The 137938-nt window shown below is 42.8% G+C and overlaps 4 protein-coding genes across 6 annotated transcripts; 3 read left to right on the forward strand and 1 right to left on the reverse strand.

The window, feature by feature from the left end:
* Positions 1 to 13342: 13342 nt before the first annotated feature.
* MMP9 (matrix metallopeptidase 9) lies at positions 13343 to 19230 on the forward strand. The gene is made up of 13 exons (XM_036749854.1): positions 13343 to 13492; positions 13682 to 13914; positions 14215 to 14363; positions 14497 to 14625; positions 14772 to 14945; positions 15090 to 15263; positions 15370 to 15543; positions 15718 to 15873; positions 16090 to 16369; positions 16476 to 16615; positions 17308 to 17458; positions 17550 to 17653; positions 19112 to 19230. Exons 1-13 carry the CDS (start codon positions 13343 to 13345, stop codon positions 19228 to 19230), a joined length of 2133 nt encoding a protein of 710 aa, XP_036605749.1.
* An 8638-nt stretch (positions 19231 to 27868) lies between these two features.
* SLC12A5 (solute carrier family 12 member 5) lies at positions 27869 to 60449 on the forward strand. Its single transcript, XM_036748602.1, has 26 exons — positions 27869 to 28006; positions 35366 to 35460; positions 35959 to 36090; positions 36392 to 36538; positions 37544 to 37598; positions 38151 to 38281; positions 40063 to 40304; positions 41327 to 41538; positions 43099 to 43269; positions 43403 to 43501; positions 43929 to 43986; positions 44785 to 44959; positions 45812 to 45930; positions 47554 to 47652; positions 48593 to 48712; positions 49206 to 49310; positions 50324 to 50492; positions 51230 to 51425; positions 52495 to 52664; positions 53460 to 53591; positions 55943 to 56050; positions 56680 to 56802; positions 56890 to 57086; positions 57572 to 57586; positions 57836 to 57969; positions 58310 to 60449. The coding sequence occupies exons 1-26, from the start codon at positions 27955 to 27957 to the stop codon at positions 58399 to 58401; spliced, it is 3348 nt and encodes a 1115-aa protein (XP_036604497.1). The 5' UTR covers positions 27869 to 27954; the 3' UTR covers positions 58402 to 60449.
* Positions 60450 to 60605: 156 nt separating this feature from the next.
* NCOA5 (nuclear receptor coactivator 5) lies at positions 60606 to 91618 on the reverse strand. 3 transcript variants are annotated; one of them, XM_036748603.1, is made up of 8 exons: positions 91368 to 91558; positions 80733 to 80799; positions 70443 to 70910; positions 69527 to 69663; positions 69081 to 69207; positions 68032 to 68231; positions 65154 to 65483; positions 60606 to 64290 (listed from the first exon to the last, which is right to left on the reverse strand). In XM_036748603.1, exons 2-8 carry the CDS (start codon positions 80768 to 80770, stop codon positions 63671 to 63673), a joined length of 1920 nt encoding a protein of 639 aa, XP_036604498.1. In that variant the 5' UTR covers positions 80771 to 80799; positions 91368 to 91558; the 3' UTR covers positions 60606 to 63670. The 3 variants fall into 3 exon arrangements, with proteins under 3 accessions (XP_036604498.1, XP_036604499.1, XP_036604500.1); XM_036748604.1 differs by lacking the exon at positions 91368 to 91558 and adding an exon at positions 82955 to 83005; XM_036748605.1 differs by lacking the exon at positions 80733 to 80799 and having other exon boundaries at positions 91368 to 91618.
* Positions 91619 to 110837: 19219 nt separating this feature from the next.
* LOC118840940 (E3 ubiquitin-protein ligase RNF166-like) lies at positions 110838 to 111293 on the forward strand. Its single transcript, XM_036748331.1, has one exon. It carries the CDS (start codon positions 110935 to 110937, stop codon positions 111271 to 111273), a length of 339 nt encoding a protein of 112 aa, XP_036604226.1. The 5' UTR covers positions 110838 to 110934; the 3' UTR covers positions 111274 to 111293.
* The last annotated feature ends 26645 nt before the right edge of the window (positions 111294 to 137938 follow it).

Consider the following 137938-nt stretch of genomic DNA (forward strand, 5'->3'; position numbering starts at 1 on the left):
CAATTCACTTCCTCTTTCTGAACCTCAGTTTCTTCATCTGTAAAATGGGGCTAATATTTATATTTTCTACTTCATGATGATTTTGTTAGTGAAATATTTTGCAAAGTCATGTCCTACTCTTTGTGACCCCTTTTGGGATTTTCTTGGCAAAGATTTTGGAGTAATTTGCCATTTCCTTCTCCAACTCATTTTACAGATGAGAAAACTGAGGCGAACAGAGTTAAATGACTTGCCCATACAGCTAGTAAGTGTCTGAGGCCAGAGTTGAATTTAGGTCTTCCTGGTTCTAGGCTGGGCACTCCATCCATTCCACCATTTAAGGAGCCATAAGAGTGTGAGTTATTACTTTTGTTTCTTCACTTCTTTGCAACGTGGTAGATTAGGGGACTTTTATTCAAGATATGGCTTGTCTAGGACCTGGCTCTACCATTCTACCACTGGCTCACTGTGTGGCCATGGGCCAATTATTCTTCCTCCTGGGACCTTAGTATCCTCACCTATAATAAAGTTAAGGGGTTGGATTAGAAAAGCTTAGAGACTTTCCTGGGAGGACTAGGTAGATCTAGGTGAATGGCTGCTCGCTCTCCTCTCCCCGTCCCCTACTCCCACCCCAGACTCTCTGCTATTGTGTCTGCTCGTTCTCTTTCTCTGCCACCCCCGGGGAGTCAGAAGTCTGCTACTATTCAGGTGCATCAAACCTCCAAAACAGTGAAAGGTTTGAACACATCACGGTAGGTTGTGTGAATACATTAGTTTTGTTTTACCTAACACCCCGGGAGTTGGGGGCCTTTGGAATTCATTATGCTAATTTATGCAGATCACATCCAAATAACGGTATCCCAGGATTAATTGGAAGAAAAAAGAAATCAGAGCAGGTTGGGCCCAGGTCCTGCTATAAGTCTTGTTGCTTATTGATTCTGAAAAGTCAATGCTGCTCCCCAGGGAGGATCTTTTCATTTTCCTTTCTGGCATCTCTTATTTTCTGAGCCTGTCTATACAGAACCACAGGAAGGGAGATGGATATTTGGGGGAGGGGGGAGAGTAGCCAGCAACACTTCAATTATGTGGATACTTAAACCAGGAAATATCAGCACTGAAAGGGACTTTGGGACATAGAATATTAGATATAAGGCTGAGCTCAGAACTTAGACTATGAGGAGCTGGGAGGAACCTTAGAAATAGAATAACCTTAGAACTAAAATGCCAGAACATAGAACATAAAGTGTCAGAGCTGGATGGGATATTCATCACAGATTATTGAAGTTGAAAGAGACCTCAGAGATCATCTACTCCAAACACCTCCTGTCATAGAGCAGGAAAATGAAGCTCATAGAGAAGAAAGATTATAAAGATTATATTGTATTAATATATTATGATGATTTTATTATTGTATTGTAGTACTATATTATAAATGCTACAGTAATGTATCATATTCTATTACTGTATTGTAGGATAAATATATTATATTATAAAGATTTTTAAATTATGTTGATTTACATAATATTATAAATTCTGTATTACATTATATATATATATATATACACACATATATAAAGATTATAATGCCCAAGGTTTATATAGTGGATAGAGGCAGATCTGGACCTAGAAGCTATTTCTCTTGGTTCAGGGCTCTGTCTCACTCTGCATGATGCTGAATAGTTCAGATGAAATAGTGTTTGTAGATTTGGATTATAAAGATCATAGCCATGTTATACAGATTTTGATGCCCTCTTCAGTTCCTTAACCCTCTTCACTTCGGTGGGATCTTCAGTTCAAGGTGGAGTCTCTCTTTGGCCACAAGAAGACAAAGAGGAACTCATAGGCACTCAAGGTCTTTCCTCTATCCTGAAGATGGATACTTTGCAGTGGTGAAACTCAGCAAAAGTATGGCACAGGCAACCTTTGTCTTCATAGATTCACAGAATTTTAGATGCAAGGGAGGTCACAAGCCTTCTAGTTCAATTCATTCAGGAAAGCAATCCCCACTGTAGGATAGCTAATGAGGAGTCATCCAGCCTCTGCTTAAAGACCTCCAAGATGAGAGAACCTACCACCTCTCCAAGCAGCCCATTCTACTTCTGAGAAGCTGTAATTAATTGTTAGGAAGTTTTTTTTCCTGGCATCAAGCCTAAATGTGCTTTTTTGCAACTTCCACCTATTTGTTCCTGGTTCTACCCTCTAGGGTCAAACAGAACAAGTCTAATATAATCCCTCTGCCCTGTGACAGACCTTCCAAACCTGGAAGACAGCTCTCCTGTTCCCTTTGAATCTTCTCTTCTCCAAACTAAACATTTCTAGTTCCTTTAACAAATCCTTCTATGCTGTGGAATCAGGGCCTTTCAGCATCCTGACAGCTCTCCTTTGGACACTCTCCAGATCATTAGTATCTTTCTTAAACTATGTGGTTCCTAGAGCTAAACAAGCTATTTCAGATGAGGCCTGATGAGGACAAGGCACAAATGAGCTATCATGGTGCCGATTCCTGGAAACTAGGATTTTTAATGCAGTCCAAGATCTTGGTGGCTTTTTTGGTTGATGCATCACCCTCACGTGACTCCTGTAGAGCTTGCAGTCCACTAAACCCCCCAGATCTTTTTCAGAACAGATGCTATCTAACCACACCTTCACTATCCTGTACCTGTGAGGCTGATTATTTGTGCTTATAGGTAAAACTTTCCATATTCAATTTTATCTTATAGATTCAGTCCAGAAATCTAGGTGGTCTAGATCTTTTTGGATCCTGAGCCTGTCATCTAAAGTGTTAGCTAGCCCTCCCAATTTTGTGCCATCTACAAATATTTATGAACCTACCATCTATGCCTTCATCCTAGTCATTGATTAAAGAAATAAACCGCACAGAATCAAATTCAGATCCCTGGGATACTCCACTGGACACTTGACATTGATCATTAACAGCTGCTCTGAGTTCTACCACATGACCAGTTCTGAAGCCTTCTAGTTGTATTATCATCTGGTCTACATTTCTTTATCTTCCCCTTTATTATCCAAGCCTCTCCTTAATAATAATTATTATAACTAACATTTAAATAGCATGTACTATGTTCCAGGCCCTGTGCTAAGTGCTTTACATTTACTATCTTATTTGATTCTCACAACAGCTCTCAGAGGTAGGTCTATTATGATCATCTTGATTTTGCAGATGAGGAAAATAAGGCAAAAAGAGATTCAGTGACTTACCCAGGGTCACACAATTAAGCGTCTAAGGCCAGCTTTGAACTCTGGTCTTCTTGAACCAAGGCCTGGAGTTCTATCCGCTATACCACCTAAGCTTTTCTGAACCTTTTGGAAACTTTCCCCAAATGATAGAATTCTGTATTCTTCATGCTTTTCCTCATTACCCCTATCAAACTCTGCTCTCAGGAAAGGATGTGATATACTTCTTTGTACCCATTCACTCATGAATTCATTCAGCAAATACTTATAGGGTATAGGGCTCTGTGACGGACATTAAAGAAGATACAGGGTTAAGTAAGACAAAGACCGAATATTCCTTCAAGAAGCTCACAATCTAGTAAAGGAAATAAGACAAGGAAATATATGATTAATCAGAAGGCAGGATTTGATAAAGACCTTTCAATAAATGCAGTGTCCTTTTGGGGGCTTTTAAGGACTCAGGAGAGATGGAATCTCACTGGGAGGTATTCAAGAAGGAGGTGACAGTGAAGCTGGATCTTAAAGGATGGAGAAGATTTTTGATAGGTGTTGTTGTGGGGTGGGGAGAGAGGGTTCATTTAGACACAGGGAGCCATAGGAAGCCTTCCCTGATTCCTCAGTTGAGAGTGGTGCCTCTCTCATCTGATCTCATAGTACTTTGTATTTCTTTTTTATATATAATTTATTCTATTCCCTACCAATTTTTTTTGGAGGGGGGGAAGGTAGGGCAATTGAGGTTAAGTGATTTGTCCAAGGTCACACAGCTAGTGAGTGTGTCAAGTGTCTGAAGCCAGATTTGAACTCAGGTCCTCCTGACTCTAGGGCCAGTGCTGTACTCACTACACCACCTAGCTGTCCCCTTTGTATTTCTTGTATGCATGTTTCACAGTTAGATGTGTACTATATTTATTTGGGTACCTCCTACTGGACCATAAGCTTAAGGACATGAGCCGTGTCTTTTCTAAAATTCAGCTGTCCCATCTGTGCCAGATAGGCTAAACCAGGTTGAGGTTAAACCAGAGCTTTTCAGGGCTGCTCATCTACTTTTGGCATCTACCTAGCATTTAACTCTCACCTGTGGCTCAAACAAACACATGCAGTGGCCATACCCTGGTAAACCATCTTGGCTAAACCAGGTTGAGGATAATTGACAGGCCTCAAACCCATTGGTGAGTTAGGGGGATGTCTACCCCAAACATTTGAAGACTTCCTCTGGCAGAATGATGCTGATGAGAACGATTTGATCCAATGACTGTGAAGGTGGCTGAAGGAAGCACTGTGCACACCGTGCAGCTCTTAGAGCTTGGTCAGGCATTGAGGACAGCAAGGTCATCTACTGCATCCTGGGCTAGGGCTAGTGGTCTTGGCTTTTGTCTTGCTAGTGTTCTTCAATGACTCTGGAAGAGAGAGTGAGACTGATGATTTTGTGCAACTCTGCTTCACTTAAATGTGATTCACCCACAAGTCAAGACGTCACTTCATGATGTCATCGATCTTCTAAAACAAAGGACAAGCAATAATCATGGATTGCAAAGAGTATCCACTTAGTAAATATTTGTTGGATATTCATTAAACAATAGCTGTCATTTAACTTTATATATGAATAGCTCTTAAAATTCATCTCTAGGTGGTACTACAGATACTTTATCTCCTGGGCTTGACTTTTGCTCTGTCAGGGAAATATCTTCTATTTAATGCCAATATTTTAATCAAAATAACAGCTTACATTTCAATGGCACTTTAAGGTTTACCAGAAACTTTTTCCAAAATAACCCCATGAGGCAGGTAGGATTGTTGTCCTTCTTTTACAGATATAGAACATGAGTCTCCACGAGGTAGAGTGGTCTTTAGTGAAGTGCCTCTGGAATCTACCTGTCCTTGAACTTGTGCCACTCAAGATTTTGATCAATGATGTGGATGAAGGCTTACATGGCAGCTTATCAAACCTGCAATTTACTCAGAGCTGAATGCAATAGTGAATATACTGGACAGCAGAATCAGCATCCAAAAAGATCTCCCCAGAGAATATTAGACCAAAGTGAGTAAGATTAAGTTTTAAAAGGGCAAATGTATGGTTCTACCCTTGTCTTCAGAAAATAAACCACAAAAATACAAGATAGATAACATGTGACTAGACAACAATGAATGTAAAAAACAACTTGGGGGTTTCTGGGCACTGCAGGCTCCACATAAGGGCTTTTTAAGCCTGTCTGTACTTTGGTCTCTTTCCTTTTCCCTTCCCACTAGCACTCTAGCTCTGTCCTTGGGTTCCAAGGCTCTCACAGGTGAACTTTCCCCTCATCTTGCCCAGAAAGAGGCCATGATGCCACTTCCCAGCCATTTCCAAACCAGGATCCATGGATATAAATTTACCCTTTCTAGCTTCCCTTTATTTGTTCTATTCATCCATTAGATTGTAAGTTCCTTGAGGGTAGGGACTGTCTTCCTTGCTTATATTTGTGTCCCCAGAGTTTAGCATAGTGTCTGGCAGTTATTTCATTTATTCAGACTTTCAGAGCAGCACGGCAGCCAAAACATGTAACAATGCATTAAGAGAGGAATGATGTCCAGAGCAAAATATCTTTCTCACCTACCCACCCGTCTTCCTAACTTCTCTATTTTTGTGGAGGGTATCACCATCCTTTCAGCAACCAGGTTTTCAACTATGTCACTCCTCTACTCAAGACTTTGTAGTGGCTTTCTTTTGCCTCAAGGATAAAATTACAAATTCTTCTAGTTGGCATTTGAGGCTCTTCACAATCTGGCTTCAGCCTACTTTTCTAGAAATAAGTTACCCCCATTCATAGCCTCTACAGTATAACCAGACGGGTCTACTTGCCATCTGTCACACAGATGATAGTCCACCACTCATTTCTGCCTTTCCAACAGAAGAAGGTGACTTGAATGGGAAAGGGTCTTACGATCATGATGTATGAGGGTTAGTTGAAAGAACTAGGGATGTTACCCTGGAAATGACTTAATCTGTTGTATTCAAATACTTGAAGAACTTTAATATGGAAGATTAACTTCTGCTTGAGATGGGGGTGGGGTGGAGAAGAGATTTAATGGACAGAAGTTACAGAGAGGCAGATTTTATCTCAACTTGAGGGAGAACTTCCTAACAATCAGAGCTATCCACAATTGAAATAGGCTGCGTTTAGAGATAGTGGGTTTCCCCCAGTTGAGATGTTCAGGTAAAGGCTGGATGAAAACTTGGGGATATTATAGGGAGCACATTCAATCTGTTATGGTTTAGGCAGATGATCTCTATAGTTCCTTCTATCTCTGAGATCCTGTAAGAAGTTTGTACAATGTGGCAGGTGAGAGATGAAATGGCTGAGGAAACAAAGATTCCAGCTATGAGCATATTGATTTATGAAGTAATGCATGTCAATTGCACAATAAATCAGGACCAGACCTCCTCCGCTTGGCCTTAGACCCTGAATACAGGGGGGAGACAGATTTTTAGGCATTAAAAACAATTAATCGAATAAAACCAATTAATTAAATAAAAAACAATTAACTGGGATATAAAATTAGGCAATCTGATTTCTAATTGGAGGAAAGATTAGGGCTTTCTGAGTTGGGAGGTAGACAGTGAACAGGAACAATTCTCTGAAATCAGAAAAGGAGGCATTCTCCCCCTCCCCCAAGTGTCTACTCAATCAAAGGAACATGGAAACAGTGACTGATTGATCAGTATGGGGCCAATTTTCAGATAAGACATATAGGTTGTTTGAGAAATATAATTGTGAGAAAACTCCTAGCATCAGTCTTCATATCTGACTGGGTTTCTGGTCAGCATAACCTAGGTCTTGAGTTAAGGGTCTCTAAGCAGCAGGTAGAGGTCAGCCTCCCTGCCATGCAGGGCTAGGTTAAAACAATGCAATCTAGTTTTCTCACAATACCCCTAATTGAATAAAGTTTTCTTACAAGACAGAAATTAGATTAGAGCCATAACTGAATAGAAAGGGAACTGAGCTAGATCCTGAATGGAGTCATAAGATAGAGTCAGTGTGGTTCACTTAATTCCCACAATTCCCTCTACGAGGTCACATAGGAAACCAGGGTGTGCTGCAGCCTGCTCATCTCAGCTACTAAGGGCTGATTGTTAAATTTTCAGTTGAGCATTTACATCAGAGAAATTGGCAAATGCTACAAATTAGGACTTGATTTATAGTCGTATTGATTGCCTAGGCTTAAGACAGCGGAAGAAAAATGTTAATAAAGATTGTGTTTGTCCTTCGTTCTTGAAGAGGACCATGACATCAGGGAGTGATGACACGACTTGCAGTTGACTTGGATTTGAGTGAGGGACGGCTGTGCAAGGTCACCAGCCTCACTTTCTTTGGCAGAGCCATCTGGGTGCAGTGGTGATATTCATCAGGATGACTAGAGATGGCCCAGGATGCAATAGGAGACCCTGGCCCTTTTGGGCTAAGATCTTTTCAGGTTCTCACTTTCAGTGAATAGGCCTCTTTAAGAAGTGAGTCAAGGGATGACCCCTTTAATAAAAAAAAAAAAATCAAACTGGGAGAGGAAGACCCTTAGGGTTGTTGGCTAACAGAGAAACAGTTATAGATTAAACTTAAAAGTGCCTGTGTGCATTTTCCCACTTGAAGAGCTAGTTATTAACCAGTACATCCCTGTGAGATGACTTATCAGTTCTGGAGCCAATCTTCTCAATCTAAGTTCAGTACCTTTCCTTTTTTATCCATTATTTCATAACTACAGTAACCTATCTTTCTGATAAAGACTCATAGATTCTTAGAATATTGCAGCTAGAAGGAAGCTTCTTTCGTGTTACCTCATATCACTTAGAACAGCCCCAGATAGATAACAGGTGAGTATTTCCTCTCTGGACCCCACAAAGACCATGGACTTTCCCACCTCTGGGCCTTTGTTTACACCATTCCCTCCTTTTCAAATATTCTCCCTCTACCTGTTGGAAAATGAATCAACAAGAATGTATAAAAATGTGCAAGGCACTTGGGATGCAAAGACAAAAAAATGAAACAGCCACTGATCCCAAGGAGATAAACATTCTATCAGGAGAGATGATATGTGCTTATATAATTGTATTCAAAATATATACAACATAAGTCTAAAGCAGACACAAGGCAATATGAGGGGGCACCAGCAGCTGGGAGAATCAAGAAAGGTCTCCGGTGGGAGGCAACGTTTGAGTTTTGGAAGGAAGATCAGAATTCTAAAAGGTGGAGGTGAGGGGGTAGTGTATTCCAGGGATAGGGGTCAGCCTGTGCAAAAGCAGAGGCAAAAGCAAGGTGATTGCCAAAGATGGAATGTCGTGTGTAAGAAGCAGCACAAAGGCCAGCTTAGCTGGACCGGAGATCGTATGAAGGGGAATAAAATCCTTTTAATCCCAAATCATGTGCCATTTCTTCTAGGATGTCTTTTATGATATCTCACTTCCCAGTCAGTAATGACCAGCTTTCCCTACCTCCGGGTTGGGCTGGAGCTAATGCTAACCAGTTCACAAGAGATGATTGTTAAATTCTTAGTGTGAGCATTTACACTGAAGAAATTGACAAATACTAAGATCAGGGCTTGATTTATTGTTTTGTTGATTGTCCAGACTTAAGAAAGCAATGGAGAAAATGTTAATAAGGTAGAATACGCTTAAAAGTGTGGACACTTTTCCTAGGGAGCTGGTTGTTAAATATTCACCTACGCACCACTGCCTACTTCCTACCCTCCTGATGTCACAAAGCACTTTCTTCAAACTTCTTTTGCATGTTTACCATGTACATTACTGTGCATTATGGCTTTTTGTGTATCTCTCCCTAGTAGACTGAAAGCTTCATGAAAGCAGGGGCCAGATCTTATCTAAACTTTTTATCTCCCCCAGTACTGAGCATAATGCCTTATACACAGTAGGTGTTTAATAAATGTTGAATTGAGATTCATAGATTCTTAGAATGTTATAGATGAAAGAGACCTAGCTATGTGACTTTATGCTCTGTAAGCCTCAGTTTCCCTGTCTGAAAAGTGAAGAGATTGGATAAGATATCTCCCCCCATTTGTCAGATTCTAAGCTCTAAGTAATACTAAGTAATCCGATACTAAGTAATCTGACCTTCTTTTGTGTCACCCCATATAACCCAGAGCTGGGTTTCGATTAGGTGTAAAACAAATATTTAAAAGTATGAATGTGTATGTGAGGAAGGTGATGAAGGGGGAGGGAGGGAAGGAATGGACGGGGTGGAACCCAACTGTTTCTCCCCCTACCCCAGGTTGTGTGGTTCATATGTATATACATATGTATATGTATGTATACATATGTACATGTATATATATACATGCATATATACTCACATTTTATATACCTACATGTTATCTATACACATATATATGTATTGTGGTATATGTATATAGCTCATATACATGAATATATGTATAGTTTTAAGACTTGCAAAGTATTTTACATACATTATCCTTTGATCCTCGTAACAATCCGTTGAGGTAGATTCCATTGGTATTATCTTAATTTACAGATCAGAAAACTCAAGCTCAAAGAAATTAGATGACTTGCTCATAATCGCACAGCCAGTATCAGGCCTGGGATTCAAACCCAGGCGTCTCCTGACTCAAGTTCCAACACTGTTATACCACAATGAGGACAGACGAATTCCCCTGGTTCCAGAATTTCCAGGAACTCAAGGCACTTCTCTCCCTTCCAAATATAGAAAGTGTTGGTAAGCTTTTAGGTTGGACATGGTAGACACTGGCAACCCTTGCCTTGGGCTTCAGTTTCCCCTCTGGGGCATTCTGACCGACTAGGTGCTGAAGGCTAATGGAGACTAAAGTGATTCCGCATGGGCTGATGTTAAATATACATGATGCCAATGATATTCAAATGATATAAAAACCAGAGGGATGCTTTTTGTGGTAGATTAGCAGCCCTGTTGATACTAGTCCCTTCCAAGGCTCTGCCCCCAAAGCCAGAGAAATGTCATTTCCAAAGAAGTCTTTGCTCTGGGGTCAGAAGAACCTGCATCTGTGTTCTAACTCTGACATTTACTGGTCCTATGACTTTGGCCAGGTTATTTCCCCTCTTGGTTTCCTCTTCAGTAAAATGGGGATAGTAATACACTCCCTACCTGATAGACTTGTTGCCCAAGGAAGAGCTTTATAAATCTTAAAGTGTTATAGAAATGGGAGTTGTTTTCAACATTCTCCCCAGACATAGGTGTCTCCTCCACTTCCTGGCCCAAGCCCCAGGGCATCAAAGAGGCAGCTGCCTTGCCCCTCCCCAGAACCTGATGCCACAGTTAGTGAAGGAGACATAGGGCTCATCACTATGCCCTAGGGGGAAGAGATCCCCATGCGGAATCCACCTCGTGAGGCTGATCTTGTCCTAGTGACTGGGACATTGGGTGTTCAGGGGTTGGGGGAGGGTGTTAAAGTTATTAATAACACCCTGGCAGGCTGTGTCATCCCACCTCTTGGGTGAGGATGCTGACTCAGAATCCCAGGGCTCCAATCAGTTCAGATCCAGGAAGCCCCAAGCCAAAGGATTCATAGCATTCTCCTGCCCCCTTTGATGCAGTCCCAGGTCCCCAGGGTGGCTGCTTGCTGACCTGGCCTCAGCAGGGGCCTCAAACCAAGACCTTAACCCTGGGTTGAGAGAGGGGGAGTGTGTGGGACTAATGGGTGTATCCTGTTTCCTGTTTGCCTTGACCCAAGATACCAGATAGACTCTTTGGTGTGGGTTTGGGTAAGGGAAGCAGGGTGGGAGGAAGTGGAGGTGGGGGGGTGGTGGGATGTGGTAACTAGAACCACTTCCTCTCAGTGTTGAAAGCAGAACTCTCCCCAGGTTCTCTTAAATTCTGCCTCACTTCCCCCACCCCAGCCTGAGATGCAGGCCTAGGGAACCAGGAAGTGGCCTTATAGTTATATATTTCATTCCTGGGAAGATGGATGGAGAGAAGATGCAGGATGAAAACTTGGATGCTTTCATGTAGATAACCAACCCACGCTGTCTCCTTTTCTGTGATCTTTGTCCATTTCCCCCCTTACTCTTGGGGTCTAACCAACATGCTGGGTACCTTGACAATGGATACCAACAGAGCATAAAAGATATCTGGGTGTTATCTCCTTGTCCAGTCATCGATGTCTCTAATAATCATTTTTACACCACTTCTTTGTTGGTAAATGTGCTGCAGTCTGTTTACCCCCACCATTTAGCTTTTCATTGCCTTTTGGGTGACCTACAACTTTAATCCTTTGGACACTGTCATATTCCATGCTTTGCAGTCATGAAGTATCTATAGAATATGTATATTAAAACATGAGACTGATTCAGGGAGAAGCTTGGAGCCATTGAAAGTACTTCAGAATGTCCCCCAAAGCAGTCTAGCTTGATCTCCACACAAGTATGCAATAGAGGGTGGGCACTAGGAGAAATACAGGTCAGTGGTATGGTGTGTGTACTGGGGAGCCTGAATGTGAATTTATCCCATTCTGGTTCTAGGTTACTATCCCTCCTCAGTCTCTGTCCAGGATAAATTCAAGCTTTATGTACTACCCATCCAAACACACATCATGGTGTGAACAATTACATTCTTAATAACATCCTACACTTATAAGGAACTTCAGAGTTTATAAAGCCCCTTCATGTCCATCATCTCATACCTGTTGGGTAGATAGCATGAGGACTATTATCCTTATTTTACACATGAGGAAACTAAAGCTCAGAGGGAAACCTTGGCATAATACAAAGAACATAGGACTCTGAGTCAAAAGACCTAGAATTGAGGCCCAACTCTTTCATTTATTAGCCGGATGACCTGTCCTCTGAGCCTCCATTTTCTCCTTCATCAAATAGTAATGATAATAAATGTGCTGTCTTGCAGGATGTTGCAGATTTGTAAAATGGGAATAATCCTAGTGTTACCTGCCAGGCAGGTTTATTATTAGTAGTATCTCACATTTATGTATCTCCTAAAACCTTTTCCTGGAACAGGAACATTTGGTGTAGTGAGCCCTTCACAACCTCCTACCTTCTCAGGTCCCACCTAACCCCTAATTGGCTCTACTAACCAGGGCAGAAATTCCCCATCTGTTAGAAGGTAAGAGTAGCTAGCAGACAATCACTCCTGTATAGGGCTGGAAGGGACTCTCATTTTACTGATAGGGGGAAGAATTGAAGCCCAGAGATGACTTGCCCAAGGTGAACCAGCAAGTTTGTGCCAGAGCAATCACTAGAGTCTTGATCTTTTTTCTGAATCTCAGCCCAAGGCCCTTTTCATTGTATCCCATTGCTCCTCCAGAAGGAGGAGGCATATGTTATGTGATATATGTGAGAGGAAGACAAGAGAGAGCGTAACAATTCAATTCGATTTAATAAGTGTTTATTGAGCACCTACTATGTGCCAGGCACCGCACCAAGTGCTGGGGATACAAAAAGAGGCAAAAGACTGCCTTGGCCCTCGTGGAGTTTATCATCTCAAATGGGCATAATATTGTAAGGGTAGCTACACATCTATTATGGCACTTGATGAAGTACAAGAACTTTGTGAAGTAGGTTTAGCAAGTAGGGAACTGAGTTAGGAGAGTGGGGAGAGAGGACAATTAACTTGTTTATTTCACTCAAGTAGTAAATAGCAGAGGAGGATTTGAACACAGATGTTTTTAGCTCTAAATACAGGACATTTTCCATTCTACCAATCTGCCTCTCTCAAATACAGGACACCCCCAGGAAACCCTAAAACATGCTGAGCTCCCTTATATTGACCCATTGGTTTCATCCTCTCTATCCTGTTCCCACAGACACTGCAACTTGGAAAACCTCAACCTATCCTGCTGTGCCCAAACCCCTTTGGCTTGACTGTGGTTTCCTGAATCTGGGGTCCTGACTCAACAAATCAAGTTCAGTTTTTAAAAGGGGGTAGTAAGGAAAGGATGGGGCATGGTTATGGGGGCTGGAGCCAGGCAAAGAGGGGGGATGTGAGCCTCAATCGAAGAGAAGCCCCCCATACAGACACAGACTTCTGAATCTCCTGAGTCACTATTGGCAGACCTCAAGAGGAGGGTAAGGGGGGGCGGGGTTCCTGCCCCTCCTTCCTTTTTGCCTTCCCCTGACTCATCCACTGTTCTATAAAGCCCCTTCTGCATCGTTGGGCCCCAGTGTGCTACAGAGCTCACCATGTCACTGCTTTGGTCTTTCCTAGAGCTGATGCTCTTAGTGCTGGGCTGCTGCTCAGCCGCCCCCCGAGGGCGCCCCTCGGCCGGGCCTATAGTGATCCAGTTCCCCGGAGAGAAAACGAACAATCTTACTAACCAGCAATTCGCTGAGGTAGGCAACTGGCCCGACTAAGGGGCTTGAAAGGTGTATTGGCAAAGGGTGACTGGCATTCGGGAGGATATGCCCAGGGTTGGGCACAGGGACTAGAAAGGGCAGGAGTTGGGCCGGACTATCTGGCCGAAGGGGCCAGTGAGGATGGGAGAGGACTAGCGTGCTCAACTATCAATCACTTCCCACCAGGAATACCTGAATCGTTACGGCTACGTCCCGGCAGGGTTGCTGCACAGAGACGGCTCTTCTTTGAAGCATGCGCTAAGGAAACTCCAGCGTCAGCTGGCGCTGCCGGTGACAGGAGAGCTGGACAGCGCCACCATAGCAGCAATGCGCGCCCCGCGCTGCGGAGTACCCGACGTGGGCCGATTCCAAACCTTCGAGGGCGAACTCAAGTGGAAACACCGGAACATCACCTATCGGTTAGCAGGAAGAGAAATCAGGGGGTGGGGAGTGAGGAAGCATTCCTGTTTTAGGAGCTCCTGGGGCTAGAGATGCAATCTGGCGTGGTGGAAAGAGCACAAGACCGGGAAATTAGCAGACCTGGGTTCCAGTCCTAGCTCTGGCACTAACTCGTTACGTGATCTTAGAAACTCCCCTCTTTGGGCTTCAGTTACCTCATTTGAAAATAGGAAAAGAGGAGTCGTAGCGGACGAGATGATCTCTAAGGTTTCTTCCAGGTGTTTGTGTATACGTGCTCTGATTCTCTCACCTCCCTGCAGGATCCAGAATCACTCCCCAGACTTGTCTCCTGAGGTGACGGATGACGCTTTCGCCCGAGCCTTCGCTCTGTGGAGTAGCGTGACCCCACTTACTTTCACCCGTCTCGAAAGTGGGGACGCAGACATTCTTATCCAGTTTGGGACCCAAGGTGAGAAGAAAGCAAACCAAGCGGATTGGCAATGCTGTGGTGGAGCGGACCGTGCGAGGAAAAGGCCACAGCAGCTCCCTTCTTGCAGCCTCAGATTGACCTGGCCTCTTTCTCTTCTCTTTTCCTTTGCCAGAACATGGTGATGGATACCCTTTCGACGGGAAACATGGGCTGTTGGCTCACGCTTTCCCCCCCGGCAAAGGAATCCAGGGAGACGCCCATTTTGACGACGATGAGTTCTGGACCCTGGGCAAAGGCGCTGGTGAGACTTTGTATCCTTCTCAACCCCGCCCCCCCCCCCCCCCATCCATTCCCACTGAATTTTTCATCTCTTCCTCTCCCCGGCAAGGCTCTCCTTTGGAGAGGCCCAGTCCGACCTAACTCTCTACTCCCCCTCTCCTCCCACAGTGGTCCAAACGCGGTTCGGGAATGCAGAGGGGGCCCCCTGCCACTTTCCCTTTATCTTCGAGGGCAGCTCCTACTCTTCATGCACCACTGACGGCCGCTCTGACGGACTTCCCTGGTGTAGCACTACAGCTAACTACGACACTGACCACCTCTATGGTTTTTGCCCTAGCGAACGTGAGCTGCGGGTCCAGATGCATTGGGGCAGGGGGTGGAAAGAAAGCAAGGGAGGAGTGAGAAGAGGGGGTCTCAGAGATAGAATTCTAGCCAGTGAACGAAAGGGAGGGCGAACCTAAACTCAGCATCGCCTCTTGACTCTAGTGCTCTACACCCTGGATGGTAACGCCAACGGAGAGCCCTGCGTGTTCCCCTTCACCTTCGAGGGTCGTTCCTACACAGCCTGCACCACTGATGGACGCTCTGACGGCTACCGCTGGTGTGCCACCACAGCCAATTACGACAAGGACAAGCTTTATGGCTTCTGCCCCAACCGAGGTACTGATTCTGCCTTCCAGTGCATCTCTCCCCACCTTCTCTTCCTAGAGGAGAATGCCATCCTCCCCACCCTTCTCCCCCTCACCGCCCGACTCTTCTTCCACAGATACCGCGGTAACCGGAGGCAACTCCCAAGGGGAACCCTGCGTCTTTCCCTTCACTTTCTTGAATCGAGAATACTCCGCCTGCACCAGTGACGGCCGCACTGACGGTAACCTCTGGTGTGCGACCACCGATAACTTCGACCGTGACCATAAGTGGGGGTTCTGTCAGGATCCAGGTAAGATGAGTAGGATAAACGTCTCATGGGAAGAACTCGAGCTGAGACAGCGTAGCACGAAGGGTGGAAGGGAGACAGATGTCAAAGGCTGGGAAGGGATGCGGTGAGGAAAGGAGGGGGAGGAATAGGGAGTGAGAATCTGGACCCCTTCTTCATTCTCCATTCCTCGGTCAGGGTACAGCTTATTCCTTGTGGCCGCACACGAATTTGGACATGCACTGGGCTTGGACCACTCATCTGTGCCCGAAGCATTGATGTTCCCAATGTACAGATTTATCGAGGGACCTCCGTTGCATCCAGATGATGTGAAGGGAATCCAACATCTGTATGGTGAGGATGGTGGTACACTATCTGTTTATGCGGTGAGAGGGGGTCAGGAAACCACCATCCAAATGGTGAGAGAGCATCCTTATTCTAACATCTATATACTGAGAGGCGGTGATAGAAAAGGCACCAGCTTACCTGTGGAGTTGGGTAACGGGGATTGAGAGGGGGGGGGGATAAAGAGAAGAAAGTCTTATTCCGTTCTTGTGTTCTCATCTTTAGGTCCTAGGACTGAGCCGGACCCCAAACCTCCGACCTCCGCTCCTTTAGAGCCAGATTCCACCACCCAGTCCAATGCTTGCCCCACTCTACCCCCCAGACCCACTGGCCCTCCTACCGACCGCCCCTCAGCACCCCCCACTGCTGGCCCTACTGGTCCTCCCACAGCCAACCCCTCTGTGCTCCCTACTGAGCCCTTAGACCCCGCTGATGACGTTTGTGGCATCCAGATATTCGATGCCATCGCTGAGATCCAGGGCCAGCTTCACTTCTTTAAAGACGGGTGAGCACTGGGCTCTGGACCACTGGGAGGGACCTGAATACAGTTCTGGGAGGGGACAGCCTGAGCTGTGGCTGAGCGCCCCCTGCTGTCCTTCTTTCTCCTTCAGGCGATATTGGCGAGTTCAGCAGGGCTCCAAGGCACGGGCTCAAGGACCCTTCTTCATCGCCAGCACCTGGTCTGCATTGCCCCGGAAACTGGACACAGCTTTCCAAGATCCACTGACTAAGAAAGTCTTCTTCTTCTCAGGTAAAGGTGTAGGGAGCCCCTCCCCCAACAATCCTCCAGAGCTCTTCCCATCAGATAGATTCTTCAAGGATATGAGTGCCTGTGTGATTTATAGAAAGCCATCTCGAGAATGGATCAGGATAATGGTTCTGAAACCCAGATAAAACACAGGTTCATAACATATGGGCATGGAAGGGACTCCAGAGACCTTCTAGTTTAAACCTCTCATTTTACAGATTATGTGATTTTCCCATGGTTACACTGGAGTAGCAAATAGCAGAGTTAGAATAAGAATGGACCCCCAGTTCAGGGCTCTTTCCACTATATCTCACCGTCTCTCCTTTTCCAAAGATACAGAGTACCCTTAGAACAGAATTCCTTTTACATCTATCAATAATAAATAGCTCACATTTCTATAGCACTTTAAGGTTTATAAAGTGTTTTCTTCATTATAGTCTTGTGAAGTAGGCAATGTGTGACTCTCCTTCTTCTCCCCCCTTCCCCCCGCCCCACCTTCATTTCACGGATAAGGAAACTGAAGCTCAGAGAGGTTATATAACTTTCTCATGAACACATAGCTAAATAAGTGTCAGAGCAGAGATTCAAATCCAGGTCTCTTGATTCCAAATCCAGCACTCTTTCTATTATATCATTCTGCTCTTCCAAAATTTCTTTTGGATGTGGGTCCCTAGTCCCTCTCTTACTTTCTGCAGGCCAACAGGTATGGGTATACACAGGCCAGTCAGTTCTGGGCCCCCGCCGACTGGAAAAACTGGGTCTGGATCCCAAAGTGCGCAGCATAACAGGTGCCATCCAACATAATGGGGGCAAGGTGCTATTGTTCAGCCACAATCAGTTTTGGAGGTGAGAGAGGGCCTGAGCAGAATAAGGTGATTGGGGGGTGGGCATGATGCTTAGGGTAGGATGGGGCAGAAATCCAACACTTTCTTTCAAGGTTGGATGTGAAGAAGCAAAAAGTAGACCGAAGTGAACCTTACTCTGTGGAAGGCATGTTCCCTGGAGTTCCAGAGGACACTCATGATGTTTTCCTGTATCAAGGTAAAGAATGTAGGCCTGAGGTCATCCCTCTTATTTGACCTGTTACCATGCACCTATCTCTATGTTCCCTGCCCCCCTTCCCCATGACCCTTATGAAGTCAAACAGGATCTGACAACCAGAATGGGAGAGGGTGGAATTGGCTTGGGAGTATTAATAGTTGAGGGTCATAAAATTAAAATAACATACAGATCAATCAGTTTGTAAATATTGAAAACCTTCTAGAACAGGGTTTTTTAACCTTGGATCCAACAGATTCCAAGTGGTTTGTAGATAGAATTCAGGGGGTCAGAACTTAGATGGGAAAAAATACATCTTTATTCCAATAGAATTAGCTTCCTTTCTAATCCTATGTATTTTATTTTATTAACTTAAAAACACAATTCTGAGAAGTGGTCCATAGACTTCACCAGACTGCCTAAGGGGGTCATGACATAAAGAAGGTGAAGAACTCCTTTTCTGGAAGGCATTATAAAGAAATAGTTTGTAAGCAATTTAGAGCAAGAGAAGGGGTGACCAACAAGAGCCAATCAAGATTCACTAAGAACAAGCTCTACTAGACTAACCTAATTTCCTTTTTTGACCCATTGATCAAAGGAATGCTTATCAAATTTGGAGATGATACAAAAACTGGGAAGGGAAATTAATGTGCTGGATAGCAGAATAACAATACAAGAAAAAGTCTACAGACTAGGATTATTGGGCTTAATCTAATAAGATTAACTTTAGTGAGGATAAATATAAAGTTCTGCACTTAGATTCTAAAAATCATTAGTACAACTATATTGGGTGAGAATGTGGCCAGCCAACAGTCAGTGATAATGGTGGGGTTTAGTTGGCCACAAGCTCCATATAAGTCATTTCTGTCATGTGGTGGCTAACCAAATCTCAGTCTCCATGATTGTCCAGAATCAAAGAATTGACTGTCCCATTGTTCTCTGACCTGGTCAAATGCCACCAGGAACTCATTTTAGGAAGAACATTGAGAAGTTGCAGCCTTTCCAGAGGCTACTCACATCATAGAAGGATTGGTTGAAGAAACTGGGGGATGTTTATCTTGGAGAAGAGATTTAGGGAAATGATGGCTGTTGAATATCTGAAGAGTTATCATAAAAAAGAGTTATCATAAGAAAAAAGTCTTAGACCTAGGCAAGGAAGGGGAATTTACACTAAGGTAAATTTCAGCTCAATAAAATGGAAATACTTCCAAAATTTCTGGCTGCACCCCCCCCCCCTTTTTTTAAAGTAGTGAGCTCCTCACCATCAGAGATATTCAAATAGAGGCTATATGACCCTTATCTCTAAGAATATAAATTGAGGGGATTCGCCCCAAAGAGTGGAAGTTTGGATTGTAGAGGACATTCCCTCACCGGGTGGGGAGATTAGAGTAGGTGACTTCTGAGATCCCTTTCCAGATCTGGCATACTATCTTCACATCCTCTCCCCACTTCCACCCCTAGGAAAGGCGTACTTCTGCCAGGACCATTTCTTCTGGCGAGTGAGCCTTCATAACCAGGTGAACAAGGTAGACCAGGTGGGCTACGTGACCTACGACCTCCTTCACTGCCCAGAGTACTAACCTCTCAGCTCCCCTGGGCTCTCCCAGAGCCATCGGTATGGGAGCTAAGGAAAGAGAGGACGAAGTTTTGCTGCGCATATGGGGTTAGATCTGAAAGGAGAGGAAGATGCGGGCCGGCCCGCAGGGGGAGGCAGGGCAGGGCAGGGCCCGTTCCTTCCTCCCAGTCGGGAATGTTTCTAATAAACTCGGATTTTCGAAGCTTTGCTCAATCGGATTTCGTTTGTCCTCTTGGGGCCCAAGATCAGGAAGAGGGCTGAGGGGGAGGGGTCTATGTGTAGTAGTGGTGGGGGAGGTGTTTTAAGACTTAACGGGACAGCGAGGAGACTCCTTTTGACTGGAAAAAGGAGCCTGACCAGAAGGAGGAACGAGTACTGGGCTAGATTAAAGAGTCAACCCCTCCTATCCCCCCTCACCCACAGTCAAATACACCCGCACCTCTTCCTATTCCAGGGGCTGTCCTCTCGGAGAGGCCAAGCCAGGGCGTAGAGGGCGCTAGGACCCTGCGAGGCGAGAAGCGGTAGCCGGGCGGGGGGTGGGGGGGGAGGAGAGGGGAGAACAGCTCAGTCTCCCTCTAGGAGACCCGGCTGCAGCTACTTAAGAGATCTCGGCCCCAACCTGAGCACCCAGTACCTGGACCTTACCCCTCCTCTCGAACTCCTACCCCTCACGCACCATGAGCCGGAGGTTCACAGTCACCTCTCTGTCCCCTGTGGGACACCAAGGGCCCTCCAGCCCGGGTTACCACTTGGACCCCGACCCGCATATTTGCCGAGGAGAAGACGCCAAAGGTAGCAAAGGCTCTGAAGGTAGCTGCCGGGGACCTAAAGGAAAGGAGGCGGGGCTGAGCTGGCCAGGGGAGAAAGGGCGGGGCCAGAGCCAAGGGGTGGGGACTAACCTGATGAATGGCCTAGAGAAGAAGGGGCGGGGCTAACCTGGGGTGGGCAGGGCCTTTAGAAAGGGCGGGGTCCTCGGGGAGATTGGTACCTAGTAGTGGCCAAGACGGGACAGATAGGGTGGGTTTGGCCGAGAGGAGGTGGAGTATAAAAGGGGAGGATTTGAGTAGGGGAGGGGCGGGGATTAGCAGGGTTTAGGATGGGACTAGAGTCTGGGCCTAGGATGGGTTGGGGCCTGTAAGAAGAAAATTAGCATTCCAGGCTAGAGGAAGGACTCCTGGTTTTTGGAGCCACAGAGAGACCTAACTCCATGAAAGCAGTTGAGGAACCCAGGTGGAACCCCTGCCCTCCTCTCCCTCCAATCAGTTGTCCTGGAGAGCCAGAAGGAATCTGGCACTGGATTGGGCCTCAGGATTTCTGTTTTCTCTCCTGTTCTTTGATCTGCAAATCGTCCTATGCTTCAGTTTCTATGGGAGAGGAGGAATGCCCCTCGGGCTTGGGATCTCTAAATTTGGAGCTGTAAGGCTCATCCTGTAGTACAGAACTGGGGAAATTGGAGGAACTGAAAGGGAAGGGAAATGTTTTCACAGGGTTCAGAAACTCCATGGAGCTGAGGAACTGGTGTGGGGAGGATGGGACAAACCCCAGTATCATTGCTAACAAAGAAGTGCTTTTCCTACTCAGTTCCTCTTCTTGCACAATACTCCTTACCTACCATATTCCTCTCCCCTTCCCTGCCTCCCACTTCTGTTGGACTAACTGGCTTGGGTATGACCGGGGTCAAATCCTTTTCTTTTCTAACCCACCTGCAAAACAGAAGGGGTGTGAACCCAATAGTGTCTAAGGTCCCTTTCAGTTTTGACCAGCTCTGAAACTGACAGGCTGGGATAGGACAGTTGGACCCTAAACCAATCAATTACTGCCCAGCACACTCCCTAGAGAAAGCATCTTCCCCTGGCCACTAGGGGCCACTGCTGAAGTGCTGGGGCTGCCTATCCCTGGATGTGATCTTCAGGAAGGCTCAGGCACACATCCTTCTTTTGTCACTAACTGGGAGTCCAAAAGAGCATTATTCTACCATGCCCTCCCAATGCCTCACCTGTCTACTTAGCATGTCTCTGTCCACCTGTTGTCTGGGGTGGGTCAATCCCCTTTTCATTCTCTGGTTTTGTGCTAGTTTTTCTCACCCACTACATCTTAATCCTCATCTTCATTTCCTCTTTCTCCTTCATCCTTACTGGACTTAATTGCTGGTCTTATATACTTGAGGCTAAGCCCAGTTTTTCTGTGCTGCGGCAATGTTACAATCAATAATTCCCTCCTCTTTCTCCTCCTAGTGCCCCTTCCCTCTGGAAATTTGACTCACTCTGTGAGTGCTATGCAAATGTCGGTGTAAACCACAGTATGTATGAAGAATGGTGTGTAAGCTGACTGTAGGTGTATGAGAATGTATTCATCTTAGACCTATTCCCGCTGTTCCTGTTCAAGAGCTAGCCCATTTGTGTATGTGTGTGGCCTGTGTATATTTGAGGGGGAGGAAGGTATAAGAATACAGATGTTTGTGCCCTGGAGCTATGTAAATTATGTATGGAATAGTGTGTTTGGGAAGGTTGCCCTAAGCACAGCCTTGTACATGTAGGAGATGTGGCTATTCTGTCCTTTTATATGTGGAATAGCTTGTGTGGCCTGTGTGTACAAATCTACCTCTCTCTTTGTGTTTTCTGTACAGTCTGTGTATCTAATGATGGTGAATTCCTGGAAGTGGGGATGATATGGTATGAGTGTCCATGCCTGCAGGTTTATGTGTGTTAGAAGGGTGGGGTAATATTATCATCCTACACTTAGGGATAAAAGGGATAATTTTGATGTCTCCTTAAGACTTAGAACATCACCCCCCACTACCAGGACATGCAGACCCCCCTCTCTCCCTGAGCCCATTCCCTAACTATGGCCCCCAGGAGGGCATATGAAATCTGAGTGAGCAAGGAAGCTCTAGCTCCAAGGGATGGTGAGTCAATACTTGTGTGTATGTATTTGTGTTTATGTGCATAGCTATTGTTTCTCTGCCTATGGCCATGTCTCATATCTAAAGATTGACTCTATGGGGTGAATCAGACAACCATTTAATTCCCCCCAAAATTGGAAGCAGGTTCAACCATCCAACTTCCCATGGGAAGTGTAGAGATCATTGCTTAAAGGGATGTAACATCTGCCTGACTCTTTGCTCCAGCTGTTTCTGTTCCACTCCTACCTTGAGTGGAAGGATGCTCTCTCTATTCCTCTCCATTTGGGGAAGAGGAGTGGGTCCCTTGGGGGCATGAAGTTAAAGTATGCATGGAAGGAAAAAGAAGTGGACACCCTTTTGGAGAGGATTTTGTGGTCAACCTTAGCATTGACTTTTATGCTGGGATAAGGGTTAGTTTTGCAGACTGCAGACTTCTGCCCTAAATGTAGCTTGGATTCTAAGGGAAAACCTGTACTATCCATAGGAATGTTTGGTGGGGAGTGGTATATGAGCCTTGGGCTATACCCCAATCCTAAATTCTATTATTAACAATTTCCTTTGAACCAATGAAGTTCTGTATGGCTTGTTTTCCTCATGTATTTTATTTTGGACTGGACTTATATTTTATCAGCACCAGGAACTCCCAGTGTCTACCAATACAGATATATACCTGCTTTGCAATGGGTACTGAAAGGTTAAGTGACTTGCCCAGGGTCACACAGTCAGTATGTGTCAAAGGAAGATGAACACAGTTTTTGACTCCAAGGAAGGTTATTACTAAGCCATGCTACCTCTCTTTTCTTCATGTGCCATGGCAAGAATGATGGGGATAGGCAATGAATGAGCAAATTCTATTCTTGGCTACCTACTCTGCTTCTGTTTCTTCATGGAGGGAATGACACTAATGTCGCAAAAAGGGAACTAATGAACTACCCCCACCTCAGTTTCCCTATCTGTACCATGGGGAGAATGTTGTCAGTCCAGAAGGTAGGAACACCCCTGAGCAGATGGCCCATCCTCACAGCTCCACTCTATATACACCCAACTCCCATCCTAGTGCATAGGATCCTAGAATGGTTAGGCCATTCAGATATACCTCATATACAAGGTGAGCTGCCTGGAAATCTCCATGGCAACAAACTGGTTACGAACAAGGCTGCTGTTACCATGGCAACAGACTCTCTCCCCTCTTTCCTCCCTCTCAATGAAGAGGAGCGATCTGAGTCCTAGGAGTCTGAGGCTGAGGGTGGATGCTCCTGCCTCTCAAACCCCAGACCTGGGCCTCAGTGTGGGAACAGGGGAGAGGGGACAGGGGCAAATCTTAGGGACTCTGTGGCTGTTGGGGTCCTGTTGCCATGGAGATGGTGCTGCAGCCTGTTAATTAAGCCACTGGTTGCCACGGAGATAGTGGTGGTGGTTGACTTGCTCTGCAGTGAGGGGGTGGGGGACTCTGCTGGACTCATCATTTACAACCTAGGGCTTAGGGGGAAGATGTTGGAGGAGGATATCAGTGGGCCTAAAGTCATCTTTGTTGTGGAGCCTGGGGTGGCAGTGAGGGTGGCAGATAGCAGGCTGAGATGTAAAGTAAGATCCAAAGTGAGAGGAATATTGTCCCTTCTGGGGCTTTGGGGTTGGAGGGCCTGGAAGGCTCTTCCTCTACCCCAGCCTGACATGCACAAGCAACCAATAGCCTCTGCCTTCCTGAAAGCAGAGATGGTCTTAACTTACCTTGAGCTAAACATTTCTTAAATAACATCAAGGTGGGAACACAGGCTTTTTTCACCTACAAAGTAGTGAAGTTGGACCAGGTTATTGCTAAAGTCCCATCAAAATCTGATATCTATTTTTGTTTGATATCTATATTCTAAGGTCTTCCAGCTCTGCTATTCTGTGTGTGTGTGTGTGTGTGTGTGTGTGTATGTGTGTGTTTTGTTCTAAGTTTCCTTCAATATTTAACATTCTGTGAGTTGAGCCAGGGCACCTGATGGGGTGGGGCAGGGTGAATATGTGTTTGCTGAGAGGTCCCACAGTCCAGAAATCTGTCCCTGTTCTGGTCCATGGATAACTCTTGGGAGATGGGAATTTGATATCCAAGGTGGATAAACCTTCCTTGGTATCCAAGTATTGGCCTCAAGTGGGAATAGGTGTGGGCAGACAAATCAGAAGTGTTGGGGTCTTTTGGGATAGAAGAAGAAGTTTTTTCCCATCCTCAAACTAAAGTCTCCCAGCTCTCACCACATGAGACCCTGGATTAGATTGAGAACATGACTGCAGATATGGCCTAGACAGAGAATTGTGAGATAACCAAATAATGCTTTATAATATCCAATTTTCAGAGGCACTAGGCTTCAGAGGTCCAAGTCTGAGCTCTTCCTGAGAGAAGTGAGGAGTGTTTATCATGAGGCTAAGTTTTCATAATTAGACTACATTTATATTGTGACCGACAGGGGTTCTAAGCAGTATAGAGCTAGGTTCTCTGTTTGGAGGGAAAAGTGGCTCCTCTGGCCAGAAGATGGTGCTCTGGAGGTGGCTGTGTGTCCAGAATCATGGCCATTCGTACAGTTCTTGAATGTTCTGCTTGGTGACTTTCCAGTGCCAATCCCAGGTTCCTGGCCTCAGCCTTCCTTCTGCTTCCAAGATACAACTTGTGATTGGACTGAGGTAGGACATTTCCCCCAGAATTAGAAGAGCTCAGAATCATGAGTGTCAGAGATGGAAAGGACCTCTGGAATTATTTAGTCCAATCTCTACCTGAAGCAGGAATTCTATCTACATTATTCCCAACAAGTGGGTCATACAGTCTCTGCTCAAACCTCCAGCTTGTTCTTCATGGATCATAGGGAAAGGTAGTGAGTGTCCACTTGGGATCCATACCCTATCTTTCAGGGCAGAGATGACTGCAACAGAGGCAAGGAAGTCCCTACAGGGGAGGGGATGCCTAAGAATTCTTATGCTAATAATGAAAATCTTCCATAGTCAATCTACCAACTACCTCTGTAGAGTCAGGCACCAAATAAACCTGAGGATCTAGTCCATAGGCAAGTTCATATTTGCAATAACTTATTTTTTCTTTTAAAATATTTTATTGACGTTATTTTTTTAATATCACTGTCACTTGCCAATAGAACTTCCTGCTACCCTTCACCCCAGTGGAACCCTCTCTCATGGCAAATAAAGCCCAGCAAAACAAATAAAACATTAGCCATGTCTGAAAATGTATGCCTTTTCCTATAACTATAGTTCATTAACTCTCTGCTGAGAGGTGAGAAGCATGATTCACTGTCAGTCCTCTGTAGTTATGATTGATCACTCCTCTCATACCCTTTCTGGGGATCTAGTTAGGAGACTGAAAAACACTTCTGCTCATCTCTATCCTCATTCTCAAGGATCAGTTCCAATCTTTGAAGAGTCCTCTGAAAACCTAAGTCAGTTGGCTACTGTGGTCACTAGTATCTTTCCCTCACAACCAGTCCGTACAGGATAGGCCAGATGCTTAGGGACTCCACATGCTTGACCAAGTGTAAGGTCTATGAGAGGTCCAAGAAAAACAATCTGGACAATTGGCCCTTGTCCATGGTACTGAAGAAGTCAGTGGCCCATAACAGTGTCTATTTACTGATTAATCTAATGATCATTTATTAAGCTCATGTTATATGTGTATAGAATTGAGGGAAGATAAAAATTTAAATAATATAGCTCTTGCCCTCATGAAACTCACAGTTTAGTAATGATATTAGCTCACATTTATAAAGCACTTTAAGATGTACAGAGTTCTACTCTGTCCTTCCCTGGAGTAACTAGGGATGGAGGAAGGATAATAGGATTTAAAGCTGGAAGGGACATTAGAGGTCATCTAGCACAATCCCCACATTTTAAAGATAAGTAAACTGAAGTTCAAAAAAGCTAAGAGACTTGCATATGGTCATAAAGCCAATAAATGTCAGAAATGGGATTTTTAGCTAGGTCTCTTCATTCTGGGTCCAGCATATTAACACCAAGTCCTAAGACTGGGTTTTGTCCCTCTAGCTCTCCTATCCTTCAGAAGTCTTCCATGGCCATTCCAGAAAAGGATTCTGGAGCTTTGGAGTTTCCACTCCAGAGCCCATGAGTCTAATTTGTAGACCAGGAACTGGGTGGTGGTTGTATCATATAGATATTAGTGACGACTCTGGTAGAAGGTGAGGACATTCTATTTAAAGGGAGTGGAGAAGGGGGAGGAAAAGAGCTGAGTTTGTCAATTCTCTGTCAAATCTTAGTGATTTAGGAGGAGTTGGGGGGGGGCAATAAGGAAGAAGGCATATACTTGGAGCCAGAGAGAATGACTGAGGTTCAGGTCACTGTGACTAGGGCTGTTTTGAATGTGATTTCCTCTTGCAGCACCTCCCTTCTTCCCATATTAGGCCTTTCTAAAGCTTCATTTGCTCCCTTCCCCTTCTTTCATGGTCTCCCTTTCTTTCTTTTCCTTTTTTTCCTTCCTATCACAAGGTGCTGCCTAGGACCTCACCTCTGCCTGCATTTTCCTGCTTGTGACTGTTGGCCCAAGGCTAGATGTCAGGGGCAGAGAGGGGCTCTGGGTAGCAAAATGGTGGAAGAGAAAGGAGAAAAAGAGGGAGGGAGGAATGTAGGGAGAATGTTGGTACTGGTAGCTCCTGATCAAAATCCTCGGATTAATGGATTAGTGACTGGAGGACTAGGATACTAAGGCAGAAAAGCCTGTCCCTAACCAGCAGGTGGCCACCTTCCCCCCTTACCGCCCTCCCCCACCCCCAAGATCATGCCTTTACCTCTCACATTTCTGTCCAGGCCCAAGCCTCAGTTTTCCACAATCTCAGATACCCAAGTCGGACCAGGCAGTAGCTAGCACAGAAACCTTAGTTTTCTCTCCTTGTCCCAAACCCCCAACGCTTCCCGGGGAGGAAGACTATGCTGGCATCTAATAGTGCTTTTTCTAGGGGGCTGGTCTCTAGGGCCTGGATTCAGGTGGTTTTGTACTTGTGAGAACGAGAAAGCTCACAATGTGTCCTCCCCAGAAAGACTGAGCTCCTGGGGGGTATCTGTTCTGCCACTCAACTGGAGCCTCCCTCTCCCTTCTCTTCTTCACTAGGATATGGGGGGAGGGGCGGTGGAGAGAAGGGGGAGTCTTTCCCCGGCAGAGAGGCTGGCATTGACTTGGAGTTTCTACTGGACTATCTCACCACCCCCCGACACCCTCACCCCAGTCTGGGCCAAAGCAGACGCTGCGGGGCCGGCTCCCGACGGCCACGACCCAGTTCCCCGTGTTATTTTTAGGGCGCTGGATGGCACCTGTCCACGTGCCACAGCCCCGCCCGCACAGAGAGAGGGGCGCGCTGCGTCTGCTCAGGGGAGCTGCACCCCCCCTTCACCGTCCTCCCGGCCCCTAGACACGCAAGCCGCGGGTCCCCGCTCGCTTCGATCTCCCCCCACCCTGCGCCCTCTGTTCCCTAGCTTTCCTCCTCCCCCCTCCTTAAAACCCCGCCAGCGGCTCACGCCTCCTGCATACGATATGAGCTGAGCAGCTTGGCCGCTGCGAGGGGGCGCGCGCGGGTGTGAGAGCGTGTGTGTATGTGTGTGTGTCTGGGTCTGTGTCCGGGTGTGTGCGCGGGAGAGGGAGTGTGTGTGGGAGCCCGGCGTCTCTGCACTGCAGCCTCCCCCTGCGCCGAGGGGAGATCTGGACGAAACGGAGAGCGAAGAGAGAGTGCTCCACGGTAGTAGGGAGGGGAGTGGGAAGGAAGCTCTCCAGCCCAGGCCGGGCAGACGCCTCGCAGCTGCAAGCTCCAGCCCCCGGGGCGCAGCGCGGCGGCCACCATGCTCAACAACCTGACGGACTGTGAGGATGGCGACGGGGGAGCCAACCCGGGTAAGCCGGGGGCCTACGGGGCGGGAGAGGCAGGAGGATCGAGATGAGGGCTTCCACCTTCGGGGGCCGGGGCTATAGGCTCAGGGGCGGCCAAGTGTTGCAGAGTAGAAGGGAGGAGGAGCTGAGGAGGCTGTCCCTAGGAGAAATAGACACCCCTGGGGGACTAGAGGAAGGCACTGAGTTGCCCCCTGGGGCAGCTGCTGTTGCTTGGAGGCGTGGGCGCTGCTCTGTCGGAATGCGCTCTGCGCTGTCCGAGGTTCTGGAATGCACCCGACGCAGCGCCTGGGGGTTGCTTGGGGCAGTGGCTTTGGGGCTGTAGGCGCTAAGCGGTTGAAGTGGTACAATTCCTGCAATTATCTGAATAGCCCAAAGGGTTGGTCAGGACTAGTGTATTGGAGAAGGGGTTGCAGGGTTGGGTTTCTCGGGTCAGATCTGGGTTCCCTTGCTCCCAAAGAGGGGACCGCGGAGTCGGTGCCCCTTCCCTAGCGCAGAGTGTGTTACTGCCTGGCTACACTCCGGGCAAAAGCCACTGCAGTTGCTCCCCCCACTCCGCCGCACGGAGCTCACCAGCGGATAGGGAATACTGGAGGTGGGAATGGAGAGTGGGGGAATAAGGGGTGGGAGTCATGTGACGACCTCCTGGCCAGGGCTGCAGAGTCCTGTCGGTGCTGACATTAGGAGGCAGGGAAAAGTGGGGAGGGGGCGAGGAGAGGGTTTGTATGATCGAAACCCTTTTACCCTAGGCTACCCGGGAGGACGTGATTAGGTCAAACTTCAGACTTATCCCTCCCTTTGGTATTTGATCCTAAATAGGGTACGACCCCCTTTCTCCTGTCTACCTGGCTATGTTCAGAGACGCAGCCAGGTCATCTACCCCATCCCTCGGGAGCATAGTATTTTCCTTTACTCTGGGGTTGGTGGGGAACCTTCTAGTTCTCTGGGCTCCGCAGTTCTCCAATTGCGGGGCTCCTCTGGACCTGATCACTGGGGTCCTCTTAGCAGTGATCATTGCACTGCGGACCGCTCTGCGGCGGTTGAGAAGCCTTGCCAATCGCTCGACGTTCAGGCTTAGTCCTCTATTCGTTGGACACCCGCTCGCTGTACCCCTACCCTAGCTTTCCCTAATAGCCTCCAGGGTCAGCCTCCCCCTTCGGCTCCCGGTCGCCCCTAGTCAGTCAGTCAATCCATCAAGCCTGTCAAGCCCCCCTCCCTTTTGCCGTCCCCCCCCCCGCCCCCCGAGACACAGCGCCCCCTGCGCACTGACTCGGCTCCCAGTCGGGCTGTCTGAGCTCAGCGGCTGTAAACGTTCCCCTGGGCCTCGTTGGACAGGGCCCAAGCTACTGGCAGCCGCCTCTATGAGATGGCCGGAGGAATTGAACCTGAGACCATGGCCTGTGGAGCTGGGATAGCTGGGGAGAAGGGGCTGCAGAGACTGTGAGAGACTCCGGGACGTTATAACCTAGCGGAGGCTTTTCTCCCCTTCACTGTTTGCCTCTGGAAATCCTAGGAAATTGAGGCCAAATGAGGAGTTAGGGCTGTCTCTCTCTCTCTCTCTCTCTCTCTCTCTCTCTCTCTAATATGGACATGGAGATGAGAAGGCAGAAGGTGAGCCTTTGTACGGCCATTTCCATTGTCCAATTCTTTGCCACAGAGAACCAAGCCCTCTCAGTCCCTAACCTTAGGAAGCTAAGGGACGACCCCTCAAAGGCTGGAGCTAAGAGACTTCATCAGAAACATCCCCCCTCCCCCCATGACCCTGGAATCACCTGGCTCTCAGTTTTCCTCCCTTCCTCCCTCCAGTCCAACACCAGGTTCAGGCTGCGGTGTTGGGGGCGGGGGGAAGAAGGGGGACGCGCTTTGGAAGCCTGGCAGAGTCTCACTTGCTGCAGCACCCAGGGCATCCCGATTGGGGGTGGAGGTAAAGGAGGAGTGTAGGAAGGGAAGGTGTGAGGAGAAGGTGGACTTGGGCCTTTGCTATACTGCCTTCTTTCCCTACCTTCCAGTTTGCTCGAGGGGTAGCCTTTCTGACCTAGCATCATTGTTTCCTCCAATTTGCTCCTATACTCTCAGATGCATTAGAGATTTACTGTGGGACCCCCCCACCCCTTACAGGCTTGGGAAAGACTTCTGAAAAGGGAGGATTAGAAGTCCAACCTCTCCTCCAAAGCTTTGAACTCCTGGAGTTTGGTTCCCAGTTTACACTATTACTATTCTCTCTCTCTCTCTCTCTTTCTCTCTCTCTCTCTCTCTCTCCTTCCCTCCCCCCTCTCCCTCCTTCTAACTCCCTCTCTCTCCCTCTCCCTCTTTCCCCACCTCCAAGAAAAGGAGAAGCTAGAACCTAGGCGGGGAGATCAGACTAGGCCAAGGGAGTCAGAAACAGAATCTGTTGAGATTGAGGGGTGAAAATTGGAAGGAGCCAGTAAGCACAAGGCCCAGAGAGATTTATGGACGTCTGAGATCGAGAGAGCAGCTTATAGTGGAAAGAATACTGAACTGGAGTCAAAAGATTAGGTTCTGGTCTTGCCACTGACTCATTTTATGACCTTGGGCAAATTACTTCCCTTCTTTGGGGTTTAGTTTCCCCATTTGTAAAATATGGGGGCTGAACTATACACTCTGTAAGGCTGCTTGATCTCTAACATTCCTGCTCTAGGTTGAGAAATGATGAGGGGGCTTTATCTGGGCCTTTGCCCCCACAGGCCTTGGAGAATAGGGGAACACCGAGGAGCCTCGAACGGGGATTCCAGTCCCCAGGCCCCGGGGGGAGGATCCACTGTCCGTGCTGAGATGTTGTTTTCGCCCCGGGAGCTCTGGCCGCTGCAGCTAATTGAAAGCCGATTCGAGCTGAGTGCTCCCTGGGGCCCCAGAGAGGCGGAGGGGGAGGGGAGGAGGGTTCCGATCTCGGTCCCTCCTCTGCCCCGCCCCCACTCCGGCCACGCCCCTCTCCATCTTCCCTCTTCTCTTCCCCCCCCCCCCCCGCCCCCAGCCTCCTGTGCTCCATTTAACACGTCTCCTCCTAGCCCCCCCCTCCCTCTGGGCTCCCGGACTAGAAGGTGGGCAGGGCTTTAGAACCCCAATGTTGCCCAGGCCTTCTGGGGTCCCCAGTGGCCGATTCCCCCTCTCTCCCTCTGACCAGGGAGTTCTCGGGTTCGCTTTATATGGAGAGGGTATTGACTCCCATCTAGAGGGAGGGTTGGGGCTATGAGGCCCAATGAACTTGAGGGAGGGTGCGGAGGAGGGAATACAGGTGCCCATTCCCGTCCTCTTCTCTCTCCTTTCTTTTTCTCCCTCTTTTCCCCCCCTCTCTTCCACCCCTCCCACCTTTCTCCGCGCCGCGTGCCGCGTTACATAAGCGACTGCGGGCGCGCGGCCCCTGCGCTTCAGCCCCGCGCGGTTGCCATGGAGACGCAGCTCGGAGGTCTCTGCGGCTGAGACCCCCATAGCGGGGGCTGGGCGGGGAGCTCGGACTGCGTCACTCATACACCCACCCCCATGCGCCACTGGCCCTGTCCTAAGGAAAGGAGGAAGTGTAAGGGAGTTAGACACCTCCCACCTCCTTTTGACCCACTGGTCCCATCCTTAGAGGACTTGAAGGAGAAAGACCCTACCCCTTACGTCACTTGGCCCTGTCCTGAGTGGGAAGGAAGACGAGTGAGGCTGTATTTCCCCACGTTCCGCTGTCCGAGTCCTAAGGCAGTATGAGAGAAGGAGACACTTCCCCAGCCCCCTCCTGGAATAAAAATTGGGCCACTTGTCCTGTTCTTAGAAGAGAGGGGCTAGCGAGGGAGACACACCTCTTCCTCTTTCTACTGCTCTTGGCCTGAGAAGGGGAAAAGGTACGAAGGAGTGAAAAACGTAGGCTCTGTGCCTGCGTACTCTCCTTGCACTACTGCCTTCCTTGAGAGGTCAGAGTGCCTGCCCCTCTCTCCTGTCAGAACTCCAGCCCACCTGAGTCACTGGAGGGAAGGGAGACCACATGGGAGTGAGGGTGCTCCAAACTCTCTTAGGGATGGACTTATGAAGGATAGGGTTCTAAGGGTCCAGAATTTGTAAACCCTGAGAAGTGCTAGGAGGAAGCTCCATTTGGGCTAGAATGAGGGCGGGGAAAGTGTATGGGGATTTGAAGACGTTAAGTTGCTTTCTCTGACGTTCTCTGTTCCCTCTTCATCTCAGACTCCTTCGTTGGGAGATATGCAGGGGGTTTTGCAAAGTGGAAAGAGCATCTGATTAAGAACCTGGTCATCTGGGTTCTAGTCTAGCAATTCTGCCACTAACCAGTTGTACATTTAGGCAAATCACATTGCACATCAAGACCTCAAGGGATGAATGAATGATCTCTAAGGCTCCACTCATTCCAAACTCCATGGGTGGGGGAAAAGGGAAAAAAATCTTGCTTCAACCTCACACCCACAGCAACAGACCCTCTCATTACTTCACTTTCCTGTGGTGCAGGATTTGCATATTAGCTGAGGTTCAAAGAGCATTTAATTTTAGGAGCCAGAAGACATGTATTTTAGTCTTGTTCTGCCATTAATTAGCTATTTGACACTGGGTAAGTCACTTCCCCTCTCAGGGTTTCAATTTTCTCATCTGTAAAATGAAGGGGATTGGGTTAGATGATTTCTCATTCCAGCTCTAAGAACCTATTTTCTAACTTCTCAAGCCCTTTCAGGCTCTAACATATCTTAAAGAGTTTCTTCTGGCTCTAACATTCTATGTTCTATGATCTCACCTCACAAAGAAGGCTCTTGGGATGTGTGGTAGAGTTAAAAGAAAAAATGGTTTTGTTGACTTTAAGAGTAGCCAGATTAACAGAGAAGATGTCTTAAGAATGGAGCTGAGATTCAGCCCCAGAGACCCTAGGTCCTTAAATCCCAGACTAAAAACTAAAAAGAAGTGGAGAAATGGAAGGCGGCCAATGGTTTTATGGTTTTTTTTTAAGGGAGGGGCTCCCTCTTACAGAGGGGAGTCCCAGACTTCAGACTGATTTGTACTAAAGTGCTTACCTGGGATAAGAGGGGACAAGATAGGATGACTTACCAAGATAAGCTAAGTCTCTAAGAGTCCCAGTAATAGAGCAGAATGTCCAGGTCATGACTGCTTCCTTACTCTCTCTAGCTTAGAAGAGTATATATATGCCCTTCCCCCAATCCATACCTTTGGGTAATTGGAACTCTCAGGCAGGGAGTGAACCAGTCAGAACCAACATCACCTGGAGTTTTCCTTTCTCTGTCTCTTGAGACTTCTACAAAATCTAAGAGCAGAGCTTCTTAAACTTTTTCCACTTATGGCCCCTTCAGAGCTTCTTAAACTGTGGACCCATATAGGCTCTCCACCCACAGTTTAAGAAGTGATGGATAGTGGATAGAGTGCTAGCTGCACTTTGGAGCCAGGAAGTTGTTAAGTCCTTTCAGGTGTGCCCAACTCTTCACAACCCCATTGGAGGTTTTCCTGACAAGATACTGGAGTGGTTTGCCATTATCTTCTCCAGCTCATTTTACAGATGAGGAAACTGAGGCAAACAGGGTTAAGTGACTTACCCAGGGTCACACAGCTAGTAAATGTCTGAGGCTGAATTTGAACTTGGGTCTTCTTGACTCCAGGCTCAGTGCTCTATCCACTGAGCCACCCGGCGGCCCTAGCTAGAAAGAACTGGGTCCAAATTCCACCTCAGATATTTGCTTTCTGTGTGACTCTAGCAAGGCACTTAACATCTCTAGGTGCCAGTAACCTCACCTGCAGAATGAAGGTATTGGATTGGATGACATTTAAGGTCCCTTGCAGCTCCAGTTCTTTGATCCCATAATACTACTATGATGCCTCATCATAGTGTGGAGGTGACCCTGGGTTCTTGAAGGCTTTGCCAGTAGAACATAAGACCTAGCAAGTTCTGCCATGTTGGAAAGAGTTTGATCCCAGCAACAGACTATCTCCTTTCTGAGGACTAAGTACAGAGAGGCTCATTGCTAATCGGCTGGCCAACAGTGATGAATTATTTGGCTATGGTAATCCATGAAACAAAGCAAAATACAAATAGCTTATGGCTCTCCTCCACTTCTGCAGTGAACTGAGGGGAAAGAATAACGGTAATCATTAGTAGTAGTAACAGCAATAATAACCACCATTTATATGATTCTAAAGTTTGCAAAGCACCCTTACAAATGTCATCTCCTTTTATCCACACAACAACAACCCTGGGAGGTAAGGGTTATTCTTGTCCTCATTTTATAGATGAGGAAACTGAGGCAGACAGAACCTAAATGAGTTGTCTAGGGTCACAAGCTAGTAAATATCTAGTAACAAAGGAAATGTTCAAACTGAAGCCTAATGACCAGTTGTTAAAGATTCCTGTCGGACTAGATAATCTCAGAGGTCTCTTTGAGGTTTGAGGTTTGGGAGTCCAAGATTCTACAAAGGGGGTAGCCAGGCACAGTCTGGCAGCAGTGGGAGAAAGATAGAGAAGGGGTGGCATTCCACCAGGTTTGTGGGCAGGCCAGGAAAGTTGGAGAAAGTGGAAGCACAAAATAAAAGGAAGAGAGCTCCAGGTGGAATTAGCAGTAGTTGAGCGGCATAGAAGAAGCTAGAACGCTGGACTTGGAGTCCGAAAAATTTCTGTTTGAATTCTACCTTAGCTGTGGGACCTTGGATGTAGTGCTTAACTCAGTTCTCTCATCTGAAAAATGGGAATGATAACACATACCTCACAGAGTTGTTGTGAGCACCAAATGAGGTAACATGTTATAAACCTCAAAGAACTAGAAAACATTACTTGTTGTCATAGCTGCTGGTTTCCTCATATTACCCTGCCCTCCTTACAGTTACACACTATAGATCACTGGAAAAAGTTCTCCCCTTTGAGAACTGTCTCTTTCTGACCTTGGGAAAATTCCTTCCTCCCTCAGTTTTTCATTTGCGAAGTAGGTGTAATAATCCAATAATCGTTGCACTTCACAGAACTATTTTTGCAAGGGAAATTCATTATAAAATTAAAGAGATGTAAATGTGTTGTGGCTATTAGGAAGCACAGAGGAATATGATCCTCTACTACTTTGATCCTTTAGGACAGGGGTTCTTTGCCTTTTGTGTATCATGAACCACTTTGGTAGTCTGGTAAAACCTATTGGCTCCTTAGAATAATGGTTTTAAGTGCATAAAATACATAGAATTACAAGTGGAACCAATTATATTGAAATGCGGTTATCATAATACATTTTTAAAAAATTCATGAAAAACAGGTTAAGAACTCCTGCTCTAGGACAAGGTTCAGAAAAGCTCTGGAGGGGTCCAGGAATAGCAGCGAGTGGAGGTGTGGGTACTGTGCCATGTCAGGGCTATGACTCCTCTATGTCCTTACCTCAGGTGATGGCAACCCCAAGGAAAGCAGTCCCTTTATCAACAGCACTGACTCTGAAAAGGGCAAGGAATATGATGGCAAGAACATGGCTCTGTTTGAGGTAGGCAGGGGACAATTAGGGTAAGGGGGGCATCTCTGGCTGGTCATGGAGTAGGCAGGATCACTTAGCATTGGCACTGGCTAAGGAAAAGCTGCCATTCCATTGTTCATCCACCTTCCACCTTTCCCTGACGGGCTGTACTTCTATCTCTGTCTTTGTCCCTCCTTTCTTGGTCCATTTATGGCCACCTCCCCTTATAACATGCTCTTTGTGCCTTGTCACCTTTATGACTTATTTGACTCTCCTCCCTTGCAACCCCCCTAGTGGTCTCTTCTCCATCTCCCATCCCCCTTTCTGGTCCATCTTCCCCATCCTATCCCCATCTTCCAGGTTCATCCCCCTCTCTGCTGCCCTCTCCCAGGTTCCTTCTCCAATACCTTCCTCCCATCCCATTCCTGTCTTGTACCCTTTCCCTGGTTCACTTCAAGGTTTCATTCTCCTCTACCCTCTCTACATCTCTGAACTCCATTTCCTCTATAACCCTTATTTCTCCCACAGGAGGAGATGGACACCAGTCCCATGGTGTCATCCCTGCTTAGTGGTCTGGCCAACTATACCAACTTGCCACAAGGCAGCCGGGAACATGAGGAGGCTGAGAACAATGAGGGTGGCAAAAAGAAACCTGTGCAGGTGGGAGCAGGTGGAGTGGACTGGGGTCAGGCTAGGAGAGGGAAGGAATTGGAAATGGAGGAAGGGATGGGAGATGGGAGGAGGGCTGACAGATGGGAGATGGGAGGGAGGCTCAAATTCAATTTGGGTCTGATCTGGAGGGAGGAGGAATTACAATGGTATATAATGGGGGTGGTGGTGTCTGTAATGGAGTGCTGAAACATGGCTTAGAAAAAAGGGCTGGCTAGGGAAACCAGAGGTTGAAGCTGGGTGGGCTGGAAAGAGATGGGAAGAAGTCAAGGTGACCAATATCTCTCTGCAGGCCCCTCGGATGGGCACCTTCATGGGTGTGTACCTGCCCTGCCTGCAAAATATCTTTGGTGTCATCCTTTTTCTGAGGCTTACTTGGGTAGTAGGCATTGCAGGCATCATGGAATCTTTCTGCATGGTTTTTATCTGCTGTTCCTGTGTAAGTATCCCTTCCCTCCCCCCCTCCACCTTCCTGACTCCCCAGTTCTCACTGAGGCAGAAGTCAGGGACAAAAGGAACTGAGGAGGGGGCCCAAAGAAGGAAATCAGAGCTAGAACCAGAGCCCTACAATTTGCCACCTGCTCCTGTAATGACTGATGCCTGGGAGGTATTAGGTGGGGGAGAAGGAAGCCCTTTCCCAGCTGGTACTAAAAAATATCTGAGTCTCATATATATGCCATCAGCTTGTGAACTCCCCCATAGTTACCAAGGCAAAACGAGTGGGCCTGCCCCTCCCCAATCCCGCCCCCTTCCATGTCCCCTTACTTAGGCTGCCCTGCTGGAACTTCTCCCTATTCAAGGCTGCCTGGATGTTCACTTAATCTGTTTGCATTGGGATACACAAGTGGGGCTGAGAAGGAATTGTGGTAGAACATGATGTCAGTTGCTTCTAGATTGTACCCTCTTCCCACCAAGAGATGGACATTGTTAGGGCATTTGTGGGGCTCTGAGAAGCATGTGGGAGGCCTGAGGCAGCTGGCATGTGGGGAAAGATCACTGTATTCCACTTCCTAAGAACAGAGTGCAACCCTTATCTCTGTTGATGATTATCTGTGTTACCTTGGCCAAGTCACTTCTGCTTTCTATGCTTGAGTTTTCTTGTCAGCAAAGTGGAGGTAACAATACAATCACTATTTCCATTACAGGTTTGTTATAAAGTTCATAATGTATTCAAGATGCTTTTATATTATCATGATTATTATCTGTTGAGGAATGGGGCTTGTTAGCTGGACAAAGGGGTGCTTCTGCGGTAAAAGAGATCTAGTGGGGAGGGGGGAGGGGACAGTGAGAACGTGGCCAAGGAAGAGTTAGAATCAAGAGCCATTACAGCAGAAATAAGAGAGAGCTGATAATGGCAATGTGAACTATTCCTTTTCTTTCTCCTTCCACCTTCCCCAGCCTTACAATATTTCCTCAAATTCTGATGTTCTTTGTGTCCACACAGACCATGCTGACCGCCATCTCCATGAGTGCCATTGCTACCAATGGTGTTGTGCCAGGTGTGGAAATGGGGACCTCTTATGTGTGTGTAGGGTTTTTTTTGGGGGGGTGGTAAATGGAGAGGGAGCTCCTCGGTTGCTTTTGGTTCTTTCTGGGTGGTGAAATAATGGGTGCCCTGGGGATTTGAAATGCAGGTGCCTTTGGGGTAGGTGGGGGCAGTCACAGTGCCCTTGGGAAGAGTAGGGGTTAATCTGTACTCATTGGTATTGTTGATGATAATAGGCCATAACTGAGTCAGGAATTCTCTTGGAATCCTCTCTCATTCCTGTCTTCTGAGCCATGACCTTATTTTGGGGGTAATTAGAAATCTGCTGATTAATGTTGCTAATCTAGGCACAGAGTCACTCCTTAAGGTAGTTTGGGGTCTTTCTCCTAGGGAACTTCCCAGAGTTTAGACATAATCCCTTAAAGTAGCTTGGGGTCTTTCTCCTAGGGATCTACCCGGAGTTTAGACATAATCCCTCCAAATAATCAACCCTGCATGTTGCCCTTAGCCCAGTCTCTCCCCATCCAGCCTTCTTCCATCTCATGACAGCTTTCTCTTCCCACAGCTGGTGGTTCCTATTATATGATCTCCCGGTCACTGGGTCCTGAATTTGGGGGAGCTGTAGGACTTTGCTTTTACCTTGGTACCACCTTCGCAGGAGCCATGTACATTCTGGGCACCATCGAGATCCTGCTGGTGAGAGGAGGGTTGGAATTCTGGAGGTTGGCCATCAGTCAGTCAACAAGCCCTTATTGAGAGCATATAAAGGGGAAGCATCGAGGTATAGTGGGGAGAGAAGTAAAAGTCAGAAGACCTGGGAGGGTGACCAGTATGGATAGAGCACAGAAAACCAAGCCATATGAGGAACTGAGGGTGTTTAAGGTGCAGAAGAGAAGGCCAAGGTGGGGCCATTACAAACCTCTATTTGAAAGACTGCCCATGTAGAAGACTGGGTGAAGCAATGGAAGGAAACTGTAGAGATGTAGCTTTTAGGATTTGTTCTAAGTATTAAATTCCCTCCCACTTAGAGCTGTCCCAAAGCAGAATGAGCTCTCCTCGCTAAAAATCTTCAAGCAAATTCTGGGTGGCCACTTGTCTAAGAGGTCAAGAAGATTCCTTTTCAGATAGGGCTTAGACGAGTTCATTTCAGGTGCTGTCCAACTCTGGGATTCTGGGTTTGTATCCCAGCCCTACCATCTAGATAAATTCCTTCACCTTGGCCCTGGGCAAATTTCTTCATCTCCTTGACCCTCAGTTTTCTCAGCTGTCAAGTGGAATTAATGATTGTACTACCTACTTCATCAGCTAAGAGGAAAGCCCTTTGCCAAGTGTAAAGCACTATACAAATGTGAGCTATTATCATCAGGCAGTGAGAAGGCCAGAAAGATGGAAGCAATTTCCCTGCCTGCCCTCAAAGAGCTCACAGTCCAGTTAAGGAGACAAGACATGAAAAGAGAATCAAAACATGACAATACAAACTATTAAACTATTGTAGGAGATGACAATCAGTGAGAGGGAAAGAACACTCTCGTATAGGGGGTAAGGAAAGGGTTAATTGAGAAGGTATGATTTAAGCTGGGCCTTGAAGGTAGGTAAGATCAACTATAGAGGAGTTGGTTAGAATATTCCAAGGGGAAGAAAAATGTGGACCAAGTTTTCCAGGGAAATTTAGGACCACTCCAGATGGAGCGAAGAATTCAGATGGGAAAATAGTGGGAGGTAAGCCTACAAAGGCATCTTGGTGTAAGATTGTGGAAAGTCTCAAATGCCAAGCTAAGGAACTTGGATTTTATGCTATAGGTCCTGGTGAGCAGCTGAAAGTTTTTTGAGCTGGAGGGAGACAGTCAGATTCATGAATGAGGGAAAAATGATTCTGGGCATGGTATGAAGTATGGATTGGATTGAGAGAAACTGAAGGCTGAGAGAAGAGTTAGGAGGCTGTTAGGATGGTTCCTGTGAGAAGTGAACCAAGATGTCAGCAGTGGGAATAGAGAGAAAGAGCAAGACACAAGAGGGATTGAGGAGGTCTGAATTGGTGAGAGTTGGTGACTGAATTTGGGAAGTAGGGTAAGGGATTTCCAAAAGGAACTCAGTTAAAGACTTGGATGACTGAGAGGGTAACACAAAGAGGAAAGGACTGAGAGCAGAATGGCCCTTTCCCTCAGATAGGCCAGCTCAATCCCTCATAGGCAAAACCACTGGAGCAAAGTTGTAGGGCTCAGGCTTCTGTTGGGAAAAAAAGAAAAGCACAAAACATATTTCAGGTCACTGGGTAGTGACTTCATGGCCTTCTGGAAGTAGTCTAGTCATGACTGAACAGGATGGAGGCTGAAGGAGGTACCCAGGGATAAGGACAGCTGAGGTGGTAATTGGAACCAGAAGGGGGTTATGGGATGGTTTCGAGGTTTCAGATGCTATGAGAGATAGAGGCCAAGGAAGGAAGGGGACCTCTTTTACTTCTCTCCTTGTCCCTCCAGGCATACATATTCCCAGCCATGGCCATCTTCAAGGCTGAGGATGCGAGCGGAGAGGCGGCTGCTCTGCTAAACAACATGCGTGTGTACGGCACCTGTGTGCTCACGTGCATGGCTACAGTCGTCTTTGTAGGTGTCAAATATGTCAACAAGTTTGCACTTGTCTTCCTGGGCTGTGTCATCCTCTCAATCCTTGCCATCTATGCAGGGGTCATCAAGTCTGCCTTTGACCCACCCAACTTCCCGTGAGTTGTCGCAGCATGGATTATGGGTTGCAAGAAAAAGCCAAAGATTGGGTGTTGGGAGGCCAATGTTCTAGTCCAAGTGTAGCCACTTCCACCTGGGACAAGTCATTCTGGCTTTTGAGGCCTCAGCTAGGAGCCCTGCCAGTTCTCCAGGTCTAATCCTCGATTTCTAAGCACCCCTTTCTGGGCTGTATCCCCTTGCCACTGTTCCCTGTCTCTTACTTCTCCTCTGCCTTAGCCCTTCTGTGGTGTTGGTGAAGTATGAATTAATTAACCTCCTCTAGGAAGACGACAAGAGGCAGTGTGGGTGTCATAGAAAACCACTGGTCTAGGAGCCAGAAGACTTATCCTGGCTCTGTGATTTACCAGCTGTGTGATTGTAGACAAGCCTCTTCCTCTGAGCCACAGTCTTCTCATCTATAAAATGGTGCTGTGAGGAATCTACATAAATTACATTATGATGATAATGTGTTGTATATTGTATTGATTCAAATACAGGCCGCACTTTTCTCCCAAATGTGACTACTCTATGTCCTCTTACCAGTATCATTTTCAGTATAAATCTAGATTTTTTTTTTTGCTTTCAAAGAGATAGTTTTGTATGGGTATGGCCTATGTTTAAGACCGATAAGACAAACGTGAGCTATTATGGCAGAGACAGGATGGGATTGTGGAGACAGCCCTAGATTTGGAGCCCAAAGATTCCAGTTTAGAAGATCTAATGCTAGCTCTGGGGAAGGTGCTTTTCTCTGACCCTCAGTTTCATCATCCATAAAACAGAGACAATAATACTTACACCAGCTATCTCATGCGGCTGTTGTGAGAAAAGTGATTTGAAAATATTCAGCCTATAAAGGAATGTGAACTATTATTATCATCATGGGAAGACTGCTCCCTAGGCAGAGTATAGGGGACTCTGGCCCTAACTGTCAAAGGGCCCATAGGGCAAGATCCTTTCCTCCCAGTTTCCAGGTTAGGTCCCCACTGTCTCTGCCCTACTAAGTCTCTACCCCTCTCATTAGAATCTGCCTTTTGGGGAACCGCACCCTCTCACGACACGGCTTTGATATCTGTGCCAAGTTGGCCTGGGAGGGCAATGAGACGGTGACCACCAGGCTGTGGGGGTTGTTCTGCTCCTCCCGATTCCTCAATGCCACCTGTGATGAATATTTCACCCTTAACAATGTCACCGAGATCCAAGGCATCCCTGGTGCAGCCAGCGGCCTGATCAAAGGTATGGAAACTAAGGGGATGAGAATCAAAGGGGAAATCGATGAGCTGGGGCAAGTTTTCCCTGGGGATGATGGAGCAAGGATAGGGAATTGTGGAGGCAGGAGGTTTTAAGGCAGCTGTGGTACAGAGCAAAAAGCCCTGAAGGCTTTCTGCTTGAATTCATTCCTGGTACACTGCTTACTCTCTTGGGGATTATGGGGTGGGGAAAGGGGAGAGAAGAGAAGGCAAGTCAGCCAAGCCTCACTTTCTCACCTGTGAAATGGTCACAGCAGTACTTATACTAATGTCCAGAAACATCCAGGTACAGTGGAAAGAGTACTGAACTCAGGTTAGAACAGACTTGGGTTCCAATCTGACACTAGTTCTAAAATTTTGGGCAGCTCCAGTCCCCTCTCTGAGACTGTAAAATGAAAGGCAGTGCTCCTGTTTCCTTAGCTGTAAAATATGGATAATATCCCTTGTTCCACTTATCTCACAAGACTGTTAGGAAAGAGTTCTATGAACTATTACTGCTTAACAAATGGGAGGTATTTCTTATGAGTATATTATTCTAGAATCAGGGTTCAGCCTCTCTGTTTCATCCTTGTAAAGCTCTGAAATCTTAGGAGGAGCACTCTGGAGACAAAGGGGATCAACTGAGGGATGACACAGTGCACAGAGTGCTGGGCCTGGAGTCAGGGAGACCTGAATTCAAATCCAGTCTCTGACACCTACTAGCCTCCTCATTTGTAAAATGGGGATAATAATAACACCTACAGGGGCAGCTGGGTGGCGCAGTGAGTACAGCACCGGCCCTGGAGTCAGGAGGACCTGAGTTCAAACATGGCATCAGACACCTGACACACTTACTTAGCTGTGTGACTACTTCCAAGGGTTGCTGTAAGGATCAAATGAGATAATTATAAAGTGCTTAGCACAGTGCCTGGCACCTAGTAGGTGTTATATAAATGTTTGTTCCCCGCCCCCCATTCAATCATCAAATATTTATTAAACAAATATCTACTGTGTGCAAAATGCTGTGTTCCCTGTTGTGAAAGATGTGAAGATAAATAAGACATGGTCCCTGACACCAAAGAATTTATAATGTAGTAGAAAGGATAAAGCTTATTATATTTACTTTTTTATTTTGGAGGGGGGAAGGCAGGGCAATTGGGGTTAAGGGACTTGCCCAAGGTCTCACAGCTACTAAGTGTATCAAAAGTCTGAGGCCAAATTTGAACTCAGGTCCTCCTGACTCCAGGGCCAATGCTCTACTGACTGCGCCACCTAGCTGCCTCGATAAAGCTTATTATATACAGATAACTACCATCTGAATTAGAATACAAGTAAGCGTATAAGACAAGAATAAAGTAGTTATGAGACAGGTGAAGAAGAGATTGATTCCTTCTGCTTGATAGGGTTGCAATCAAGGAACACTTTGTTGAACTGAACCTATAAGAATGGATTTCTTTAAGGAAAAGATTCTAGATAAGAAAACTATGAACTTTCTTCCCCCACAAAGAGACTCTGACCTTTGATCTTTTATCCTGACTGTCCTGACCTAGTCCCCATCTCTCCACAGAAAACCTTTGGAGCACTTACCTGACCAAAGGTGTGATCGTAGAAAAGCAGGGGATGCCCTCCATATCCCTGCCTGAGGCAACTCCTGTCAACATGGATCAGCCCTATGTCTTCAGCGACATGACCTCCTATTTCACCCTCCTGGTCGGCATCTATTTCCCCTCAGTCACAGGTGAAAGGGAGGAGGGAGAGGCAGGAACTGGGGATAAGGGAGATGATGTGCTTGCGTCCATGTCCTACTATCTGGATTGTCCCTTACTCTCCTGGTCCTGGCCCTGGCTCCATCTACATTGCTCTGCCCACAGGGATAATGGCTGGTTCCAATCGCTCAGGGGACCTTCGTGATGCCCAGAAGTCCATCCCTACTGGTACCATCTTGGCTATCGCTACCACTTCTGCTGTCTGTATCCTTAGACTCATAAAACAACAGAGCTGAAAGAGATTTTAGACCATAGAATGCTAGGTCAAGATCTTAGGGATTGTCTAGTAGTCTAATGTCTTCATTTCACATAGGAAGAGAGTGAGACCCATGAAGGAAAGTGACTTGTTTAGCATCACACAAATTAGTGGTAGTTCCAGGACTAAAATCTGTTTCCTGAGTACCAGCCCTGGCCTGGTTAGGGGCAGCCCTGGTTTGTTGAGTCCTCCAAAATCCCAAACTAAGATAGGTGAAGTGGTTGAGTAGAGGATGGGTTGTGTGTGTGTGTGTGTGTGTGTGTGTGTGTGTGTGTGTGTTCTAGGCTAGAGTCAGGTATCTTTTTGTCTGGTATCTTTTTGTCTGGTATCTTTTTGTCATCTTGCATGCATTCTCCTTCACTCTGCCATCCAAAGACATCAGCTCTGTAGTCCTGTTTGGAGCCTGCATTGAGGGAGTCGTCCTGAGGGACAAGTAAGCAGGGTGATGGGGACTTTAGGGAAGCCAAATACTCAGAAAGGATGGGGGAGGAGGGACTGAAGGGAGAGGGTGAAGTTGCTCTATGTGCAACTGTCACCAGACCAAGACTAAAATACTACCGGACGAAAATATCATTTTGCTGATCAGGAACCTACAATGACTATTGTCTTAAGGACAAAATCCAAACTCTTAACCTGGTATTCTAAACCCTTTCACAATCTGCTCCAAACTCCTCTCTGATGCCTTTTCAAAATGAGTCTTCTGTTCCAACCAGGCTCACCTCCTCACAATTTCCTGCCTTAGATATTGCCATGCATAGCTTTGCTTCTCTGCCAGTACCTCCTCCTCAATTATTCAAACTTTACCCACAGTGAAATTCTCTCTTCCTCAAAGAAGCCTTCCTTGACTGCTCACAATGATACTTTGCTCCTCTGAGCTCTTATAACACACATTCACTCTATCACTCAGCTCTTTCTCATATGTAGGTCTCCAGCTCTTTCACAGGTGTGCCTCTTTGCTCCAAAAATAGACTATGAATTCTCCAAGGACAGGGACCATGTGTTAGGATTCTCTGTGATTACCCATAGCATCGAGTCTAGGGCTGGGTACATAGGATGCCCTCATAGGTGCGTGAGCTCCTAGAACTCAGAGCTAGAAGGAACCTGAAAGATCCTTGAAAGAGAAGTACCTGTTATCTTGGACTATGGGAGGGTCAAGTGGAGGGCATGAGCAGAGTTAATTGAGTGCCATTCATATCAGTGGAGCCCCTGACCGAGAAATGCTTTTCCCCAGGTTTGGTGAAGCAGTGAACGGGAACCTGGTGGTGGGTACCCTGGCTTGGCCCTCCCCATGGGTCATCGTCATCGGTTCCTTCTTCTCCACTTGCGGTGCTGGGCTGCAGAGTCTCACGGGAGCCCCTCGCCTCCTTCAGGCCATCTCCCGGGATGGCATTGTGCCCTTCTTGAGGGTCAGTGGCAAGTGATTTTGGGGGGAGGTAGGGTGTTTGTGTATGTGTAGGAAGTAAAGGAGGGGTGTGTCACATTGGTGCCCAGAACTCATGGGCGATATCATCTTTTGGGGAGCAGGGTCATTTCTAGGGCAAATCAAAGTGATTCTGGGCTCCATGCTTTGGAGGCTTATTTGCTCTGAAGCCTGCCCATATCTGCTAGATGCTTCTGGACAGCTAAACAGGGACTGGGGTGGAGGAAAAAGGAGGTAGCTCCTCAGCTCATGTTGGTGTACAAGACCTAAGACTTATACACATATAAACCTTGTCTCTACAGACCTTGGTCTCTATAGGTCTCAATAGACCTTGCTGTGGTCCCTAGATAGTGACAGTGCAGTCCACCTCACACCCCCTACTGGCTGCCCTAGGCCACACTCCCGTAAAATCTCCAAGTTCTCCACTCCCTAGGGGCTACCCTGTGTTCCATACTCTAGTTCCTTTCCTATTCCTTGGGAATAACTTTGGGGGTCCCCCTTGCCCATAACCTGGATATCTCATGCTCCCTGGAGATGGCTTCAGGCCTTCTCATACCCCCAAATCACCCCTCTCAGTATGCACTGGGTCGATTATTCTTCCTAGAGATGTTCCAGGCCTACCTTATGCACACCTCAGGGATGGTCCTGTAGCTGGAAAGGATTTGGCACCCAGGGGCTTATCAGGGAAGGCTTGGATGGGGATAATATATAATTTGCCTCCCTAATCCATTCCCACTCCGGAGTCTCTGCTTTCCTGGATCTGATAGTTAAGGGAGAGGGATGTGAATACCCTATTTTCTCTGTCTCAGTCTTAACATGATTGATGTTCTGTCCTCAGGTCTTTGGCCATGGCAAAGCCAATGGGGAGCCAACATGGGCCCTACTCCTGACTGCCTGCATCTGCGAGATTGGTATCCTCATTGCCTCCCTAGATGAGGTGGCCCCCATTCTCTCAATGTGAGTCTCCCATCTTCTTCTTCTCCCTCATCTCCATTTAGGTGCCCTGCCACTCTCTTATTTATCTCCACGTAACTCCCTTTCCCCCATTCTTGTTGAAGTGGGTTCCCTTCTCCTTTCATTTTTTTCATGTGAGGCCCTTTTCTCTCTCATCCTTTTTTTCTTTTTAAATGTTTTTGATGATACTTTTTTCAATAATATTCAATATCATTTTCAGTATCATTTTTTCAATATCAATATCATTCTCAGTTACCCCTTTCCTGAATAGAGCCTCCCTTTGTAACAAATAAATACAATCAAGCAAAGGACATTATCCCTTCATCCATACTTTCCATGTGGGCTCCTCTCTTCCTAATATTTCCACATTGATCTTTCTCCCTTCCATTTTGTTCATGCGGAGTCTTCCCTTCATCTTCCTCTGTGAATCCTGATGCAACAGTCAGTATCTTATACCCCTTTCAATATATCTAAAGGTTGCTCTCCTTCACAGTTCTAAGAGGGCATCCATATTATTCCATTCTACTGGAATTTTATTGCATTGCTCAAAAGAAGTCAGAACTTGAGTCCATAATCCCCTATTTGGTCCTGGACCATGGTTCCCACCCACCCACCCTGCACAACTCCTACCCATTCTCTGAGTTTCAGTTTCCATGTCTTTCCTAGGTCTTTAGGTCTCTGTCCCATTTTTGTGTTTTTGTCCTCTCTGTTCATTTCACCTTAAAATTACAGAATATTAAAGCTAGGATGGATTTCAGAACTCACCTAGTCCAACCCCCTTCCTTTTACAAAGGAGAAAACTGAGGCTGAGAGAGGGCAAATGACTTGCCTGAGGTCATGCAGAGAGCTGGTGGCCTGTCTGGGGCTAAAATCCAGGTCTCTTGATACCCAAGCCAGGACTATCTTCTTTGCACCAAAATGTCTCAATGGGGCAGTTTCTGTTTCTGTCTCTGCTCCATCACAGAAGTTAAGAGCTGGAAGGGACATCAGAGGCCAATCCATACCTGAACAAGAATCCATTCTACAAATCCAGTCTTTTCTACAGGGTGTTCCTAAAGTCTGGACATATCAGCAAAAATGCATATTTTCAAGAAATGAAATGAAAGAAATTTTCAACAATATTTTATTTAATTGGAATATTAACAAATAACGTCTTCAATATGATTTCCATCATTTGTGATGCAAAGGTTGATGTGCTTTGCAAGATTCATGTGAACATGATGCAATAACTCCACATTGCCATCAATTTTAGCACATCCACTCTTTATGCATTCAATCAAGTATGTTGCATCTGTGATTTTCATTGAGTACACCTTTTCCTTTAGCATACTCCAGAAAAAGAAGTCAAGGGGTCTAAGGTCTGTTAATATTCCAAATATTTCAAAACATGCATTTTTGCCTATGTGTCCAGATTTAGGGACACTCTGTAGAATCCACCAAAGAGGGGGAAACCACTACCTTCCAAGATGGCCCATCCCACTTTGGGATGGCTCTAATTGTTAGGAGACTTTTCCTTAAATGAACTGAAATCTTCCTGACTGCAATTTTCCCCCTGCTGCTGATTCTGCATTCTGAGAACAAGCTTGTCTCTGTCTCTGTGTCTTTCATGCCCTTTCTCTGCTCCAGGTTCTTTCTGATGTGCTACATGTTTGTGAACCTGGCCTGTGCAGTGCAGACGCTACTGAGGACACCCAACTGGAGGCCCCGTTTCCGCTACTATCACTGGTGTGCACTCTGGGCCTGGACCCTCAAATCCCTAGCACCATATAGAGCTCTCCCCATCCTTGTTGACTAGCTTTAGAACTCTCCAATGAGGGAAAGAAGGATTCTGAAGAAGGACTCTATACTCTTAAGCAGGGGGTCTTTCCATTCATTTTTACCCATTGACTCTTCCATAGCCTGCTTTCTTGTAAATTCTTCTGGTCAGTTTTTAAGAAGCTGCCTCACTGCTTCCTAACACTTGGGGTATCTGGGAGACCCCATTCCTTAATTCTTCCTTAATTTCTCCTGTCTTTGTGCATCCTCCATCCTAACTGCCTTCTTCATTTGCAGAACTAGAGGAGTTGAATCTTGTGGTTGGCCCCTTCCCTAACTCGAATGAACCTATCATAGGCTGAGGGTGAGGGCTGTCTGGGCAAAACTGTTCCTAAGATACTCAAGAGATCCCAGCATCAGCCCTGAAACCAAGCAATAGGCTAGGAGGTGCGGAGGAGAAGAATCGGTTTCTTTTCCCATTTCCCAGTGATGAAAATGCCAAAATGAAACTAGCTCTTAAAGTGGTAAAGTAGATAGGCTGAATTCTATCCTTCCATAAGATCCTATCAGATGACCTGAGTTGCCACTATAACATTTTTTTCACCAAGCTATGTGTACGATGAAGGGACATATAGATTTCCCCCAGGAAAACATCTTGAGAGATTTCCCTACAGTCCCTCTTACCCACTAGAGAAGGTTCAGGATTCTTGTCCCAGAGCTATCCCTAAGCTCTCCCTACCTGCCCTGTAGCATCTGGGAATGGTCTTGGAACCTTGGCTATCATATTATATCCTCTGGGGACATCCTAGGCCCTTCACAGCCCTTAGGTAGAGCCCCTGCTCAGGGAATCAGTAGGTTGGAGGGGGCAAAGTTGGTGCTTACTCCCTGGCCTTGTCCTCTGTTTTTTCAGGACCCTTTCCTTTCTGGGTATGAGCCTCTGCTTGGCTCTCATGTTCATATGCTCCTGGTACTATGCCCTGGTTGCTATGCTCATTGCTGGCCTCATCTACAAATACATTGAATACCGAGGGTGAGTGACGACTGAAGTTTGGGGTGAGGGAAGGGATAAGGAGAAGGAATTAGAAGATGTTGGGGGTGATAGAGGGAACTGGGATGGCACTGGAGCAAAGGAAAAAAACTGGATGAAATTGGAGATATGGGAAATGAGGAGTGTTGGGGAGAGGGTATTGGGTGAGGGAAATGGTAGAGAGAATGGATAGGTTTGGGTTGGAAAAGTAAAGGAAAAATGAGATGATCCCTTTCTCCCTCCCTCCTTCTTACCTCCCTCCTTTCTTCTCTCTCTTATTTCCTTCCTTCTTTCTTTCCTTCCTTCCTTCCTTCCTTCCTTCCTTCCTTCCTTCCTTCCTTCCTTCCTTCTTTCTTTCCCTCCCTCCCTCAATTCTCTGAGGAGCATTTGAGGTTGAGCATCTCAGCCCCTACAACCTCTAACCCCTGAATTCAGAGAATTCTAGGTCTACCAGGTCCCCTTGATTCCTGCCTTTCTATACCTCCTTTGACCTTAGGGCAGAGAAAGAGTGGGGTGATGGAATTAGAGGACTATCCCTCAGTGCTGCCCGATATGCCCTGTTGAGGCTAGAAGAAGGCCCTCCCCACACCAAAAACTGGAGGTGAGTAGCAGGGGTGTGGGAGGAGGGAGAAAGCTCCTTGAACCTGACCCCTTCAGCTTGCTCTGCTTATTCTGACATCCATTCCACTCCATTTCTATTCAATAAGTCCTCTTCAAAGGATTTTCCATGTTGGAGAACTGACTCTCTACCCGAAAGCTGGGTAAATTTCTACTGTTTCACTTGTTCCCAAAGCTCTTCTCCCCATTCCCCAAACCCCCAACAGATACCATATACTGGATTATCACTGACTCATTGAATATTAGAGATGCAAGGGACCTTAGAACATAGGATGTCAGACCCGTGAGGGACCTTAGAAACCATCTCCAGCGCTTTCATTTTATACATGAGAAAAATGAAGCTAAGATGAGAAGTCAGTTAATGAGTTAACTAGGATTAATTAAGGGCCTACTATGTGCTGGGCACGTGAGGATACAAAGGAAGGCAAAAAACAGTCTCTTCTCTCAAGGAGCTCACAGTCTGATGGTAGAGACAACATTTAAACAACTGTGTACAAGCAAGGTATATACAGGATAAGCTGGGGGTAGTCTCTGAGGGAAGGTACTGAGGTTAAGAAGGACTGGGAAAGGCTTCTTGCAGACTTGCAGGTGGGACTTTAGATGAGACCTGAAGAAGACCATGAATGACAGAAAGTGGAGATGAGGAGGGAGAGCATTGCAGGTGTGAGAGACAGCCAGATAGATAGAATGCCCAGAGGCAGGAGATGTAGCACTGTGTGGAACAGAGTAAGAGAAGAGTAAGATGTAAGAAGATGGGAAATTACTTCTCCAAGGTGATACAGTAAGTTAGTAAGAGAACTAGGAGTAGCACCTAGTTCTCTTAGCTCCCTCCTTGTCCATGGTTCTTTAAGATCTATCTCCCCTTGGTCAAGACCCAGATCTATGTCTCATGCCTAATACCCTGCAGGTTCTTTCTTGCTATTTATTCCCCGATGGCCTTGAACCTGTTTCTCATCATAATATCCTCTCTCCCCTCAACCCTGACTCTCATTCCAGGCCCCAGCTGCTTGTGCTTGTTCGAGTGGACCAGGACCAGAATGTGGTGCATCCACAGCTTCTCTCATTGACCTCCCAACTCAAGGCTGGGAAGGGTCTGACCATTGTGGGCTCTGTGCTGGAGGGCACCTTCTTGGATAACCACCCCCAGGCCCAGCGGGCAGAAGAGGTATCAAAGTGTCATAGGATTGAGAGTTGGAAGGCCTTGGAAGATTAGCTTGAACTACTCCCACCCAGAGATTATTGTACTATAAAAGCTGGAAGGAACCTTAGAGATCAGAGATGATCTAATCCCCCTAATTTTAAATAGGAGAAAACTGAAGCCTAGATTGAGGGGAGAGACTAGCCCAAAATGGCAAATTAATGACAGAATCAGAAATTGAATCTGGATCCTCCAACTAAAAACCCAGTCCTCTTTCTACTTCCATACTCACTTTTCCCAAAATAGCATCATAGGATGTTAAAGTTGGAAGGAACCTTAGAGATAATCCAGTCCAGCTTCTTCATTTTTGCAGGTGAAGATACTAGAACCTAGAGGGTCACATGATTTGTTCAAGGTCACAGAGTTAGAGGAAGAGATGGGACTCATATTTAGACCTACTGATTGCTAGTCTGGATTTTTCCCCTTGTACCATTGTGTTCATGAGTTTAGAAGTCCACTCAGGCTGGGATGCCCCGACGTTCTCAGGGATGAGGGTAGGAGTGGTGAAGATGAGTTGTAGAGGGAAGGATGGAGGCCATGTGCAATAGGGTTCCTGGTTCCTTATGTAGCCTGATAACTTTGGCTGTTGCTCCAATGGGCTTTTGGTATGCATCTGTCAGAGGGACTGAGGAAGCTGGAGCTAAAGGCTTCAGCTGCTTCTGATTCTATTTTTTGTCCATTGTGTCCCCTCTCATCTATCCAAGTCTATTCGACGACTGATGGAGGCTGAAAAGGTGAAGGGTTTCTGCCAGGTGGTGATCTCTTCTAACCTTCGGGATGGGGTATCACACCTCATCCAGTCAGGGGGACTTGGGGGCCTACAGCATAACACTGTGCTAGTTGGTTGGCCCCGGAACTGGCGCCAGAAGGAGGACCACCAGACCTGGAGGAACTTCATTGGTAAGGGGGTCTTTTGGAAGGGGCACTCGGAGTGGGCCCTGTGTCAGGGAAGGAAACACAAAGCATGTTCTTTTTTGGGACCAGCTCTATTTCTGTCTGTCATTATCTCTGTTTCTCTCTCCAAGACTGTCTCTTGGTCTTTTGGTTCCCATCTAAGTCCTCTCTCTCTGTCCATTTCTATCTGTTTCTATCTCTACCCCTAATTTCCTGTGACCCTGTCTCTGACTACCTTTGTTTGTCCTCTGTCTCTGTCTCTGTTTTTCTCTATTTGCCTCCTATCTCCCTGCTTCTACTGCTGTGTCTCTTTGAGGCAGTGTGGTATAGAAGATAAGCTGCTGGATTTGAGGTCTAGGAGACCTGGATTCAAATTTTACCACTAATATCAACTAACTTTGTGACCATAGGCAAGCTTCGGTTTCTTTGTATATAAAATGAGAGTAATGATGCTTGTAGTGCCGATCTCACAGGACAGTTGTGAGGTTCTGATGGGATAATGTATGCTTTTCAAACCTTAAAGAGAAATATAAATGTCAGTTATTACTATTCTTCCTCCTGCCTTTCTATCTTTGTCTCTGTGCCTCAGGGGATGATTTACAAGGCACAGTGGACATGGTATACACTAGGCTGAAGGCAAATAAATATAGCTCACAGATGCTGAATAATCCTGTTTATCATACTTTGCAAAGAGCTTTCATATAGCTCTCATTTCAGCCTCACAACAAGCCTCTAGGGCAGGGATTGTTATTCTCATTTTGCATAAGGAGAAATTGAGCTGGGGGGGGGGGGTTAAATGTTCTGCGCAAGGCCACAGAGTAAATAAATCATGGACCTGGAACTGGAACTCCAGGCTTCTGACCCCTGGTTTAGTGCTATGGTTGAGCAGGCTGGAAGCAGGCTCCAAGGGAACAGTGATCAATATAGTCATATTTGGAGGGGAAGCTCCAAGGGAGCTGTGATCAATATAGTTACATTTGGAGGGGAAGGTAGCCATCTATGGGATTCAGAGGGAGGAGGGCACTCAGCCTTCAGAGCCCCAGGCCTGAGGCTCACGTTGATACTGTCATCCCAGAGCTGGTTCGGGAGACCACAGCTGGACATTTGGCACTGCTCGTCACCAAGAACGTATCCATGTTCCCTGGGAATCCTGAGCGCTTTTCTGAGGGCAGCATTGATGTCTGGTGGATTGTGCATGATGGTGGCATGCTCATGCTACTGCCTTTCCTATTGAAGCACCACAAGGTCTGTGTTTATGGTGATGAGGTGGGGGGTGCTGGGAGTATAGAAGAAGAGATGATGTGTGGGGGTTGGAAAATGGGCTAGGTAGTGAAGCAGGGAATTTGGAAACTGGAAAAAAAAACACTTCAAAGGAGGAGAAATTGAGCTGTATCTCCTTCTTCAGTCACACTTCCATGCCTCCTTTCTGCCCTTTTAGTATCTCTTTATTCTTCCAGGTACCCAGAGATCTCCTGAGGACTCCTCTTAGGAAAGTAGCTGATAAATATATAGATAGTTATAGAAATTGGATTTGGAAGGGACCTTAGATTATAAGATGCCCAAACTAGGAGGACCCATTGAATAGAATGTCAGTGATGGAAAGGACCCTTAGTGAACCTTTAGTCTAGACCAAATATCTCTTTTAACAGACAAGAAAGCTGAGGCCCAGTAATGGCAATTTACTTGCCCAAATTAAAGCAATTATCAAGATAATTGTAATAGGGTGTGTCTGATTAAAGTATTTGGCAGAGCCAGGACTAGAAGTCTCTTAACCTCTAGTCCTTTGCTCTTTCTACTAATCTGAAGTGCCTCTCCAAAGGATCCTGGAGAGAATGCTTAGGAACCTTAGGCATAAATCTGAGAGATCTTTTTGGTTAGGTGGGATCAAGACAGGGATTACTTTTGCCACTGAATTTTACCCATAACTCCCTTTTCTGCCCTGTGGTGTGGGAGCCTGGGCATCTCTTCCAATGTCTCCCTCTAGGAGGTATCTCGTTATCTCTGAATTATGTCTCCTCACTCCCCATCCCCCACCCTCAGGTCTGGCGCAAGTGCAAGATGCGCATTTTCACTGTGGCACAGATGGATGACAATAGCATCCAGATGAAGAAGGACCTGACAACTTTTCTTTACCACCTTCGAATTACAGCAGAGGTGGAGGTGGTGGAGATGGTGAGGGAAAGTCCTCCTTGTTTGACCCCCTCATTCACATGACTCCATGGGTAGTCCCTTCTTCCATTAGCCTGTGGCTCTCTGGCCTTTTCCCTATATATCATCCAATCCATGTCCGTACACCTTTATTCCTTCCTGTTTCATTCCTTTTTTGATCTGTTCATTCATTCTTTGATCTGTTCATTCATTCATCTACTTATTTATTTCAGTTCATTCATTTACCCACTCATTCATTCATTAATCCATTCATTCATCCACTCATCTATCCACCTACTCATTCAATTGTCTATTCATTCATTCACTTTTCCATTCATAGCCATTTCTTCATTCACACATTTGTTTACTTAAATTAATTCAATAAGTGCCTACTATGTGCCCAGCATTGTTCTAGCTTCTGGGAATGGTGGGGATTTGCATTTTATCAGCAACCTTTTAAGGGAGTGAAGACATTTTTGTAATATTCTTAGAATCTAACTTTTTGAAGAATTTTTGGTATATATGTGTGTTCTTTATAATGAATCAACAAGCAGTTATCAAGTGTTTGCTATGTGATGGGCACTGTGATAAGTATTGGGAATTATAAAGAACAAGCAAAAGTGTTCCTTACCCTTAAGGAACTTATATTCTAATGGGAGAGAAAATATATAAGTTAATACACATAAGATAATACAGAATAGATGGAAAGTAGCTTTAGAGAAGAAGACATTGGCAAGTGTAGGGACTCCTGGAAGATGGCTATTGAGCTGAGTCCTAAGAAAATCCAGGTATTATAAAGGTCTGAGATGAGGAAGGAGATCATTCCAGGCATTGAGGAGAGGTAGGACAAAAGCACAGAGATAGGAGATGGAAAGTTGGGTATGATGAACTAGAGGCACGTACAGCTGGACTGTAGAATGCATGGAGGGAAGTAATGTTTTAAAATATTATAAAGATAAGACAGGAGCAGGTTATGAAAACCTTTAAATGTCAAATAGAAGAGTTTATATTTGATCTTAGAGGTAACTGTGAACCTTCAGAGTTTATTGAGTGGAGTGTGTGTGACATGGTGAGACCTGTGCTTTAGTAAAAATTGCTTTGGCGGCTGTAAGGTCCAATTAAAGGCATGCATCCAATTAGAAGGCTATTGCAGCATTCCAGGTCAAAGGCAATAAGATGTATAAAGCTATTTTATATAAATAATCAATATATATTGCATATATAATACTGGTGCCAGAGAGATTTTTACACTAATTCAATTTGTATTTTGTTCATCCATTTTTTTGTTTTTATTTAATTTATACAAGTTAATATAGTATGATAGAAAGACTAAATAATAATGTCTCCAGAAGGTACCTCCTTAGAATGATTTTTTTGTGTGGCTTAGGAACTGGAGAGAGGGCCCTGGGGAGCTCCTATAGCCCTTTCCATTAGTATATTAGTACAATGAGTTTATGAGATTAGTGAATTTTCACCTTGCAAGGCTAGGAAAGCCTGGCTTTGAGGGGATGCAGTTAAGAGCAAGAGAAAATGGATCATGCAGGATGATGATATGGAAGATGGGAGGTGGAGGGAAGTTGGGTAGCAGCGAGCCCTATAAAGCTTGGGAGTGCCTAATTCAGTCAGCAGGTCAGGAGAGGAGTTCCCAGTGGGAGCTGTCTTTGTGCTTTGGGAAGCAAATAAGCCTGTGTTGGTGGCAGGGGTGGGAGTGGGGAGAGTAGAGAGGTAGAGTGAATTATGAGAGTTTTAGGGCTTTTATACTCTCCTCAAATGCTAGTAATGATCTATTGGTCCTGGTGCTGAGGTTCATTAATGAAATTGGTCAGAGTACAGGTACAAACAGACTCATTCCTTATCTGGCTGAAAGGGCCTCTTATGGAACTAACAGGGCAACTTGTTACTTGAGAGCCTCCACTATAGATACCTGTAACTGAGGATTCATGAGAGGGTAATCCTTAATCCAGGAAAGAGGGCAACCCAGGAAGGAAGGAAATGCTGAATTCAAAGGAATGAAATTCTAATGGGATAACTTTAGTCATATGTTGTAGACATATTTTAGGGTGAAGTGGGAGCAGGGCTTCCTTGTGCCCTGAAATCATGCCCTACGGGTGTCTCTTTTGCCCAGGAACAGGTGTTCTATTAAAAGAGTAGCAAAGACACAATCCCTTCCATCAAGAACTCTCCTATCCTCACCTGAACAAATTTAAATTTCTTCTAGTGCACCATAAGTGTGTGTATATGGGGGAACATTGACCTGTTAATTTTTTTATGAGGAGAGGAGTTTCAGGGATCAGAGCCCCTCCACATGCTCTGCCCAAAAACCTAGTTCTCACTTTCATCTCAATCTTTGTCCTTCTTTTTGTATTGCCTGGCAGCATGAGAGTGACATCTCTGCCTACACCTATGAGAAGACACTGGTAATGGAACAACGCTCACAAATACTCAAGCAAATGCATCTGACCAAGAATGAGAGAGAGCGAGAGGTGAGGAGGTGGGGCATGGCCTATAAGTATGGTCGGAACCATTCTGAGAGAGGTACTAGGGCCTCTAATGCTCCTTTTTTCTCACTGCTGCCCATTGGATATCATTAGCCTTTTGTATGGGTTTTCCAAATCTCTAGACTCCAAGTTTCTCTAGACTTCTCTACTACTACCCACACTCAAGTATTCCCAACCATTTAGATGCTGCTTTCAGCACTGGGCATACACCAACAGCATACAAAGTTGGTCTGGACAACTGAAAGGGTACAGAAAGGGTCAAGACTGGTTTGGATTCTAAGTAGCCTTGGCACATGGGATGTTGGATAGCAGGTTCTCCCAAAGTGTGAGTTATGAGGTATTGGTGTTTGGTTCTCTTCTAATAATGATAACTGGATCCTTTTGGAGTGTGAGTGTAGGGTTTTACTAGAGTGGCTAATGTATGGGCATTGGATCCCTGTGGGCTGCCAGTGATGAGTTTTGTGTAATTTGTCTCTAAGGGTATGGATTTAGAGTACTCTAATCGAGTGTGAGTAATGGGTTGAATGAGGAATGATAGGGTATTGGTGCTAGGTATCCTTGGAGTTTGAGGCCTAGGCCCTTAGCACATAAGCATATCTCTGGTTAATCACCAGATCCAAAGCATTACAGATGAGTCCCGGGGCTCAATTCGGAGGAAGAACCCAGCTAACACTCGACTTCGGCTCAATGTCCCTGAGGAGTCTGCAGGGGACAGTGAAGAGAAGCCAGAAGAGGAGGTAAGGAGGAGAGAAGTGGCAGGAGGCAGGCCTTAGAAGGTGTGGTAGAAAGGACTCAGGGGTCACCTATCCCCTATCTCCAACTAGGTGCAGCTGATTCATGACCAAAGTGCACCTAGCTTCCCTAGCAGCTCTCCATCCCCTGGGGAGGAGCCTGAAGGAGGAGAGGCTGCTCCTGAGAAGGTGCATCTCACTTGGACTAAAGACAAGGTGGTGGCTGAGAAAAACAAAGGACCCAGCCCAGTCTCATCCGAGGGAATCAAGGATTTCTTCAGCATGAAGCCGTATGGACAAGTCTGGGAATCTGGGTGGGGCAACAAGGTTTAGGGACTGGGGGGAGGGTGGCCTCACCCTTCTGAGCATCTAAGCTACAGGTACTTATGAAAGATTGCTGGTTTTGGAGTCAGGAGACCTGAGTTCAAAGCCTGGCTTACTAGCTGTGTGACCATGGGAAAGTCACAACCTTTCTTAGAATCAATTTCCTAATTTTTAAAAAGGGGTTGTTGTGAGGAAAGAGCTTTGTAAAATTTGAAGTGCGGTAAAGATGTGAGGTACTAAGGTATCAAGCCAAAGAGTTGTTGAAGACAGGAAGTCTAGTGTTAGGGGGTGCATTTTTCATCGAGGAAGCTTGAACCTATATTCTTCTCAAGGCTGGGGCTGGTGGCTTCATAAACACATTGTCCTCTCACTGGCCCTGCTCTGACAACCTCTCCTTTCCTTCTTTCCCTCTTCCTCTTCCTACTTCTTGTTTCTTTTGTGCTGCCTGAAGTGAGTGGGAGAACTTGTAAGTTCTGAGAGCCCTTTCCTCTTTCTTTTTTGGGTTGGTCAGGGTCCTTGCTCCCCTAACCATTCTAACAGCCAAAGTGCCCAACTCTGCCTCTCCTGGGGGCCTCCTCTCCTTAGGGTACCCAACATGCACTATTGGGCCCTAGCCCCTCTTACCCTAACCGTGGGAAATCCTGACAAGGGGCTGGGTGGGGAGGCCCTTCCTGTTTTTTCCTGTGCTCATATACCTATTCCTGGGTTCCCTCAGAAACCAGTCCAACGTGAGACGCATGCACACAGCTGTGAGGCTGAATGAGGCCATCGTTAAGAAGTCGCAGGACGCCAAGCTGGTGCTTCTCAATATGCCGGGGCCGCCTCGTAACCGCAAGGGCGACGAGAACTGTATCCTGGTGGACAAATAGGGCCAGGGCGCTGGGTTGGGGGCTAGGCTAGGGACTCAGGGATCGGCAAGGGATTGGATTTGGGTCATGGGGTCTATCCCCAGGGCTGCTCATTGCAGTTCCTTTCGGTCCACGAGGGGCATTAGGGTTCAGCACCACAGACAGAGACACGGGCGCTCTGGAGCAGCCTTGGCGACCCCTGGTGGGTAGTGGCGATCCTTTTTCGCCCCCAAAGTTCTGGGAAAGCTGATGGAGAGCGAAGGGATTGAGGTGGGAGGGGAAACCTGGCTCTCTGAGCGACCGTTGTCACCGGCCTTTCTCCTTGACGAACCTGCTCACAGACATGGAGTTCCTCGAGGTCCTCACAGAGCACCTGGACCGGGTGATGCTAGTGCGAGGTGGTGGCCGTGAGGTCATCACCATCTACTCCTGAGAGCAGGAACGCCCTCCCGGGCTCTTGGGGCCCAGCTGCCCTGGACCACTGGATCTCCGTCTGCGCCGTCCCTGCCGCCACCGCCGTTTACATAGACTCCCTTTCCCTGCCCGCGTCCCAAGCTCCCTCTCGCTGCCCAGCCCCAGGACGCAGGACTCTGAACCTAGGAGCTTTGGCTCTCCCTGAAGGAGGACTCGACTTGCTTCCAGCTTCCCCTTATCTGGGACTGGGCCCCGAGAGACAGATTGAGCCGGCCCCCTCCCCATTTTTATATCTCCGCCCCTGCCCAAACTAAGGAGACGCTGAAGCTCTGGGGACAAGAAGAAATCGACTGTGCTGCTTAGACTGGGTGGAGGCTACTACTTCCCTTGCTCGACCGCACTGGGAGCTGGGGGCCTCGGGGCAGGTCTTGGCACACCCTCGACGGCGCAAGCTAGTCCCTGGGCCAGGAATCCCCGTCCCTGAGTCTCAGCTTTACCCCTCCTCCTTCACCCGGAGAAATCATTGGAGCAAACCAACGGCCAGCCAGAGCTGCGGCCTCTCCGATCCCCTCATGGCCTTCTTGAGAACCCTCCAGAACCCATAGGACAGACAGTGCCGGGGGTCTGGAGCGGGGCTGGGGCCGAGTCGGGCCCCTGTACATAGTGTACAGGAGACAGTCCGTGTATTTTTAACGTGACCATATTTATGTGACTAGAAGCGCAATGAACTTAACTCCTCCACGCCAGCACTGAGCTTGCCTACAGGAGAGGCTGCGCTCCAGCTCGGGGGCAAGGAGAGGAGGCAGAAGACGGGAAGTAATCTGGAACAAGGAGGTTGGGTTTATATAGATCTCCAAGTGCTTAAGCCCAAACGGTCGAGGAAGTAGCTCCGATTTCTTAGCTATTAGGTATTAGTGGATCTCCCAGGCGACCCCGTCCCTTTATCTTCTTTTCCCTTTCGCTCTTTCCTCTCACCTCTCTGCGCCACTCGGCTTCTAAAATGTAATCAGGGAAGAGAAGTCTCCAACTTTTTTGGATTCATCTCATGCGGATTTGAGCTTCCACTACGGCTGCAGTTGCTGAGATGCGCGCTGTCCTCCCCCTCGTTCTCGCCCTGGGGCCGGGGCCTCTTAGGGTTTAGAATGCTTCCCTCCTAGCGGAGGGCCCTATGTACTTGGGCAAGAGCTGTAGTTCCCCCTTTCCCGCCCCGGTGCCTTCACCTGGGGAGCAGTAGCCCGGGCAGTCCCGCCGGTTCCTGGCTTGTCCCCTGCCTCAACTCCAGCCTCCGCTTCCTGGGCTCCTCGCCAAAGACTTGCCCGCGTCTGGCCAGCACCGCCCCCTACGTGTCCCTCCTCAGCGTTCCTCTTCCTAATATTACTCCCATCCTCTGACACAGCTGCTCCTCTCCTCACCCTCCAATTCCTTTCCGGCCAGGTTTTCAGAATAAATGCCGGAGGAGCTGCCCCAAGCAGATTCTGGGATGAGGGATTGTTTCCTTCTTGCGAAGTTGAGGGGGTAGGGGCATCAGATTCCCGCCGGAGAGGCCGTGCATCTAGCCTCTCTAGCTTCCAGATTTGGTCCTTGTACCCGCCTCCATTTATCAAGTTCTCGTCGGGGGGGATACGAACCTGTTCGAGCCCTGCTATAGGTAGTCTGGGCAGCGGACCTTGGGGCCGAGTGTTTCTCCTCCTGCATGACTTCCACTTTCAGAGGGAGGAAGAAGGTAGGAGGCCTGAATGTGTTCTTGGCTCTGGAATTTCACTTGTTTCTTGCCGACACCCAAAATTAATTTCCTCTCGGCGCTTGTGCCTCATCCACATCCCTAACCACTCCTCCACTGCCCTATCTGTCCTCACCTGTTAACAGAGATGGAGCTGTGATTCTGTGAGACCTGACCCTGCTAGCCACCCTTCCTCATACCTCCACCCCAGAGAGCGCCCGTTTGAACAGAAGGCACTGCATGTTTGTCTGGTTCTGCTCCTGCACGCTGACTTCTGTGACTTGCAGTGCCTCCCCATCCCAGGAGCACTCCCGAGCTATCCGCTCCCCCCCACCCCTCCATCTTGTGAGAGTACTTTTCTCCTTTGCTTGTTTGGGAGCCAGCAGGGTCTTGGAACCTAGTAAGGTCATCTGAACACTACCTTTGTCTTGTTTGACCTCCCTCTCTCCTCCCTTCCCCCCTTGCCAGCCTGAGGTAATAGTTTAGTGGGACGCAAGAAAAATGTATGGAGGGTGGGGGAGGCAGTTTGATCAGGAATGGAGATGCATTAGGGCTCCCAGGTCAGATTTCATAAAATGACCAGGAGCTTGAAAAATATGAAGTCCTAGTCACCCTGGCCAAAGGCAGTCCTAGTACAGATCAGTCCTAGAAACTGTGTGACCTTTGCCTAAGGATGGTTTGAAGAAAAGGCAGCGCCAACATCAATCAGGGCACTAAGCTGCATCGTCTAGTCCCAGACTCCCTAGCTGGCAAGACCTAAGATCCCAGCCGTAAGCAGCAGCCCCATGGGCTGAGTTTCTGTGGATGACAAAAAACTCAGACCCCTGAAAATTCCCCTCCCTTTTCTGTGCTCCATGTGCAATATATTTGTTATGAATGTTCCCACAAGTCATTCATTAAATTACCTTTATAATCACTGTAGCTTGATGTTTTATGTCCATCCAAGTGACTTTTATTCTGAGTGCAATATTTCAATAGCCTTGTAGTGACTAGTATGCTTTTGTGTTTAGAGATCTCTGTGCAGGGCAATGCAAAGAAGTTTAAAGACCTTGTAAATAGGACAGGTTGCAAACCAAAACCAGAGTATTTATTATTCTTATTCTTGGGCTTGCCTTTAATTTTCTGTGCAAGTGTTTGGGTATTCAGCATTCCTTCTCAGTATTTATCTTTGTGTTTTTTGTGCCAATATTAAAAGGGAGGGGTCGGTTCTCTCTTCAATTGTTGAATGCTCCTGTTTAATGCTTTATAGCTTTTACTGTATTAATTTTTTAGACTCTTGTCTGCACAAAATGCAATAAAAAGAATTTTATTACACCCTTCATGGCCTGCGGCGTCTCAAGTTGATATTTGAAAGAAAAGGGAACAAGGCAAGAGATGTTCAGGGGAACACTGTTTTCTTTAAGGAAGCAGACTTTCTTACTGACATGGGTTTCATAGGATCTGAAAGGCCCAGGCCTAATTGCCTTTCCCAGAATTGGGCTTTCTTTTCTGGATACTCTACTATTTCGCCAGTCTAGATCCCGTTGGACAAAGAAATGAATGTGATGTAGTGGAAAAAGCACTTGACTGGAAGTTGGGAGATCTAAACTAGTTGTGCAGACCTAAGGAAGTCCCTTTTCCCCACTTGAGCCTCAGTTTCCTCCTTCATAAGAGGAAGGGGCTGGACATCATCATCTCTAAAGCGCATTTCAGCTTAAGATCTTAACTGCTTTTTGAGTGATCAGGGAGAAATGGTGAAGTTGTTCAGGCGGGTGAGGAATTGGGCACTGGAAACTCCTTCCCATAATCATCACAAAGAATAGGGAATCACGAAGTCCAAAAGGACAAGAGTAGAGTCTGTATGGAATCATGTGGGAGAAACTATCGCTGAAACAAGAATTCTAAGTATAAAATATAATTATCTAACAGGTATTTGCTACAGGTAGTTATTAAGAGTTCATCATTAAGTGAGCTGTACCAGAAGTTAAAAAAACTTCTGGTATATTCTGCCCAAGATAGCAACTGACCTTGAATGGATGAGTAGATTGGTTGGTTGGGTAGCTGAAAGGTAGCATTTAGTGTAAGGATACTATGAAATGCAACACTCAAAGCCATTTAATCAGTAATATCATTATTTGATTCCATGTTGAGATGTCCCAGAGAGGTCCATTTCAGATATTCAGACTAAAAACCATCCAATAGGACAGACACAGTTTTCGCATTTTTCTTCTTTAATTAAAAAGTAATATTCTTAACTTATTAACAACACAAGAGCTTCAAAGAGAAAAAAAAAACACTATATAACACAAACAGGTTGGAACATAAAAAGCTGCCACCTAAGGGACCTTGAGTTTTCTAAACCATGTTCAAATAGCTGCAGGCCCTGGCACAGCTAGAGGCCCAACCTCTTGGCCCCTCCCAAGCCCCAGAGGCTTTGGCTCAGAGGGATGAAATGAGCATTTCCCCAAGGAAAGAGCAGCTTCCTTTGGTGCCAATGGAGAGCAGAAGCCAGATGCTCTCCTACCAACAATTTCATTCAGGCTCAAAACTTGGGAATGGAAGGTTGGGTGTCCAAACCAAGATGCACTGCAGCTGCTAGAACTGCCCTTAAATTATCCCTTGCCCACAACTCCTCTCCTCAAAAAACCAAAGAAGTGGGTTGAGATGAACAGTTGTTTCTCCAAGCTAATCTCTCAAAATTTTTTTTTTTCTGAGAAAATGGAATTCTAGGGCCAGGTTCTAGAATTGCATTTGCTTATGTTATAGGCTCCTTACTATCCTCCACCTGATAACCACCTGTGGGGAAGCTTCTAGGCTAGTTACAGGACAGAGACCTGGGGAATGGGCATACAATCTGGGCTAAATTGTTAGTGAGCGAACTATTTGGTCTGTGGGGATGGCTAAGTTAAATGCAAAAACCCTGAACAAGCTGAAATGGCCATGGCTACACTGTGGCCAATTCTGTCCCCAAACCCTGAGGGAAGATTTTATCAAACCCCAAATTGGCTTCTCTCCTTCTAGCTTTTGCCTCTTTTCTTGGAAGGAAGCAACTTCAGTGACACTGTGTCTACTCAAACCCAGTTTGCCAATTGCTTTCTTGATTCTCCCCTGAGTAGGCTTTGCAGAATACAGGTTTGTGCTGTGTTAAATTGGCAAGCTTTCCTTTCAATGCTGCCTTTCCTAAGGAGGCTGGTGGTTGTTTGAATGAGTAGAGGCAATGGCTCTGGACCATGATGAACAAATGACATTCCAAACTAAGTGGGACACAAACTTATTTCTGCTGGCCCAAAGAAGGGCCAAACCCAGGCCTCAGCTTCTTCATCCCCTAAGCCCAAGGAACTGAGATTGCCAACTCAGCTTGGACACTTATTCTTCTGCTCCGTAAACTCTGAAGCCTATCAAACTCTGCCCATAAAGGGAGATCAACAGAGCCGGGTGTGGGAAGGAAAGGTGGTGATATAGGCTCATGACACTCAATATGGATATGGTCAGGTGGACGGAGCACCCTTGGAAAAACTGTAAAAATGTGGTAAATGGTTAAAGGAGGGAGGAGTGGGGATGAAGGGAGGGTGGGATTGATAGATTAGCATCAGTAATGCCTCTGGTAGGATCCCAGGGGGGCTTGGGATCGTCCCACCTGTGCTGTGGTTTGACTCACCAGGTGAGAGAGGGCAGGGCCACTCTGGATCAGGGTGTCCAGGGCTTTCTGTACACTTGGATTATCAAAGTTGATATATGTGGAGGACACTGGCCTTTGGCCAGCAACATTGCTTGCAGGTGCCAGGCGACTGGAAGACTGGCCGAAGAGCCCTTGAGATGGAGCCCCGGGCCTGGGGCCTACGTTGCAGGCAGAGCCTCCCTGTCCCAAGATACTTGGAGGCTGGTTGCCTGAGGCCTGTGATCTCTGCTGAGACTGGTTGTTAGCCAAGGTGGCAAAATTCTGGTTCTGTGTACCTGCTGGGGGAGCTGTGGCAGGGGTAGGACTGCTGTTGGCCACAACAGCTGCAGCAGCAGCAGTGGCGGCACCACTATTAAAGAGGCTGAGGATTTTGGCCTGAAGCTCCTGCTGTGGGGTGGGGGCTGATGCTGGAGCTGGTGTAGCCGGAGGGAGTGCCTGACTGCTCTGGAGAGGCTGGGGACTAGGCAGGCTGGACTGGGAATTCAGTGAAGTGCCCGAAGTTGCCCCAAGGGGTTGGCCGGAAATAGTAGCTGAAAAGACAGAAAACAAAGGGCTCTAGCTCAAGTCCCAGGCAAGGGCGGGGTGTCAAGAGGCACAGGGAGGGGAAAGTGTGGAGTATGCTTAACATTTATATTATTCATCTATAAAGGTTATGGCTTAAGCTTCCCCAAAGGACTGGCCCACTTTGTTGCTTTTAGAAAGCACCCCAGTTCCCACAGAAAATTACTGGAGTGGGCCCAAGAAGTTGACAGCCTCAGCCCCATCCTCTATCATAGGATCATAGGATTTAGAGTTTGCAGGGACCTTAGAGATCATCTAAGTTCAACCTGCTCATTTTACAGATGAAGAAAACTGAGGTCCAGAGAAGTTAAGTGACTTGTATGCGGTCACAAAGGGAGTCTAATATAGAAATGAGATTCCAAATCCAGTACTCTTTCCACTACACCACATTGTCTCTTCCAAAAACATTAATTGAAGGATCAGAATTGGAGGTTATATAACAAAGCAAAGCTCTCTTTTCCATCAGGAATATATGTAGATAAGTAAGGAGGGTAAGGAGAGCAGGGTTGGCAGAAGAACCATTTACACTACAACCACAGTAATATAAAGGAAAACAACCTCGAAAGACTTCAGAACTCTGATAATGCAGTGACCAATCATGACATCAGAAAAACAATGGTGAAACACATCTCCACTTCTTGGCAAAGACAGTGGATTAGACGTGTGAAATGAGGCATACATTTTCAGACATAGCTAATGTGTGTTGTTTTGCTTAACTATACTGGATGACCCATTCCCCCCAGAATATGGGTCAGTGCCACCCTTCCCATTTGAATCTGGAGATTAGCAATGCAGAATCAGAACGTCACCTTGGCCCTGCCGCACAGCTCACCTGGCAGAAGGTCTGTGCTGCTCCTTATAAGCCGTTCCTTCCGTTCACGTAAATAGTTAATGATCTTATCTGTTTCTTCAGCAGTGAGGTACCTGTTATCAGCCAGTAGATTGAGGAGGCTCTGGATGGCAGGTGGGTGGCCTCCTCGTACCCCTTCTTCCATGGGGGTTGCTGCTGCTCGTTCCCTTTCCTGCATAATGGCCTCATCTGCCATCTTGGCTGCCTGCCTGGCAATTTCCTCTCGTTCCTTCTCCCGAGATTCAGTCTTGTAGCGTTCGTAGTTCCTTGCTACCAGCACCATGGCATCTGCTTGGGGCATATTACGATGCTCTGCGAGAAAGAACGACACACGCACTTGAGCTATTTCCTCCTACTGACAGTTCTGAGTAGTTTCAGGGCTGGTATCCACTTTCTCTTTCCTGACCCTAAACCAACAAGAAAATCATTATAGTGATGGGAAAGACAAAGAGCAAAGAGAGACCAGGAAATGGTGTATGATAACTTTGGTTGAGAATAAATAACTTTGCAAGGAACTGGGTTTCAGTATTTTTTGACTCAGGGTTAATGGTAAAAGTCAAAGTTACATAAATAACTTCCTTTTCTATACCTCACTAATTTTAAATAGATATACAGTTGCACTATCAATACCAGCAAGTAGAAAGAAGGCAGGAGGCCTTTCCAGGGGCCAATGCATCTGTAGGGGAGCAGAAGCAGAATGTTCTGTCTCTATACTCTTTGAAATATCTTTTCTTCCTTCCTCCTCAGATGTCAGCCCCCTCCTGCCACTAGCCCATGAGTTGAGTCAAAGGTCTGACTCCTTCCATTAGGACTAACTGCACTCCTAAGATTAAAATGTCAACCTAACTCACTCATTCCCCCTTATGTGGCTTTGTAGGACCTAAACTGTTCCTTAGAAGGTACTATTCAAATGCAACAAAAATAAAAATAGCTAATGTTTCTTTAACATTTCAGTTTACAAAGAGTTTTTTTCTAGCCTAAAGGTAGGCTGGGTGGGATTCACAGCCAATAAAATTAAGCACCTTCTATGTGAGAGGCCATGTGCAAAGTACTGGAGATACAAAGATGCAACAAAGATCCTGCTTCCAAAGAAACACACATTTTTGAACATGGTAAATATGGGAGTTTGCTTTGCATGATTATGCATATTTGTTAGAAGAGCTTGTTTTATCTTTTTTGGGGAGGGGAGAAAAAATAGTGCTTGATAATTGGGGGAAGATACCTAACAAAATTTGACTAAAAAAAATTCTGCTCTCAAGAGGCTTCCGATTTACTGGAGGACAAATACAAAAATAACTATGATACAAGGTAGAATGAGATAAGTACAAAGGAAAAGTTCAGACAACATCATGAGGGGAAAGACATATAAATTCTGCTTCCCTTACCATCATGCTCTTACTCATTCTCCTTGAAATATCTTCTTCTTTCTTTCCATTTATCTGAATTCCATCTTTCCTTAAGACACAGCTCTAGCTCCTACCAAGTCCATCAAAGTGGTCTTGCTGTTCCAATTAACATCTTTTTTTCCCTCAACTCTCTTTTTCCTGAACTCCAATAAAGCCTATTGTCTAAACAGCAAACTAAATTAAATACCAAAGCACTGTGCTGGGGTAGGAGTGAGGGAGTAGAGTTTAGATAGTCTCTGCCCTCATGGAACTTACAGTTTGGTAGAAGATAGCAACATAGATACTACACAATATTATATAATACAAGCATTATGGAGCTACAAAACAAAATTCTATGTGTGTTCTGAGGGGGAAGGTCGTTAGCAACTGGGAGAATCAAGGAAGGCTGAGGCCAAAGAGTTAAATGTCTTGGCTAATAATCACACAGCTACTGAGATTCAAATCCAGTGCTCTTCTCACTATAGCATGTTGCTGTTCAATGGCTTCAAGTGTGTCCAACTGTTCGTGACCTCATTTGGGGTATTCTTGGCAAAGATACTGAAGTGGTTTGCCATTTCCTTCTCCTGTTCATTTTACAGATGAGGAAACTGAGGTAAACAGGGTTAAGTGAATTGCCCAGGGTCACACAGTTAGTAAGTGTCTGAAGCTGGATTTGAATTTGGGTCTTCCTGATTCCAGGCCTGGCAGTCTATCCACTGTATCATCCAGCTGCCCACTACACCATGCTGCCTCTTAAATATAGTCCTGTACATTATGGGGACTATTCAATCAAGGTATAAAATGTCCAATCAGCTGGGACAGACTCCTGTGAACTACTGGCATAAATGAAGAAGATATTCTAAAGAGAAGAGTTTTGACTAGTGCACCATAAAATGTGAGATTTAAAACAAAGAACACCAGCATAAAAATGTCAAAGCTATATGGGACGATCTAATGAAACTCTCATTACAGATAAGGAAAAAAGTAGGCCAGAGATTTTTGTGATTTTTTTCCAGTTACGTAGTTAAGTGGTAGAGCTGGAACTAGAGCTGGGCCCCAGCTTGCTGGACTTTTCCTCTGGGTTCTTTGAATTACTTCTTAATACCATGGAGGTTGGGTACAATGAGTCCACACTGTACGAGGCGCAGCTTACCAAGCTGGCTGAGAGTGGTATTGTTTGCTATATCCTCCCTCCCCCCACCCCCTTACCTGTATCATCTAAAGGATGAGAGAACTTATGGTCACTCTCATCCCAAATATATCATTTAATTACCTAGCAAACCACTAAAGCCAGGGCCCTGCTGGCCATATCTCGGAATTAGAAACCATTAATTATCACTGTTTCTGAGTTCTTTTCCTTTCTATTTCTGATCCTGATTGCCAGGGTCTATGGAGGAATGTAGGATAAGGAATAGAGGGATAAAAGAAGTCATTTTGACTATGACTGATCTATAACTTCTGACTAGTAGCCATACCTTGTGGAGTACCAAACATGATATTGACTGTACAGGAGCGATGAACTTGGTGTTGCTGGGTGATGACGATGGCAAAAGGAGACCCCCCCCTGCCAACATCCTCCAGGGCCTGTGACAGTGACATCTCTGTGTTGAGGAAGATTAGGTCTACCACCATGCCTAGGTCTCGAACTTTCCTTCCCACGGACTCAGCATAGTCTCTGGAAATAACCATGGCCTTGGTTAGTATACACTCATGCCCTACAAATCTATAAAGACTTTGCTCTTGAATTGTCTTCAATTCCTACTTTACCCTCTATGCAAACCATATGATTTTTTTTTTTTGAATGGAAAAGGTCTTTAAGGCCCATCTAGCTGAACCTTCTTACTTTAGAGAAAGGGAAATGGAGACTCCCAAAATGAATTGAGAGGCAGAGTGGAGACTCAAACTCAAGTCTCTCAGTTCCTACTCTACCTTTCATGACTTGCCATGCACAGTTTTCTTTGGTCAAAAGAAGGCTGTCTACACTTAAAAAAGTGAACATCTTTTCATAGAGCAGCACAGAGTCTGCCTGCTGCTCAGTGTCTCTACACCTCCTTCTCTTTGTCACTGGTTTGGAATAAGCTCTTTAATCTCAAACTATAAGGCATTATAAGAAGCCATTCTCTAGGTACTTCATGAAAAATAACATGGCAATAACCAAATCTATATCCCACCATGCTCTTTCCTTTCAGCCCCATAGCAGACACTCAGCCTTTTGATGAGCAGAATGTTAAACAGAGGTGAGCACAGCACAGCAGTGAATGCTCTTGCTTTGGTAACACTAAAGACTAGCAGCTTTGCAAGGTTATGGCCCTTTACAAAGAAGTCTTTGTTCTCTGCTGAGCTCAGTGATGGATACTCAGTGAGTGGAGGATATACCGACTGAGCAGTCTGGCAGAATGTGTTGGGAAGCTCAAGATTGGCACACCATCACCTATATAGTCCACATTCCTTATGGCACAAATAGTACTCTAACATTCACGTAAACTGGTCCATACTTAGGAGAAGTCTCCAAAGGGCCTCTTACTTTGTCTGCTTGTTGACCACGATCACAGAGCAATCTACAGGCCTTTCAGCATCAAAGCGCCTTTGGATTTCCTCAAAATACTGACGATACAGTTCTTCTCTACGCCGTTCTTCACGCTTCAGACGCTCTGTAAGGACAGAGTCAAACAAAAGCTCAAGAACGACCACTAAAGAGCCAGTTATGTTCAAATTTTTTAAAAGCATCCTACCACTTCACAAAGGTCTTATAATAGACTCTAAGTTACTTGTGGTCAGACACAGACATCTTTGTACTATGTGTACCAAATACCTAGAAACACATTGATGTCCTTCCCCTCTTTCCCTCCCATCCCCAATAAATAGTTATTAAACTGGTCATGCTGCTGAACTGATATCACATTTTCATCCTACTCCATCTACCTAAAATGGGATAGGAATGATTTTTATTAAAGAAAACTGACACTCAACCTTTAGCACGGGATTGATTTTCTGGGCCTGGGGGAGCTCGTCCATCAAAGTGGTCTCTGTAACGATCAAAATAAGTGTCATCCTTCCTTCTGTAATATTCTTCCATGCGCAGATAACGGTCATATGATTCTTCTCTTCTGCAAAGTAAATAAATATGCACTGAGAGTTAAGCAAACAAGAGGAGCAGGGACACTTCCGGATTTTTAAAAGCAGTCTCCCCATTTGATCATACATAGGTCAGAGTTCTGACAGAGTAAGGAAAGAATAGAATGCCCATGAGAAGGGAAGTATGACTCTCCAGTAAGAGAGATAGCTAGAAGGCGCAAGGGAGAGAATACTGGACCTGGAGTCAGGAAGACCTGAGTTCAAATCTAGACTCAGATACGTATTACTAGCTGTGACCTTGGGCAAGTCACTTAACCTCTGTATGCCTCAGTTCCCTCATCTGTAAAATGGGGATAATGATACCATCTATCTCTCAGGTTGCTGTGAGGTTCAAATGCAGTATTTGTAATGCTTCTGGCAAACCTTAAAGCACTATTATTATCTGTGCCATAGTCCTCTCCAATAAAAAGCAGCAATATAGATGTTACTCCAGTTATCTTCCCCAAACTATCTACGTTCTACAATATAAACAACACCCTGTGTTTTTTCCACACATAAAATGAATATGCTTCTTTTCAGCCATAATGAAATGTATCCTCGTTAATATACTAAGAAAGTACTTACTGAGAGCTCACCACTACAAGGCACAGTTCCTGCTTCCATAGTGGCTACAAGCATATTATGTAAGAACAAACATCTTTATCCTCATCTTATCCCTGGTTCCTAGAACGCAAATGCATGTGTATACTGCCATTCTTACGATTTATATAGAGAGTGGATCTTACCAGTATCATACAAAATTGCCACATACCTATTATAGACAGGATCTCGTGAATCCCTCACATCTTGGTATCTCTCATACATAGTGTCTCGTGGGGCATCCCGAATATTACGTAGATCTCTCATATCCCTGGGATCTCTCAGCTCTCGAGGATCTCCAAGGTCCCTGAGATCTCTTATATCCCGAGGATCCCGCATGTCTCTGGCATCTCTGGGATCCCGCATGTCTCTGGGATCTCTTGGGTCCCTCATGTCTCTGGGGTCCCGCATGTCTCTAGAATCCCTGGGGTCCCACATGTCTCTAGAGTCCCTGGGGTCCCGCATGTCTCTAGAATCCCTGGGGTCCCGCATGTCTCTGGCATCCCTGGGGTCCCGCATGTCTCTGGAGTCTTGGGCATCTCGGCCATTCCTGCCATCCCTGGGCTCTCTCCTTGGGCTGCCTCGAACTGGGGACCGATCCCGTCTTGCATCCCGACCATCTCCAAAACCATATGGATCCCTGTGGGGAAGGGAGCAGGAAAGTACTGTGATGAAAAAGACAGCAATGGCCCTTCAACTCTTATATACCTGGTATAGCCAAACTGATACCACCCAATAAAGTCTACTCTCCAAATCAGAGCAAACAGACAAGAGTAGCTAGGACACTGCTGGATTTTTAAAGACAGTCTCCCCATTTGATCATATATATAGTCCAAAGAGTTCTGACAGAACAAAGAAAAAACAAAATGTCCATAGGAAGGATTGTATGGTTATCCAGTAAGAGCCTCACGAGGGAAAGAGAGAAAGGGGACAAACTGATAAAAGAGGTCACACATGACCAAATAATGAGTTTTTATGAAAGAACATTATACCCCTCAGGCACATCATGAAAAACCAATTTTGTGAGTGATGATTGTCTTTAGCTTTTAGGAAATTATGGTTAAAGTGTCTGCCGGCATAATCAAACTAAACTTAAAGGAAATAGACAGCAAGGTATAATAGATCGATAAAAATAGATTCTCCAGATTACTCTTAGGTGACAAAACATAAATTTACGTACCGACTTAACTTAGATTCATTTGTGCAGCTTTCAGGCAAAGATTTATATGGAGTACTAATCTCTATGCATTGACTAATGACATTTATCATACCACGGAGTATAACATGTCTAAAAGAATTCATTACCTCAAACCTACTTCTTTCTAGACTCTTCCATTTCATTGTCTCATTCAACAAGGCTCAAATTTTTCTGTGCCCTGTTCATTTAATCTGTCCTTCCTATTCCACGTTCAGTTACCCAGTCTGATAGATCATTCCTCTATGATTCCTTTCTTATCCATCTTTTCCCTTTGCCTTTCCACTGTCATCAACCTAGTTAAGGCTCTTATCTTTTCATGCCTGCACTACAGCAACAACTTCTGAACTACCTGAATCAGTTTTCATTCTCCACTTGACTTTAGACAAGGGACCAGATTAATCTTCTTGATATATATAACCCTCTGTTTTAAAAAACCCAAATTCTTTACCTTGATATTTAAGGACCTTTGCATTCTGGTTTCAACCTTTCCAATTTTACGAACTACTGAATTCTTAGATACAGCCAAACAGTTCTGCATCATTCAAACACATCATATGCATATTCCCACTTCTGCTTTTTTGCTCAGGTCATTTCCCCTTTCTGGGATAATTTCTACCCCCTTTCCTCTCAATGCCAGCCTCTGTTTGTCTAATTCCTATTTTTCCTTTCAAGGTCCAGATCAAAGCTCACCTTCCTCTACACAGTCTTACCCAACCCGGTCATTAGTAATTTCGCCCTCTTCTGAATTCCTATAGTAAGATGGTGGTACTTAATCTCCATACCAGTTATAGATGACCCAGCATGAGTTCTTGTATTGTTATCTTTTTATATATGAGTTCTATCTTATGCAGTGGTAAGCTTCTCAAAAGGCAAGAATGCCATATTTCTTTCTATCCTTAGAACAGAGCTTGGCAAGTATTTAAAAATGTTTGCTGATAACATAATAGCTTGGCAAGTAAGTTCCTTTCTACTGACATAGACTACTAATTTAAAATACCAAATGAGATTCTAAGATAAGCACCAGTCATCCACGTATTTTGAGATCTGCTAGTATTTCTATATTACCTGCTAATGTAAAAATTAATAATAGAATATTAGGGTATTTAAATGAGGAAAAGTAAACATAAATTTGGTTTTTTTTTTTTTGTTTTTTTGCAGATCGATCCATCTATCTATCTATCTATCTAAAGTTTCTTGCCTCTGCCTACTCTCCATCAGTCTAGGCAGCTCTCACATCATGTTGTGTGATACTGATGAAGAACAAAATGTGGGCAAATACTCAGAGCCCAGTGGGAAGAAGCAATTGCAGACTATTTTGAAGCCATTATGGATTGGAGAATATAAACCCACCCTAGGGAGTGTTTGCAAGCAGTCATTAGAGTTGGCAATAGCTTTTAGTGTTCCCGGCTGGCTCCCAGGACTCAGAGAGATCAGTAACCTGACAGACCACAGACCACAGACACACACACCCAACATATACAGAGCCAGCCGACCAGCCAAACAACCAATTTTAAGGCTCAGAAAGGCCTGGGGGCAGGGGGAGGTAAAAATTTCTTATTTTCACAGTACAATTGCAAATAACTAGGAAAATGAAAAAAAAAACCTTCATGTTAAATTTTCTTTATCTTGATTCCAAAGAAATGCCTCACTTACCTGTTGGGTCTCCTTCTCTGGAGGCTGACTTTTAGCCTAGATTCCCAAATAATGGGTTCAGGCTTCCAGTTTATGACAGCTAAGACCTCCCCTTAGCACAAGAGTTTTTAAAGTCCATCTGAAACAACCCTCTAATGCTTCCCTCAATTATTTGCTGAGTAAAAAGGTAGAAAAGTTAATAGTCATAGCAGAAAGACAGGAAAGAGGGAAAGGAGTAGCAGGGGGTAGTAGAAGGGAAGATATTACTCTAAAATGAAAAGGCAAGTCATTTTCTTTCCTTGGGAAGATGAATAGCATGCAAGATTGCTGTTTGTACAGGGACAAAAAAGCTTTAGGTTCACTTTAAAACCCAAACAAAAAGAAACCCAACAACCCCAGAACAAAATAGCCCCTGCTGCCACCTCCTACATCTTACTCAAAACAAGAATACTGGTAACAATAAGAAAACTACAATGTGCAGGATTCGAAGTGCCACCAGAATGAAATCTTCTGTGTGAGAGACTTGACCTTAGATAACAAGTGGTTCAAAAGCAGGTTTCTTAAGCATAATAAGGTTCACAACATCATCCCATGATATTAGAGGTGTTTCAGTAAAAGAGACAAATGCATAATCTCTTCAGGTACCAGCTTGTTAGAGGCTAAAGAGAGACCAGTGATTACAGACTTGTGGGTTGAATATAGGTTGAAACCTATAGATCAGATATAGGCAGGTTAAAAAAAAATCGCTTCCAAAATTATGTCCCAAATTCCCTACAACTCAAAAGAAAACAAATACTTTTTACCCAAGGGGTACTATCATGTCCATTATGGAGGACTGGGACAGACATGGGAAACCCAGGCCACCACTCTAAGCTGTCCTTTTTTGAAGTGGTAGGTATTTTCCATTCCATTTTGCATTTTCCATTCAGGTGCCTAAAGGCCCAGAATATAAAGGGAAGCACTAATTGATGAATCTGGGGATGCTATTTGGATCTTCTTTCTGTTGAGAAATGAACTAATGCCTCAGAAACAGTATACTGCAACAAAGCTTTGGGTATCATATCCAGAATGGTTTCTGGTTCTTCATCCTCTTGAAAGGTCAGGCAGGGGCTGGAACCAATGTCTTCTTCATTGCTTCTTACTGTTTACCATCTTGTATCATGTGTTTCTTTGCCTTGGGAAACTAGCTTGTCTTTCCCTGCCCTACTACCCGAGAGAATACTACTTCATCAGTTAGTCAAGCTTCTGTGTTGTCGCATATAAATACAACTTTCAGAATGGTTGTCTTCTGTGTGAGAGCCTGGTTTTTTGCCACAAGGTTGCATGACTCCATTAGAAACCAGGAATACAGATATGTACATGATTCGGGGAAAGAGAACATATTAAATCTTTTATGTCCCCTCATATGTTGCAAATCAATTCAAAGTATGCTGGTTTTCTCTCTGGGGGAGAAAACTATTCTTCCTCCAGGCATTAATTTAAAATCTCTTGTTCTCTCAGCTGGATTCATCATTCCAGATATAGATGGCATTCACTGAGGACTGAATGCTCTATCGAAGTACTATAGGACAGAAGATGACACACCAGGAGTAAAGAACCATGAAGATTACCTATGGCGATGGGTGCCTTACATCAAGGGGTTGATAGCAATAAAACACAAGAGTTTCATCCATCCAAATAAACTCGTGCTCTGTTGAAAGACAGCTTCAAGCTCCATGATTCTTGATGATTTTTGACGATGGATAGATTCAACATGTTTTCTAAAATTAAAGATGAAGTGGTAGAGAGAAAATAATCCAAACATGATATTAAGGATGATTTTGTTCTTTCTTCTTCAGGTCATATGGAAATGCTTGGGAAATATCGAGTGTACCTGGTATCATCAGTCTTTGTCTTTGCCTTGCATTTTCAGTGAGTTAATGCCTAATCCCTTAGAGTTTAGCATTACTATCTGACACCTTATCATTCCAAATGGGAACCAAGTGGCCTAGATCTGTAAGAGCCCAATGATGCAGTGATGATTGGGCTCTGATCTGAATTTATCTCAAAGCGGAATCCCTCATGTAGAGCAGAGTCATCTGAAGGTGTAGCTTCGCAGTCAAGATGATTAGAACACACTTTAACAAAGGGCAATATGTACCTATGACTCAATCAGGAGATATTACTTAACAGAAAGATGAGCTAGCAGATGTCCAGCCCACCTTAGACATTTTAAGCGGCGACAATTCTGTGAAAGCTTTTGTAATTACTGGAGTTCATTTCACCATTTTCAAGAAAACAAGACAACCTTACAAAACAAAGATGCTCTGGAACTTATATACCACTTTCTTATGAAAAATGAGGAACAATGAAGTCCCAATCTAAATAAATACTCTTGTTCAGAAGAGGTAGCAAATGGCACACCATTTTTATTATGGTAGAAAGTAGTAATCAAGGAGAAGGGTTCCTGAGGCACATAATATCTATGTGAGCGCCAACTGTACTTGTCAACATTTTGGTGTCTTCAGTAATAACTGTGGGCTTTGGTTGGAAGAAGGCATTTGAAGCAGGTATGGTACCTGATGCTCACCTCCAAGAGAAGTGACAAAATCCTTTGTGAGACTAACCACACCCTAGAAATATTATAAAATTCTATCTGTCCAGAACTCTTACCTTAGAGATAATGACAAAAATACTGACCCAATTATTTAGAGGTTCTGTTTTGAATACATTCTTTTATCTGTTTAACTTTAGGGACTACATTATTAATTAAAGGAGAGGTTTTATTTCTTGATATTAGCATTCACTTTTCTTTTTAGATATTATGTTCAGAAAGGATTTTGAATAAATTACATCACTTTTTTTTTTTTTACAGCAAATTAGCATGGCTGTTTAAAAATGCATCATGTTATGACAACCTGCTGGGGAACCCAGTGAGCAACATATTACCAAGAGGAAGACTGATTCCTAATGGAACCTGAATTAGCCCAGTTGTCCCCACTGTTTACTGTAATAAAACAGCATGCCAATTTCTACTGTTACCTCACTCCCCAAACCTCATCTGAAACTCATTTTCTTAGGAAGGTGACATTAAGAGAAACATAGCGGTGATCTACATGGATATATGCTTACATTTGGTAAGGGCACTAGTGTTCATTTTAAAAGGTAGTTTCTAAATAACATTGCTTATATTTTTGGTTATTTAAAAAAGATGTGCTGTTATTTTCCTTCTACTGATGATGGTACATTTAAGGCTAGAAAATGCATCTTCTTCGTTAATATTTTGGTGGAAGGATTTTGACCTGTGTAGTTAAGTTATTTTCCTGACACAGCCAATGTTTGTGGGAAATGGTAGAAGCATTTGGTTAAATATTCATTCATAAATTTAATACCCAGCATCCCTCTCAAACCATACTAATAGGAGGCACATTGTCTTCTGCCATCTCCCTTATTCTTTTGTCTTGTAGGTGACACACACAGATACCACTACAGTGATTATAAGTATCTTTTAGGGAGGAAAGGAAGGGAATCATACCTCCCTGTGACACAGTGTGAATACTCTCTGCAATGTAATCAGGAATATTAGAAGGCAGAACAGTACATTTCCTCTGTAAGCCATTCAGATCAAAGAACACAAGCTACACCAATTAGTGTTTCTTCAAAAATGGATACACAACATATCCACTTTCAATTTATTTGGTAACCACATAGTTACCACTTGAACTCTTTAGTTTTACCATACACAGATAGGATATACTCTCTATCCACCTGTATGCCAGAGAAAAACAAGAAACAGGCCTAATTTACATGTTTACTTAGGCTGTGAAGTACAGCAGGAAGAAAACAGGTATGTCCACCTAACATCTGCATTACAACTATAGAGAGGTATGAGGTAAGAAGGAGAGCAGACATAAGCTGGTTTTACTGAAGTTTAGCTGAGATTTTGCAGGTATCTCAGAATGCCTAAAAATTTACTTGCACTATCTAAGATACACAGAAAAGATATACAATATACCTTTCATTCATTCATTCACAAGCATTTATTAAGTGCCTACTCTGTGCTAGATATTAAGTTATGCCCTAAAGATATAAAGACAAAAACAAGAGTTTCTGCTTTCAAGTAGCTTACGTTCAATGGGCAGGGAGGAACATGTAGACACAGAATAATAAAAATATATGCAAAGTAATTCCTGGGGGAAGACACTAGCAACTTGGGGTGGGATTAATCAGGATAAACTTCTTAAAGAAGTCGAATTTGAGCTGAGGTAGGGGTTCATTCTTGACATAGAGAATTGTCTTTGCAAAGGCATGGAGATAGGTACATGTTGTGTACAAGGGACACCAAGCAGGCTAGATTGGCCAGAAGATAAGAGTATATGAAAGAGAGTAATGTGCAATAAGCCTGGGAAGCTGAAGCCATGCTATGAAGGACTTATGGATACTGATATGACTAGACTTATGCTTTAGGAATATCACTTTGGTAGCAGAGAGTAGACTAGAAAGGGGAGAGACTGAAGGCTGGAAGACTAATGAAGAAACTACTGCAATAGTTCAGGGGAGAGAGGATAGGGACCTGAACCAGGTTGGTAGCTCCATGCGTGGAAAGAAACGGGAGAGAACGGAAAGAGTGCAAGCGAGATTATGGATACAGAATCTACAAGAAATGGCAACACCATAGCTGCAAGGTAAAGTAAGTAGGTGACAATAAGTCTGAGGTTTTGAACCTGGGTGACAGTAAGCACAGTGGCATTGCCAACAGAAACAGGGAAACTAGGAAGAAGGAAGGGTGTGTGGGAAAAGGTAATGAGTTCTGTTTTAGACAAGGAGGTGGAGATGCCTTTGGGATATCTAGCTGGAGATTTCAAAAAAGCAGTTGGTGGTGCAAGATCGAAGTTCAAAAGAGATAGTGGGGTTGGATATATAGATATCGGAGTTATCTACATAGAGGTTATAACTGAACCCAGGGGAGCTGATGAGATGAAGAAGACAGTGAGTATGCAGAGAGAAAGGGGCCCAAGATGTGCCCTGGGGTACAGAGAAGCACAGGACATAGAACAAAGATATGATAATGATTCATTAACGAGATGGAGAACAAGCAGTCAAACAGATAGGAGAACCAGGAGAGGCCATTGTCAAAAACCCATGGGAGAGTAAGAGTGGGTAGTTTAATGTTGAAGAGAGGTTAAGAAGGATAAGAACTGAAAGCCATTAGATAAGGCAATTAAAAGATGATTGGTAACTTCAAGGGAGAAGTTTCCTTTGAGTGATGAGGTCAGAAGCTAGATTACAACAGCTTGAGAGGTATGAGCTAAGAAAATGGAGACAATAAATATAGACAGGTTTTTTTTAAAATAGAAGTTTAACTATAAAAAAGAGAGATACAGGAAGATAGTTTGAGGAGATGGATAAGGAGAAATTGAAGATTAGGAAGACAAAAAGAATGATAGAAGGGGCATGGAACCAAGGGTAGAAATAGAGGGGCTGGCATATGCTAGGAAAAAAGACTACTTCCTTTAAGATGGAAGAAGAAAGGAAGAGAATAGGAAAAGATATTGAAGTGATCTGGAGCATCGAGTTGGGGTTAGGTAAAAACTTGCAATAGATGGACATAATTTCTTTGGTTAAGTATTTGGCAAGGTCCTCTGTTGAGGAAAGGGGTCTTTTTTGGGGGGGAGATTGTGTAGGTAGTTTGAGAACAGAAGAGAAAGTTTGGAACAGACTGAGGAGTAGGACAGAGTCAACTAGGAAAGAGTAAGGGAACTGATATGCATGGCAAGGGTCCGATTGAGACTGAATAACATAAATGTATAGTGGGCCCATTCAGCACAGTTCCATGATTTCATCATTATTCAGCCACAAGTATTTGGGAGAAAAGGTGCGTGGTGGGAGTAATCTTGAGTTGGGGTTAAAAAACAGATTAGTGGTGGAAGGATAAGAAAGAAGAGACTTAAGGATAAAGGACAATATCAAAATATATTGGTTAACTATAGGGTCAAGATTTTTAAACAAGGAAAGGCCAAAGCAGGGGTGAGAACCAAGGAAAAATGGCAATGGAGTGATGGAGATCAGGTTTAAGACAAGTGAGACACAGGGAGAGATGGAAGGATAGCCAATAGTGACTCACTAGAATATCAGTGTTAATGATAGAGGCATTGGAACGCTTCGTGTGGTGACAAGAACAAAGGTAGGCCCACTCCTTGTGTGTGGCTATACTGGAATGAAGGTATCTGAACAAGCAGGACTAAGCATACCAATGTGTCTGTCCAAATCTGCAGCATAACCAGAGTACTTGCTAACAATCTACACTCAACTCACAAAGGTGCACAGATGTATGTGACAGTAGCAATGTAGTTCTACTTACAATGTCACTTTATTTTGCAGCACAGTCAAAATGGAAAAAGACCTGAACTCTGAAGCATAATCAGAGCATGCCTGAAATATGTAGCATGGTGACATACAGAATCTATTGATATACTCCACACCTTACACGAGCATACGAGCATAAATACATGCAAAACCACGTAGCAATCATTCCACTTGTGAAGTGAAGCTGACAATATAAAGAACCTCCTATGGTATGTTCAATGTAATTGTTCAGTTAAGCTAAGGTACACAAAGTAGTGACCCATGTTGTCAACTGTACAGACAAGGATACACTGTTATCTAATATATAGAACCTTCTATGGTATGTTCAATGTTCAGGTAAGCTAAGGTACACAAAGTAGTGACCCATATTGTCAACTGTACAGGCAAGTATACACTGTATCCCTTCCTATGTTGAAATTATAGTGGTATTCAGTTTACTACAGTAAACTTGTATTTTAGCTTGGGTCCAAAGCCAAAAATCCACATTGAGTATTCACTTGACTCCTTTAAAGTCATCAGGCACGAATATATCTACAATCCACAACAAAAGTGAAAATACAGCCTGTACTTGTGAACTGCAGAGGCAGAGAGGATACAATACATCCTCTGGTGGAAGGGAGGACAAAATTAAAGTTTCTCCTTTTGACAAAGATAGGAACATAGGCTTATGTGCTGAAGAGTCACATCAAGATCATATCTTGTGTAAATACCCAGAGAAGAAACTGAGTGGGGAAAATGCCCTGTGTTTCCAAAAGACATTTTGACAGGGCTGGTGAATTTCATTTCCAAGTCGGTAACCCAAATGTGCGTGGAAAAAAAGGATGTGTGACACAGGGACAGCACCTTCTTAAGCTGCGCTTTTCATAAAACCAGTCTGTACTGGCAGCCTTTAAGAATGAAGAGATGAAACAGTGATAATTGTGCAGGAGGGCACATGGGACACACTGCAGACCTCAAGCAATCTTTACAGATGCAGAGGTTTGCCAGTGATACATGAGCCAGGGACAAACTAAGTAGTTTGTCCTCTTCAAATCCCATGCAACAACTGTTGCACGCTGAACTTCTCTGCTGGGTTTGGCACCGGACACACAAAGCTTCCTCTGCATTTCCTGATGTTTAAAAAAAGCAGCAAGGCCCTTCACACACGGTTCATGTTCTTATCGGTCACTTGAGCGCCTCTGATTTGTTGGGGGGAAAGGGAAGAAGAGACGCTTGGTGGATGAAGTTTGGCTTAACTCCCCAAAGCCCGACTCTCCCAGGGTAATTCGCTGCTTCAGGGTACTTTACCTTCGTGCTGGGCTGGGTCTTGCTGGAGCCGTATTCATATTTCTTCTTTCCGCTGCCTTATTAATATCTGAAAAGAATAATCAACCCATCTGTTCAATGCTACGGAATAAAAACAAGATCATCAGCACATTTCAAATGAGAGCAACAAAAAAATACAACTGCCAAGCAGATGGTGCCCGAAAAACCCATTCGGCAAAGACACATGGTCACTTGGGCAATCTTTATTAAGGCAGTACAATGTCATGGCTCAGTAAGGAATGGCCCTCAGATTTACAAGGAATACAAAACTGATTCTTTAAGGACTAACACTGTGGCAAGTCTTGAAGCCACAATCCCCAAGGGGTTGAATTTAACCCTCTTCACCAGACTTCAGATGGACCGGCTTTAAAGGCCTTTGAAGTTTTTAATAGGGTAAAAAAGAACAAAGGGCTAAGCAATTATTGTTACTGTGAAATGATGGTTTACCAGAACCAGCTCAAAGCTTACAGTGCTTTAGAAGGCAAGCAACACAGCTTATTGGGCAATTCTCATGTTTTATGCTGCCTTACCATTAAAGAGAAATTCCCATCGTGAATTGGCAGAAATAGAGCTGACTGTCCTAACTGCCAAACTGAGCACTACAATGCCCTTCTAAAATTTAACACCCTTTAGAGTCAAGAATGAACTCTCAAGGGCCCAGATGTAGGACTTGCTTCCAACTCAAGTGCATTTGGTCTATCAGACCCAAGTAATGTAAGAAATACCATAAACTATAATAGTGAAATTAGTAACTTCACCAAAAATGCTCCTTTAAATAAGTTTCCATCAGAAGAACCTGGTACACACAGTACATAAAATACAAAAGGGAGACTAACATAGATTCATGAAGTTACAGACATACTAACATGGTCAGCCAAAAACTGCTTGTCAACATATGGATAACGAAAACACTGGACAATCTGAGAAGTGAGGAGGTACCAGAAGACATATATCCAATGAAATAATAATGGAACTCACAGTTTACTTATATCTAGAACAACTAACTGGTTTAGAAATGTCCATCATATGAGAAAGTTTGGTTTTCCTTAAACCAAATGGGAACAATTAAAAGTATATTATCAAATATTATTAAGCATTCACAAAACTATGATGCTTAAAGGTGATTAGATTTTTTAAAAATTCCCATCTAAATTCTTGAATTGAGACAGCTAAGCAGAAACTTAATGTTATAACCTAGAGTCTTACGATCTCATAAAGAAAGTAGCTAGCTTTGTGTTGGACTCTCCAGGTCAATTCAATATACATTATTTTAATTGGATCTTCAAATGAGAATACTTTATTTTCATTTTTAAATCAGGGAGCTTTCTCCACTAAGTCTAAGGAAAAAGGTCAATAGCCCTTTGAGTTTAAAAAAATTGAGGACAATAGAAAAACTTAATAGAAGCTTAATTCACCAAAACAGAAGGTAGGTTTTTTTTTTATTTAGTATGATCTGGTTGTAATTGTTACTTTTTTTTTTAAATATAGGATACATTTTCTCAATAGTTCTGAGGCAATGACAACTCTGGAGGACCATGCCTCTACAAACTGCAATCTGCAGCTCTCCAAGCCCTTTTATTTCTAGATTTGAATATTCTTATATTTTTTAGGGAAAATGTGCCACCAGAATCATTTAGCTGTTAGGAATAATGGTCTAAAGATGGGAAGGCCTTTCTGTTCAATCATTTTGTACAATACAGCATAATATCAGGTACAAATAGGAATCTAATTATCTTCCTCATCAATTCACCAGTTTTAAAAGTATTTCTGCAATTGTAAGAGCACTTATGAAACAGCTACTATAAAAGCAGGGCTATACTCTGCTGTAGGCACCTAAAATTCTGGATTAGGTGAATATTTAGGTGATGGGTTAATAAAAACAGTGCTAACATGTGCTTCCCATTAAATTACAAGTACTTCTATTCTCTCTAGAATGCCACCTATTGACACCAACTTTAGAATAATAAAGCATCATAGAATCTGAGCTGGAAAGGGATTTTGGGGGTTATCTGATCTAAATAAACCCTTACCTGCCATAGAACTATGGAGAAAACATATCCTACATAGGAATCCCTTTTCTAATATCCCTGACAAGTAGCTCTATCCAGCCTTTGAACATTTCTAGTAGCTCCATCCCTGCTAGATCCCTCCACCCTCCATCTCTGGCCCATTAGGACAGTTGCCCACCACTCACCTATCCCTACCTTATATTTGGAAAGCAACTTTCCTTTCCTGAGAGGCTCCTGGGGCTTCCTAGGATCTTCTGCACCAGTAGGCTGTTTGTGCACAGAGCACCTACAAGGTGCAACACCATTGTTGAGAGGTAGGGTCAGGGGACAGGGATGAAAACTGCTGTTTTATAGGCAGACACACGTAGGTTCAGAAGGAGTCAATAGACCTCAAGCCTGGGAGTCAGAAGAGCTGTGTTCTGGCTGGCTCTTCCACCAACCAGCTGTATGGAACATTACACTGCATAATTTTGCCCATTGCCCACTGTTGTTGGGTGGAAAAAAATGGAAAGAAGTGTGTTATATGTCCTAAATGCAAAGTATCTCTAGTGAGAATAAAAATTTTGAGGGATGCTAAAATTTTAAAAACTATTTCTAAAGTCAAGTATTTAAGTGTTTTTACAATGTTTTGTACCTTTAAATCACTTGAATATTTACCTTTGAATGTATCAATTTTTAAACATTTTCTTTTACATGAAAAGGCAATATACCAGGTAGTAAACAAGTGCCAAGACACTTCCCTTCCTTAGACCTCAGTTTCCTAATCTGCAAAACAAAGGGATTAGACTAGAAGATTTTAAAGTTCCCTTTCAGCTCTAAGATAACTGATTTAGCCCCAAATTTAGGAAATATATTTGGCTGGTCTGGTTTAATATATGTTTCTTCTATAAAACCTCTAAAACAATTTTCCATATTTCATTGTAGGAATCACAGATAAACAACTTTTTAAAAGTAGCATACTAAGTCTTAATTTAGACACCCCAACTTAAGACTTCCTGTGCTTTGAATAGTCTATTCTTTATTGAAGTCTTGGTAGATCGGGAAGCTTTACCAAGAGCAGGAAGCTATACTAATTTTTTTGTTTAGAAAGGACAAGACTTGGATAAATCAAACAGGCCTTTCTTTCTACTCAATTGGATTGATGTCCATTTTTTTTTTTGAGGGGGTGTTAAGAGCAGTAGGGGTCTGCAGGTAGGATTTTCAAAAACTCACTGAATTTTTAGATAATTTGTAGGTTTCTAAGTGGAAGAAGGATGACTAAACCATGAAAAAGAAAATAAGTTTAAAAGAACCGACTCAAAAAAATCAGGAACAAAGATAAATCTGCCTTCCGGTCCTCCCCCAAATAGGTTTCCTACACTGGCTTTACAATTCCATTAAAGGTTCACTAAAAAGATTTCCTTTTAAAATGTTAAATATTTCTGCGATTAAAGTGTTTTGATACGAATTCCTTTAATCAAATACCTTCAATTTCAACATTTATCTAGGCCAGGATGGTTTTTACTGAGGAAGTTTAATGTAGGGGAGAAAGGAGAAATAAGGGGGAAAGGGAGTTGTTATTTTGAAGTGCTTACATAGTGGCGTGTGTCAGAGATCACCATGAAGATGGGCAAACTGTGTCTAGGAAGAAAATGGAAAATTTCATCTTTCCCTTCTACCTTTACCCTGTTCCCTGTCCCCAGAACATGTAGGCAGCCATTCTCTCCCAAACAAACTCAAATATTTATTTCTATAACTTGTTAAGTAGTCTAACAATATTATTGTTGTCATGTCTGACTCTCTGTGACTCCATCTGGGGTTTTTCTTGGCAAAGATAATGGAGTAGTTTGCCATTTCCTTCTCCAGCTCATTTTACAGATGAGAAAACTGAGGCAAACTGGTTTAAGTGACTTGCCTAGGGTCATATAGCTAGGAAGTGTCTGAGGCCAGATATGAAATCTGGAAGATGAGTCTTCCGGATTCCAGGCCTGGCACTCTGTCCACTGTGCCACCTATCGCCACTCAAAACCATTATACTAGAAGGTGTAGAGTCTTGGATTAAATCTGTATCTATTTTCAAGTGACCTTTTGAAAACTGAAGTGCTTTTAAAAAAGAGAAAACATACCAATTCAAGGAATGTTGCATAGAAATACATAATGAAAAATAATTTGAAAAATCAACTTAACAGGAAGGAGTTGAAATGTTTGCAGTCCACAAAAGAGAAAGGTGAAAATTCTCAAATAAAGATTCATTATTAATATAGTTTTACTTCTGACTAATATTTTAGATAAATTTCACACAATGGTCTCTAGATAAAACTGTATGTGAAAATATATATATATATATATATATATATATATATATATATATATATATATATATATATGTATAGCATGAAGAAGTAGTAAGTATGAGAGCTGCTTACCTTACCTATCCCAGTTGCCTTTAACAAAGGCAACCTTTCTTCCCCTCCAAAATCTGGACCTCTTCATTCACACGGCATGAATCCCTAAGCAATGGAACACACTGAGGGGGCTGGAATTATTAGTAGCACTGCGAGCCTAGGAATCAACACCCAGGGACAGCACCACCACCTAGCCATTGTAACATTCCTAGGGATGATATAAATAGCACAATTATAAAACTACCCCAAAAGACTCATTAGAAAGGAATGAAATCTTAGTAATCAGAAATTATTCAACTCAAGGTGGTGAGAAAGATGTCACCATATGGCATTTTCAAAAGAAAAATATGTTGTCAAGAAAGTGACTGTCACCGCTTTTGAGCTCCCAAATAAGTGGGGGAAAGAGATGATATCCAAAGTCTACTACTTTCTTCTTATTCCTTTTTTCCCAAAACCTGGTTTATTCTATAATTAGATATGTCTATTCTATAATCTCATCAACCAAATCTTCCTTCCTTTTTTAAACCAGTCCTCTATGCTTAGAACAGTACGTGGCATATACTAAGCACTATATAAATGTTAGTTGTTACTACCACTACTGCTACTATGACTACCATCACCACTGCCGCTACCACCACCACCACCAGTACCTGTATGTGTTCCCTTACGCTCATTCATTCTGTTTGCCTTACTTTTCTCCTACAAAAGAATATACCTACTTGCAACTGGACAAAAAGTAACATCATTCCTGGAAAGAGGAATGGAGAAAAGAACTCTTTACTATTCTTGAGAGGTCCTAGGGAATTCTGATCTGTCTGGATTGTACAATGATAACCAGTTCCAACATCTACATCCATAGGGACCCCACTGTCAAAATAGGGTAGAATCCATATTATTTAGTTAAATCTACAATCTCTATTGATCCATTATACAATCCCTCTTCCCCTTTGTTATTGATGTTATTAATCTAAACAATCCCAACGAAAACCTTTATTAGCATTCTATTATTACACTGTCCTGCTTTGCTAATGAAAATAGTGCTGGCTGAGAATGAGGACATCTAGTATCCAGTCAGCTGTATGACCTTGATTAAGCTATTTACAGTCACTGTACCTTGCTTTTTCAGTCAGAAAAATATGGATAATGCTATCTGTCCCACCTCATAGCATAAATGATTGGATAAAACAGAATGATATGGTAAGCCTTCACTATTTTGGAAAAATAAAGGAGAAAGCCAATCTAAATGAGTAAAATGCCTAACAAAAAAAAAAGAAATATTGCTTTATTAAAACATTCACTAGCTCAACTGGGACAACAAATTATGGATTGGTTAAGCAAAGATCCTTGGGGGAACTACATAGAATAATTTATAATGAACATATCAGTAGTGGTAATAAAGTACTGTGGAAGAGCACAAAATTTGCAGTTAGAGAACCTGAGTTTCAGCTATGCCACTTAATAACTGTGCAATCTTAGGCAAGTAATTTCAGCACTTTGGGACTCAGCTTCCTCTAGGATAGAAGACCACTACAGTCTATTCTAGTTCTAAATTTATAGTATGCCTCTTAGTAGGCAAACTATACCCCACACCGCAGTATCTTTATTCTATTTTCTCAGTAAACTTTTTTCAGAGTTTCACATAGCCTCCATATAAATATACATTTAGAATTAATGAGTCCAAATTGATGAGGCTTTGTAATTATGTATTATTGTATGCTTTAAGAAGTAAGAACAGTTCCAATGAATGAATTATTATTAGTGTCCTTGATGGAACATTAGTTCATAGAGGGAGGAAGAGACGGGCAGGTCTGGTAGGTATGGGGTGTAAGAGAGTTCTTTATTTCTAATAGAGTTCAGAGGTTTTCCCTCAAAGATATCAAGTGGCTGAAAGTAATTCATCTATTATATCAGACTATTCAAGAAAAAAAAGACTTAAATTTACTGATAGTTCGGTTTCATTTTACGGGCAGCTAGGTGGTGAAATGGATAGAGCAGTGGGCCAGAAGTCAGGAAGACTCATCTTCCTGAGTTCAAATTGGGCCTTAGACACTTACTAGCTGTGTGACCCTAGCTAATTCACTTAGCCCAGTCTGCCTCAGTTTCCTCATCTGGAAAAATGGGCTGGGGATGACAAACCACTCCAGTATCTTTGCCAAGAAAACCCCAAACGGGGTCATGAAGAACCAGACACAACTGAAAAATAACACAACAGCTTTCATTCTCTACATCTGTTTACCCCTGACTCTATGTAGTAAGCTGACCCTTAAGTCTTCCCCTGAAGGTCCCTATTTTAGGAGAAATTATCTTCCCCTCCCCTCAGTCTGTCACAGTAATTACAGAACCCATTACAATGGCTTTCATCAAAAATAAAAGCACTTAGAATAGTACAGACAGAGCTCATATTGTTATCTCCAAAGATAATGGAAGCACTAAATATCCAGGATGAAAGAAGTGAATTCAAGTTATAGAGTTCTGATCATGTGCTCTAAAAAGGTTTGTTACTATTAATTCTGTTCAATACCTTCTGATGGACTTTAAAAGTATTCTTTGGATATGCATTAAAATTTTAAGTTTCCTTTTCTGACTTTCCAGTGATAAAATGGCAGAAAATAAAATACTAACCACTGATCTTGACACATTTTGATAATATGCCTTCCAAGTTTTTGTGGCTCTTTGCGGACAAATTGATAACTAAAGTTCTCTAAATTTCATAAGTCAAGAGTTGTCAGTGGAGTTTTGTCGGTGAGGTCAGAGTTCTTGCTCCTTTGAGACATTTTGCTTTCAGATGCAAAAGTAACTCTTCACAAAAATATGGACATATGTACCACTTCACATTTACACCAAGCAAAATGGGAGCAAATCTAAAGTTAATAAACTCAGAGGTCTTCTTTTAGGCTAAGAAAGTGAAAGTAGTCAAATGCTGTTAGCTGAGTTAAATACCTAAAGCCAGAGGGTGAAACATAGTTAAATTTAAAGATGGAATAAGATGTCTAAAAAGGAGATTTTGATTATACTGGAGAAACTACTTCTAACTGTACAGCTTTATTATTTTGAAAGATACTTAACATGAACATCTCGTCCCTTTCTTTTTGAAGGTAAATGGATTTTGAGATACTTCTAACTACTACAAAACTATTAAACAAACAAAAAGATTTTTGTAGTTTTTTTTTTTTGCTTAAAACCTTGTAACACAAAATCATCCATGAACCAGTAAGTGCAATTCTAAATTGGAAAACTGGCACATAAAGATTGAGTATCATTACAATTATAATTACAATCAACTACTTCTATTTCTATTGTTACAATTATAATTACAATTTACTGTCCCTATTTCAATCATTTTCTTGTGTAGACTTGAGTTTCAAACTCAGTGTGAACTTTCCCTGAGTATACACAAGAAACCATAAAAGAGCACACTAAGATGGCATCAAGGCAATGTACTCATGCCATTTTAGGAGTCTGTGAATCTATCCTTACCTGTTGCAGGGAAAAACACAAATGGAATTTATATCAGGACAAAAAGGAATTACATCCTTTATTATTTGGATTAAAAAACCATGAGTACTACCAACAAATGTTATTGCAGATATTTGATAAATTATAAATTTATCTTACAAAATCTATATTCTCTCTTAAAACAGCTATTTTTTTTTTGCAAAGTGACACAATCAATTTTCTTAACACAACTAATTTTAAAGAATAAATTTCCTGTTTCAATTCTACTTTTAACATGTAAATGTTCAACTGGGCACAAAAGTTACCTTCCTTAAAAGCCAAAGTTTTGTACAATTCTCAAAAAGTTACCCTCGATTTACAGGTTCAAACTAGTCTTAAGAAATTCAATAATTTCACATCCAAATTAACTTTACTCTGTCCTTGACAAGAGATATTTTCTTTCACGGTTTTTAAAAACATGCATTGCACTAGCCCAGGTCAAAAGACACTAAACTTTATAGAAAGCAATGCTTTAAAAGGCAAGGTAAGAGAAGCACCTTTAGAGTATAGTAGGTAGAATTCTGATGGGGGGAGGTGGTGGTGGTATAAGTTATTTCCTTAATGTAAAAAGAACAAGTATAGTTGACCTATTCAGTTTCTCTACTTAGCAAAGGAGGGAAAAAATGACAATGTGTGAAAGCATTTATTTCTGGCAGTAATAAAATTATCTGAAAAGCAAGCAGGAATGCTGGCATTATGTATTGTGCTGTCATTCTGTTTTGTGTTGCCCTATTTGTTACTTTTTCAGAAAGTGCTTTGATTCCTTCATTACTACCACTCACTAATAATGGATGTAGAGACTTCTTTTAAAAGTCAATAGTTCACTTAAATTTCATTCCAAAGATTTTAGGTACACTTATTTCACAGGACAAACCTTTTGCTCACACTTATGTGATACTGTCACTTAAAACCAGTGAGAAGGTAAAAATCCTCTTCGTTAGTGAATCATGTGAATTTTATACTTTAGGATGGTTATTTCATTTTTTCGCACTAAGTGTCAAACACAAATAAACAACATTAAGTAGAAGGAAACAAATATTAAACATTCTCTCCCAAGACTTCCTTTTCTCAAAAATAAAATTTTATTCAGATATTCTTATTTACTAAATGGGTCTCAGAAATGCACTGCCACCTGCAGGTCAATGATGTAGAAGTAATTGTGATTATTTTTTGAAAACACTCAAACATCCAAACTTTTCTCGGTGGGAAGTGTAGATCATAATTCTCAAAACCCTGTCCAAAGATGACTCTTCCCACAAAGTTCTGAAACTGACTCACATATGGAAGGTGTTTAGAAACTTGGAGGTAACCTCAGTCTTACACAGTTTCTATATCAAAACCATATCATTACCTCAAAAGAATACTGAATAAAAGAAATCCCTAGAATAACCCAAGAGTTGACTAAATCAACAGTTCCCCTTTAAGTAACTTAAATAGTGCCAGTCAAAAATATATAGGCAAATGAACGGGTTTCAGATGACCTCCAACATCCGTTCAAGCTCTAACAACAGTCTATGGCCTATGAAAAAGCTAGACATATTAAATGGCTTCAACAAATAGGTTTTTATAAGCATGCAACATTGAACATTGCTTCTGGGAAGGTCGTTTCCATTAGAAGTTACAAACTTGGTTTTGGACTTCACCTTTAAGAATGTGGTAAACTTCAAAGAAAATCTCCAGGATGAGAGAAAGATGGGTAAAGGGATGATGCAGAAACTAGATTTAAGAAACCATCCTATTGTTTATATGCCAACAAACAGAGACAAGTGAGACGTGTTTAATCCGAGTAAAACAAGGATTGAGCTTCAGTGTTTCCTGAACGTCATGTTTTCACGCCACGGATTGACTTAGGCAGCAGTGTCATCATTTGTTTCCCAAGTTCAAAAACCAAAAGCTCTTCCCATCGGCTTTCGTAGAAGGGTCTTTTAAAAAAGAAACCACCAGGCTGCTCTTGAAGGAAACAGAGCAAACACCCTAAAAGACATGCTCTTGAGACTGTCCTTTGGGAACAAGACTGATCGCTAACGGGCCGGTTAACGACAACGGTGTACGCACGTGAAATCGTGGGGTACTAATTACAAGGCACCTTACACGGCCCGGCGCTTCAAGCAGAACGCCGCTGCGCTCCGGGGCGAACTACGGCGCGCGGCACGAGAGGCCAAAGGCAACGGCTCCGGGGTGAGCCAGAGGCGGGGCGGCGAGGGAAGGGTTAATCAATCCCCAAACTCCAAGAGAAGCTTTGGGTCTCCGAGGCTTGGGAGCCCCCATCATTTTCCGGCATACAGTCCCGCACAGGGACGATCCGGGGACAGCCAGAAAGCCCGAGGGAGGACGGCTCGCGGAGGGGGGGTGTGGAGGGAGGCGCGCGCAAGCGGCGGGGGGGGACGCACTCCCTCCAACCTCTCAGACATCTCAGGCCTCGCCCCGGCGCAGCGAGGGGGGGGGGGGGGGGAGAAGAGCCGGGAGGAGCGCGCGAGGCGACGAGAAGGGAAGAAGAGGACAGCGCGCGGGCGCGCACGAGGCCAATGAGGACGGAGGACAGAAGATCGAAGGGTGGGGGGCGGGGGGCAAGGTTTGGAGCGAGAGAGCGGGGGCGGGGGAGGCGCGCGCCGAACGGGCTCCTTTCTCCCTTCACCTCATCCTCCCATCCCAGCCTTGCTATCCGATTAGCAGGTACCGCGTAAACCCCAGCTGACAGCGCCTGGTTTCCGCCCCATCCCGTCACTCACCGCTACCAGAGCCGTGAGCCTTCCCCTGCCGTTCTTTTCCTCAAGGGGCAGCCACCGCCACCACCGCTGCCGTCGCACACGCCTAGGCCGCTGGGGCCTCCTCCTTCGTTCTCGTACCCGTCCGTCGTAGGACAAAGGCGCCACCAACCGACCGGCGCGGGCACGAGAGAATGGCGGCCCGGGCGGAAAGTGGGGTGGGAGGCGGACGGGCAGGGGGAGGGGGACGGAGGCTCGGGGGCCGCGCACGTAACGGACGCGCGGCAGTGTCGCGAGAGAACGCCGGTTTACGGCAAGTCGAGTCGGAAGCACAGAAGGCTACCGGCCCCGCCCCGTCCCTGTCTATAATTGGGCGAGGTGGGGGAGGGGGGGTTGCATACGTCAGTTGGGCGGTTGAGAGTGGCAGTTATATGTAGTCGAGCTTCGGTCGGTGACCGTTCCCTTGGGGCATTAGGGGATAGTGTTAGTACAACTCCTTTAACTTAGCCTACGGACACCGCATCTCCCCTCTGGTTTTTCAGCCAGTCCCTGCTACCATTCACCAGGATGTCAGTCTTCTTCTTTTTCGCATTTGCACCTGGGTTCAAACTCTGACTTTTCGATGTGTGACCTTGTGAAAATCACTGCCCCTCACTTGGGCTCAGTTTTCTGAATTATAAGTGAAGTTGTTGAATGTTCCAAATCTCCCTAATACTGTTAATGAGGAAAGCTTCAAAGAGTGGCATAGGATCAGAAGGGGTGGGGGATAGGATCACAGGTAATAGCTTAAGCCCCTAGGTCATACAGATCCAGGATTAGAACCAAGATCCACTAGGCTACAAATCCAGTTCTTTTCTACTGCGCACAATGTCTCTGCACTGTCCGCTGGACAGTGTCAGGACACCTGGGTTATCCTCACTCTTGCTATATCCTTGTGCGATCTTGGAAAGTCACTTTTCCCTCTCTGAGACTCAATTTCTCTATATGTAAAATAAATGGAGTTGGCTTAGGTGCTTTCCAAAGTTCCTTGAAGCTCTAAATCTACTTTTCCTATCCAGTCATCTGCTTCCTTAGAGGTAATAGGACTTTAGAAATCATGTAGTGTAACACTAGGAACTATTTCAGGTTCTTCTTCCTGAGCCTACTCCTTCATAACATACTGACCCTTTCCACAAAATACTTTCCGATTCTAATACAGCTTTCCTGTCTTACCACTTGCTCCTTCCATAAGAAAGAGCACTGGATTTGTTATCTCGTTTGAAACTAATTGCCACTAATATGTGTAACCTTAAATAAATCACTTCTCCCTGAGCTTCCATTTTCTTTTTTATGTGAAGAGAGGTAAGGTTAGAGTGGGTGAGCTCTAAATTCTGTGATCCTGTAAGACATCCTGAATGCAAAGGAGATGAATTCCGATCTAAACATCCTTTGTTCACATTCTTTGAGTGAGATAGGAAGGAGAAGGTGTTTGGGAACACATACTTTTGGATCTTGAAGTATCTTTAGAGATTTTCTAGTCTAATTGCCATATTAGACAGATGATGTAGCTGAGGCCCAGAGAGGTCTGCAACTAACCCTGAGAAACTAAATTTGACTCCAAATACTCTTTCCACCCAAAACCTCAATCCCTCTCTATCACAAAACTGGACAAGATTAATTCATACAATTGCACAATGTCAGAGTTGGAAGGGACTTTAGAACATGGGGCACAAAATGTGAGAATTGGATGAAGAATTTAGTGGTCATTTAGTCCAAGCCCATCTAGTCTTTGCCTTTGCTCAGACTGTCACCTATAACTGTAATGCACTTCTTCCTCATATCAGACTAACTCCTTTCAAAGTTACCGTCTACCTCTTGAAATTAATTTGTGTTACTAATACTTTGTATTTACTTATATAGGTACCTGTTATATTCTCCAGGAGGATGTAAGCTCCTTGAGAAAAGACATTGGTGCATATTTAACTTTGTATCCCTGGTGTCCTCAGTGTCCAGCAGAATTTTTTTTTGCATGTAATAGGACTTAATTAAATTGAATCCTGTCTTTTCACAGATGATAAAATTGATGTACTTGGAAGATTAATGTGAGTTATGCCTGGTCATGCAGCCTTATACATGCTATTGTATTATGAGTTCCTCTGTATTGCTTGATTTAAGTGCGAGCCTTCTTATAGAAGCAGCACCCAGCAAATTAAAAGATGAGATGGGTTCTCTGACACTGTCTGGAATAGCTATGGGCCACAGCAAAATCATACTGATGGGACTGAAGGAATGCAGTAGCCTGTCTGGGGCAGAAGAGGAAGACTTGTGGAATTTAGCGTAGAGAAAGAAAGAAGTACATAAGGTTGAAGAAGAATGTTTTCTAGATCTGGATTTGCCTGAGGGATCAGAATGAAAGATCTAAGATTGTTTTCTCCTGATCCCCTGCTGCTCATTTTGGCTTCTCCTAAAAATAGACCAGAAGGTCTGCACTACAGAATATAAATTTTTAAAAAATCATTTGGGACATATCTAACACCATGAATGATAAAAGATTGAAGAGGTCAAATGCTAGAGATAAGTGCTTGCAGAAGGCTCTCTGATCTTGAACCCTGGAAAAATGTAGTCTGAAAGATTCCCATGAAAACTGGAAATGTTCCACACTGACCAAAAGTGCCAAAAAAAAAAAAGTCTGGTGAGTTCAGGTAGAGGAAAATCCAGACTATGAAACTTTCCAGAGGTCTGGAAATGCAGAAGAGAGGACATGAAAAAAAATGCTATCTGAAGAAAAAGTAGAAGGCAACAGCAGTAGAGGACATCAGGAAAAATTTTTTCATGTAGAGCAGTGGTGTCAAGCTCAAATAGAAATGGTAGCCACTAAATTGTACCTAAGCATCTCTGACAACAGCATATTGACTTAGAAAATTACATATTAATGTTAATTGTTTTATTGTATTTTTATTTTAAAAATATTTCTCAATTACATTTTAATCTGGTTCACACTCAGAAGTGTTGTGGGTCACATATATCAGGAGAGCTGTGCATTTGACACCTCTGATGTAGACATCAGCTTTTGAGCTGAACTTTGAAGGAAACAGGTGGAATGGGATGCTTGGGGAGGGAGTAGGTTACCCCCTCACAGTGTCTTCAAAGAAAAGCTAGACGACAGTCTGTTAGGTATATTGTTTGTTTTCAGTTTTAAGTTGAACTAGATGACCACTGAAGTGCTTTTAAACATAAAATATGATTCTGTTGTTGAATGGAAAAGAAAGTGAAATTCTATAGATTTTAAATAGCAAAGACTTTTAAAAAGAATCATTCAACACATTAGAGTAGTAGTAATAATAGCTAACATTTGTATAATATGTGCTAGACACTGTGCTAAGTATTTTTACAAATATCTTTTGGGGGGGCGGAGCCAAAAAGGCAGCTGGAAAGCAGGGACTTGCCTAAAGTGCTCCCCCAGGACCCTCCAAACACCTATAAAAATGGCTCTGAACAAATTCTAGAACTGCAGAACCGACAAAATAGCAGAGGGAAGCAGGGCTCCGGCCCAGAACATCCTGAATGGTTGTGGTAAGGTCTATTGCACCTTGCTGGGAGTGGAGCAGAGCAGTGCCTGGCATGGGCCACTCCTGGACCAACCAGACCCAGGAACCAGGTGGAACAGGCTGTAGGGTCCTGAATCAGTGAGCTGTGGCAGTTAACCAGACTTCTCAACCCACAAACACCAAAGACAACAGAGAAGGTTGGGGGAAAAACTGTAGGGACAGAGTGAAAGGAGTTGGCAGTCAGCCACCACCCCGGGGATGGTGGAGGTGGTGCAGCTCTGAGGCTGCTTACAGAGCTACAGCTACAGTTGTTTCCAGCCCCAGGCCCACCTGGTGGGAGGAATTAAGTGGTGGATCAGAGCAGGACTGCAGAGCCTACTTAGATCTGAGTTGCAGTCTAGGTTGGCGGTTGTTGGGGGAGGAGGAGCACTGGTGTGGCAGAGCTTGCTGTGTAGAAATAGCTCTGAAAACAACCGCAGCCCCTCAAGCTTAGGACAAAGTACACTATGAGCAGTCATACCCTGGCGAAAAACTCAAGGGTCAAATAGTTGGCTGGGAACATGGCCAGGCAGCGAAAACGGACTCAGACTCAGACTCAGACTTTGGAATCTTTCTTTGGTGACAAAGAAGACCAAGACATATAGCCAGAAGAAGTCAACAAAGTCAAAGAGCCTACATCAAAAGCCTCCAAGAAAAACATGAACTGATCTCAGGCCATGGAAGAGCTCAAAAAGGATTGGGAAAAGCAAGTTAGAGAAGTAGAGGAAAAATTGGGAAGAGAAATGAGAGTGATGTGAGAAAACCATGAAAAACAAGTCAATGACTTGCTAAAGGAGACCCAAAAAATACTGAAGAAAATAACACCTTAAAAATAGACTAACTCAAATGGCAAAAGAGCTCCAAAAAGCCAATTAGGAGAAGAATGCCTTGAAAGGCAGAATTAGCCAAATGGAAAAGGAGGTCCAAAAGACCACTGAAGAAAATAACACCTTAAAAATTAGATTGGAGCAAGTGGAAGCTAGTGACTTTATGAGAAATCAAGGTATTATAAAACAGAACCAAAGGAATGAAAAAGTGGGAGACAATGTGAAATATCTCACTGGAAAAACCACTGACTTGGAAAATAGATCCAGGAGAGATAATTTAAAAATTATTGGACTACCTGAAAGCCATGATCAAAAAAGAGCCTAGATATCATCTTTCAAGAAATTATCAAGGAGAACTGCGCTGATATTCTAGAGCCAGAGGGTAAAATAGAAATTGAAAGTATTCACTGATCATCTCCTGAAAAAGATCCCAAAAAGAAAACTCCTAGGAATATTGTTGACAAATTCCAGAGCTCTCAGATCAAGGAGAAAATACTGCAAGCAGCCAGAAAGAAACAATTTGAGTATTGTGAAAACACAATCAGGATAACACAAGATCTAGCAGCTTCTACATTAATGGATTGAAGGGCTTGGAGTATGATGTTCTGGAGGTCATTGGAGCTAGGATTAAAACCAAGAATCACCTACCCAGCAAAACCGAGTATAATGCTCCAAGGCAAAATATGGACTTCCAATAAAATAGAGGACTTTCAAGCTTTCTCAGTGAAAAGACCAGAGCTGAATAGAAAATTTGACTATCAAACACAAGAATCAAGAGAAGCATGAAAAGGTAAACAAGAAAGAGAAACCATAAGGGACTTACTAAAGTTGAACTGTTTTGTTTACATTCCTACATGGAAAGATGATGATGATGATGATGATGACGACGACAATGTGTGTGTGTGTATACATATATATATATGATATATATATATGATATACATATCATATATATATATATATATACATATACACATACAGAGGACACAGGGTAAGTTGAATATGAAGGGCTGATATCTAAAAACATTAAATAAAGGGATGAGAGAGGAATATATTGAGAAAGGGAGAAAGGGAGAGATAGAATGGGGTAAATTATCTTGCATAAAAGTTGCAAGAAAACCAGTTCATTGGAAGGAAGGAGGGGGCAAGTGAGGGGGAATGAGTGAATCTTGCTGTCTTCAGATTTGACCTGAGGAGGGAATAACATACACACTCAATTGGGTATCTTACCCCACAGGAAAGGAGGAGGAAGAAGATAAAAAAGGGGGGACAATAGAAGGGAGGGCAGATAGGGGGAGGAGGTAATCAAAAGCAAACACTTTTGAAAAGGGACAGTGTCAAGGGAGAAAATTGAATAAAGGGGGATAAGATAGGAAGGAGCAAAATATAGTCTTTCACAACATGAGTATTGTGGAAGGGTTTTGCATAATACACATGTGGCCTATATTGAATTGCTTGCCTTCTTAGGGATGGTGGGTGGGGAGGGAAGAGGGGAGAGATTTTGGAACTCAAAGTTTAAAAGCAGATGTTCACAGATATCTTTTCTGATCCTCACAACTCTGAGATAGGTACTATAATTATCCCCATTTTACAGAAGAAGAAACTGAGGCAAACAGGTTAATTGATTTTCCCAGGGTCACAGAGCTAGTAAGTATCTGAGGACATATTTAAATTCATATTGTCCTGACTCCAGGTCTGATGTACTATCCATTGAGTCACCTAGCTGCCCAGAGTACTCTGGGAAGTGTGTGGTGGGCATACAATGATGACTAAAACATTCACCACCCTCTAATTTATGATCTAGTAGGAGAGAGAATATGGGCACACATTCATAATCTATAATTACAAATTCAATTAAAATGTCATTGAGCATATCTTGCATATAAGGCACTATCCTTTATTATGAAGATCTCCTTTGAAAATTCATAGCATTTGGTATCTCTTACTACTACACTTATAATTTCTGCTTTGTATTATGGCTATATCTATAGTGGCAAGAGTGCTGGGTTCAGAGTCAGTTGGTTTGAATTTTACTTAACTGTGTAACCTTGGGCAGTCGAGGAAAACAGATTCACATAGTGGCTACACCCAAAAATATATGTCTTTGTACCTTGAGTCTATCACTTCTCTGTCAGGATGTGAGAAATGTGCTTCATCATAGGTACTCTGAAGATGTAGTTGATCATTGCTTGGATTAGAGTTCTTACGGCTTTCAAAGTTGTTTTCCTTTACAATATCAATACATATTTATATAGTGCCAACTATGTGCCAGGAACTGTGTTAAACAACAGGGATGCAAAGAAAGGCAAAAGAAAACTGCTACTCTTAAGGAGTTCACAATCTAATAGGGAGATAACTTGAAAACAACTATATACAAACAATAGGATAAATTGGAGATAATCAACAGAAGGAAGGTACTAGAATTAAGGGAGGATTGGGAAAGACTTTCTGTAAAAGGTAGTATTTTAACTGGGACTTGAAGAAAAGTAGTGAAGCCAGGAGGTGGAGATGAGAAGGGATTCCATGTATGGGGGAGAACCAGCAAAAATTAGGCATTAGAGTGTTATCTTCAAGAAACAGCAAGGAAGCTAGTGTCACTAGATCAAAAAGCATATGGGGGGAATGTAAAGTGTGAGGATCCTGGAACAATGGGAGAGGGCAGGTTATAAAAGGCTTTGAATGCCAGAGAATTTTATATTTGACCCTGGAGGAGTTTATTGAATAGGGTCAGGTGGTAACATGGTCAGACTTAAACATTTAGGAAGGTCACTTTGACAGCTAAGTGGAGGATGGATTGCAATGGAGACAGAATTGTGGCAGGGAAAACAACCACAAACCAACCAAGGCTATTCTCGTAGTCCAGGTGTGAGGAAATGAAGACTTATACCAGATTGGTGGCAATGTCAGAGGAGAGAAAGAGGCATATATGAGAAACATTACAAAGGTAAGATCAACAGATCTTAGCAAGGGATTGGAAATGGGTGGGGAGGGGTGAGAATGAGAAGCTGAGGATGACACCCAAGTAGGAAAGCTGAGGGACTGGGAGGATGGCAATATCCTCAATAGTACTAGGGAAGTTAGGAATAGGGGAAGATAATGAGTTCAGAATTGGACATATTGAATTTAAGAGATCTATGAGATATCAAGTTTGCTATTTCCAATTAGCAGTTCGAGTTGCAATTCTGGAGGTAAGCACAGAGGTTAGAGTTGGATAAGCAGATTTTAGAATTATCAGCATAGAAATGATAACTGAATCCACAGGAACTGAAGAGATCAAGTGAAATAGTATAGAAAAGAGAAGAGGGCCCAGGATGGAACCTTGTGGGAAAACCACAGTTATCAGGTGACCTAGTTGAAGATCCAGCAAAGGATACTGAAAAGAGAGGCCAGAGATGTAGGAGGAAAACCGGATGAGAACACTGTTTTGAAAACCTAGGGAGAAGAGAATATCAAGGAGAAGACGGTGATTGACAGTGTCAAAGGCTGCAGAGAGGTCAAGAAGGTTGAGGATTCAAAAAAGGCCGCTAGCTAGATTTGGCAGTTAAAAGATCACTAATAACTTTGGAGAGGGCAGTTTCAGTTGACTGATGACATTAGAAGGCAACAGATTGTAGAGAATTAAGAAGAGGTCTAGAGGAAAGGAAATGGAGGCGCCTACTGTAGATGGCCTTCTCAAAGAGATTATAAGCCACGAAAGAAGAGATATGGGAAGACAGCAGGGATGGATGGGTTGAGCGAGGGTTTTTTTGACAGTGGAAGAGACATGGGCATGATTGTGGCAGTAGGGAAGTAGCCAGTAGAGAGAGAGATTGATATCTGAGAGAGTGGGGATTTTGAGGGGGGGGAATCTGCTGGAGAAGATGGGATAGAATGTGATAGGATCATATGTGTATGTAAAGGAGTTTTCATTGGCAAGGATAAAGGCCAATATATGAGGCAGGGATGAAGGAGAAGATAGTGGCAGAAGGCATCTGGATGATGTGAAATGAGGAGGGAGCTCTTGATAAATGACCTCAAATTTTTTCTTCAGTAAAACATAAAGAGAGGTTCTGAGTTTTAACCTTGTGCTGATTTCCAGGATTTCATCTCCAACTGCTATTTCAATATCTCAAACTGTATATCTCATAGATATCTTAAACTCAACATATTCAAGGTGGGATTCAACAAGGGCGGGAACTATGGAAGGTTTGAGCCACTTTGATGAGTGGGATAGTGAGTTAATTAAGGAGGTATAAAAGGGTTGCTTAATACCAATGAGCCCCCAGGAGAGATTATGTCATATAAGTTTGCAGTGGACCCTGTTAGCACAGTTTCATGATTTTCTCCACCGGAGCAAAGGCATTGGATGGTGAGAGTAATTTGAGACTGAGGCTTGACTGGGAAAGATCATTGATAAGGAGGCAAGATTCTCAAGAGATGGGAAAGGGAAGAGTGTAACTAGTGTAGAGGTGATGGCTGGGGAAAGAACTGAGGGTTAGGACTACTGGAGGTCACAGTGTGGAAGAAGAACAGAGTTTGGGATGGCAAGGCACAAGGAACAGTGAAATGACAATAAATTATGATCAGATAGGGGAATTTCAGAATTTATGAAAATGGAAGGGCCACATTTGTAGGTAATAGCAAGATCCAGGGTGTGACCATCTCTGTATGTGGCTGAAGTGGAGCGGAAAAGTAGGTAATGGGAAAGGAGTAAGTTTAGGAACTGAAACATTAAGGTGTTTGAGGGAGTATCAATATGCATGTTGAAGTCCTCAAGTATGAAGGTGGGAATTAAGGAAAGATTGTGAACCAGACCTTGAACTCACTGAGGAAAGATGGGGGTTATCTTGAAGTCAGTGGATAACAGCTACCAGATTTTACCTGGATGATAGATTGTTCAAACCTTAAAGGAAGAGAGATTACTGAATGATAAATGATAGAGGGAGAACCTGGAAATAAAAATTCAGAGCAAGGCGTATTCCAACTCTCCCACCTCTACCAATGAGTTGGATAGAATGAATGAAGGTACAGCCTGTACTGGAAAGAAGAGTTGGGCAGTGGGCAACAGAGAAGGGGTTTGAATGATAAGTCTGTTGGTTCAGAATCACTTGGATTAGGTTATGGCCAGAGAGGAATTTGTTAATCATTAAAGAATGAGTTCAGGTAGCTTTTCATTGTCCATCGGGGTTTGGCCTCAGGGTGGAGTTCACACAGGGCCATAGGCAGTTCAGATGAGAGGACAAGTGCTGGGAGTTGGAAGAATTCTGTTATTCCCCTTTCCCCAAAACAGTAGACTAGGCTGGAGACTTGATGGAATGGCTTTTCTCCTCTTTCTTGGAAGGAAGGAGTCCGGTACTCGATGGAATGGTGTTTCTTCTATTGCTGAAAGAGACTATAGACCAGGCAGGAGCCCTGGTGTGATGGAATGTTATATAAATTGTTTTCTAGGTTCTGTTCACTTTGCTCTTTATAGTTGGTTCAAATATTCCCCATTTTTCTCTGAAACTTTCATAATTTTTTTTACCACACAATAGTATTTTTTTTCAGTTTATTCATTTCTCCAGTCTTAGTTCATGACATAGGGTTTTATGTCAGGGCCAGCCTCTGCCCTCTGCTCTGCTTGGTTTTGCCCATATTTACCTGGGTTACTGTGTTGACCTTCACCTCCTGAGCATAGTCCCCACTGGATCTTTGAGGTTTAGAGAGATGAATCTTCAGGACCCTCCATAGAATCTCAAAAACAGAATGCTAGGGACCTCAGAGCCAGGGTAGGAGGTGGGAGTTGTCCTGATCTGAGTGCTCTCACTAGCCATAGTGCTAGAGAAAGCATTGATGCTTTCCAAGATCTTTGCTATAGGTTTCCAATCACCTTAAGGCTTTCTGGCAGAGTCTTCCTCTGTTAGTACTTATAGATTTCTTTTAATTACTATTTAAACCTTGATGGCAATCCTGTGCCCTAAAAAACCTATTTCATGTACTCTGCCCAAAAAAAATACTTGAACTGTGTGGAAGAGCCTGGGGCTACAAAGCCTATTCTACTCTCCAAATCTTCTTTGCCCATGATGTTGAGAAAGAACCAAAGTTAAGGAAAGAAGACAAAGTCTTGCAATGTCTATTTAACTCCTCTGTCCTACTGACCCATGTTCCTGCTTTTATTATGTATATTTGCTTGCAATAGCAACAGTGACAGAACCTGGATTTATTCAGTACTCTAGCCAACACAAAAACTCAGTATCTCACTGCAAAATTATGTGAAAAAAGTCATTAAATTTAACTCAGTGATCTCACTACTGGGCATATACCTCTCAGGTAGGAGAAAAGAAAAAAGAGAAAGAAAAAGAGGGAAGGAGAGAGAGAAGGAAAAAAGGAAGGAAGGGTCCCACATATATCAAAATACTCATAGTAGTACTCTGTGATAGCAAAACATTGCAAAAGTGAATTTCCATGGATTGGAGCATTCCCTTGGGAGATGAATACGTTGAATAGAAATGTAATTGAATATATTTGCTCCATAAGAAATAAGGAATATGAACAATTCAGAAAAAGTGGGAAGAATAATGTGAACTGATATATCTAAGCAAGTACAACCAGGAAAACAAAATAAATAAGGCAAACAACAATACAACCTACAAAAATGTGGCAGCCTAATACATATTAATTGTAATAACCAGTCTTTGTCCCAGAAAACACATTTCCCTCATCAGTCGAGAGACAGGACACTATGGGTGTGGAATATTACATACGTTGTCAGACAGACAAGGTGATTTTGTTGGTTAGTTTTGTATAATATTTTCTTGTTTTAATTAAATTTACTTTTCTTCAATTAACCATTTAATTTCTCTCCCTCCATCTTCTCCTCCATTGAAAAAGAAAAACAAAATCACAGTAACAAATATGTCCATTTATGTATTAGTAGGGGATTTAGTCTTTCCATTCTGGAAAGTACATTGTATTAGCATTTTTTCCTTTTATATTTTCTTCATAGGAAGCAGATTATTTTTAGTCACAGATAGTTTTTTTCTTCCTAGGTGTATCCTAATTTTTACTTTTTAAAATTGTTTTTTGGAGGTGAAACAAGATTATTCACACTGGCTTGTTTTCATCCTACTGTCACACAGTTGCCGAATTTATTGATATGCTGTCTTTCTTAAAAGTATGTGATTAGTTGCTATATGTTGCTACGTGAAAAAGTCAATGGTACTGTTTTCAAGATTTGAATTAGTGTCTTTTGCTGTACTATTATATGTTACTTAAGCAAAGTATAGCAATAGACCTGTAATACTTAACATTTATTATTATCATTATATATTTCATTCACACATTGCTGTAATACTTTACATTTATTAATTGCATTGTGTTGTTCAGTTGTTAAGTCATGTCTGACTCTTCATGACCCCATTTGGGGTTTTCTTAGCAAAGACACTGGAGTGGTTTGTAATTTCCTTCTCCAGTTCATTTTACAGATGAAGAAACTAAGGCAAACAGGCTTAAGTGACTTGCCCAGGATCACACAGCTAGCAGGTGTTTGAGGCTGGATTTGTACTTAGTTCTTCCTGACTCCAGGCCTGGCTCTCTATGCACTGAGCCACCTAGCTGCCCTAATTGCATTACTACTTGTATATTAATATGGGCACATATGGAGTAATCTTTAGAAAATATGGAAGGTACAATAATTGAGAGATTCTGTCTTGCTTTTGCAATTAAAAAGCATAAAGGTTTCCTAATATTAGGCGTAGATCCAGACCTTCAGAATGAGGACATTTAAAGAATATTAGGAAGAAAAGTGAAAGAATTGGAAGAATGTACAATTGAGGCCACTGATTTTTAGGCAGGTGAGGCAACTCATGAGGTTTTCCCTATCCTGCCTGATAATTCTGACCACAGAGATATAACTGAGGATTTGACAGTAAGGAGCCATTCCTGGGAATTCTAGACTTGTCTACCTTCTGAGAATGAGGAATTACGTGGAGGTAGGTCCCCTTCTAATCAGAAGAGTCATTCCTAAAGAGAGAATGAATTTCACAATTAAATCCAAGAATTCCACTTCATCTATGAATAAGGCTGAGGCTATATCCCCTCTAGTACAGAGACACTGTAGGCCCCAAATTAGCATTTTCTCTGGACATGAACCATGTCCCTTGGGAGAACAATTCTGGGAGACTTGTGTTAGACAGGCAAGATTGCACTTGGGACTTTAGAAGTTTCCCTGAGCCAGACAAAATGATGAGGCTGAAAGCCTAAGGGGGGATAGATGAAGTGACAGGGAATAACTTCATAGAGGTGAGGCCAAATTTTACTTGGCATGAATGTATCAATTTCAGCTGAAATACTTAAAGAGAGTAGATTAGAAGACTCCTATGACCATTTTGTCCACTACTGCATAGTGCAAAGAAGAAAAGCCTGATGCGTTCTTCAGGGTGGATCAAAGAGTGCAAAGACTGGAATGGATAGGTACTGTGGGTCCTGAGAATGTGGGGAAATTGTACTGCAGATACTGAGCCAGGGCTTGACGGGGGACCCTCATCAGAGCTATGCAAACTCAGAAACCATTGTCAACAGTGTCTGAGGAGAGACAGTACTTCTGAGCTTCAAAGGTCGATATAATGCACAGGTCTCAGCCTCCAGGTTTTCTTAAGTGTGGGCCCCAGAAGCAAAAGACAACCACTACCACCAGGACTGAGTTGTAGTCACAGAACCTGAGACAGTGGGGTGAGATGGAGTAGTGCACAATCCTCTTCTCCTTGGAGAGTTAGAGAACAGAGGGAACAGAGGGCATGAGGGCCTGACATAAGAACACCTTCATCAGGTAATTATTAGAGTAGCAGATCCACATTTTGTTAAAATTATGGATTAAATAACCACACTTATTTTGGATGTACTAGTAAAGGGAATGCAGCATTGGTCACAAAGGAGTTAAAATCTTCTGATCCAGCTTCAGAGAACCAGAGCAGAACCAGAGAAGGAGGATATGCTGGTCCCTGAGGAGTGTCAGCACTAATTAGAAATAATCCTCTTCTTTTCAAAATTCCAGCAGGATGCTACAAACTGGGAGCCCAATACCTGTACACTTTGACCATCCATGCAGATTGTGCAGAGGCTTACAATCACTGTTTTTTTATATATAGGCCTATTGATAGGGTTTTGTTCCAGCTAGCTAGTTTTGCTTTGCCGTTTGCTTTGCTTGCTTTTGATTAATTGCTGTGTACTATGGATATGAATGTACTTTCAAAATATGTGTGTTATGTTCTGTATGTAGTTATATACATGTTGTCACTGTAGGATCCTCCCACATGATCCTTTGTAAAGGGCAATTTGTACTGCATGTACTGTTAATGTGCATTTGTGTGATTTCAGTACTAAAAGCTAGTTACCTTGGATGCCGGGATAACCACTCTTGTTTTATTCACTTCCTTAACTTCTTGTTTATTTTTTTGGCTGGATTTATCTAGTTCTTACAGGGGACAGTTGAGGTCCCCCACTAGTATAGTTTTGCTGTCCATTTCTTCTTGTAACTCACTTAACTTCTCCTTTAAGAATTTGAATGCTAGATTGAAGCATACTATTTTCATTTTTTTGTTTTTTTCTTTCTTGTGGTTTTTCCCTTTTGTTCTGATTCTTCCTTCACAACATGACTAATGTGGAAATGCGTTTAACATGGTACATGTATAACCTATATCAGATTGTTTGCTGTCTTGGGGAGGGGGAAAGGGAGAGGGAAGGGAAGGAGGATATGTTTATTTTGATATTACTTCATTGTCCTTGGTACGTTTTAGCAAGATGTAGTTTCCGTCTTTATTTTAATTACATCTACTTTTGCTTTTGCTTTGTCTGAGATCATGATTTCTACCTCTGCTTTTTTTTAATTTGGAAAAGTTCATCCCATTCACATTCACAGTTATGATTACTTAACTGTATATTTCCCTCTGTGCTATTTTTTCCTATTTGTCCTTCTTTTTCTTCTTTCACCCTTTCCCTCCTCACCAGCTTCTGACCACTAACTCCCCCAACCCAATTTACTCTCCCTTCTGTAAGTCCCCCCACCTTACTTAACCCTTTCCCCTCCTACTTCCGTGTAGGGTAAGATAGATTTCTATACTCAACTGATTGTGTATTTTATTCCTTCTTTGAGCCAATTCCAATGAGAGTAAAGTTTAAGCAACACCCACTGCCCACCCTCCCATCTTCCCATCCACTGTAATAGGTTTTTTGTACCTCTTCGTATGAGATAATTTACCCCATTCCATGTCTCACTTCCTTCTGCTCCCAGCGTCATCCTCTTTCTCACCCCTTAATTAATTTTTTCATGTCATCCCCTCAAGTTCACCTTATGTCCACACCCTCATTCTATGTATACTCCTTCTAACTGTACTATGATATATATATATATATATATATATATATATATATATATATACATACATATATACACATAGTTCTTAAGAATTGTAAGTATCATCTTCCCATGTAGGGATATACAAAGTTTAGCCCTATTGAATCCCTTGTATTTTCTTTTTCATTTTTACCTTTTTATGCTTCTCTTGAGTCTTGATATTGAAAATTATTTTTTTGTTTAGCTCTTGTCTTTTCTTCAGGAAAGCCTGAAAGTCTTCAATGTCATTGAATGATCATTTTTTCCTTGAAGGATTATGCTCAAATTTGCCAGGTAGGCAACTGTTGGCTGTAGTCCTACCTCCTTTGCTTTCTGGAATATCATGTTCCATGTCCTCTGATCCTTTAATGTTGTAGCTGCTGGGTCTTGTATAATCCTAACTGTGGCTCCCAATATTTGAATTGTTTCTTTCTGCCTGCTTGCAATATTTTTTCCTTGACCTGGGAGTTCTGGAATTTGACTATAATGTACCTGGGAGTTTTCTTTTTGGGATCTTTTTCTAGAGGTGACTGGTGGATTCTTTCAACATCTATTTTACCCTCTGGTTCTAGGATATCAGGGGAGTTTTCTTTAATAATTTCTTGGAGTAAGATGTCCAGGTCCTCCTTTTGATTATGGCTTTCAGGTAGTCCAGTGATTCTCAAATTATCTCTCCTGGATCTATTTTCCAGATCAGTTGTTTTTTTCCAGTGAAGTATTTTACATTTTCTCCTATTTTTTTATTCTTTCAATTTTGTTCAATCAATTCTTGATGTCTCATAGAGTCATTAGCTTCCACTTGCCCAATTACATTTTTTAAGACATTACTTTCTTCAGTTAGCTTTTGTACTTCCTTTCCTATTCAGCCAATTCTACTTTTTAAAGAGTTGTTTTCTTTTTCTAAACTGTTGACTCTTTTTTATGATTCTCTTGCATCACTCTCATTTCTTTTCCCATTTTTTCTTCTGCCTCTCTTACTTGATTTTAAACTCTTTTTTGAGGTCTTCCATGAGCTCTTTCTAGGCTTAAGTCCAATTCCCACCTTTCTTTGGGGCTTTGCATGTAGACGTTTTCACATTGTTGTCCTCTTCTGAATTTGTGTCTTGATCTTCCCTGTCACCATAATAACTTTCTATGGTCTCTTTTTTGTTGTTGTCTTTGCACATCTTTTCCTGCCTTTTCCTTTACTTTTAAATTTGAGCTCTGCTCCTGGGGTGGAAAGGCAACTGTCTCAAACTTCTTGTGCCAGGGGTTTCAGGCCCTGGCTATTTGTCTGGCTGCACTGGTGCTGCCCTGAGATCCATGGGGGACCCTTGTGCTTGGTCCTTTGCTGAGGGGGTGAGGTGGTGAGTGGCTGGTGCTGCTGGAAATCTGGCCTGGTGTTACACTAAGGCAGGTGAGGGATCCCTGTGCTGTGCTGGGGCCATGAGGGTCTTGTTGCTTACCAGTTGCAGGACAGAGGTGGGGGTGAGGTTGGAGATGGAGAGTGGCTGTTATTACCTGGTGCTGAGCTGAGGTATGTGGGGTATCTGGATGCTGGCATCTGCCCATTCACTGGGTGCTATGCTGAAGCACATGGAGGGGGAGTACCTGCACTGGAATCTGCTTATTTGCTGGGTGCTATACTGATGCATGTTGGGGGTCCCAGTGTTGGCATTTGCTTGCTTGGTTGCTGCTGCCCTGGGGCTCCGGGCCTCCTGCTGGCTTGCTGATGCAGAGCCCCCTACTGGCTTGCTGGGATGCTTCCTGTCCTGGACTGCACTCCCTTTTTTACCCAAGTGCATTGCTAACGAAGGTGGGACTTTCTTGCTATTTTAGAATGATAAATTAATTCTCTTTGATTGAGCTTTACTAGGTGCAAAGCCCCAGGCCCAAACCCCTAATTACTAGGTGCTAAGCCTATGTGGGCATAAAGCCCTCAGGGTCCTAAGGGGAGTTGCTAAGACTAGAGCCAATAGTAGGAGCCCAAGTTCTGGTTGCTCAGATGACATTTGATGATGTCCAAAGACTGTATAAAAAGAGATTTGCTTGGGGCTCTGAGCCACAGGAGGAGTGGCTGCATGACTCTGGGCTAGCCATTGTTATGAGCTCCCCGGCTCCTGAACTCAGATGTTGATGGTTCCTTGGTAACTATGAATTGTATTTGGGTCTATTTATAACGTATGTTTGTAATTTGTTTGTATTTGCTCTGAAGTTCAGGGTGCTGGCTTTTTCCCCTGAACTAAGTGAATGATATTTGTATGTTGGTTTGAAATAAGATTGTTAACTCCTTAACGCTACTTTCCTTAGTAGAACAGATCAAAAGAATCTGTGCTGGTAGCATCTTTGTTGTTGGGCTTGTGTTGGTCTTTCACCCTCACAACAGCTGCTAGCTGAATTGTTGAAACACCAAGTGAGACAGAACTTTTCTGCTAACCTTCCAAGTTTTGATGGTTCTGCCATTCCAAAGTTCATTTTGGGATACTACTTTATTGTTGTTTGGAGGTGAGTATGGGAGAGTTTAGGTGATTTCCTGCTTACTCTGCCATCTTGGCTCCTGGAAGTCCTCCACTCTTGTTTTTAAAGCACTTATATTCATGTTTATAGTGTATAGTTATAGGTTTCGGACTTGTCCCAGCTTATCTTTGCAAAGGATTGTAAAGAGTGTTGACCCAGGGGAGGAATGTAACCCTAGCTCAAAGAGCCAATTGTGTGGGACCCTTCCTTGGTGGAGATTGATTACTCAATGCCCTGCACCTGTGTGAGAAGCAGGTAGAGTTAGTATGAACAGAAGAAAAGAGAGATCTGGTCTCTTCATTGTCTTTGGGGTTTCTTTTGGATTCCTGCATTGAGAGAGAAAACCTGTAGGATTCCAGCCTCTCTTCAGGACTATGAAGGGAGAAAGACTCTGGGCAGAAGCCTACATGTAGAACTTTGATCATGTCTGTATTTCCAACTTGCTATGCTAGAGATTTTAGGGAATTGTCCCCCTTTGGGTGAGGTCTGGGACTCTATCTCTTGGTTGAGATGAATTACCTCACAATGCACCTAGTAAAGATCCTGCAATCTTTATTGTTTGTTATACATGCACCCATATGTATATGTATATGTATATGTATATGTATATGTATATGTATATGTATATGTATATGTATATGTATATGCATTATTGTCTGGCATATGCGTAAACACAAGGTATATATATCTATATATGCACACACCACACACATATATGTATATACCCATATGCATACACATATGTATATGTATACATATGAGTGTTTGTGAGTATATACATACATACTTATATTACCTCTGGTTTCTGTTTTGCTATCCACTTAGATAAATGAGCTTTGTGTTCATTGTGGAACTGGCATTTGGTAGGTAAGGGATCAAGGTTTGGATATAAAGTTTGGGGTCCCCATTTTTTCCATTAAGAAATAGTGATCAGCAGTTTAGCTTGAAACTAAGAATGATATCCCCTAGACTAATAATATTTCAGTGAGCCAACATACATAATTCTAGCCTAGTGTCCCCTTTCTTTAGGAAAAGTTGAGTGGTCAATCTCTGGCTCTCTGAACCTCCTGTTTCTCCTCTTGGCAGGAATTAAAATTTCTTGGAGAGGGATGAAGGCAGGGGAGGAAATATTCTTGCCTTCCTGAGACCCACACAGAGCAACCCTTGCTACACAAGCAAAACGAATTCCTTCATTGATAATGTCCCAAAATTATGTGCCTTAAGTTGTATTCTGAGTCCATTCCCTTTCTGTTAGGTTTCATCTTTAGTCATCTCTAATCATGGCTGGTCATTGCATTGTTCAGAGTCCTTTGGTCTTTCAAACCTGTTTGTCTTTATGATGCTGTTGTTATTGTATAAATTATTCTTTTGGTTATTCTCACATTACTCTGCATTAATTTGTATGAATGTTTCCAGTTTTCTCAGAAATTGACCCCTTCATCATTTAATATAGCATGATAGTATTCAATTACTTACCATCAGTTGTTCAGCCACTCTCCAATTGATGAGCATCCCCCCTAGTTTCTAGTTCTTTGCCACCACAAAAGGGGCTGCCCTGAATACTGTTATACATATGAGTCCTTTTCCTCTTTCTTTGATCTCTTTGGCATAGTAGCAGTACTGCTTAGTCAAAGGGTATGCACATTTTAGTAACTTTTTGGACATAGTTCCAAATGTCTTTCCAGAGTGGCTGGAATAGTTTCACAGCTTCACCATTAATAAATTAATTTGCTTCTTTTGCTATAGGTCCTCCAGCATTTGTAATTTTCCTTTTTGTTAGCTTTGCCCATAATGGGTATGAGGTGGAACTTTGGGCTTGCTTTAATTTGTATTCCTCTAATTATTAATGATTTGGAACTTTTAAAATATGGCTATTAGTGGGGCGGGGCGAGCCGGAGCCGGAGACTTGGACCGGGACTGAGACGGATCGCGAGCCCCAGCCGCGGACTGGGGCCGTCTTGCCAGGGCCGGCGGGCAGGGGCAGGGCGGGCCCCAGGATGGCGATGTTCCGCAGATTGGTGGCCTCGGCGCAGCAGTGGCAGCACCCCCCGGCCAGAACCCCTGCCAGCGCCCCTCAGCACCTGGCGGGGCCCGGCGCCAGCAGCGAGAGCGGCCTGGAGGCCAAGTACTGCTGCTGCATCTACCTGGAGGTCTACAACTGGCCTGTGCCCATCGGCGCCTACGGACACACATTCTGTGGGGAGTGTTTGCAGCCGTGTCTCCAGGTGCCATCTCCACTCTGCCGAATGCCCTTTGACCCAAAGAAAGTAGACAAAGCCTCCGATGTGGAAAAGCAGCTGTCATCCTACAAGGCTCCGTGCTGGGGCTGCAGCAAGAAGGTGACTCTTGCAAAGATGAGGTTGCACATTTCTTCCTGCATGAAGGTCCAGGAGCAGATGGCCAACTGTCCCAAGTTTGTCCCTTTAGTGCCAACAATCCAGCCCATTCCCAGCAATATCCCAAACAGATCCACCTTTGTGTGTCTCTACTGTGGAGCCCACAATCTGGCCCAGCAGGAGCTGGTAAAACACTGCATGGAGAATCACTGCAATGACCCCAACCAAGTGGTCTGCCCCATCTGTTCAGCCATGCCCTGGAGCGACCCTAGCTACAAGAGTGCCAACTTCCTGCAGCACCTCCTCCATCAACACAAATTCTCCTATGACACCTTTGTGGACTACAACATCGACTAAGAAGCTGCGTTTCAGGCCGCGCTGGCACTGTCCCTCTTTGAGAAGGCAACCTTGGCTGGGCCTGAACCCAAATCTGTGGTCAAAAGTCACCTTTTCCACATGGAGGGACAAGAGACTTGCTCATTCTTCATTTCTTAGCAGTTAGGCCTCCCCATCACCTTTATTTGAATTGTACCTTTTTTTTTTTAAAATAAGGTGGACTCTTTATTCCTTGTACAAGGAGAGCAGGCCAACCCCAGGGACCAATCCTCAGTGCTGTCCCATGGGTGGGAAAAGATTGATGCACCTTTTACCAGTTCAAAGGTTCAGTCCAAGTGAGGACTTTCACCTCTCTTCTGGGTTGTTTGGTGTTTGGAGGGCAGTTGAGTAGAGGGAGGAATGTTTGGCTCTGCAAAATCAGAGCAACATCAAGTTCTTTTTATTCTAAACAGTGGTTTGGCTTTCATGCTTCTTAAGAATTCATGGAGAGCCCTGACTCTCTATCGTTGCTGATCCAGACAGGTTAGACTCGAGGGGAGTGGAGAGGTGGCAGAGACTGAAAGACAAACTCAGCTGAAGACCTGAATGGGAGGAATGTTTTCCTAAGCCCCATCCTAACATCTGGCATTCAGTAAAGTTTCTACTTTGCTCATTTGGTACCAGTTTTTGTGATACTTAGAGATTCTGGCATTTTTCTATATTAACCAGTGTGATAACATTTTCACATTTTATAGAGCAAGGAAAAAGCAGTTACTCTTCATATTGCAATATCTGTGTTGGACTAGGAACAATAGTATTTTAATGGAACATTTAAAAAATTATATTTTTTTAAAAAAATCAAAAAACAAACCTAGTATAGGATCAGTATAGGAGGAGTAATAGGGAGCCTGGGGAAGCCAAAACCAAAACTGGAGTCAAGAGGGGTTTTTCCACTCTTGCTTGTGTGATTTTGAGGTGACCACGTTCGTTAGATTATTTCTATATTTTTAATGTTTTCTTTGTGTCTGTTTACCTTTTGCTAATAAAAGAAAGAGACTCCCAGCCCCTTGTGCAAGCAGTGATGCAGCTGGGGTGTCAGGTTCTGGGGCCCAGATGGATCTTTACACAGTGGAAACAGCAGAGTTGCTCCCAGGCTTGGGAGAAGACTAGACCAGAAGGGAAAATGGAGGAGAAAAGGTGGCTCCCTGGCCCCTTTTATCGCCTTTCCAAAGAGATGACTGGAATTCATTCCTCAGGCAGAGGCTTGGGGGCAGCCTCACTGAAGGACAGGGTCTTGGGGTCTGTAGCATCCTACAGAGCCAGGCCAGGGGAGTAGTGTGGAGCCGTGGACCATCTTCCCTGGCCAGTACTTGGGCTCAGCTTTGGGACTTGGGAAGAAGGTTGTTCAGCTTTCTGGTTTGTTTAATGATATAAATTATTGTTGTCTTTTTTAAAAAATAAAAAGTTTCAGAGCATCTACAAAAAATATGGCTATTGGTAGCTTGAATTTCTTCCTATGGAGAAATATCTTCGTATCCTTTGCATATGAAAAGAATATTTTCATATCCTTTGACCAATTATCAATTGGGGAATGGCTCTTACTCTTCTATATTTGAATTGGTTCCCTACGTATCTTGGAAATGAGATCTCCAAAAAAATAAATTGCTGCAAAGATTGCCCCCCCACCCCAGTTTCTTGTTTCCCTTCTAATTTTAGCTGCATTGGTAATTTTTTGTTAGAAGATCTTTGAGGGTAGGGGTACTTTCAGAGTCAACTTTGTTTCATTCTTAGCATATAATGTAGAAGCCTACAAAGAATAGGCACAGATATTTCTTATTTTATAGGCATAAAAGAGGCAGTGCGATGTAATGAATAGAGAACTGGCCTTGAAGCCAATAAGACCCAAGTTCAAGCCTTGCCTCTGACACATAATGGCTGTGTAACCCTGTGAAGTCACTTAACTTTTCAGTGCTCTAGACAAATCTGGAAATATAAGTTACAGAGAAGGTACTGACCTGTATTGGTAGAGGGAGTTTCTTCCTTAGGTGCTCCCTTCCTGGGTGTTCCTCATATCAATGAAATCACAGGTTCAGGGTCCTATGGATGTAACAGGTATTATAAGGTCTCCATTTCAGAGAGGAGGAAACTGGACCTCAGATTCCTTACCTGTAAAACAAGATGGCAATTAATTTACAAAAGCAAATTATGGCCACTGGGCAGAGCCTGTGCCTGTATCTATACCAGCACCTTTAAGGTGCTTTATAGTTATTAATATTCATTTGTTCATTCCAACAGACATTTGTTATGACTTCTATATGCAAAGCATGCAGTAACTAAAAATCTTTGGTTTAGAGAAATTCAGGGAATCATAGGTAGAGTTCGTATTTGGATTTAGTGATGAATAGGTATGGAATAGAAAGACACCATCTAAAAGTAATCAAATACCCCAAGAGGCATTAATTAGGCCTTAGGAACCTTTAGGTGTATCCGAGTAGCTACTGTACTATAGTTATTATACTCCCTTCCATTTCTCCCAACTCACATCTAATCACAAAATCATAGCATCTCAGAGTCTGAAGGGATGTTAGAGGCATCAAAGAATAGTAGGGAAGAAAACCTCTGGATTTAGAGTCAGAGGACCTGGGTCAAATCCTGACTGTGTCCTATGTGATGTTCGGTAAGTCATTTGTAGTACCCGCTTCTGTGGCTACTTGCCTTGTTCCACTCACATTCAAGGGCTGGGTCCCCAGAGTGTGGCTGCCGCTAATTTCAAGGTTCTAGGGGATAATTTGGTTGTTTCTTTACAATCTATTCTCTTAGATCTTGGGTAAGCACCTGCTGAAATTCCTCTAGCTACTGAAATCTCCCAGAGACTTGGATAGCTTGTTTGGTTGGTCAATCACAGTTTTCCTTTTTTAATCCAATCAGAGAAATTCATACCTTAAAAAGAAATCAAAGTGACACAAACAATCTTGTTTACATATTTAACATTTTGTCTTGTGTGACCAGCTTATGCTTAACACTGTGATTAACCTTAATCCGGGATGGGGGGAAACTCCCTTTCTTATTACATTTAACTTCTTATGAACCTCAGTTTCTTGATCAGTAAATTAAAAGGATTGGACTCTAAGGATCCAGTCAAGTCCTAATTTCTGTGAATAATCTAGTCCACCCCTCTCCCCCAAACTAACCCTCCTCTACAATATTTTCAAGTGGTCATTTATGCTTTTCCTAAACATTTTCAGAGACTGAGTTACCTCCCAAGGTTGCCCATTCTACTTCTGGAGAGTTCTAATTACGTAATTGTGCTGAAATTTCCCTCCCTTCCACCCACTGGTACTAGTTCTGCCTTCAGGTGCTAAGCAGAGCAAGTCTAATGCCTCTTCAGAGAAACATAATCCTTCACATATTTAAAGATAGTAATTATGACCCTCCAAGTCTTCTCTTCCTTAAGCTAAACATAAATTCCCATGATTAATCCTCATATGACATGGTTTTGACTCCATTCCTAGTCACCTTCCTCTGCTCTCCAGATTACCAATAACCTTCCTTGATGGTGCTCTGAATTAGACAAAATGATATGGGGGCCTAATGGATAGATGGAGTTACCCAGCCACCAAATCCTGTACTTTGCAGTATCAAAGAGTTTCATTTTCTCCCAAACTGCTCAGCACTCCCCAGTCTGTCATATAAGCTCTCACAAGAATACTTGAAAGAAGACTTAAAACAAGATACAGTTACTTACAACTACTGTTAAAGAGTTGTATGGTAATTTACAATGATCATTATACTCTCTCGTGGGGTTGATACATGACACCCAGTTTGTATGATTGCCAAATATGTATTTTACATTTTACCATGGCTCTGCATTGTCCAAATAATTCTCTCCAAGTCTTTGTCTTTTTTTAAAATTAATTTAATTCAATTTTCAGTTCTGAATTCCCTGTCCCTTCTTCTCCTCTCTCACCCACTGAGAAGGCAAGAAAAACAAAACCCACTGCAAATATATATACACATATATATGTGTATGTATAAAATTATGTAAAACAAATTCCTGCATTAATCATGTCAAAAAAAGGAAAAAAAAACAAGAAAATATGCATCAATCTGCACTCTGAGTCTATCAGCTCTCTCTAGAGGTAGATAGCATCTTTCATCATTGAGTCCTTTGGTATTATGATTGGTCATTGTGTTGATCAGAGATCCTAAGTCTTTCAAAGTTGATTATCTTTACAATATTGTTATTATTATATAAATTGTTCTGGTTCTGTTTACTTTGTATCAGTTCACACAGGTCTTTGCAGGTTTTCTGAAACCATCCCCTTCCTCATTTTTTTTACAGCACAGCAGTATTCCATAATATTCACATGCCATCACTTGTACACCATTGCCCAACTGATGGACATTCCCTCAGTTCCAATTCTTTTCTACCACAAAAAAGAGCTGCTTTAAAGATTTCTATATACATGGTCATTTTCCTCTTTTCTTGAACTCCTTGGGGGTATTGCCTTAGTGATATCACTGGGTCAAAGGATATGTGCCTTCTAATATTTTTTTTGGGCACAGTTCCTAATTACTTTCCAGAAGGATTGGACTAGTTTAAAGCTCCACCAACAGTGAATTAAAGTCCCTGTTTTCCCAAAAACCCTTTAGATTTGTCATTTTCCTTTTTTGTCAACTTGGCCAATGTGATGGGTATGTGGTGGCACCTTGGAGTTGTTTTAAAATTTGCTTTTCTCTGATTATTAGTGATATTGAGTATTTTACATAGCTATTGATAACTTAGATTTCTTCCTCTGAAAGCTGCTTATTCATATCTGAATGCCTCTTATTCTTATAAATTTAACTCAGGTTCCTACACATCTTGCCCCTGGCACTCACTAGCTATGTGACCCTGGGTAGGCCACTCAGTTTCTTTATTTGTAAATAATCTATTTGTATTACCTACCAGTATTTTTTTTGAGGGTAATTGGGGTTAAGTGACTTGCCCAAGGTCACACAGCTAGTAAATGTGTCAAGTGTCTGAGGCCGGACTTGAACTCAGGTCCTCCTGACTCCAGGGCTGGTGCTCTACTCACTGCGCCACCTAGCTGCCCCCACCTATCAGTAGTGATTTGAGAAAGATGCTTTGTAAACCTTAGAGTATTGTGTAATGTGGGGCAGTGAGGGGTAACAATGGACCTGAAGTCAGAAAGTCTTGAGTTCAAATCTGGCTTCATACATTTACTAGCTATGTGACTGGGCAAGATACTTAATCTCTGTCTGCTTCAGTTTCCTCATCTGTAAAATGGGGATAATATCACCTACTTCCAGGCTGTTTTAAGAATAAAGTGAAATAACATATATATGTAAAAGCATTTTGCAAAGTTCAAAGTACCATATAAATGCTAGTTTTTATTATTCGTTGTTATCAATTATTATTTTTTTCAAGGTTTGCTGTACTAACCTTATGATTGCTAACTTTTTGATGATGAGCCTCTCTGTACTTAGATAGGCTGGTCAGAGAAGTGGAGATATTAGTTTGCTACTGGAACCATAAGTAAAGCCTTTCCAGCTTGATAACACAAAAAAAGCAAAACTTGCTGTAGCTTGTGCTTCATTCTTATTGTTCAGCCATTTTTCAGTTGGGTCCAACTTTTTATGGCCCCGTTTGGGGTTTTCTTGGCAAAGATACTGGAGTGGTTTGCCATTTTCTTCTCCAGCTCATTTTCCAGATGAAGAACTGAGGCAAACAGATTAAGTGACTTGCCCATTATCACATAGCTAGTAAGTGTCTGAGGACAGATTTGAACTCATGAAGATGAGTCTTTCTGACACCAGGTGCAGCATTCTATCCACTGTGCCACTTAGCTGCCCATTGTGTTTCACTAGTATATTTTTCAAGTATCTAGGTCAGTCTCCATGCCACGTTGAGTCATGACTTGTACACGAAACGTGGTGTAACAAAACATCAAACTAGCAATGGAAAAAAAATTAATAAATTTCAACCTACTAAAAGTGCCTTTAAAATTATATCATTGGGGGTGGAGCCAAGATGGTGGCTGGAAAGCAGGGACTTCCCTAAAGCTCTCCCCCAGGACCCTCCAAACACCTATAAAAATGGCTCTGAACAAATTCTAGAACTGTAGAACCCACGAAATAGCAGAGGGAAGCAGGGCTCCAGCCCAGAACAGCCTGGATGGTTGCTGGGTAAGGTCTATCGCATGGAGCTGGGAGTTGAGTGGAGCAGAGCCCAGCATAGGCCGTGCCCGGACCAACCAGACTGGGAGCTTGGTGGAACAGGCCCTAGTGCCCTGAATCAGTGAGCTGTGGCAGTTACCAGACTTCTCAACCCACAAACACCAAAGACAACAGAGAAGATTAGTGGGAAAAAAACTGCAGGGACAGAGTGAAAGGAATTGGCAGTCAGCCACTGCCCCGGGGGTGGCGGAGGTGGTGCAGCTCTGAGGACAGAACTACAGCTACAGTTGCTTCCAGCCCCAGGCACACCTGCAAGTGGCAAATCAGAGCAGGAGTGCAGAGCATGCTTAGATCTGAGTCCTGGTCTGGGTTGGCATTTCTTGGGGGAGAGGAAGTGCTGGTGTGGCAGAGCTTGCTGTGTAGAAATAGCTCTGAAAAAAATAGTGCAGCCCCTCAAGCTTGGGACAAAGTACTCTCTACTCTATAAGCATTCATACCCCCATGAAAAACTCAAGGGTCAAGTAGTTGGCTGGGAACATGGCCAGGCAGCAAAAACGGACTCAGACTCAGACTCAGACTTTGGAGTCTTTCTTTGGTGACAAAGAAGACCAAAACATACAGCCAGAAGAAGTCAACAAAGTCAAAGAGCCTACATCAAAAGCCTCCAAGAAAAACATGAACTGGTCTCAGGCCATGGAAGAGCTCAAAAAGGATTTGGAAAATCAAGTTAGAGAAGTAGAAGAAAAATTAGGAAGAGAAATGAGAGTGATGCAAGAAAACCATGAAAAACAAGTCAATGACTTGCTAAAGGAGACCCAAAAAATACTGAAGAAAATAACACCTTAAAAATAGACTAACTCAAATGGCAAAAGAGCTCCAAAAAGCCAATGAGGAGAAGAATGCCTTGAAAGTCAGAATTAGCCAAATGGAAAAGGAGGTCCAAAAGACTACTGAAGAAAATAACACCTTAAAATTAGATTGGAGCAAGTGGAAGCTAGTGACTTTATGAGAAATCAAGATATTATAAAACAGAACCAAAGGTATGAAAAAGTGGAAGACAATGTGAAATATCTCATTGGAAAAACCACTGACCTGGAGAATAGATCCAGGAGAGATAATTTAAAAATTATTGGACTACCTGAAAGCCATGATCAAAAAAAAGCCTAGATATCATCTTTCAAGAAATTATCAAGGAGAACTGCGCTGATATTCTAGAGCCAGAGGGTAAAATAGAAACTGAAAGAATCCATCGATCTCCTCCTGAAAAAGATCCCAAAAAGAAAACTCCTAGGAATATTGCTGCCAAATTCCAGAGCTCTCAGATCAAGGAGAAAATACTGCAAGCAGCCAGAAAGAAACAATTTGAGTATTGTGGAAACACAATCAGGATAACACAAGGTCTAGCAGCTTCTACATTAAGGGATTGAAGGGCTTGGAATATGATATTCCGGAGGTCAATGGAGCTAGGATTAAAACCAAGAATCGCCTACCCAGCAAAACTGAGTATAATGCTCCAAGGCAAAATATGGATTTTCAATAAAATAGAGGACTTTCAAGCTTTCCCAGTGAAAAGCCCAGAGCTGAATAGAAAATTTGACTTTCAGATACAAGAATCAAGAGAAGCATGAAAAGGTAAACAAGAAAGAGAAATCATAAGGGACTTTCTAAAGTTGGAATGTTTTGTTTACATTCCTACATGGAAAGATGATGTGTATAATTCATGAGACCTCAGTATTAGGGTAGCTGAAGGGAATACACACACACACATGTATATATACATACATACATATATATACACACATATATATAGACAGAGGGCATAGGGTGAGTTGAATATGAAGGGATGATATCTAAAAAAAATAAAATCAAATTAAGGGATGAGAGAGGAATATATTGAGAGAGGGAGAAAGGGAGAGATAGAATGGGGTAAATTATCTCACATAAAAGTGGCGAGAAAAAGCAGTTCATTGGAAGGGAAGAGGAGGCAAGTGAGGGGGAATGAGTGAATCTTGCTGTCTTCGGATTTGACCTGAGGAGGGAATGACATACACACTCAATTGGGCATCTTACCCCACAGAAAAGAAGGAAGGAGATAAAAAGGGGGGTATTATAGAAGGGAGGGCAGATAGGGGGAGGAGGTAATCAAAAGCAAACACTTTTGAAAAGGGACAGGGTCAAGGGAGAAAATTGAATAAAGGGAGATAGGATAGGAAAGAGCAAAATATAGTTAGTCTTTCACAACATAAGTATTGTGGAAGGGTTTTACATAATGATACACATGTGGCCTATGTTGAATTGCTTGTCTTCTTAGGGAGGGTGGGTGGGGAGGGAAGAGGGGAGAGAATTTGGAACTTAAAGTTTTAAAAGCAGATGTTCAAAAAAAAAGTTTTTGCGTGCAACTAGGAAATAAGACATACAGGCAATGGGGCATAGAAACCTATCTTGCCCTACAAGAAAGTAAGGCAAAAGGGGATGGGGGGGAGTGGGGTGACAGAAGGGAGGGCTGACTGGGGAATGGGGCAATCAGAATATATGCCATCTTGGAGTGGGAGGGAGGGTAGAAATGGGGAGAAAATTTCTAATTCAAACTCTTGTGAAAATGCTGAAAACTAAAAATATTAAATAAATTTAAAAAATGATATCATCAAAGAAATGCATGACTGGAAAAGGAGATGAGCCAGTCATGTAGCTAGAAGGAGAGACAACAAATGGTCAGCCCCAGTACTTCACTGACATTCATGAAATATTAAAATAAAGAGAGAAAAGCCTCCAGTATGTCAATAACATCTTCTAGCAAGGATTTATAGAAAAATTTGTACAAGAATAGCATACAATCTCAAAGTGTCGAGGGCTCATGATATACACCAGTGTGAGGAGTACTTGAACTAATGAGATAACAGGTCCCTTTAAGCATTAGTATTATCACTAGATGACATTATGTTTTGTGGGTTGTTTTTGTCTTGCCTATTTGTCCATGTTGACCATGGGTCGTTCCTGGAAATGATGAACCCTTTTATTAGCTTTCTACCATTCTCTGGTCATTCAAATGAAATGTTTATAAAGTTCTTTGGAAATCTTCAATTGTTGTTTCAATGTAGGCTATCCATTAATTCAACAAGTATTTATTAAGTATCTACTATGTTGAAGACACTGAACTAGGCACTGGGGATACAAAGACAATATGAAAAACATCTGCCTTCAAGAAGCTACTGGGCTGGGACTGGGGGTTGGCTAAACTAAATAGTGTTTGATGGTGGTAAATGATTGTTATTAATAATAAAGGGCATTTATACAGTGTTTTATGATTTGCAAGCATTTTATATATATATTATCTCATTTGATCCTCAGAGATATCATGGTGAGGTAGGTAGTACCAATAACTAGTAATACTTTAGGGTTAACAAAGAACTTTTCTCACAACGGTGAGGTAGGTAATGCCTATATTATTCTCCCCACTTTATAGATGAAGTAACTGAGGCTCAGACAGGCCAGTAACTTATTCATACTGGTCAGCAAGTGGCAGAGCTCAGACTCCCCCAGATTTCAGACTCAAGTGCTCTTCTCACCATATCACAGCTTCCTGGTTCTGCCTCCTCACAACAGAGTCCAAGCTGGGTGGTACAGCAAGAGCATCCATGTGCCAGCTCTTGCTTCCTAGGACTTTTGGCATCTAATAATGGCATTCATCTTTTGTTCTGCTCCAGCTCCTGCTCCACCAGAAAACTAGTCCAACATCCAGAGCAAAGTTTCTGTCACCTTTGTGGAACAGAATGAGATTCCCTTTGTGAGGCAGCCAAGAGCTAAGTCCCAGAGAACCTCAGCTGGGGTAAGCTTGGTCACATCACTGTGTTCCTTAGCCTCTTTGGGCAGGAATAGCCCCTTTTGTTCATAGTCTCTGTGTTGTAACCATTCATCTCAGTACTGTAAAGTCTAACTCAGGGGTTTTTAACCTTTTTCTTTGTGTGTCATGAACCCTTTTGGCAGTCTGATGAAGCCAATGCATCCACATCTCAGAATGTTTCTAAATACATAAAACAAAGTTCTATCAATTACAAAGGAAATCAATTATAGTAAACCACAGTTAAGAAGGTATTCAAAACAACAAGCTCACAGATGCCAGGCAGAGCCCCATGAAAAGCTCATTAAGGGAATTCATTACTGAGATACTTATTGGGAAGATTTCAAAAGTGCAAATATATTCAAAGTCATGCAGCTGGTAGCAATCAGAGCAGATAGAATTTTAAGTCGACTATTTAGAGAGACAGAGCCTGACCAGCTCATTTTAAAGTGACCAAAGAAATAGTGGACATCAGAGAGGTCATCATATATGTTGATGGATTTATGACAATACTAGGCAGACCTATTCTGTATCAGAGTTCAGGAGCAGATTGTTGAGGAAAGAAAAGATCAACTGTGAATCTATTGCCCCGGCTACCAGTCTAATACAGACCCTCATTATCATTCACCTAGGCTATTGCAATATTCTCCTAGCAGGCCTGCTTCTACTTTACCATCCCTGCTAATCTGGCATTCATATCACTACCAGACTGATTTTCCCATATGAAAAAATCTAATTATGTCACTCTTCTGCTCAAAACTATTGGGATCCCTGTTATCTATTGAGTAAAGCTCAAACTTCTTTGCTGGCATTAATATCTCTCCATGATCTGGCACCACCTTACCTTTCTAGCCTCATCTAATGTTACTTCTAGGATCTCAGGACTTTAGAGCTACAAGGGACCTTAGGGATTATCTAGTCACAGAAACACAGACTTTAATTTGGAAGGGCAGCTAGCTGATCTAACCCATTCCTGACAAAGGACATAGGAATAGTCATTATAATACCCAAGTCAAGAGGTCATTCAGCCTTTGCTTGAAGACCTTCACTGAGGGGGAACCCAACACTTCACAAAAGCAGACTTTGAAATGTCTCTCAGTTTTAGGAAGTTTCTCCCTTATATCAAGCCTAAAATCACCTCTTTGTAATTTCCACCCACTGCTCCTAGCTCTGCTCTCCGGGGTCAAACAGAACATGTCTCATCTCTCCTTCATGTGACAACTTTTTAAGTACTTGAAGCCAACTATCATCTCTCTAAAGAGCTGCTTCTTCTCCAAGCTAAACATCCTCAATTCCCTCAACTAGTCCTCCTATGGGATGGTCTTGAGACCCTTATTTTGGTTATCTTCCTCTGGATATCCTCCATCTTATCAATGTCTTTCCTAAAATGTGGTGTTCCGAACTGAACACAGTATTATTCCTGGAAACTTTGCTTCTTCAATGAAGTCTAAGACAGCATTAGTCTTTTAGGCTGCCATGTTACACTGTTGATCATGTTAAAGATGAATTTGTACACGCAACCAGTCATCATCCTTTTACAGAAGAGGAAACTGAGGTCCCAAGGATCAAAGTGTTTAATACAAAGTAGTATGTAGCAAAGGCTGGTAGTACTCAGGTTTAGTTCCTTTAATTCAACACTCTTTTCATTCTACAATTCCATCTCAACGAACTCTATGCTTAAGTCACATCAAACATACCTTGTACTCTCCCACTTTCATGCTTGGGGTTATGCTATTCCTTTTGTCTAGAATGTCCTCCTTCCTCCTTGGAGCTGTCTTAAAGCCAAGAGTGTATGGTCCTGGTCTTGCTTCTCTCTCTGTTGTGTCCATTCTGTCTTGCTTCTCGGTAAAGAAGACTGGAGATGGCTATGATGTTGTGAACTTTGAAAGGTCATAAGAGTTAGTCCCCAGAATCTGGTAGCTGGAGTAAATTCCAGGATTTGCCAAAAGCCAGATAATGTGGCCCAATGCCCTGAGTGACCCTTCTATCTCAATCCAGCAGTAGTAGAGATGGAGATTCAAATACCTATTGACCATGTCCCATTGGGATGTAAATCTTGTAAGACAAACATTATGTAGAGACTTATTTAAGTTTGAGCCCATTCTCCCCGGGGACCATAGGGGAGAGTTTCCTCCCAGGAAGAGAGTGGATATTTATATTTTTGTTCTTGCTATATCTTTGAAGTAAAACCTTTGTAGTTATTGTTCAGTTATGTCCAACTACACATGACCCCATTTGGGGTTTTCTTGGCAAAGATACTAGAGTGGTTTGCCGTTTTCTTCTCCAGCTCATTTTCCAGATGAGGAAATTGAGGTAAATAGGGTTAAATGACTTGCCCAGGGTCCCATAGCTAGTAAGTGTCTGAGGCTAGATTTGAACTCATGAAGATGAGTCATCCTGATTCCAAGCCTAGGGCTCTATCCACTGTGCCACCCAGATAACTCAGAAGAAATGTAGCTGATCTAGTTCTGGAAGAGAGTCTGGTATCAATTGATAATCACATATTAACTTTTTACATATTCAAAATTGCCTATTTTATCTTTTATGATATTTCTAATCCATGTTTGGTTAAAAAAACTCCCCCTAGCCATAGACATTATAGATGTTCTGTTCTTCTCTAAGTTTTTAATGACAGAGATTCATAGATGTTAAGTAATTTGCCCAAGGTCATAAGGTAGTAAATACTAGATCCTCCCACATTTCTCTGCATACAGTGCATGTTTAATGTTTCTTAAATTGAATTGAAAATTGAAAATCTGAATTGCTATTTGTAAAACTCTGGCAGTTATACCAGATATAAATGTCTGAAACAATAGTTAAAAGGAAGTTACACAAGTAGAAATGCTGTGTAGGGGCATAATGCTAATTCTGAAAAAATGATTCATTTGAAACTCTTAATGATGAACTTGGTAAATATCAAACTAGTCTTATGATCTATAAATTTAGTGCAATGAGAATGAGGTAATGATGTGTTTTATAACCACTGAAGAGCTGTGAAGTTGAAAATGATCTCCATGTGAATGTCACAGTGTAAAAAGTAATAATAGAAAAAAGAATCCTTTTATATAACCAGGTATCCGGTATTCCTCTTTACTCATAGTAAGTGAATTCTTCATGGTATCATTTCAGAGTCACAGGGAGACAGGCCCCCAAACTCCCACATCTCCCCTTCCACTTGCCATGGTTCCTTAAATTTCATCACTAGCCATTAATTTTATTTAACCTCAAAGTTGTACAGAGTTCCACATGGTATAGTAAAATGAACATTAGATTTGGTATCAGTTGTTATTGTTTAGTAGTTCAGTCATGTCCAGCTCTACGTGACCCTGTGGAGTGGTTTGCTATTCCCTTCTCCAGTGTGTCCCCATTTTACAAATGAGGAATTGAAGCAAATAGGGTTAAGTAACTTGCCCAAGGTCACACAAGTAGTAAATGTCTGAGGTAGGATTTGAATTCAGGTCTTCCTGACTCCAACCCTGTTGCCCTATCCATGGCTCCATCTAGCTGTCCGGAGACCAAGGTTCAAATCTAAATTCTGACTTACTAGCTCCGTGACCTTGGGCAAATCACTTCACCTTTTTGAGTAAGCCTTAATTTTGGGCTAATAATACTTCTGTGACATAAATTATGCAGATGCATACACTTCATCTCTTTAGAATGAGAAGAGATCTTAGAAACCATTCTAGGTCAACTAAATAATTTTAGAGGCGAGGAAATCCAATGACTAGAGACATGAAGTAACTTGTTTAACTCACACACATAGTAAGTAGAAAAGTAGGTATTTTCACAGGGTTATTATGGTAAAGAGTTTGTAAATCACATAGCACTATATAATTGGGAGTTTTGTCATTATTTGGAATGAGAGGACTTTGACTCACATTGAAGCTCTGCAATCTTCTATGTATGACCTTGGGTAAGTCCCTTACCCTCTCTAGACCTCAGTTCCCTCATCTGTATTTGCAAAGTGAGGGGATTGAATGTGATTATCTCTGAGGTCCCTTCTAGTTCTAAATCCTATGCTTTACTAAAATTCAAATTTCTCTGGGAAGAAAAAAATGTTTAGTTTTCGTCAGCTAACATTTTAAGAGAAAGAAGAAACCAGATACACGAGAGAGGAGACAAAGTCAAAATTTATACGCTTCACAGTTTTGCTTAGTTTACCCCACACTACACAACCCCCTTGACAAGCTCCAATTTCCCTGGCTGTAAGTCAGTCTTGTAGTCCTCTGAACTCTGATACCATTTTGTTTATACCTCTCGTATATGTAAGAGTTTCTACCCCTTTTAGACTTCACCAGAGTGGAAGCCCTCAAGGAGCAAAGGCAGAGATAATAAAATGTAAGAGTGAGGCCCATTCGGGTATAAATGCAGCAGGTCTGAGGCTTTGAATGATTTGATTGCATAGGAAGAAATCAGCAGACACAATTAACTTCCTACAGGGAATCCGTTGTCTCAGTACCTTTGTCCTCTGCCATGTATTTTGCACAAGACCCTATAGAAATTTGGGAAATTTAACTAGGTGGTCACCATAAGTTAGGATAGGATTTCTCACCAAGGAAACCAAACTCTGAGCCAAGAATAATCATCAAAAAAAGAGACTATATCTCTCCTATCCTCTGCTTGGAAGGTAACAAACCTCACTTTTTTCCCTTTTATCATTAAATTTTTTTTGAATTCATTTTGAACTTAAATACAAAAAGACCAAAAAAACATTTCCACGTGCACAGAACAACATAAAGAAGATTCAATATAAAACCATGAATGTCCATTTCACACTGTACTTAAAAAAAACCTATGTAATAAATACTCTACATTGTTTTCAAAGCTACCCAGCTTTTCTATGCTTCTAAGTTTTCTTTTGCTCCCTGCAATACGCTCCCCCCCCGCAACCTTTCACCCCCTCCCCATCCTAGAGAAGGCCACTACTAGACACAAATATATATACATAAATATGTATGTAAAATCATACTATATATACCTTTATTTATGAGTTCTCTCTCTGGAGGTAGATAGCCTCTTCCTTCATAGGTACTTTGGAGATGATTTGAGTATTTATAATATTCAAAATGACTTAGCCATTCAAAGTTGTTCTTAAGACAATATTGCTATTACTGTTTACAACATTCTCTTAGTTCTGCTCATTTTACTCTTTATTACTTCTTCTTAAAAATATTTTATTTTTTACAATTGCATGTAAAAATTTTTAACATTTGCTTTTTAAAATTTTGAGTTCCAAACTCTTTTTCTCCCTCCTCATTGAGAAGGCAAGCAATTTGATATAGGTTACACATACATAGTCATACAAAACATTTCCATATAGTCATGTTATGGAAAAAAAACAAACAAAAAATAAAGAAAGCTAAAAAAGTATGTTTCAGTCTTCACTCAGACTCTGTCAGTTCTTTCTCTGGAAGTGGATAGCATTTTTCATCATGAATTCTGTCTTAGATCATTGTATTGCTGAGAATAGCTAAGTTGATCATCGTGTAATATTGCTGTATTGTTGATCATCACACAGTATTGCTGTCACTGTGTACAATGTTCTCCTGATTCTGCTCACTTCACTTTGCATCAGTTCATGTAAGTCTTTCAAGGTTTTTCCATCCTGTGCATCATTTCTTATAGCATTACAATCATATACCACAACTTGTTTAGCCATTCCCTGACTGGCAAGCATCCCCTCAATTTCCAATTCTTTGCCACCACAAAAGGAGCTGCTATAAATATTTTTGTACATATAGGTCCTTTTCCTTTTTTAAAAAATCTTTTTGGGATATAGACCTAGTAGACCCGTAGCTGGGTCAAATGGTATACACAGTTTTGCAGCCCTTTAGGCATAGTTCCATAGGCATGCTCTCCAGAATGATTGTATGGGTTCACAACTCCACCAACAGTGCATTAGTGTCCCAATTTCCCCACATCCCCTCCCGTATTTGTCATTTTCCTTTTCTATCAGTTTAGCCAATTTGACAGGCATAAGGTGGTATCTCAGGGTTGTTTTAATTTGCATTTCTCTAATGAATAGTGACTTAGAACTTTTTTATGTAACTATATATAACTTTTTAAATATGACTATAACTATATTTCTTCATCTGACAACTGCCTGTTTATATCCTTTCACCATTTATCAATTAGAGAATGAATTGTATTTTTATAAATTTGACTCAGTTCTCTATATATTTGAGAAATGAGGCCTTTATCAGAGGAAATTGCTGTAATTTTTTCCCTACTTTTCTGCTTTCTTTCTAATCTGGTTTGGTTTATGCAAACCCTTTTTTATTTAATGTAATCAAAATTATCCATTTTATAACCTGTAATACTCTCTATCTCTTGTTTGGTTATAAATTCTTCCCTTATCTATAGATCTGACAGGTAGACTATTCCATGCTCCTCTAGTTTGCTACGGTATCACCCTTTGTGCCTCAACCATGTACCCATTTTGACATTATCTTGGTATACAGCGTGAGATATTGATCTATATCTAGTTTCTGCCAAACTGCAGTTTTTGTCAAGTAGTGAGTTCTTGTCCCAAAACACTAGATCATTTATGATTATTATTATGATCATTTACTGCTGTGTATTATGTACCTAATCTATTTCACACACCTCACTTCTACTAAGATGACAACAGAAGGAGAATGGCAATTGTTGGATGGGGTTGCAGAAAAGCAGGTACATTAATGCATTATTGGTGGTGCTGTAAAGTTAATCCAACTATTCTGAAAATCAATTTGTCACTAAACTGTGTAAATCCTTTGACCCAGCAATACCACTGGGCCTAAACTTCAAAGAGCTGAAAGAGAGAGGAAAGGTGCCCATATCTATAAGAATGTTTACAGCAGCTCACTTGTAATAACAAAGGATTGGAAACTAAGGGGTGCCCATTAACTGGGAAATGGCTAAACAAATTGTGGTTTATAAATGTAATATGTGGGAAAAAATTCTGTAGTCTACATTTTACACATAAGACCTATGGAAAGAATATAAATTTAGATTATTCTAAAGCATTCTTGCTTAGAGAAAGAAGGGACCAAAGATAAGCAGTTTCCTTGTGGTTCTGAAAGTCTCTTTCTAACAAGGCATTTTTGAATTACTATTTTTGATATTTTTAAACATTAGATAAAATTCCACCATAAAACATAGTTCCAGAGCTCAGATAAAGTTTAGTTAGCAAAAGTCATTTTCTTAAAATCATTTAATTTCCCTTTGACCACTCCCTTTAAGGAGTCTCCTTTCCAGCAGGTCAAAAGTGAACTCAAGAGATACTTTCATTAATGAAGTAATCAAAAATGACTTTTTTCGGACTAGTCAAAAGGCTGCAGACTAGGATAATTTTTAAACGCTTTCTTTTCTTAAATTTAATTTTTGTTTTCAGTTCTAAGTTCTCTCTCTCCCTCTTTCCCCTCTCCCAACCACTAAGAAGGCAAAAATATGATACCTACTCTACATATGAAGTCATACAAATTGTATTTCCACATTAGCCATGTTCCAGAAAACAACAACAAGGAAAATAAGGGAAATAAAAATGTGCTTGAATCTGTACTCAGGGACCATCAGTTCTCTATCCGGAGGTATTTTACATTTTGCATTTTACATGACAAGTCCTTTGGAGCTATGGTGGATCACTGTATTGCTCAAAGTTACCAAGTCTTTCACAATTTTTACACTATTGCTATTCCTGTGTAGATAATTCTCCTACTTCTGCTCACTTCACTATGTTCATGTAAGTCTTCATAGGTTTTCCTGAAACTATACCTTTCATCATGTATTCTGTCATATTCATATACTATAACTTGTTCAGCTATTCCCCAATTGATGGGTATCGTTTCAGCTTCCAATTCTTTGCCACCACAAAAAGCTGCTACATATTTTTATACATATGAGTCCCTTTCATTTTTCTTTGATGTCCTTGGGGTATAGAGCTAATAGAGCTATTGCTGGATCAAAGGGTATGAAGATTTATAGTTCTTTGGGCATAGTTCTATATTGTTCTCCAGAATGGTTGGACTAGTTCACAGCTTTACCAACAGTGCATTAGTGTGCCTATTTTTACATATTCACTCCAGCACTTGTCGTTTTCTTTTTCTGTCAGCCTAGCCAATCTGAAGGGTGTGAGGCGATACCTCAGAGTTGTTTTAAGTTGCATTTTTCTAATTATTTGTGATTTAGAGCATTTTCCCACATGGCTATTGATAGCTTAATTTCTTCCTTGGAAAACTGCCTGTTCATATCCTTTGACCATGTCAATTAGGGAATGGCTCCTATTTTTATAAATTTGGCTCAGTTCTCTAAATATTTGAGAAATGAGATCTTTATCAGAGAAACTTGCTACAAAATAGTCCCCAGTTTCTTGCTTTTTTCCTAATTTTGGCTGCATCGGTTTTGTTTGTGTAAAACTTTTTCTATTGTATGTAAAAAAATTATTCATTGTACTTCCTGTGAATCTCTCTATCTCTTGTCTAGTTATGAATTCTTCCCTTATCAATGTGTCTGACAGATAAATTCTTCCATGCTTCCTTACTTTATGGTATCACCCTTTATGTCTAAATCATGCACCCATTTTGAGTTTATTTTGGTATATGATATAAGATGTTGATCTATGCCTAGTTTCTGCCAGACTGCTTTCCAGTTTTTCCAGCAGCTTTTGTCAAATAGTGAGTTCTTGCCCCAATAACTGGAATCTTTGGATTCATCAAATACTAGACTACTGTGCTCTTTTGCTTCTATGTATTGTGTACCTAATCTGTTCCATTGGTCAACTACTCCATTTCCTATCCAGTACCAAATTGTTATGATGATTACCATTTTGTGATATAGTTTGAGATCTGGTACTGCTAGGCCTCCTTCCTTCATATTTTTTATTGATTCTCTTGACAGTCTTAACTTTTTGTTACTCCAGATGATTTTTAAAATTATTTTTTCTAGCCTGCTAAAGTAATTCTTTGGTAGATTTATTGGTATGGCACTGAATAAGTAAATTAATTTAGGTAGTATTGTCACTTTTACTATATTGGCTTGGCCCGACCATGAGCAATGAATATTTTTCCAATTATTTAGATCTGTCTTTATTTGCATGCAGAATATATTGTAATTGTGTCCATATAGTTTCTATGAATGTCTTGGCAGGTACACTCCCAAGTACTTCATAATCCCTGTAATTACTTTAAGTGGAATTTCTCTTTCTATCTCTTCCTGCTGAGTTTTGTTGGTAATATATTGAAATGCTGATGATTTGTTTGGGTTTATTTTATTTTCTACAACTTTGCCAAAGTGGAAAATTGTTTTGACTAGTTTTTTTAGTTGACTCTCTAGGGTTCTCTATGTTTACCATCATATCTTCTGCAAAAAGTGATAGTTTTTGTTTTTCTCTGCTGCCTATGCTTATTCCTTCAATTTCCTTTTTCTTATCCTATTTCTATAGCTAGCTCTTCTAGTATAATATTGAATAATAATGGTCACGATAGTCATCCTTGCTTCGTACTTGATCTTATTAGAAAAGCTTCTAGTTTCTCCACATTACAAACAAGGTTAGCTCTTTGTCTTAGAATGATACTACTTATTATTTCAAGAAAAACTCTATTTATGTGTCTTCTAGTGTTGGTGTTGTATTTTGTAAAAATAACAACAAAACTTCCTATACATCTATTGATATAATCATATGATTTTTATTGTTTTTAATTGATATGGTCAATTATATTTATAGTTTCCGTAATATTGAACTGAACCACCCCTGCCTGCATTCCTGGTATAAATCCAGTCAGGTCATAGTATATGATATATTGCTGCAATCTCCTTGCTAGTATTTTACTTAAAATTTTTAAATCAATATTCATTTTGGAAATTGGTCTATATTTTTCTTTTTCTGTTCTTGTTCTCCCTGGTTTAGGTATCAAAACCATATTTGTGCCATTGAAGGAATTTGGTATGACTCTTTCTTTACTTATTTTTCTTTTCCTTTCTTTTTGGAGGGGATAGGGCAGTAGCTCCTTAGGGAGCTACTTTCTTTATGTCTTGTTAAATTTCTTTTAAAGAGAGAGTCATTTAAGTATTTTATTTCCTCTTCTGTTAATCTGGGCAATTTACATTTTTGGTAAATATTCATCCAATTCATTTATATCATCAAGTGTATTGACATGTATTTGGGCAAAATAACTCCTAATAATTGCTTTAATTTCATCTTCATTGGTTGCACATTTACTCTTTTCATTTTTTATACTGGTAATTTACTTCTTAATGCTTTCTTAATATTTCTAAAATAAGGAGCAGGGAAGGGTTGATCTGCTTCCAAAAAATGGAAAATTATTGCAATGTAAGAAATAACAAAAGTGAAGGCTTTAGAGAAACCCAGGGAGATTTGTACAAACTGTTGCAGAATGAAGCAAACAGAACCAGCAGAGCAATTTATAAAACAACAACATTGTAAAGAAAAGCAAATTTGAAAGACTTAAAAGCTATATTCAATGCAATGACTAACCATGATTCCAGACTGATGATGAAACAAGCTATCCACCTCCTGAAAGAGAGGTGATGGACTGGATATAGAAAGAGACTTTTTGGGGGGATGAGGAGGGCAGGGTAGTGATTTATTTTCCTTAACTATGCAGATTTTTTACAAGGACTTTCTTTTTCTTTTCTTTTCCTTTCTTTTTTCTTTTTTTTTCTTTTCTTTTTAATGTATGTTGGGAGTTGGGAGGGAGTAGGGGACTACTGATAGGGTTTCCAGAAAAAAGAAAGACAGAAGAAAAAAGGTCATTAAAGCATTTTTAATGTGTAGAAAAGAACAGAGAGAAACAGACAAGTAGGACACTTTTGAAAGTTATAGGCTAAATTTATTATATACTTAAAGGAAAAGCAAGCTGCATATAGAAGAGATTCATGGTTTCATGTACAATCTTTTTTTGCTGTTCTACTTTGTATATGGAAATGTTCCCTTTATTTCATGTTTGTTAAGTTTGGAATAAAAAATTAATATAAATAAATTCCTACTACATACAAGTCTCTCTTCTAAGTGTTGAGGAGCAGTATGGCACTGAGGAAAGAGCCCCAGACAGATTTGGCATCAGGGTCTTTTGGTCATTTCTGATTTTGTGACCCCATGGACCACAGCACACCAGGCCCTTCTATCCTCCACTGTCTCACAAAGTCTGAACAAGTTCATGTTCATTATTTCCATGAGACTATCTATCCGTCTCATCCTCTGTCACCCCCTTTTCCTGTTGCCTTCAGTCTTTCCCAGCATCAGGGTTTTTCCCAATGTGTCCCGTCTTCTGATTATGTGGCCGAAGTATTTAAACTTCAGCTTCAGTCTGTAACCTTCCCATGAATAATTTGAATTAATTTCTTTAAGTATTGACTGATTTGACCTCCTTGTTGTCCAAGGGACTCTCAAAAATCTTCTCCAGCACAGTTCTAAAGCATTGTTTCTGCAGTGCTCAGCTTCCCTCATAGTCCAGCTCTTAACAACCATACTTAGCTAGTGGAAAAACCATAGCTTTGACTATATGGACCTTTGTCGGCAAGGTGACGTCTCTGCTTTTTAGTACGCTGTCCAGATTTGCCATAGCTTTCCTTCCAAGGAGCAAGCATCGTTTAATGTCATGGCTTCCGTTACTGTCTGCAGAGATTTTTGAGCCCAAGATTATAAAATTTGACACTGCTTCCATTTCTCCTCTCTCTGTTTGGCCTCAGGGTGCTTCCATTTAAATCTCTGCTCTGTTATTTGCTACCTGTATGACACTGGGCAGTTTGCTTAACCTCCTTAAGGCTTTAGATTCCTCCTTTGTAAAATGAGGAGGTTGGTCTTGGTGACCTTTGAGGCCTATTTTAGTCCTAAATTCTACTAACAAGGATAAAATAAGACACAGTACCTACTGGAGCCATGACTAGGAATTCTTTCACTTGTGGCAAAAATAAATTGGTGGCAGTAGGGAGGGAGGTGTAGGGGAGAAAAAAGACACTGGCAATAGCTCAGAAAAAAAAGCTTTGTCATAAGAGAGAGTGGTCCAACCCCTGGAAAGCCATTCCTCATATGCGCAAGATGTAAGGGGATGTCTGGCCATAGGAAAAAGGCAATACAGTAATGGGACCATAGAGGGATGGGGGCCTGGGAGGTCTTATATCACATAGCAGCAGAGGTCAGCAGAGGACAACAAGGCAAGGCAGAGAGAAGGTAGTAAATCAGGGGTAAGTGAGTGTGACCTCCTACCAGATGTGGGTGCTCTGGGCAGAGATGGCAAATACTCAGCTGGCAACACACCCAGGTATGATCTGAACCAGATTAAAATGAAATTGAGAAATATTTAACAAAATAAATAAAAATACAGAAAAACATACTGTTAACATGTGGTTTTCTAAGTCAATATGCTTCCTTCTGTATCATTTAGTGGCATAATTTCTATTTGAGTTTGCCACTACTGCTCTGGAGCTAAGTCCTATGCATCTTTAGCTAGTTACTGCTCTGGTCCTACTTACAAAGCAGGGAAGGATTTCATCTGGCAGAGATGGGTGTTCCCTTGCATGTGTACCCTCTGTATAAGTATACAAAAATAACTTTTATTTCTTTTATCTGGTCTTTCCCCCATGGGGCAACCCTAAGGCTACTATTTATTTTATAATGTGTTAATTTAAGCTGCTTTAATTGCTATTCTAGGTTTTAGATAATATAATTAGTGTTTTAATTCTGTGCACCAGCTTCCCAAGGCAATTTTGCAAAGGCCACAATTTTGAAATCAAACAAATAAAGAATAAATAATAGCTGAGGTTATTGTAGCTACACCCTCTCCCAGCAGAATTAAAACTGCATATTTCACAGCATTTTAAAAAGGGAAAATGATGCGCCATTATTCCTATGATTTAGGTCATGCTGTGATTGATGCAAAGAAGTGGTAAGAAGGCAGCACAATGTAGTTTAAAGGGCATTGGACAAGAAGTCAGGAAACTCCATTTGAAACTTAATTATAAAATTTCTGAGTTGAAAGGGATCTTAGAGTCAACCCCAAAACACACACTGAACAGGAATTCCACTAGAATATTATTGAAAGAGCTTCTATTTGGATTATGAGGCCCTGGGTTCAAATCTACCATTTACTACCTGTTTGACTTAGAGTGAGTCATTTCATCTCTCTTGATCTCAGTTTCCTCATGTGTAAAATGAAGAGGTTGGATTAGAGGATCTCTAAGGTCCCTTTTACGGCTCTAGATCTATGTGTCAATGTTCCTTAGTAAGTGGTAATCCAGCCTCAAGATGAAGACCCTTAGGGATGGAAAGCTCACTACCTAAAGAAATAGGCTCTTCTTGGGCAAATCTCTTTTTGTCACAGGGCCTTAAACTCCTCATCTCTCCAATGGGTGGACTGGACTAAAAATGTCAAGTTCAAACCTGGCCTCAGACACTTACCAGCTGTGTGACTCTGGGACTTAACCCTGTTTACCTCAGTTTTCTCCTCTGTAAAATGAGCTGGAGAAGGAAATGGCAAACCACTCTAGTATTTTTGCCAAGAAAACTCCATATGGTATCACAAAGAATTGGAAACAACTGAATAACAAACATTTATAAAAGTACTCTTTTTAGTAGCAAAGAATTGGAAATCAATAGATGCCCAATGATTGAGAAATGGATAAGCAACTTTTGGTACATGAATATACTGGAATATTGCTTTGCTGTAAGAAACTTGTGAGTGGAGAGAAGGGGACAGATGTCAGAAATATTATGGAAATAGAACTGATAGGGCTTAGCAACTGACAAATATGATGAATATAGAAAAGCATGGAAAGATTTACATAAACTGATGCAAAGTCAAGTAAGCAGAACTAGGGAAACAATATATACAATAACCACAACAAGATAAACAGAAAAAACCAACCACAAAAGTACAACCTTGTCCCAAAAAAGGGATATGAGAAGATATCTCTCCTTACTCCTTTATAGAGTTAGAGAGTCCATGGTCCTGGAACTTATTCACTTGGTTCAAAAACTCATTACTGTCCAAGAACACATCCTTTTCTTTCTAAGTGGGTTATTTCAGGAATTCAGGTTATCTAGAAACTTTTTTCTCTCAGAAGGTTGATCCTGGAATTTCTCTTTCTGCCCAGGAACTCCATCACTGCTTATTCACTGCCATCTCTGTGGTCATATGGCTCCTTGGAGGGGCCTTGTAGATGTTTGGGCTTCCCTTCCAGGGACCTGAGTCCAATCTCTGTAACCTCTCTTCTCTTTGACGCTCCCTAAGCTATAGTTCTTTCAGTATGTCTCCCTCGTTTTAAAGCCCAAATCTAAGAGTATAGTTCAAGATGTATGAATAGGTCTTTTTTTAATCAATAATCTTTAATATAGTTTCAGGAGACCAACAAATACCCAGGGCCAGGAGAATTCACAACCCATTGAGGAGACATCTTCAATGCTAGCATAGAGGTCTCATCTTGTAGTCTTGTTAACCTGATTAATAAAGAGTTAACCAGGACCAGGATTGTCCTAGACACATCATCTGCATTCTCCTTCAAGCTCACCAGGAAATCCCTCTGGGGACCTAAGGAGCCTCTACACTGTCAGACATTTCAATCAATGGCAGCAGCTACATTTTCCTTTTTCCTGAATACCTTTCCCCAGTAAGTTAAATCCCATCAGTCAGCCTTTGTAGAGATAGTTGATGAAGTCTGGAACATATTCCCTTTTCCCTTTTACCTCTTAAAATTCCTAGCTTCTTTCAAGGCCCTGTTCCAAAGCAACCTCCTATGTGAGGCCTTTCCTAATCCTCTCCAGCTACTAGGGCTTTCTTTTTTGTATTACTTTGTATAAGCAAATAAACCCAGATCTCAAATTCTAGCTCTAGTCTCTTCTCTGGGCTTTAGCCCCACATCACCAACTATCTAATGGATATTTCAAAGTGAGTGTCCCATAGGTATCTTAAGGTATCTTAAGCTTCATGCCCAAACAGAACTCATTATCTTTTCCCTCAAATCTATCCTCTCTTCCCAACTTCCTTATTTCTACTAAAGATGTATCTATCTTCTAGTCACTTCTGTTCCCAACCTTGAAGTCATTCATGCCTCCTCATTTTTCCTCACCTCTCATATTTAGTCAGTTGTCAAGTCTAATTGATTCTACCTCCATAATGTCTCTGATATGTGTCCTCTCGTCTCCACTCACACTGCCACTACTCTATTTCAGGACTTTTAGCACTTCTTTCCTGGACTATTGGTATCACTTACTAATTGGTCTCCCTGACTCAACTATTTTCCATTTTTTTATGCTCCACACAGTTGCCCAAGTGATGTTCTTAAAGCACAAGTCTACAATACTAGGTCTATATCCCAAAGAGATAAAAAACAAAAAGGAAAAGGACCTATATGTATAAAAATATGTATAGTAGTTCTTTTAGTGGTGGCAAAGAATTGGAAATTGAGGGGATGCCTATCAGTTGGGGAATGGATGAACAAGTTGTGCTATATGGTTGTGATGGACTACTACTATGCTATAACAAATGATGAGCAGGATGCTCTCAGAAAAGCCTGGAAAGACTTACACGCACTGATGCAAAGTGAAGTGAGCAGTACCAGGAGAACATTGTACACACCAACAGCAATATTGTACAATGATCAGCTGTGAATGACTTAGCTATTCTTAGCAATAAAATGACCTAAAATAATTCCAAAGAACTTATGATGAAAAAATGCTATCCACCTTCAGAGAAAGAACTGATGGAGTCTGAATGAAGATTGAAACATACTTTAAAATTTTTTCTTTATTTTTCTTCAGGGTTTTTTTTTTGTTTTTTCCACAACATGACCAACATGGAAATGGGTTTTGCATGACTGCACATGTATAACCTATATCAAATTGCTTGCCTTCTCAATGAGAGGAGGAAGAGAGGGAGTAAGGGAAAGAATTTGGAAATCAAAATTTTTAAAAAAATGAATGTTAAAAATGCTTTTTACATGTAGTTGGGGGAAATATTAAATAATTTTTGAAAACTGAAGCACAAGTCTGACCATATCATTCCCCTACTCAATAAACCCCAGTGACTGTTAACTCTCAAATCAAATACAAATTCCTCTGTTTAGCATATAAAGACCTTCATAACCTGGCTCTAACTTGGAGGAACCTCAAAACATAGGACATTCATCCTGAAAGAGCCTTCAGAAACTAATACATCCCCCTCATTTTAAAGACAAGAAAACTGATGTCAAATGGTATATGAATGTAATGGAATATTATTGTGCAATAAGAAATACTGAACAGGCAGATTCCAGAAAATCCTGGAAAGACTTGTATGAACTGATATAAAGTGAAATTAGCAGAATCAGGAAAACATTGTACACAGTATCAGGAATATTGTATGATGATCAACTATGAATAACTCAGCTCTTCTCAGGAAAAGAATGATCCAAGAGAAGTACAAAGGACTCACAAAGGAAATACCCCTTTCCATATAAAGAACTGATGGACTCAATGCAGATTGAAGCATATTTTTTTCACTTAATTCTTTCTCATGGTTTTTAAAACCTGTTTCTTCTTTCAGAACTATGACCAATATGGAAATATTTTTAACATGATAGTACATATATAAATTATATCAAACTGCCTACCATTTTCAGAAGAGAGGAGGGGAGGGAGGGAGAAAAATTTGAAACTCAAAATCTTGTAAAAATGAATGCTAAAAATTTCCTTGACATGTAACTGGGGAAAAAATT

This window comes from Trichosurus vulpecula, chromosome 3 (assembly GCF_011100635.1).
Source record: "Trichosurus vulpecula isolate mTriVul1 chromosome 3, mTriVul1.pri, whole genome shotgun sequence".
Taxonomy (NCBI): Eukaryota; Metazoa; Chordata; class Mammalia; order Diprotodontia; family Phalangeridae; genus Trichosurus; species Trichosurus vulpecula.

Coding starts and splice junctions, on each gene's coding strand:
- MMP9 (XM_036749854.1), top strand. CDS start 13,343: ATGTCACTGCTTTGGTCTTTCCTAGAGCTGATGCTCTTAGTGCTGGGC. Junction 14,946..15,089: donor TGGTTTTTGCCCTAGCGAAC/GTGAGCTGCGGG, acceptor TCTTGACTCTAG/TGCTCTACACCCTGGATGGT. Junction 15,874..16,089: donor GGGAATCCAACATCTGTATG/GTGAGGATGGTG, acceptor TCTCATCTTTAG/GTCCTAGGACTGAGCCGGAC.
- SLC12A5 (XM_036748602.1), top strand. CDS start 27,955: ATGCTCAACAACCTGACGGACTGTGAGGATGGCGACGGGGGAGCCAAC. Junction 35,461..35,958: donor AGAACATGGCTCTGTTTGAG/GTAGGCAGGGGA, acceptor TTTCTCCCACAG/GAGGAGATGGACACCAGTCC. Junction 44,960..45,811: donor GCATTGTGCCCTTCTTGAGG/GTCAGTGGCAAG, acceptor TTCTGTCCTCAG/GTCTTTGGCCATGGCAAAGC.
- NCOA5 (XM_036748603.1), bottom strand. CDS start 80,770: ATGAATACGGCTCCAGCAAGACCCAGCCCAGCACGAAG. Junction 68,232..69,080: donor GTGGTCAACAAGCAGACAAA/GTAAGAGGCCCT, acceptor GGTTATTTCCAG/AGACTATGCTGAGTCCGTGG. Junction 64,291..65,153: donor CAGCACAGACCTTCTGCCAG/GTGAGCTGTGCG, acceptor CTGTCTTTTCAG/CTACTATTTCCGGCCAACCC.
- LOC118840940 (XM_036748331.1), top strand. CDS start 110,935: ATGAGGTTGCACATTTCTTCCTGCATGAAGGTCCAGGAGCAGATGGCC.